The sequence below is a fragment of the Pecten maximus genome, chromosome 14, assembly GCF_902652985.1.
Source record: "Pecten maximus chromosome 14, xPecMax1.1, whole genome shotgun sequence".
NCBI classification, from domain to species: domain Eukaryota; kingdom Metazoa; phylum Mollusca; class Bivalvia; order Pectinida; family Pectinidae; genus Pecten; species Pecten maximus.
In genome coordinates, this window is record NC_047028.1 from 14011949 (window position 1) to 14148594 (window position 136646).

At 35.0% G+C, this 136646-nt stretch overlaps 6 protein-coding genes and 3 long non-coding RNA genes across 12 annotated transcripts in view; 6 read left to right on the forward strand and 3 right to left on the reverse strand.

Annotated features, from left to right (window-relative positions):
* Window positions 1-13078: 13078 nt before the first annotated feature.
* LOC117341761 lies at window positions 13079-44592 on the forward strand. Its single transcript, XM_033903624.1, has 33 exons — window positions 13079-13213; window positions 13838-14042; window positions 14606-14623; window positions 14872-14975; window positions 15242-15315; window positions 15822-16078; window positions 17472-17801; window positions 18191-18529; window positions 18818-19147; window positions 19548-19886; window positions 20177-20506; window positions 20859-21197; window positions 21495-21824; window positions 22212-22550; window positions 22838-23167; window positions 25370-25708; window positions 25997-26326; window positions 26715-27053; window positions 27341-27670; window positions 28059-28397; window positions 28701-29030; window positions 29422-29760; window positions 30047-30376; window positions 33161-33499; window positions 33865-34194; window positions 34303-34629; window positions 35003-35329; window positions 35874-36206; window positions 37489-37592; window positions 37823-37890; window positions 38060-38271; window positions 38936-38953; window positions 40013-44592. Exons 1-33 carry the CDS (start codon window positions 13079-13081, stop codon window positions 40594-40596), a joined length of 9117 nt encoding a protein of 3038 aa, XP_033759515.1. The 3' UTR covers window positions 40597-44592.
* A 627-nt stretch (window positions 44593-45219) lies between these two features.
* On the forward strand, window positions 45220-48226 carry LOC117341692. Its single transcript, XR_004535705.1, has 2 exons — window positions 45220-45892; window positions 45980-48226. It is a non-coding gene; the product is annotated as an uncharacterized LOC117341692 (long non-coding RNA).
* Window positions 48227-48854: 628 nt separating this feature from the next.
* On the forward strand, window positions 48855-51859 carry LOC117341693. The gene is made up of 2 exons (XR_004535706.1): window positions 48855-49527; window positions 49615-51859. It is a non-coding gene; the product is annotated as an uncharacterized LOC117341693 (long non-coding RNA).
* A 245-nt stretch (window positions 51860-52104) lies between these two features.
* LOC117342598 lies at window positions 52105-71646 on the forward strand. Its single transcript, XM_033904796.1, has 11 exons — window positions 52105-52287; window positions 59804-59988; window positions 60933-61122; window positions 62442-62459; window positions 65658-65984; window positions 66706-67038; window positions 67410-67513; window positions 67995-68062; window positions 68838-69046; window positions 69646-69666; window positions 69909-71646. The coding sequence occupies exons 1-11, from the start codon at window positions 52236-52238 to the stop codon at window positions 70481-70483; spliced, it is 2082 nt and encodes a 693-aa protein (XP_033760687.1). The 5' UTR covers window positions 52105-52235; the 3' UTR covers window positions 70484-71646.
* LOC117342599 lies at window positions 52488-55152 on the forward strand. The gene is made up of 2 exons (XR_004535877.1): window positions 52488-53160; window positions 53248-55152. It is a non-coding gene; the product is annotated as an uncharacterized LOC117342599 (long non-coding RNA).
* A 2488-nt stretch (window positions 71647-74134) lies between the features above and the next one.
* LOC117342637 (carboxypeptidase N subunit 2-like) lies at window positions 74135-80887 on the reverse strand. The gene is made up of 4 exons (XM_033904833.1): window positions 79893-80887; window positions 78536-78633; window positions 77941-77965; window positions 74135-76705 (listed from the first exon to the last, which is right to left on the reverse strand). Exons 1-4 carry the CDS (start codon window positions 80665-80667, stop codon window positions 76494-76496), a joined length of 1110 nt encoding a protein of 369 aa, XP_033760724.1. The 5' UTR covers window positions 80668-80887; the 3' UTR covers window positions 74135-76493.
* Window positions 80888-88520: 7633 nt separating this feature from the next.
* On the reverse strand, window positions 88521-105125 carry LOC117341977 (phospholipid scramblase 1-like). Of its 2 annotated transcripts, none has more exons than XM_033903885.1 (9): window positions 104992-105125; window positions 98880-98973; window positions 97349-97507; window positions 96848-96925; window positions 94745-94884; window positions 94222-94386; window positions 93349-93510; window positions 92881-92919; window positions 88521-92394 (listed from the first exon to the last, which is right to left on the reverse strand). In XM_033903885.1, exons 2-9 carry the CDS (start codon window positions 98947-98949, stop codon window positions 92362-92364), a joined length of 846 nt encoding a protein of 281 aa, XP_033759776.1. In that variant the 5' UTR covers window positions 98950-98973; window positions 104992-105125; the 3' UTR covers window positions 88521-92361. The 2 variants fall into 2 exon arrangements, with proteins under 2 accessions (XP_033759776.1, XP_033759777.1); XM_033903886.1 differs by lacking the exon at window positions 104992-105125 and adding an exon at window positions 104838-104924.
* Window positions 105126-114554: 9429 nt separating this feature from the next.
* LOC117342481 (elongation factor 1-alpha-like) lies at window positions 114555-124284 on the reverse strand. 3 transcript variants are annotated; one of them, XM_033904649.1, is made up of 9 exons: window positions 124153-124284; window positions 122372-122608; window positions 120472-120746; window positions 119987-120166; window positions 119270-119437; window positions 118622-118901; window positions 117916-118007; window positions 117547-117711; window positions 114555-116987 (listed from the first exon to the last, which is right to left on the reverse strand). In XM_033904649.1, the coding sequence occupies exons 2-9, from the start codon at window positions 122586-122588 to the stop codon at window positions 116361-116363; spliced, it is 2004 nt and encodes a 667-aa protein (XP_033760540.1). In that variant the 5' UTR covers window positions 122589-122608; window positions 124153-124284; the 3' UTR covers window positions 114555-116360. The 3 variants fall into 3 exon arrangements, with proteins under 3 accessions (XP_033760540.1, XP_033760541.1, XP_033760542.1); XM_033904650.1 differs by lacking the exon at window positions 124153-124284 and adding an exon at window positions 124068-124116; XM_033904651.1 differs by lacking the exon at window positions 124153-124284 and adding an exon at window positions 124072-124105.
* A 2510-nt stretch (window positions 124285-126794) lies between these two features.
* LOC117342062 overlaps window positions 126795-136646 on the forward strand; it is an 11652-nt gene continuing 1800 nt past the window's right edge. The window contains exons 1-4 of the mRNA XM_033904036.1: window positions 126795-127154; window positions 128142-128212; window positions 130610-130783; window positions 134114-136646. The exon at window positions 134114-136646 is cut by the window's right edge and continues 1800 nt beyond it. Coding sequence (XP_033759927.1) covers window positions 126863-127154; window positions 128142-128212; window positions 130610-130783; window positions 134114-136408 — 2832 coding nt within the window. The 5' untranslated portion in view covers window positions 126795-126862 and the 3' untranslated portion in view covers window positions 136409-136646. The remainder of the gene's footprint in view (window positions 127155-128141; window positions 128213-130609; window positions 130784-134113) is intronic.

Genomic DNA, 136646 nt, shown 5'->3' on the forward strand with positions numbered 1-136646 from the left:
ATGGAACCGGGGTCATTTAAAAAAAATGATATGCAAATGGGTCAATATGTTGTGGGGTCCATTTTCAACGTTGAATATGGAACCGGGGTTATTTCCAGCAAATGATATGAAAATGGGTCAATATGTCGTGGGGTCCATTTTCAACGTTGAATATAGAACCGGGGTCATTTTCAGCAAATGATATGGAAATGGGTCAGTATATAGTGGGGTCCATTTTCAACGTTGAATATGGAACCGGGGTCATAAAAAAAAGATATGGAAATGGGTCATTATGTTTTGGGGTCTTTTTTCAACGTTGAATATGGAACCGGGGTCATTTCCAGCAAATGATATGCAAATGGGTCAGTATGTTGTGGGGTCCATTTTCAACGTCATTTATGAAACAGGGGTCATTATATGGTGACCCCAATGACCCCAGTTCCATTTTCAACGTTGAATATGGAACCGGGGTCATTTTCAGCAAATGATAAGCAAATGTGTCAGTATGTCGTGGGGTCCATTTTCAACGTTGAATATGGAACTGGGGTCATTTTCAGCAAATGATATGGAAATGGGTCAGTATGTTGTGGGGTCCGTTTTCAACGTTGAATATGGAACCGGGGTCATTTTAAAAATAAAGTATGCAAATGGGTCAGTATGTCGTGGGGTCCATTTACAACGTTGAATATGGAACTGGGGTCATTTTCAGCAAATGATATGGAAATGGGTCAGTATGTTGTGGGGTCCATTTTCAACGTTGAATATGGAACCGGGGTCATTTTAAAAAATAAAGTATGCAAATGGGTCAGTATGTCGTGGGGTCCATTTTAAACGTTGAATATAGAACCGGAGTCATTTTGTTTTCATTTTAAATATGCAAATGGGTCTGTATGTTGTGGGGTCCATTTAGAACGTTAAATATGGAACCGGTGTCATTTTTAGCAAATGATATGGAAATGGGTCAGTATGTCGTGGGGTCCATTTTCAACGTTGAATATGGAACCGGGGTCATTTAAAAAATTATATGGAAATGGATCAGTATGTTGTGGGGTCCATTTTCAACGTCAAATAAGGAACCGGGGTCATTATACGGTGACCCCAATGACCCCGGTTCCATATTCAACGTTGAAAATGGACCCCAAGACATACTGACCCATTTCCATATATTTGTTTTTAAATGACCCCGGTTCCATATTCAACGGTGGAAATGGACCCCATGACATACTGACCCATATCCATATAATTTGCTGAAAATGACACCGGTTCCATATTCAACGTTGAAAATAGACCCCACGACATGCTGACCCATATCCATATCATTTGCTGAAAATGACCCCGGTTCCATATTCAACGTTGTAAATGGACCCCACGACATACTGACCCATTTGCATAGTATATGTTTAAAATGGCACCGGTTCCATATTCAAATGTTACAGTGGATCTCGGTTTATGAAAAAAAAACAAAAACAAAAACAAAAAAACGAACGCTTAATAGGACAAATTGTTGATCTATGTCGATGAATATCATATATGATTATCTTATTATTGTTTAAATTTATACGAAAGGTCATTATATGGGTCAAACAATGGCAAAGGTAAATATCGATCAATATCATATACATTTTAAATGCATATTTTATTACAGGTTGAAGATAAACCAAAGGTTATTATATGGGTTACCAAAGATCACAGGTCACATCGTCAATCAATGTCGATCAATATCTTGTACAATGTACATGTTACATATATGCATAACTTATATAAGTCATAATTCATACCAAGGGTCATTATACGGGTCACCAAAGGTCACATGTCAAATTGTTGATCAATGTCGATCAATATCGTGTAGTTGTTACATGAATATCTTGTCATAGTGATAAATTTTACCAATCGTCATTATATATATCACCAAGGGTCTAAGGTCAAATATTTTATCAATATTGATCAATATCGTATGTGTTTTATATGCATGTCATACTAGTGGGGTGACACCTAAAGGAGTGTCACAGAAAGAATGAAGTGTAGTTAGGGAAGATAACTCTGGATGAGCACGAAAGACAGAAAAAAATAAATGCTGAGGGTGATACAGAAATGTCCGTCTTGAGTTCAGAGGTTCCATGCACGAGTCCTGGTTTACATCAAAATCGTTCAATGTCAATATTTCGACCAATAAGAAGCATCAGCGTGGTTATATGGCAAGAAAATCCGTGAGGTTGAATTTGCATCTAAAATTTGACCGATTGAATTCCTCAATGTGGTTGCTATGGCAATGAATCCCATGTGGTTGAATTCGAATTCCCCTATTTACAAAAATGTACCATTTTGCATCCAAATTCATTGTCTAAACTTCGACAAATCAGAAGCCTTGATATGGCAATGATACCCATGCAGTGGAATTCGCAGTCCCCTAATACCAATATATACCATATACCAATGGTAATCGAAATCAAACAATATCTAAATTTTCACCAGTCAGAGGCAAATAAGTCTGTGGCGGCCCTCTTGGCTGACCGATCGGAAAATAAAAGATCAGTTGCAAACCCCATGACATTGAAGAACATTTGTGTCAATTATTTTTTTAAGTTGGGCACTAAATAGATTATTGGTTATCTTATAACACTGGTAACCCCAAAAACCTTTATTTTCTTTCCTTTAGCATTAATACATTCACTTGCTCTTAATTTTCTCACTTTCACTTAATTTTCTCACTTGCACTTAATTTACTCCGCGACATTTAAAACTCTCAAATACGTTTGAATATTAATACTGGCGCGAGGAAATTGAAGGTTTGAGGGTTACCACTGTAATAATTTTCATAATTCTTCAGTTTTCTGGAATATGACACATTAATTGATTATGAGACATCAATTGGCATCTATGCAAGCATACGTTAGGGTCTCTCGTGTGTTGTTGTTCAGTGAGGTAGTCACCCACTACTAAAAGGAGACCCAGCCTCAAAACGATCCTGATTGCAATATATACACGTGGTGATAAAACAGCCAAACAATCAACCCTAAGTTCATCTTAGTAACAGATATACTCGCGGTATTCTAATCGATAAATAATTACATATACGATCAAAGATAAAAACAAATGTCATGTATATCATTATGATGTCAAAATCAGGGCTTCTAGGGACCACAGAACCAAATCAAAAATAGATTGTGGGTTTTTTCCCGTTTGGGCAGAAGATTTAATAGGAAGGTGAATGCATCCGGGCCTACTGATTGGATATTTAGGTGACTGGTGACGTAACATCCGCCACCTCTCGATAAAATACTACCCTTTTTCAAAACCCTATTGTGGCCGTTCTATGAAAGATATAGAAAAACTAAAGATACTCTTTTCTTCAGAACTATCTCTTCTTGTTATGTTTGGAGTTTCAGATTTTTGGATTGAAACGCTGATTTTTAAGGACCGGTTAAACAGAAGCTACCGGTCAAAATGACGATTTTGGCATGTTTGACCCAAAATATCTCATAAATAACAATTTCCACAGGGATACCACACACATCCAGACCTAGATCGAGTCGAATTTTACAATGGTTCAAAAAACCATAGAGATTGTATGTGCCATTTTTTCCACCCTCAAGTCGCTACAATAGCCGGCAAAATGGGTGAATTAGCCCATACTTTCATTTCGCTCCGCAAGGAACGATAACTGAGTTATCGCCCCTTACTACACTCCATTCTTTATTTCAGTTTGAAGATATACCAAAGGTCATTATATGGGTCACCAAAGGTCACAGGTCAAATTATCAATCAATGTCGATCAATATCGTTCACATGACATATGTATATCTGATAACAGTGACAAGTTATTCCAAAGGTGATTATATGGGTCACCAAAGGTCAAAGGTCAAATTGTCAATCACTGTCGATCAATATCGTATACATTTTACATGTATATCATATTACAGTTTGAAGATATACCAAAGGCATTATATGGGTCACCAGTGGTCACATGTCAAATTGTCAATCAATGTCGATCAATATCGTATACATTTTACATGTTTATCATATTACAGTTTGAAGATATAACAAAGGTCATTATATGGGTCACCAAAGGTCACAGGTCAAATTGTCAATCAATGTCGATCAATATCGCATAAATTTTACATTATATCATATAACAGTTTGAAGATATACCAAAGGTCATTATATTGGTCACCAAAGGTCACAGGTCAAATTGTCAATCAATGTCGATCAATATCGCATAAATTTTACATTATATCATATAATAGTTTAAAGATATACCAAAGGTCATCATATGGGTCACCAAAGGTCACAGGTCAAATTAACAACCAATATCGTGTACATGTCATATGCATATCTGATAACGATGATGAGTTATACCAAAGGTCATTATATGGGTCACCAAAGGTCACAGGTCAAACTGTTAATCAGTGTCGATCAATATCGTGTACGTGTCATATCAATATCTTATCATAGTGATAAGTTGTACCAAAGGTCATAATATGGGTCACCAAAGGTCAAAGGTCAAGTTGTTTATCAATGTTGATCAATATCGTTTACATTATATATGTATATCACATTACAATTTGAAGATATACAAAAGGTCATTATATGGGTCACCAAATATCGAATTGTTAATCAATATCAATCAATATTTTATGCTTGTTAAATTGTATACAGACTTGTATCTTATAACAGTGCTGTTATTCAGAGCAACACATATGTGGCTCACTTCTCAACGGGTTCCGTTTTTAACAGGCTACACGTGGAAAAGAGAGACCAGATGGGGTCCATTTTCAACAGGAGAGTCAGTTTTCCACGGCGTCCCGGTTCCATTTTCAGCGTTGAAAATGGAACCGGGTTCCATTTTCCACGGGTATCCATTTTCAACGTTACACTGGACCAAGTTTTTCTGAAAATTAGTCCCACAATGCAACGGCGGGTTTTACAGTCCATACAAGATGGCGGAACGACGCAAGCGTGGAACTGCGAAAACGCTGACAGATTCTGCCAAAAAAAGACACAAAAGTGTGTGGAATCGGCAAAACCCGAGTATTTCTTTAGGAAAGAAATGATTCGTTGGAACTTAACGAGAGAAGAAAAGGGAATAGACTCGAATTCCGATTTTTGTACATCTATTGGTTTGCTGGTTAGCTTTTGAACATTGTCAACTTCACCGATCGAAGATGTTATAGATGTTTTGTTGTATGCATATTGCTACATTGTGTCCTCGACAGTATGCTTCAGTGAGGTAGCACTATCACAAGGAGACTTAACACGAACATACTGCAGCCTCCCAAAACACACATACGCACTCACTAGACGCATGCTTGTCGCACACACGGGCGGCCGTCCTTAAATTATCTTAGAAACCTGAACACATAAAGAAATTAATTAAACATTGATGTAAATGTAAAGAAAAGGTAAGGTGTTATGGAGGTCCATATGGTGGTGGTGAGGTGGGGTTTGGGCCCAGGTGGCCATGACAACAGGCATGTCCTGAGAGTACCCATTATACATACAGGTACATGTACATGTACATAACTTCTGGAGTAGATATTATATATCTCTTACAGAACATAAATGAGAATATACGAAACTTCTGATTCTTGATTATGTACTATGAAATGATTTCATAGTTGAATTAACAAATATTAGTGAAGTAACAATGCATTAAATTTTAAAATATTTTTGTCTGATGAAATAATAAATATTAAGATATATGTACATATACAGTGTACTTCAGAAAAAAATCTACAAACAGTCATCAAGGCCTAAGGTAGAATTATTCATTAATATAAAATGTATGTTAATTACATCTAAAAAAATAAATGAAAAGCACCAAATTTTGAAATCTGGAAGATAAACCTTAATTCTAGACTATAATGAAATATTTTTAAATAAAAAACATTTATGATAAAAAACCCACTACAAATCCAATTGATAGAGTTTAATTCCTCTTGTGCAATAAATCATATACGAACCGCCGCCAATTTTATTTTGAGTTAATATTAGATACAATTCTATCAACATTTAAATATACCTGGTAAAGTCAAGATGACAGATATAAGGCAGTCTATTTACACAGGTCTGTATATACATTTGTATAACAACTACAGATATCTATCACAGGTGTCCAGTGGCACTGTCCATTACCTGTATATTGGGATTTGTGGTCACACCTGAATGGACTTGGTGCACTACTAATCAGAGATGAAAATGTTCAGCCGATTGGCTGATTTCAGCCTTTTTGAGAATATCAGTGTAATGTTAACTTGTAATTTTTCCCATTGAAAAGATTGAGTAATCTAATTTTCAGCCTTTTTGCCCTTAGTCCATTTTCAGCTCTGACTAATTTACCTGTAGCTTAAATGTAGTGCACTACTAGTTTAAACGTAGTGCACTAGGGTGTAAAGGTTAGCTTACCCTCAACTGTAACGATATTTATTGTTGTTTATACTCACTATATTTGTGTAAGTGTTCCATGTTCTATGTCTATATGTGATCGTTTGTAATGTACCTGCGTCTTGATAAAGGGGCAGATTGCCTCGAAAATTCGACAACTTACTTGACTGTACTGTCGTTATTACTACTTGACAATTATATGTATATATTATATATAGTGTTATATTTTAGTTTTGACAGTTTTATGCCCATTTGTGTATTTTGATTATTCCTATAATGCAGTCCGTGTAATTTGAAACTTAATTACCTATAGTTTGTATAAATTATCAAGGTCGTTTTTGTACCATGTCTCTGGTGTTGTTCCTAGTTCTTCTCCAACGGAGAGACTTTATATACTGACACAAACGGTTTTCCGATCCAACAGAGGAGACATCATCCAGATTCGTGTAATATAAGACTTTACTATTTATATAGCAACACAGCTATTGTTCATGATAAAATGAAAACATGAGAACATGTCAAAATAATGGTCGTTTTACATCCCTTTGATATGTTAAAAAACCAACCAGGAAGAACTGTATAATGTTTATCGTTTAAATTCTGTCACGATGATATTCGAACCGTCAACATGATTAAACGTAACAAAACCAGATAAAAAAAAGCCATTTTATAAACCTGCCAAAGTAACGCATGTACACAAACATGTTAGCTTACTTTTCAGTGATGGTTCATAATATATCCTAACATAGCAATGACATCTATCACAATTCATTAAAAAAAGGATAAAAACAGCACATGCAACTATCATATAAAAGGCCAATACTTAAATATGTTGATCATCATATGTAACTCAGATCTCCAACTAGTAATAATGTTCATAATATGAAAGTTGGTGTTTGAAGTTGTGTTCAGATGTGTAAAATGTATTTGTAAATTGTACTATTAAATTACCAATTGATATCACTTGATATATATAATATCTGAAGATTGTTGGACAAAGTGTGGTAACTGCGGAGATAAGCAAAACATTTGCTACATAGCATGCGTTGTAATCACATCGTTTTAACTTGCTCTGTTACGTTTTCAACTTTTTACTAGGCTATTTAGTTACATCATCTGTACACCACCTAAAATGTATTATAATTCATAACAATAGGCCTTCAGCGAATGAATTATCGACCATTAACACAAAGATCAGGACATTGCTCGCTGTTTAACCACTAATCTTCTGTTTCTGTTTCAAATTATATATCTGTATGTGATTGTAATTTACTTGTTTCTTGATAAGGGGGCAGATTACATCGAGCGTTCGGCAATATATTTGCCTTTACTGGCGTTATTACTACATGAGTAATCATAATCCTCTATTCTATTGTTCGATGGGGTTGAGTTTTAGCTGCATTAGTGATAGTCTATTGGGCAGTGAAAATGACTTGTTATGGCCTGTATATAAAATATAATATTTACAAATGTTGTAATAAGCTTGATTCATTTCCCGTTTGTAGATATTTATAAGAATATATATATTTGGTAGATAAGTGTTAAAGCAACTTTTACCTCAGATCCCGCCCTCAGGATACTGAGAGTTCGGTCTATACATAATTAGACATCCATAATAAAGGGATACACGAGTCTATACCGTCAAATTTGCTGGTCTTATGCATATTGTCGGGGTTAAACTATTGTTCACTTCGATTGCTGCTTGTAAACATGGCCATGCTCGAAGTCCTTTTATATTTGATATTTTAGCATTATAGTCGCTTTAGGTAAAAAAAAAATATGCAGTTTGTATATGAGTTGCCTCCCTTGTACTGCATCGCTAGAAAAGATATATATAATAATGCATGGTACAGGAAGGGTGATCAATTAGTCTACAACTTTATAATGATAAATCTGTATAACCATTGATGGTGAGAATGGATCCCTCCGAGATCTCTGGTTTTCAGATACTGAGGTTGACTATCAAGGACCAACATTAAGTCATACCTGTCTTGCAAGCCCGTACCATGGACGAGGATACCTGGAATAGAAATGCAATTGACAACTATGCACTTAATGACGATTATTCTGTCGGAACACTCAACTGGAATGTAATGGCAAACAGCTCTAAACTACATTGGAGTAAAGGCAAATGGCCGGAGGTAAATTTTATACAAATATCATGTGTTATTGTATCTAGTTTTACCTTCAGCTCAGACCTGGACAAATAACACCAGACAAATTGTCACGAATAAAATAAATAATAAGCTTCACGGTGCTTTCTTACCAACAAGGCTGACCTTGCTTTTGGAAGTCAAAGGTAACAGGTAAAGTTAAATGTTACTGTTTGCAAAATTGCTTCCGTTCGATTAATTGAGTTGCCGTGTATCAATATGCCAGTTAGTTGTATTTGCTTCCGGGCGAAAACGCAAGTTTCAGTTAGCTGATCAGTTTCAAACTATACACACTTCTCATTCTGGTAGAAAGTTTGATCGGAATTGTTTTCCACATCAAAAGGTCGAAGGTTAGTAGCCGATATTGCAATTACTGACATTAAAAAGATAAGGACAATGAGATGATCTGGAGATTGTTAACATTAAGTAATATTCTGTTGTTCTTATTCTAATTTCCATTACTTACTACCAGCTCTATTACCAATTGTTCACACATGCATGGAATATGTTCCAGTTTCGTGATAAAAGTACTGAAAGTACTGAAAGTTTTCTACAAATATTCAGTGAACATACTCAAGAAATTAGTAATGATTTAAGATTGATTTATTTCAGAGGTATGCGAGGCCGAACAGTTTATCAGACGATACAAGTTATGATATGGGTCACCAAAGGTCAAAGGTCAAATTGTTTATCAATGTTGATCAATATCGTTTACATTATATATGTATATCACATTACAATTTGAAGATATACAAAAGGTCATTATATGGGTCACCAAATATCGAATTGTTAATCAATATCAATCAATATTTTATGCTTGTTAAATTGTATAGAGACTTGTATCTTATAACAGTGCTGTTATTCAGAGCAACACATATGTGGCTCACTTCTCAACGGGTTCCGTTTTTAACAGGCTACACGTAGAAAAGAGAGACCTGATGGGGTCCATTTTCAACAGGAGAGTCAGTTTTCCACGGCGTCCCGGTTCCATTTTCAGCGTTGAAAATGGAACCGGGTTCCATTTTCCACGGGTATCCATTTTCAACGTTACACTGGACCAAGTTTCTCTGAAAATTAGTCCCACAATGCAGCGGCGGGTTTTACAGTCCATACAAAATGGCGGAACGACGCAAGCGTGGAACTGCGAAAACGCAGACAGATTCTGCCAAAAAAAGACACAAAAGTGTGTGGAATCGGCAAAACCCGAGTATTTCTTTAGGAAAGAAATGATTCGTTGGAACTTAACGAGAGAAGAAAAGGGAATAGACTCGAATTCCGATTTTTGTACATCTATTGGTTTGCTGGTTAGCTTTTGAACATTGTCAACTTCACCGATCGAAGATGTTATAGATGTTTTGTTGTATGCATATTGCTACATTGTGTCCTCGGCAGTATGCTTCAGTGAGGTAGCACTATCACAAGGAGACTTAACACGAACATACTGCAGCCTCCCAAAACACACATACGCACTCACTAGACGCATGCATGTCGCACACACGGGCGGCCGTCCTTAAATTAACCTTAGAAACCTGAACACATAGAAATTAATTAAACATTGATGTAAATGTAAAGAAAAGGTAAGGTGTTATGGAGGTCCATATGGTGGTGGTGAGGTGGGGTTTGGGCCCAGGTGGCCATGACAACAGGCATGTCCTGAGAGTACCCATTATACATACAGGTACATGTACATGTACATAACTTCTGGAGTAGATATTATATATCTCTTACAGAACATAAATGAGAATATACGAAACTTCTGATTCTTGATTATGTACTATGAAATGATTTCATAGTTGAATTAACAAATATTAGTGAAGTAACAATGCATTAAATTTTAAAATATTTTTGTCTGATGAAATAATAAATATTAAGATATATGTACATATACAGTGTACTTCAGAAAAAAAATCTACAAACAGTCATCAAGGCCTAAGGTAGAATTATTCATTAATATAAAATGTATGTTAATTACATCTAAAAAAATAAATGAAAAGCACCAAATTTTGAAATCAGGAAGATAAACCTTAATTCTAGACTATAATGAAATATTTTTAAATAAAAAACATTTATGATAAAAAACCCACTACAAATCCAATTGATAGAGTTTAATTCCTCTTGTGCTATAAATCATATACGAACCGCCGCCAATTTTATTTTGAGTTAATATTAGATACAATTCTATCAACATTTAAATATACCTTGTAAAGTCAAGATGACAGATATAAGGCAGTCTATTTACACAGGTCTGTATATGCATTTGTATAACAACTACAGATATCTATCACAGGTGTCCAGTGGCACTGTCCATTACCTGTATATTGGGATTTGTGGACACACCTGAATGGACTTGGTGCACTACTAATCAGAGATGAAAATGTTCAGCCGATTGGCTGATTTCAGCCTTTTTGAGAATATCAGTGTAATGTTAACTTGTAATTTTTCCCATTGAAAAGATTGAGTAATCTAATTTTCAGCCTTTTTGCCCTTAGTCCATTTTCAGCTCTGACTAATTTACCTGTAGCTTAAATGTAGTGCACTACTAGTTTAAACGTAGTGCACTAGGGTGTAAAGGTTAGCTTACCCTCAACTGTAACGATATTTATTGTTGTTTATACTCACTATATTTGTGTAAGTGTTCCATGTTCTATGTCTATATGTGATCGTTTGTAATGTACCTGCGTCTTGATAAAGGGGCAGATTGCCTCGAAAATTCGACAACTTGCTTGTCTGTACTGTCGTTATTACTACTTGACAATTATATATATATATTATATATAGTGTTATATTTTAGTTTTGACAGTTTTATGCCCATTTGTGTATTTTGATTATTCCTATAATGCAGTCCGTGTAATTTGAAACTTAATTACCTAGTTTGTATAAATAAATCAAGGTCGTTTTTGTACCATGTCTCTGGTGTTGTTCCTAGTTCTTCTCCAACGAAGAGACTTTATATACTGACACAAACGGTTTTCCGATCCAACGGAGGAGACATCATCCAGATTCGTGTAATATAAGACTTTACTATTTATATAGCAACATAGCTATTGTTCATGATAAAATGAAAACATGAGAACATGTCAAAATAATGGTCGTTTTACATCCCTTTGATATGTTAAAAAACCAACCAGGAAGAACTGTATAATGTTTATCGTTTAAATTCTGTCACGATGATATTCGAACCGTCAACATGATTAAACGTAACAAAACCAGATAAAAAAAGGCCATTTTATAAACCTGCCAAAGTAACGCATGTACACAAACATGTTAGCTTACTTTTCAGTGATGGTTCCTAATATATCCTAACATAGCAATGACATCTATCAGAATTCATTAAGAAAAAATAATTAAAAAAACAGCACATGCAACTATCATATAAAAGGCCAATACTTAAATATGTTGATCATCATATGTAACTCAGATCTCCAACTAGTAATAATGTTGATAATATGTAAGTTGGTGTTTGAAGTTGTGTTCAGATGTGTAAAATGTATTTGTAAATTGTACTATTAAATTACCAATTTATATCACTTGATATATATAATATCTGAAGATTGTTGGACAAAGTGTGGTAACTGCGGAGATAAGCAAAACATTTGCTACATAGCATGCGTTGTAATCACATCGTTTTAACTTGCTCTGTTACGTTTTCAACTTTTTACTAGGCTATTTAGTTACATCATCTGTACACCACCTAAAAGGTATTATAATTCATAACAATAGGCCTTCAGCGAATGAATTATCGACCATTAACACAAAGATCAGGACATTGCTCGCTGTTTAACCACTAATCTTATGTTTCTGTTTCAAATTATCTGTATGTGATTGTAATTTACTTGTTTCTTGATAAGGGGACAGATTACATCGAGCGTTCGGCAATATATTTGCCTTTACTGGCGTTATTACTACATGACTAATCATAATCCTCTATTCTATTGTTCGATGGGGTTGAGTTTTAGCTTCATCAGTGATAGTCTATTGGGCAGTGAAAATGACTTGTTATGGCCTGTATATAAAATATAATATTTACAAATGTTGTAATAAGCTTGATTCATTTCCCGTTTGTAGATATTTTATAAGAATATATATATTTGGTAGATAAGTGTTAAAGCAACTTTTACCTCAGATCCCGCCCTCAGGATACTGAGAGTTCGGTCTATACATAATTAGACATCCATAATAAAGGGATACACGAGTCTATACCGTCAAATTTGCTGGTCTTATGCATATTGTCGGGGTTAAACTATTGTTCACTTCGATTGCTGCTTGTAAACATGGCCATGCTCGAAGTCCTTTTATATTTTATATTTTAGCATTATAGTCGCTTTAGGTAAAACAAATATGCAGTTTGTATATGAGTTGCCTCCCTTGTACTGCATCGCTAGAAAAGATATATATAATAATGCATGGTACAGGAAGGGTGATCAATTAGTCTACAACTTTATAATGATAAATCTGTATAACCATTGATGGTGAGAATGGATCCCTCCGAGATCTCTGGTTTTCAGATACTGAGGTTGACTATCAAGGACCAACATTAAGTCATACCTGTCTTGCAAGCCCGTACCATGGACGAGGATACCTGGAATAGAAATGCAATTGACAACTATGCACTTAATGACGATTATTCTGTCGGAACACTCAACTGGAATGTAATGGCAAACAGCTCTAAACTACATTGGAGTAAAGACAAATGGCCGGAGGTAAATTTTATACAAATATCATGTGTTATTGTATCTAGTTTTACCTTCAGCTCAGACCTGGACAAATAACACCAGACAAATTGTCACGAATAAAATAAATAATAAGCTTCACGGTGCTTTCTTACCAACAAGGCTGGCCTTGCTTTTGGAAGTCAAAGGTAAAAGGTAAAGTTAAATGTTACTGTTTGCAAAATTGCTTCCGTTCGATTAATTGAGTTGCCGTGTATCAATATGCCAGTTAGTTGTATTTGTTTCCGGGCGAAAACGCAAGTTTCAGTTAGCTGATCAGTTTCAAACTATACACACTTCTCATTCTGGTAGAAAGTTTGATCGGAATTGTTTTCCACATCAACAGGTCGAAGGTTAGTAGCCGATATTGCAATTACTGACATTAAAAAGATAAGGACAATGAGATGATCTGGAGATTGTTAACATTAAGTAATATTCTGTTGTTCTTATTCTAATTTCCATTACTTACTACCAGCTCTATTACCAATTGTTCACACATGCATGGAATATGTTCCAGTTTCGTGATAAAAGTACTGAAAGTACTGAAAGTTTTCTACAAATATTCAGTGAACATACTCAAGAAATTAGTAATGATTTAAGATTTAATTATTTCAGAGGTATGCGAGGCCGAACAGTTTATCAGACGATACAAGTTATGACGGAGATAGCCCGACCCGTCGCTATGTTCGACCCAATCGTGACCGATGTTCCCCACCAGAGAGACGATACAATCCAAATATTCCACTGTTTGTTCTGACTGCATGCATAGTAGCAGTGATTGTAGCTACTCCTCTGTTGATTGTTTTCGTGTTCAGACAAGGTAGTGTAATGCATATATATGTATAAAGTATTAGTTATACAAATAGCAATATGATGCATATTCTGTTAAATGAATATATCCAAAACACCTTTGATTTAACCTGTTACATGTAAAGCAACCCTGGAGTAGATGACAATGTTGATGCCGAATTGATGCTTTTACGAAGGTGATGCTATATGCATCCTTTACCAGACAACAGCAGAAAATGATATAATTGCTTTGGAAAGAACATTTAATAGTCTTATCATAATAAATAACGTCATAAGAAAATTACTTTCGTCATATATTATACTTTTGATTACCGCACTAGAATTGAATTCGATTCTGTTGTATTTAACGGGAACATTAACAGATCGTATATAAAGGAATAATATGACAGATTGTATTCCTTTATTTCCCCTTATGATTGCATTCATCAAATGTTTATTTTGTTCAACATGACTTGACACACTACTATGAATTAGTTGTTGTTATTCAAGTAAATACAGTTATATAATCATATATGAGAAATAATATGTCATGAAGTATACAAACTATCCTAAAAATAAGCTGTACTTTTTCAGGAACCCCAATCACTGAAGGTAAGTTTCTCTGATATGATATTTATTATCTTAACATAAATCTTATTGTAAAATACTAAAAACTATCTATGTCCTTCTTGACATCATATACATTAATTTCATCTACGGTATACTTATCCTTCCCGTTAAGTTCAAATTTGATTCCTTCCTACAAACAACTTATTGATGAATTTATAAAACATTATTTAATACCGGTAATTGTGTGTCATACTTTTTTATGATTGAAATTATTGTCTTGACAAACACAGGAAAAGTAAGCTTGAAATTGAAGTTGGCAGACCAGTTTCAGAGTGGCATGGAGGATTCTACATCCGCTGCATTCAAATCGACAGCAGATGAACTTTGTTCAGGGGTAACCGTTTAACTTTTAATTAAACCCAAAATCAAATGGAATGTATTCAACCGATACAAAAAAACATCATCTACATAATTTCCTTCTTTTGTATTTGTTTTTTTATTTCCTTCCTCCAGCCTGTTGTTAGTACGTTTATAAAACAAGCTGGATTAATATTAAGATAGTTAAATTTGTGATTCTGTTTCCACAGTTAAATTTGTGATTCTGTTTCCACAATTGTGACATTTTACAACAACAACTGAATCTTGTATATCTATCAATAGGCAAAGCAGGCAATGACTTCAGATTATAGCTTCCCACGGGATACCAGCTTTGGGTGCAAAGTAGAATCGCTAAGGTAAATATATCGGCTATTCCCAAGCAAACTCTCATTTTCTTCTTCGACTATGTTGATCAAGCGCCGAAGCAACGAAAAAAATAAAAATCGTTCTATTTTCCAGAACACATGATCTTATTCGCCGCGTGTTCCTTCAAGGGTCAATGCCTGTCAATAGCTGATTCTTGTAGATATAGTTTGTATTAAATATTTTATTATCATGTGCTATGTATACATGTATATATAGTCAAAATGTATGAATGATGTGTGAATGTTTGAGTTACCTCCCTTAAATGTTAGAAATACATGTATATTTTTTTCATTTCATAGTGAATCTATATATCTTATTTCATATTTATACGATCCACTTGCCACCTTAGAAGAGAATTTATATAGGTTTGGCCTGCTATTTGATCCTTTTGACTAATACCATCAAATGTCAATAACATGTGCTTGAAAATAACAAAATTATGAATGATTTATGTTTCACGGCATCATGGTAATAGTGTTAGTTTATATCTTTCCAGACAAGGAAGCATCATTGTTGTACTTCTGGTCACCTTCAATGTATATGGCAGTTACACAATACCCGACAACGACGAATATGTCCAGACAATAGTTTCATACATAGGAGCCGATATGAAACTGGGGTCATTCACAGTTATAAATGGGTCCATAGTTGTTATTGCAGCTTCCTATAAGACACAAGGGATAGAAACCCGTGTTACAAAACCAACCACACCCGAACCTACAACAACAGAACCAAAGACGCCTACACCACCCGGTATATCTATTTTTGTTGCTCTACTTACATGTACAATTGTGAATCGTTACGTCAGAATCTAGGTTTGGTATTGTTATTCTTTTTTTGAAATCAATTGGAATCGGTGAAGACAACCTAATTATTTATTACAAAATGTTTTATATAAATGTCGATGAAACTATGCGTTGATTTTTGACGTAATTTGTAATTGATTAATGAAGCAATTTTTTACAGTGAAATATCGAATATAATTCATTCTATAAAAGTGATTTTGTTTCTCTAGTGAAAAAATATCCCTTTATCTGAGTTGACCAATCAAACCACTGCTTACAAACGACTGACCTGCATGTAGGGCGTAAGAATTGCACCTGCTGCCCCCGTTGAATGATCGTAAGAGGCCACTAAACTTGGGATCTTATTTTTCTCTTCTTTCTTAACAACTTTCTACTTCCTTATGTCTCCCTTGACAATGCCCCACTTTGTGCCTTTAGTTGAGCGTTGGCCGCTGTGAGGAATGCTTTGGGTTCTGTCCCCTAGCCGAGACTTACCAGAGTCTTTACAAAATGGTAGTTGCTACTCCTGCTTAGCGCTCAGCATATTTGGAGTGGGACGACTGTTTCGCCCGTTGTCAGTATAATGCGACCAGGTGAGGTGTGCTGCTGGGCGGCAGTATGCTCCAGTGAGATAGCACTATAAATCGGCAAAGTTCCGGCCTATCACAAGGAGACTTAACACGAACATACCGCAGCCTCCCAAAACACACATACGCACTCACCACACGCATCCATGTCGCACGCACGGGAGGCCGTCCTTAAATGGCCTTAGCTGTTAATAGGACGTAAAACAGAATTAACCAAACCAAACCAAACCATACAAACGAAAGAAACATACATACACGTGTACTCATGCGGCTGATATATTAATATTGTATCAAAATATTAGCCCCGATCGTGAACTTACTTTTGTATTGCTGAAGACACTGTCAGATATCCTCTATATATTCATTGAAGTTTAATTATTTTGACGTCATGGCATTTGTTTATTTTTGAATGTAATTGATTTACTTACATGTCATCAGATACAATGTACTATATCATGTTAAATGTCTGCTGTGTTTTATTACATTCTACTACCTTTTTAATTGTATTTGTTTCATATTCAATGCACTAAAAAACTCATCCTTAACTTATTAAGAAACACCCTCAAATGTTTTTGTTGAGATTTATACGTTTTCAGAAATATAACTTCTCAGTTCGTTCTAACCTCCCATTGGTAACCTCATTATCCAAGGCATGATTTTTACGCGCCAAAAGCCTACGTTAAAGTGACACTGATGGCCCAAGACGTTGAATAAATACATATTTGTAAGATAATCCCATGTGACTCGCGTGACTGTACCTTGATATATTTTCAGAAATGCAACTCGTTAGCTCACTCTCAACTCCTAATGGCGACCTCATTATTGAATGCAATGTCCACTACGCACCAAAAGCCTGGAAAACAGTCAAATTGGTGTCCTCAGATGCCAACACTGGAATCTTAGCTTTCGGACATGTAAATGGAACGACACAAAGCGACAACAACGCGTACCAACTAAACTTTCAAGCTGATGATAGTAACGTTTCAATTAGCCTACTCTTCCCCAACACAACGAAACACTGTTTTGCCAGGAGTAACTACACGTGTTCACTCTATAGAAATGAGGATGTCTTTGTAGAGACAACGGAATATATTTCCACCCCAGGTATGTTCTGTCATCGTTTGGTAATTTGTACATTATCAAAATGTATAGGCCTTACATTTTTGTTTTTTAATAATATTTCCAATACTTTTGACTTATTAATCGAACATCTATGACAATTGCAAATGTTCAACTGTAATACGAAATACAAACCATATTGTATTCATATATGTAATTTCACATCGATTAGGGGATGAATTATTTAAACTTCATTTCAATTTTTATAAAAAAATTATGTCATATCACATTTGAATATCTGAGCGCAAAATGAATACGTGTTGATAATGTACAGGAGGGTAAAAAGAGAATTTAAGATTTTGAATATGGTCGAACTAGTAACATGTTGATTTAAATCATGAGGAAATTTCTCATCGCCATTCATTCTCTTCTAGTTGAAGAAGCAGCACAGAATCCTGGAATAGGAGGAATCACAACAGTGAACGAGGGTGACACATATACAGTTAACTGTTCCGGAGACCTGGCTCCGCCATCTACTACACTCGACCTCTACACAAGAACGGCAAACGCCACATCCTTTACAAAGTCCTCAGTCGATGCCCTAGTTACTATTGGTAATATCACCGAATCCTGCTACCTCCAAACAACAAAGAGTTACAATCTGATTGCTGACAGAACAGATAATGGTACAGAGATGAGGTGTGAGGCAGTTAACACATCTCCAGGCTCACAGACGATTTCGGATTCACGAATGATTGTGGTGAACATTGCCGGTAAATACTCTAATCGCTTCAATATATATCAGTAGACTTAGTTTTCGTCTGTCTCGAACCTAAGAGTTCTAAGAGTTATTCAGGACTAATGCACATGTTCAATGTTTTAATTTTTGCTATTTTGCCAAATAACGCCTATTTTCTTTTCATATATTTGGCCATGATGGCAATGCTACAATATTCATCGATACAAATAATAAATTGTTTGGGAATGTTACACAAAAGTAAAGGCATATATCTTTAATAATATCACGTAACTCACGTGACTTTAAATTGATATAATTTCAGAAATGCAACTCGTTAGCTCACTCTCATCTCCTAATGGTGACCTCATTATTGAATGCAATGTCCACTACGCACCAAAAGCCTGGAATACAGTCAAATTGGTGTCCTCAGATGCCAACACTGGGATTTTAGCTGTCAGACATGTAAATGGAACGACACAAAGCGACAACAACGCGTACCAACTAAACTTTCAAGCTGATGATAGTAACGTTTCAATAAGCCTACTCTTCCCCAACACAACGAAACACTGTTTTGCCAGGAGTAACTACACGTGTTCACTGTATAGAAATGAGGATGTCTTTGTAGAGACAACGGAATATATTTCCACCCCAGGTATGTTCTGTCATCGTTTGGTAATTTGTGCATTATCAAAATGTATAGGCCTTACATTTATGTTTTTTAATTATATTTCCAATAACTTTGACTTATGAATCGAACATCTATAACAATTGCAAATGTTCAACTGTAATACGAAATACAAAACATATTGTATTGAGATATGCAATATCACATCGATAACGGGATGAATTATTTAAACTCCATGTCAATTTGTAAAAAAAAAAAAGAAAAACATGTCACATCACGACATTTGAATATCTGAGCGCAAAATGAATACGTGTTGATAATGTACAGGAGGGTAAAAAGAGAATTTAAGATTTTGAATATGGTCGAACTAGTAACATGTTGATTTAAATCATGAGAAAATTTCTCATCGCCATTCATTCCCTTCTAGTTGAAGAAGCAGCACAGAATCCTGAAATAGAAGGAATCACAACAGTGAACGCGGGTGACACATATACAGTTAACTGTTCCGGAGACCTGGCTCCGCCATCTACTACACTCGACCTCTACACAAGAACGGCAAACGCCACATCCTTTACAAAGACATCAGTCAATGCTCTAGTTACCATTGGTAATCTCACCGAATCCTGCTACCTCCAAACAACAAAGAGTTATAATCTGATTGCTGACAGATCAGATAATGGTACAGAGATGAGATGTGAGGCAGTTAACACATCTCCAGGCTCACGGACGATTTCGGATTCACGAATGATTGTGGTGAACGTTGCCGGTAAATACTTTTATGTATTAAACATGTTACAAAGGGCATAGTTTCCATCTGTCCCCAGTCTATGTTTTGTATATTATTATTATTATTATTATGGATGACCGATGCACGTGTTACAGATCGAAATGCTAATTTGCGAAATAACGCCTTTGTTCGTATATTTTGTGTTAGTAAAACTAAAATATACGTGGATGCCAACGCTTAATTGTGGTAGAATGTTACCTAAATGAACATACATATGTTTCAAAGAATTTCAAATAACTTATGTGACTTAAATTTGATATATTTTTTAGAGATGCAGCTCGCTAGCTCACTCTCATCTCCTCATGGTGATCTCATTATTGAATGCAACGTTCCCTCCGCACCGAAAGCTTGGAATACGATCAAATTGGTGTCTTCAGAGGCTAAAACTGGAGTTCTAGCTGTCGGACATGTAAATGGAACGATACAAACCGACAACGACGTGTACCAGATAACCGTTGAAGCTGACGAAAATAAAGTTTCTATAGGTCTACTGTTCCCCAACACAACGAAACACTGTTTTGCCAGAAGTAACTACACGTGTTCACTCTATATGAATGAGGATGTCTTTGTGGAGACAACAAAATATATTTCCATCCCAGGTATGTTCTATCATAGTTTTGAATTTGCATTGTCGAATACATTGGCCTTTCATTTTTCACGTGTAATACCATTTTTTAATACATTTGACTTATAAATCGAACATCTACAACAACTGCAAATGTTCGGGTGTAATACAAAATGCAACCACATATTGTATTGAGATAACATCAACTTCCATGAGGAGTTGTAAAAATATTACATATCACCACGTTTGAAGTTTTGAGGGCAAATTTAATGCATACTAATAACCATCCGCAGGGCAAAAAACAAAACACTTAACCGCTTGTCGCACTAATTACATCTTGATTCAAATCATGAGGAAATTTCTCATCGTCATTCATTCACTTCTAGTTGAAGAAGCAGCACATAATCCTGGAATAGATGTAATCACAAAAGTGAACGAGGGTGACACATATACAGTGAACTGTTCCGGAGACCTGGCTCCGCCATCTACTACACTCGACCTCTACACAAGAACAGCAAACGCCACATCCTATACAAAGTCCTCAGTCGATGCTCTAGTTACTATTGGTAATCTCACCGAATCGTGCTACCTCCAAACAACAAAGAGTTACAATCTGATTGCTGACAGAACAGATAACGGTACGGAGATGAGGTGTGAGGCAGTTAACACATCTCCAGGCTCACAGACGATTTCGGATTCACGAATGATTGTGGTGAACGTTGCCGGTACTACTCTAATCATTTAGATATATCTCAGAAGGCTTACTTTTTGTCGGTCTCGAAAGTTTTTTTGTTTTTTTTTTTTACTTTTTTATCAGGACTAATGCCCATGTTCTATATTTTAATTTTTGGTATTTTGCGAAATAACGCCTATTTTCTTTTCATATAATTGGCCATGATGGGAATGCTACTATATTAATCGATTGAAGTAATTAATTGTTGGGGAATGTTTCAAAAAATTAAAGGCATATATCTTTAATAATATCATGAAACTCACGTGATTTTAAAAACATATATTTTCAGAAATACAACTCGCTAGCTCACTCTCATCTCCTAATGGCGACCTCATTATTGAATGCAATGTCCACTACGCACCAAAAGCCTGGAATACAGTCAAATTGGTGTCCTCAGATGCCAACACTGGAATTTTAGCTGTCGGACATGTAAATGGAACGACACAAAGCGCCAACAATGCGTACCAACTAAACTTTCAAGCTGATCATAGTAACGTTTCAATTAGCCTACTCTTCCCCAACAGAACGAAACACTGTTTTGTCAGGAGTAACTACACGTGTTCACTCTATAGAAATGCGGATGTCTTTGTAGAGACAACGGAATTTATTTCCACCCAAGGTATGTTCTGTCATTGTTTGGTAATTTGTGCATTATTAAAATGTATAGGCTATACATTTTTGTTTTCTAATACTTTTCCAATAATTTGTATTGATGAATCGAACATCTATAACAATTGCAAATGTTCAACTATAATACCAATACAAAAGATATTGTACTGAGATGTGCAATATCACATCGATAACAGGATGAATTATTAAAACTCAATGTCAATTTGTAAAAGCAAATATGTCATCACGACATTTGAATATCTGAGCGCAAAATGAATACGTGATGATAATGTACATGAGGGTTAAAAGAGATTTTAAGATTTTAAATATGGTCGAACTAGTAACATTTTGATTTAAATCATGAGGAAATTTCTCATCGTCATTCATTCACTTCTAGTTGAAGAAGCAGCACATAATCCTGGAATAGATGGAATCACAACAGTGAACGAGGGTGACACATATACAGTGAACTGTTCCGGAGACCTGGCTCCGCCATCTACTACACTCGACCTCTACACAAGAACAGCAAACGCCACATCCTTTACAAAGTCTTCAGTCGATGCTCTAGTTACTATTGGTAATCTCACCGAATCGTGCTACTTCCAAACAACAAAGAGTTACAATCTGATTTCTGACAGAACAGATAACGGTACGGAGATGAGGTGTGAGGCAGTTAACACATCTCCAGGCTCACAGACGATTTCGGATTCACGAATGATTGTGGTGAACGTTGCCGGTACTACTCTAATCATTTAGATATATCTCAGAAGGCTTACTTTTTGTCGGTCTCGAAAGGTTTTTTTTTACTTTTTTATCAGGACTAATGCCCATGTTCTATATTTAAATTTTTGGTATTTTGCGAAATAATGCCTATTTTCTTTTCATATAATTGGCCATGATGGGAATGCTACTATATTAATCGATTGAAGTAATTAATTGTTGGGGAATGTTTCAAAAAATTAAAGGCATATATCTTTAATAATATCATGAAACTCACGTGATTTTAAAAACATATATTTTCAGAAATACAACTCGCTAGCTCACTCTCATCTCCTAATGGCGACCTCATTATTGAATGCAATGTCCACTACGCACCAAAAGCCTGGAATACAGTCAAATTGGTGTCCTCAGATGCCAACACTGGAATTTTAGCTGTCGGACATGTAAATGGAACGACACAAAGCGCCAACAATGCGTACCAACTAAACTTTCAAGCTGATGATAGTAACATTTCAATTAGCCTACTCTTCCCCAACACAACGAAACACTGTTTTGCCAGGAGTAACTACACGTGTTCACTCTATAGAAATGAGGATGTCTTTGCAGAGACAACGGAATTTATTTCCACCCAAGGTATGTTCTGTCATCGTATGGTAATTTCTGCATTATCAAAATGTATAGGCTTTACATTTTTGTTTTTTAATAATTTTCCAATAACTTTTACTTATGAATCGAACATCTATAACAATTGCAAATGTTCAACTATAATAGAGACCAACCAACCAAATGTTTTCCCATAGACTTTAGTGTTAACGTTTTGGAGTATTTCATTCAAATTCTTCAATTCAATATGACAATTATGGTTTATAACAAAAGTTTAGGGTCTGATATAATACCTAATCAAAAAAAAGGTTGGGTCCTTCAGCTCAAATTTTCTCCAGGGTAGCCATTTTGAAAATGGGTGAATTTCGCAGTAAAAATTCTCAAAAATCTGAAATGTTTACCTGTTAATTGTTATTACCTGAACTTTTGGGAAAAACATTAATCGGACTTACGAAATTAATATCAACATTTCTTATTGATAGTTACCTATCAGGCTACATATCTATTTTCTCGCTTCATAACATACTGGCCAATCAGTGGCTGCCAGACATTTTATCCTTGGCTCAACTTTCTATACACAGGGGCTGTTTCAAAAATCTATTTTTTCAATTTGTTGGTTGTTCCCTATAGCATCTTTCACATTTTTCAAATATAACTTTTCTGGAACAGGATAGAACCATAGGATATGCTATCAAAATATGCAGTGCCTGACTGCAAGTCTAAGGCTGGTCGGCAATTTTTTTTATCGGTACCGGAAATGAAATTCTTAAGAGAAAACGACATTAAAATTGAATTAATTATGAAATGGTAATTTTAATATCTTGATAAGCTTTGAATTTAAAGTGATGGCTTTTGGTTAATAGCCGAGTATAGATATCGTGCTACTCAGAAATATAAACAAATAAGATATATAATAAATATCAGGGGGAGATAACTCAATGTTTTCTCCTCCACCCCCTAATTTCTGGACTTTTTGTAAAAAATGAAGGAAAAAAGGTCCGGGCGAGAAAAAAATCAGGATTAGAGCCATATCTTAGATAAAAGAGTCGAAACACAGACACAGGACACGGAAGCGGGCTAGTGACAACAAAACAACCATATATATCACCAAACACTGAACTTGGGTACTGACAACAGAACAACCAAACACATCACCGAATACCGAATCGGGGTAGTGACAACAGAACAACCAGACACACACCCATACATTGAACCGGGGTAGTGCCAGCAGTACAACCAGACATACCACCGGACCCCGAGTCATGATATATACCGCTACCATTGAAATACAAAATGTATGTCCGTATCTTCCCTGGTCTATGGTCCTCCATGTGGCTCTACATGGGTCATATTTTCATTATAAATCCCCCCTGAGTCTAACTTCCTCTCTAAATTCTGCTACAACTCCTCCAAGATGAGAATCCCATCCGAAAATGTGCTAGTCGTTCCCATCATCTGGTTTCCAGGGACGCTGGATGGCACAAAATGTCATATGCGGTAGCTTGCTATAGAGGCCAACCAACCAATTGTTTTCCCATAGACTTTAGTGTTAACGTTTTGGAGTATTTCATTCAAATTCTTCAATTCAATATGACAATTATGGTCTATAACAAAAGTTTAGGGTCTGATATAATACCTAATCAAAAAAAAGTTGGGTCCTTCAGCTCAAATTTTCTCCAGGGTAGCCATTTTGAAAATGGGTGAATTTCTCAGTAAAAATTCTCAAAAATCTGAAATGTTTACCTGTTAATTGTTATTACCTGAACTTTTGGGAAAAAAATAAATCGGACTTAAAAACTCGAAATTAATATCAACATTTCTTATTGATAGTTACCTATCAGGCTACATATCTATTTTCTCGCTTCATAACATACTGGCCAATCAGTGGCTGCCAGACATTTTATCCTTGGCTCAACTTTCTATACACAGGGGCTGTTTCAAAAATCTATTTTTTCAACTGGTTGGTTGTTCCCTAATACGAAATACAAAACATATTGTACTGAGATGTGCAATATCACATCGATAACAGGATGAATAATTAAAACTCAATGTCAATTTGTAGAAAAAAAATATGTCATATCACGACATTTGAATATCTGAGGGCAAAATGAATATGTGTTGATAATGTACAGGAGGGCAAAAAGAGAATTTAAGATTTTGAATATGGTCGAACTAGTAACATGTTGATTTAAATCATGAGGAAATTTCTCATCGCCATTCCTTCTCTTCTAGTTGAAGAAGCAGCCCAAAATCCTGAAATAGAAGGAATCACAACAGTGAACGAGGGTGACGCATATACAGTTAACTGTTCCGGAGACCTGGCTCCGCCATCTACTACACTCGACCTCTACACAAGAACGGCAAACGCCACATCCTTTACAAAGACATCAGTCGATGCCCTAGTTACTATTGGTAATCTCACCGAATCCTGCTACCTCCAAACTACAAAGAGTTACAATCTGATTGCTGACAGAACAGATAATGGTACAGAGATGAGGTGTGAGGCAGTTAACACAACACCAGGCTCACAGACGATTTCCGATTCACGAATGATTGTGGTGAACGTTGCCGGTAAATACTCTTATCACTTCAATATATATCAGTAGACTTAGTTTTCGTCTGTCTTCGCTCTAAGGCTTTTTTTTATCCAGCACTAATGCACATGTTATATCTATTAATTTTTTTTTATTTTGCAAAATAACGCCTGTTTTCTATTCATATCTTTGGCCATGATTGGAATGCTACTACAGTATTTTCATCGATACAAATAATTAATTGTTGAGGAATGTTACAAAAAGTAAAGGCATATATTTTTAATAATATCACTAACTCACGTAGCTTAAATTTATATATTTTCAGAAATGCAACTCGTTAGCTCACTCTCAACTCAAAATAGCGACCTCATTATTGAATGCAACATCCACTACGCACCAAAAGCCTGGAATACAGTCAAATTGGTGTCCTCAGATGCCAACACTGGAATGTTAGCTGTCGGACATGTAAATGGAACGACACAAAGCGACAACAACGCGCACCAGCTAAACTTTCAAGCTGATGATAGTAACGTTTCACTTAGCCTACTCTTCCCCAACACAACGAAACACTGTTTTGCCAGAAGTAACTACACGTGTTCACTCTATAGCAATGAGGATGTCATTGTAGAGACAACGGAATATATTTCCACCCCAGGTATGTTCTGTCATCGTTTGGTAATTTGTACATTATCAAAATGTATAGGCCTTACATTTTTGTTTTTTAATAATATTTCCAATAACTTTGATTTATGAATCGAACATCTATGACAATTGCAAATGTTCAACTGTAATACGAAATACAAAACATATTGTATTCATATATGCAATTTCACATCGATTAGGCGATGAATTATTTAAACTTCATTTCAATTTGTATAAAAAATTATGTCAGATCAAATTTGAATATCTGAGCACAAAATGAATACGTGTTAATAATGTACAGGAGGGTAAAAAGAGAATTTAAGATTTTAAATATGGTCGAACTAGTAACATCTTAATTTCAATCAGGAGGAAATTTCTCATCGCCATTCCTTCTCTTCTAGTTGAAGAAGCAGCCCAAAATCCTGAAATAGAAGGAATCACAACAGTGAACGAGGGTGACGCATATACAGTTAACTGTTCCGGAGACCTGGCTCCGCCATCTACTACACTCGACCTCTACACAAGAACGGCAAACGCCACATCCTTTACAAAGTCCTCAGTCGATGCCCTAGTTACTATTGGTAATCTCACCGAATCCTGCTACCTCCAAACTACAAAGAGTTACAATCTGATTGCTGACAGAACAGATAATGGTACAGAGATGAGGTGTGAGGCAGTTAACACATCACCAGGCTCACAGACGATTTCCGATTCACGAATGATTGTGGTGAACGTTGCCGGTAAATACTCTTATCACTTCAATATATATCAGTAGACTTAGTTTTCGTCTGTCTTCGCTCTAAGGCTTTTTTTTATCCAGCACTAATGCACATGTTATATCTATTATTTTTTTTTATTTTGCAAAATAACGCCTGTTTTCTATTCATATCTTTGGCCATGATTGGAATGCTACTACAGTATTTTCATCGATACAAATAATTAATTGTTGAGGAATGTTACAAAAAGTAAAGGCATATATTTTTAATAATATCACTAACTCACGTAGCTTAAATTTATATATTTTCAGAAATGCAACTCGTTAGCTCACTCTCAACTCAAAATAGCGACCTCATTATTGAATGCAACATCCACTACGCACCAAAAGCCTGGAATACAGTCAAATTGGTGTCCTCAGATGCCAACACTGGAATGTTAGCTGTCGGACATGTAAATGGAACGACACAAAGCGACAACAACGCGCACCAGCTAAACTTTCAAGCTGATGATAGTAACGTTTCACTTAGCCTACTCTTCCCCAACACAACGAAACACTGTTTTGCCAGAAGTAACTACACGTGTTCACTCTATAGCAATGAGGATGTCATTGTAGAGACAACGGAATATATTTCCACCCCAGGTATGTTCTGTCATCGTTTGGTAATTTGTACATTATCAAAATGTATAGGCCTTACATTTTTGTTTTTTAATAATATTTCCAATAACTTTGATTTATGAATCGAACATCTATGACAATTGCAAATGTTCAACTGTAATACGAAATACAAACCATATTGTATTCATATATGCAATTTCACATCGATTAGGGGATGAATTATTTAAACTTCATTTCAATTTGTATAAAAAATTATGTCAGATCAAATTTGAATATCTGAGCACAAAATGAATACGTGCTAATAATGTACAGGAGGGTAAAAAGCAGAATTTAATATTTGAATATGGTCGAACTAGTAACATCTTAATTTCAATCAGGAGGAAATTTCTCATCGCCATTCATTCTCTTCTAGTTGAAGAAGCAGCACAAAATCCTGAAATAGAAGGAATCACAACAGTGAACGAGGGTGACACATATACAGTTAACTGTTCCGGAGACCTGGCTCCGCCATCTACTACACTCGACCTCTACACGAGAACGGCAAACGCCACCTCCTATACCAAGTCATCAGTCGATGCTCTAGTTACTATTGGTAATCTCACCGAATCCTGCTACCTCCAAACAACAAAGAGTTACAATCTGATTGCTGGCAGAACAGATAATGGTACAGAGATGAGGTGTGAGGCAGTTAATACATCTCCAGGCTCACAGACGATTTCGGATTCACGAATGATTGTGGTGAACGTTGCAGGTAAATACTCTAATCACTTCAATATATATCAGTATACTTAGTTTTCGTCTTTCTCGAATCTAAGTGTTTTAAGAGTTATTCAGGACTATTGCACATGTTCTATGTTGGGTTTTTTTTTTGGTTTTTTTTTTTTTGCTATTTTGCGAAATAACGCCTATTTTCTTTATATATATTTGGCTATGATGGCAATGCTACTATATTCATCGATACAAATAATAAATTGTTTGGGAATGTTACAAAAGTAAAGGCATACATTGTATATCTTTACTAATATCACGTAACTTTAAATTGATATATTTTCAGAAATGCAACTTGTTAGCTCACTCTCATCTCCTAATGGCGACCTCATTATTGAATGCAATGTCCACTACGCACCAAAAGCCTGGAATACAGTCAAATTGATGTCCTCAGATGCCAACACTGGAATTTTAGCTGTCGGACATGTGAATGGAACGACCCAAAGCGACAACAACGCGTTCCAATTAAACTTTCAAGCTAATGATAGTAACGTTTCAATAAGCTTAGTCTTCCCCAACACAACGAAACACTGTTTTGCCAGGAGTAACTACACGTGTTCACTCTATAGAAATGAGGATGTCTTTGTAGAGACAACGGAATATATTTCCACCCCAGGTATGTTCTGTCATCGTTTGGTAATTTGTACATTATCAAAATGTATAGGCCTTACATTTTTGTTTTTTAATAATATTTCCAATAACTTTGACTTATGAATCGAACATCTATAACAATTGCAAATGTTCAACTGTAATACGAAATGCAAAACATATTGTATTGAGATATGCAATATCACATCGATAACGGGATGAATTATTTAAACTCCATGTCAATTTGTAAAACAAATTATGTCATATTACGACATTTGGATATCTCAGCGCAAAATAAATATGTGTTGATAATGTACAGTTGGGTAAAAAGAGAGTTTAAGATTTTGAATATGGTCGAACTAGTAACATCTTGATTCAAATCAGGAGGAAATTTCTCATCGCCATTCATTCTCTTCTAGTTGAAGAAGCAGCACAAAATCCTGAAATAGAAGGATTCACAATAGTGAACGAGGGTGACACATATACAGTTAACTGTTCCGGAGACCTGGCTCCGCCATCTACTACACTCGACCTCTACACAAGAACGGCAAACGCCACATCCTTTACAAAGTCCTCAGTCGATGCCTTAGTTACTATTGGTAATCTCACCGAATCCTGCTACCTCCAAACAATAAAGAGTTACAATCTGATTGCGGACAGAACAGATAATGGTACAGAGATGAGGTGTGAGGCAGTTAACACATCACCAGGCTCACAGACGATTTCAGATTCACGAATGATCGTGGTGAACGTTGCCGGTAAATACTCTAATCACCTCAATATATATCAGTAGACTTAGTTTTCGTCTGTTTCGAATCTAAGAGTTTTAAGAGTTATTCAGGACTAATGCACATGTTATATGTTTCAATGTGTGGTATTTTGCCAAATAACGCCTATTTTCTTTAAATATTTGGCCATGATGGCAATGCTACTATATTCATCGATACAAATAATAAATTGATAGGGAATGTTACACAAAAGTAAAGGCATATATCTTTAATAATATCACGTAACTCAGGTGACTTTAAATTGATATATTTTCAGAAATGCAACTCGTTAGCTCACTCTCATCTCCTAATGGCGACCTCATTATTGAATGCAATGTCCACTACGCACCAAAAGCCTGGAATACAGTCAAATTGGTGTCCTCAGATGCCAACACTGGAATTTTAGCTGTCGGACATGTAAATGGAACGACACAAAGCGACAACAACGCGTACCAACTAAACTTTCAAGCTGATGATAGTAACGTTTCAATAAGCCTACTCTTCCCCAACACAACGAAACACTGTTTTGCCAGGAGTAACTACACGTGTTCACTCTATAGAAATGAGGATGTCTTTGTAGAGACAACGGAATATATTTCCACCCCAGGTATGTCCTGCCATCCTTTGGTAATTTGTACATTATCAAAATGTATAGGCCTTACATTTTTGTTTTTAGTCCCCTACCGGTGGAACCGGGGGGACTATAAGTTTTGCCTGCGTTAGTCTGTCAGTCCGTCAGTTCGTCCGTCCGGTTAAAGTTTTGGTTAAAGTTTTATAATGACACAACATTCACTAAATAATGGTATAAAGATGCTGATTCTTTACATAGAGATTGTTGGGTGTGTGGCATGACGTGTGTGTGGTTAAAACTGAAAAAAATTATTTTCATTTTTTGAAATTTTTGGCATATTATGAACTTTAGTTTTTTTTCTCTGTATTCTTCAGGTTAAAGTTTTGGTTAAAATTTTATGATGGCACACCATACACTTAATAATGGTATTAGGATGCTGATGCTTTGCATAGAGGTTTTTTGGGGTGTGTGGCATTACTTTTGTACAGTTAAAAATGAAAAAAATATTTTAATTTTTTTTTTTAATTTTTTTTTTCATAATGTGTACTTAACTGTTTTCTCTGTATTATATGCTTCACTGATCTGAGATTATTTTAGACTAAAATCAGTGTTGCTGTGCTATGCAGAATCATGTTCATATTTCAATCTCAGGCTGTTATTACACATTTCAATTTGAATTCACTTTAAATTATTTTACTCTGTACAGTAGACATACCAAAAGAATACCTGAATATCTTTTAGGGGCAGGAAACATTGTTTATTCAACCCAATAGAGTTGAATTTACACATTGTTTGGAATGAGCTTATTTTCATAAAATGGTCATGTTTCAGTTTTGCTTAACTTTTTTACTCGAATTTGGCTGAAGTTTTAACTTGAGGGCACCGGTCAATGAATCGAACATCTATAACAATTGCAAATGTTCAACAGTAATACGAAATACAAAACATATTGTATTGAAATATGCAATATCACATCGATTACGGGATGAATGATTGAAACTTCCATTTCAATTTGTAAAAGATATGTCATATCACGACATTTGAATATCTGAGCGCAAAATGAATACGTAATAATAATGTACAGGACGGTAAAAAGAGAATTCAACGCATTGAATATGGTCGAACTAGTTACAGACCCGTGGACGTTCGCAGTTCCGATTTAAGCGTAGCGTTTCCGTAGCATTACCGTACCATTTCCGTAGCATTACCGTAGCATAACCGTACCATTTCCGTAGCATTTCCGTAGCATTACCGTACAATTTCCGTACCATTTCCGTACCGTTTGCGTCCACTCACCGTAGCATTACCGTAGCATTTGCGTTTACCTATTTTCACTCACAGACCGTCTCATAACCGTTCGGTAGAAAATTTTGCGGAATGTATTTTTTATCGAAAAGAAATTTAGTTAAATATACTTACCGAACGTCAAAAAAGAAATGTAGCGACAGCAAATAATTTTATAAGGAGGTGAGAATTACATACATGTAGATACGGCTATAACTCTGTCTGTAATCACACAGAGTTTTGCTTCCATCAGAGTGGTTAGCATCGTATCTGATGCAAAATGAGGTAATCACAACAAGTCAATTAATAAAGATTTTCAGAGTGTTATCCATTATCACGTAAACACACAGAGTCCGCTCCATTGCAGACGTGTGATATACACGTATCTGATTGCACATGTACATTGTATATTCTTAAGTATATAATTATTGATGTCTTGTTTTTAGTTTTTATCCCTCCCCTGCCAGAGTTTCCTCTGATCCGACATCAGACTTTTAAACAAATCGTCAGTGCATACACACCAGTAATATGTACCAGTGATTGTTATATATAGACTTGCCAGACATGTACATGTACTTGACTTAATTGTCCCCCTAACTTGTTGCCATGGGTACTAATCCCCCCTCCCAACCACAATCAACTTCACCTGATGGCCATGGATATACACTTGATTAAGAGTCATCGGGCTCAGGTGTATAAGTCATCACCACACCTGGTCAGTTTCTCCTTTTTACAATTAGCCCTATAGGGGGTCTATTCATAGCCTGGTCAATCTGTGTTCAGAAATCTTGATCTGTTTACCTGTACCTAAATTAACACTTTGATACAAGTTTTTCAATTCAATTAGTTGATTTCTTAAACCTTACGGTTTATCAGTACAAATGCAGTGAATAAATGCAGTGAAAATATAGATAAATACATAAAAACAAAACAATAAAGTTCGGACACACAGAGACAACACATACGCGACCGCAGCGCTAGTGTAGAGAGTGATTTTATTTTAGAATTAAATGCTATCGTCTTTTGCTGTCGAGAATAATAAATTTTCCTAAATTTGAAAGATCCTTATATGACCTTAATATTTCCGGTTTCTAAAAGTTGTACAATTTTTTGCATACGGAGGTTTTCTATAGTAGTATAATTTGATAAAACGTTCTTCCACTTCCCGATACAACATTCTCTCCACCAAACACCATTGCACTGTCGTTTCTACGTGTTCGCTTCGTCTAGGATCCGCTTTTTATAAGAACCAGATAATTTATTCAGAAACGGTCGATTATTTGTGAGCGTCAACCGTAGCATTTCCGTAGCATTACCGTAGCATTTCCGTAGCACTTCCGTAGCATTACCGTACCATTTCCGTACCATTTCCGTAGCATTACCGTAGCGTTACCGTAGCACTTCCGTAGCATTACCGTACCATTTCCGTAGCACTTCCGTAGCGTTTGCGTTTAAGACGGAACAGCGAATGTACACGGGTCTGTAGATCGTGATTTGTCATGAGGAACTTTCTCATCGTCATTCATTCTCTTCTAGTTGAAGAAGCAGCACAGAATCCTGAAATAGAAGGAATCACAACAGTGAACGAGGGTGACACATATACAGTTAACTGTTCCGGAGACCTGGCTCCGCCATCTACTACACTCGACCTCTACACAAGAACGGCAAACGCCACATCCTTTACAAAGTCCTCAGTCGATGCTCTTGTTACTATTGGTAATCTCACCGAATCCTGCTACCTCCAAACAACAAAGAGTTACAATCTGATTGCTGACAGAACAGATAATGGTACAGAGATGAGGTGTGAGGCAGTTAACACATCACCAGGCTCACAGACGGTTTCAGATTCACGAATGATTGTGGTGAACGTTGCCGGTAAATACTCGTATAACTTAAATATGCTACAGAAGACATATTTTCTTTCTATGCTGAATTCAATAATTTTTATTCAGCAATAAAGCACAAATCAATCCACATTGTAATGATAATTTGCGAAATAACGCCTTTTTTATTTTGAGATATTTTATGGGGAGACTGTTAGGTATGCTCAAATTTTGTATCCAGTGTTTAATTAGTACATACAGTTCGTAACTTCTACTTATTCGATAATGAAGCAATGTTTAAAAATGTATGATTTGTTTGACAATCAGGGGACAATTCTGTTCTTTAAGACATTGTGTACTTATTTATTTGTTAATATAAACTAAATGTCATGTCACTATAGATTGAGATATTTTCAGAAATGCAACTTGCCAGCTCGCTCTCATCTCCTAATGGTGACCTCATTATTGAATGCAATGCCAAATTCGCGCCAAAAGACTGGAGTGAGTTGAAATTGATGTCAAATAGCACCAATATCGGGGTTGTAGCTGTTGGCTATGTAAATGGATCGGCACAAAAGGACAACAGTTCGTACCAAATGACCTTTCAATCTGCCGAGAGTAACGCATCAATAAGCCTACTCTTCCCCAACACAACTAAACACTGTTTTGTTGGAAGTGACTACACGTGTTCACTCTATAGAAATGGGGATATCGTTGTAGAAACTACTGAATATATTTCCATCCCAGGTACGTTGTGTCTGCATTTGCTGAATGGAAAATTCGTTATAACATTATGCTTATTTTAATTAAGATATAAAGAAATATGAAAATTATTTATTTTCTTATTTTCTGTAGCTATAGATGCCGCTGAAAACGTTGTAATTTTTGGAAATACTACGTTGAATGAAGGAGACAAATACGAAGTAAATTGTACCGGGGACCTGGCACCACCGTCTAGTACACTGGACCTGTACATCAAAGCAGTGAACGCCACGTCTTTTAAAAAGTCTTCGGCATCGCCTCAAATTACAATTGACAAACTGACTGATGTTTGTTACCTTCAAACAACAAAGAGTTACACGTTAGTTGCCGACAGAGATGTCAACGGAACACAACTAAAGTGTGAGGGAATAAATGCAACTGCAGTTTCTGGAATAAAGTCACTCATAGTACGAATCGCCGGTAAATATAACTTTCACTACGATGACCTTCATTCTCTCCTACATTTTCTTTCTTTTTCGTTTTTTGGTGCAGTATTAAATCTCACTGAGCTGTATTAAAACGTATTTTCGCAATGTACAACGGATATTCTCTCTGTAAATGAGCATTTTATGCTTGGACAAAATGAAACCAATTTTCTCATGCTGTGTTCTTCATTGTCCACAAATCTCCATTAATATACTCGTGCAATATGTTAAGAGTGTTTTTTATTCTGATGACATATAGTTCTGCCGTATCCAAAAATAAATGATAACAACTGCTAATTGTGTGTTTGTCCATTTCAACTATGATCTATCAAAAATGCTGACGATATTGATCGTTGTATTCATTCCAGAGATGGAAATGAATGATTCTATAACAACTCCCGGAGAGGAGATGACCATCAGCTGTAACATCCGGTATGCTCCATCTGGCTGGGAAGAGTTTAGTATTGTGTCAGAAGATAATACTGACATACATGGTAGAGCCTTTCCAAACGGAACTATTGTCCAGGGCAATAGTACATATATAGTTGGATTACAACAGAACAGCGAGGACATGACACTCAGCATTATGTTTCCTAACACCACTACCCACTGTACCGCGAGAGGACGCTACGTGTGTAGATTAACATTTATGGGAAGTGAGGTCATCAATGATACAGCAACAGCTATCATTTCAGGTAAAATAGTATTAGATGAATGTATTTGTAGAAGTATGGTTTTTGTGTATGTTTGATACAGTGCGATTTTTCAAATGTAAACCTCATACAACATATTGGCTCTTTGTACATGTATGGAATTAAGATCTAAACTCGATCATGGACATGTAAAAGTTAGTCAAGTTATGGCAATTGATATCGGCGAATTATACATTCGTTCATCACTGAACCATACAAGGAATGGAATCTTTGTGTAAGCTTACAATTTGCCAAAATGATATTTTTGTGTAACAAAGCTAAAAATAAAGAAGTTTTAAAAATGCTATAAAATGTATGGTTAAGAGATATTTTTATCAGAAATTTTGTTGTGATATGGGAGAAAAACACTTTTTAATACGTGTGTTTGTAGGCTATGGATATTCCACCCTCGCGATAACAAATTGTGTAAAACCACATCTTCTGACCCTCGGGTGGAAAATCTCCCTCCTACATACACACGTGTTATAAAGTGCTATGATCTTTGAAAAAAATAGTCAGCAGAAACCTGCGCTGTCTTTTATTACAGATCTCGCCAGTGGGCTTGTACTTGAAGGGAACAATACAGTTCAGGAAGGTGAACGGTATACTTTGAACTGCTCTGGAAAAGTAGCTACAGAAGGAGGAGATCTCGAACTTTATGTACGCTTCAGGAACACTTCAGACTTCGTCAGGTTTACTGAAGTTCCCACAATAGCTATTGGTGAAAATGATGACTCCTGCTATCAAACTATAACCAAGACTTACGAGCTCATTGCTGAGACGGTCCAGAATGGTTCGGAATTCCAATGCGTGGCCACTAATAATAAACTTACCTCCTACCAAATCAGCAGCACCATTGATATGGTAGTTGATTTTGCAGGTATGGTACTTTGTGGCATTCTAGCTTTCTGAGACAGAAAAAAAAAATCAAAATCCTCTCCGCTATCTCTTAACAAAAACAGACAGATAATTCCTTAAAATAACAAATAGACCGCGACAGAATCGTCAATTCACACTATTCGCGGTCATTTCCTATGAAAATACATCGAAATTGGTAACGTATTGTCTGCAAATGTTAAAACTATGCTTTTTTGTGCGATTTATATCCTGAATGTTACAATTTCCGGAAATCGTAAAAAAGCGGAACTCTTAAATCCATAACATTTTGCTTTGCCATTTAAGAAATTCTGCAAGTCTTATAAACTTTGACCTCCAAAGCGATCATCTAAATTATTATCCTTCTTGTGCTTGGTGCATTATCTTAAACTGAACAACATTTTGTCATTGTTCCAGCCAAGTATATTTAGAATCTTTGATAAATTCTTTTCATCACTGTTATGGTCAATGATTTTCTCTTACCTCTGAAATAAACAAATCAATTTTTGATTCAGTCATTAATTACATACATTAAAATACAAAAAAAAATGTAATTAATTGAACACATATATATGTAAATACCCTATATCTTATCTTGGGCTTACAGGACCTGAAGTAAAGTCCTTGAATGCAGGTGAAATATATGCTATCAAAACAATACTGTATATACGTGTAGCTGTTTTGCATATGTATATCTGAACACCTCACTTATGTGTGTGTCGTCTTTCAGTAAAAACAAGTCAATCTTTGTCGTATATTCGAAATACTCATTTTCCGTTTTTGGTCTCTGTTTGTGATTTGATGTTTGTATGTAATTTTGCCAAAATTTCTTCAGATTTGTACTCATATCAAATGAGTGTTGTTAATTACATGCCATATTTCCTGTTTAAAAGATCTTGATTGCTTAATTAATCATTTTACATTTCAAAGTAATAATCTATTAAATGATCTAAATCCATTAGTTAATATGATTTAACCTTATTATAAATAGATTTATGATTTCTGATTTACTAGAGGGATAGAATTTAGCCTTATAATGCGCTCCTGTATGAAGCTTATTCAGGACAAATACAATATACAATTTCATTGATAAATGAAGGCGTTGTAAGGTAAGTAGGTAGCGGCGGTAATTGAATCAGCCACGTGTTATGTTTACTACTGAATCTATTTCACCTGAAAACAAATATTTTCTGTACGTCGTAGTCACATTTCTGTTGATAAACCTTTTTCATTAATATTGATACTTTGAAATCAAAACCTAATAAATACATACCTATTCCAATCAGATTTCAGCACTAGTTTTCATTTGCAAAACACTACATGGGTCCCTGCCTATGGCGACAAAAACAGTCCGGAATTCAAAGCTTTCGCTGAAAGCATAGAAAACGATGTAAGTACATGTACTTATGTGTATTCAATTTCATAACTTATTCAGTTACCAGCTGATTCTATTAGGTGGACTCTAGAAATATCATAGTAATTCACAACTTGAGCTTTCTTGAAATACTTGATCTGTTGGTATTGTTGTTGCGTTCTGCCATCTTTTACCTTTTTAGTAACTTCCTTCTTGTTGATATTTTCACTAGGTTTCTTCATAGTATCTATTATATATTTTTGCAGACAGACTACGTGTACAGCCAAAGCCCCTTGAAGGATAACTTCCAGAGAAGTAAAGTCATCGAACTCAAGTAGGTACAATATATACAGATTTGTCTTTTTGTTTCTGTGTTATTTCATTACATTGCTAGATTAATGCCACTGAATAATGAAAAAGCAATGCTTAAATATCAATTTTATATTTTCGTGGTCGTGATAGACGATTGAAACAGAAAATACATCTATTTTATGTTTTATTAGACCTGGAAGTGTATTCGCCGTGATCGTGATGTTTATACACTTGGAGTTGATAATCGATGATGGTTCAAGCAATATAATCACAACAAAACTGACGCCCTCTGACATTATATCAGCATTCACGGACACCCTACCCTTGGTTTCTAACAATCTGTCTAACAGTACTATTTTACAAGTAGATACCAACAGCATTATCGGTGAAATTGTTATAACAGGTAAGTAAAGCATGCATTTTATTATTTTCGTACAAAATAAATGAAACAACTTCGTGAACGTTATTACGATAATTAGCTTATGTATTAAATCAACTCAATTCGATAATTGACTGTCAACTTAATGACCACATAGAGACATGGAATCAACTGTATTCACGTTGTAAAACTATGGTCATCCTTAGGGAAACTGCGGCTTTTTTTAAACCAAAATGTTCCTTAAAGGTACCTTATATGTTTTGTTTTATTGGCAAATCAATTTTAACGTAATAGGGATAATCACATTAATATTTTCAACAACAAAAAATCGTATCGCATCTCTTGCGTAAATTTCCTTTTCGTAATACACATTATATAGTTAATGTAAACAGAATGTTTAGTGAATACATTTCGTAGATCCTGTGCCTTTTAAGACAGTTCGTTTATTAGATCAAAGTAAAATGAATGTATAATTAGATTTGAAATACACATTAACATTGTGTAAGCTAAGGCTACTAATATTTCGTTTGTATTTGTTTTACATTGATAGTACGAATATAAATACACCCATTATTGTGGCTTTTTAAGTCTGATGTAACTCAATCTAGCAGCATCCTCAACGAACCGTCTTAATTGAGAATAGGCTGTGGATATTGATAATAAAACGTTAATATTGAGTTTGTTTTAGATGCTGAGGATGACTTCGGTAAGTAATAAAATGACAAAGAGGTTTTAATTTGAATTTTCGCAGGAAATGTTACATTTTGTATGACAAAGTGAATATATAATGTAACCCGAGAGTAGTGTACAGTATAAACGATTGATTGTGTTCATCATATTCCCCAGATATATTACTAAATATATATCAGCATTTAGTGATAAAGCTTTTATGAAAGCTTTTTAATGCACTTGTACTTATGTTTAAAATAAAGAAAGAGAACATCTCGTTGACTAGCTTTTGTTGTATTCTTCTTTTAAAGTATGGAGGAATCAATACGAATTACGGATTCAATAATTGAAATCCAGCAAAATCAAACATGGCTGAAACTTAAATAAAACGCTAATGTAACGAAAACGAACATAATAGCAGTGTAAGAAGGTCAAGCATGACAAAGAAACGTGTTCCCCGTTTATTCATATAAAGACATTATATAGCTTGCAGGTACTTACTAGTGTGAGAATGTTTTCGAAAATTATTTCGGATATGTTTCAAAAATGATCGAACGGAAATAAAATGAGAGAAAGCGTAATGGAATGTATAACCCGTAGGTCAGAGAACCGAATACAAGTAGTGGACTAGTGGAAATCAATAGATTTCCATGTATTCCTTTCCTATTTAACTATAGAAGGTAACGAAGTATTGGCGTCACTAATATAATAGACTCTAATAGAAAAAAAGCAGTAAAACATTATGCGATGGACCGACATCGACAAGATTTGAAAAATATAAGTCGTTTAAATATATTAATACTTCATATTGATTGCAGTACTTCCGATGTTATTCTTCATATTTCATATTTTTATATAATAAACAAAATAGCCACACGAGTGAAATACATCTGGCATTACTGAACATACTGTTAGATATTATGCTATTAATCTTTATAGCAAAATACTGGGTTAGCTTTTAATTTTCCCCATTGTTGTTTGTAAACAGTGTTCTAATTGGTCAAATCAGAAAAGTGATTTTTATAGAATGATCCTTTTCGATATTTCACCAGTAAACATGTAATAAATGTCTATTTTCCATTCACATTGTTTGCAGACTGTGTTACGCGGACCGATGTTGTATTTCTCCTGGATGCATCCGGAAGTATTGGAAGTAGTAACTTCATACTAATGAAATATTTCATTAAAAACTACACTGCGAATATTTTGTTGGGTAGTAACGCTATTCAGATTGGTATTGCCAAGTTTTCCACCAGCGCGAGCAATGAATTCTGGCTAAATGAACATCATGGAGCATTGACTATTAATCCGGCGATAGATGATATAGTGTACACCGGCGGAAATACATATATAGCCGGGGGACTAGAGTTTGTTAGATCTTATTCGCTTGCCACTGCGAATGGAGCAAGACAGGACGCTTCGAAGGTAATCATTCTTATGACTGATGGAATAGCGCATGATCACCCGGCAACAATCGCCAGTACACTAAGAGATGAGGGCGTCCTCATAGCTTGCGTGGGAATAGGGAATGGAATTAATATGCAGGAGTTAAACAACATCGCATACAACTCCTCCTTCATCTTTTTGGCGTCCGATTTCAACGTGTTAGCACAGATTGCGGAAACGGTGAAAGGATCATCATGTAAATTTGATAACGGCTCCGGAAATCAATTTAATTGAGCAATATAGACACGATGAACAGAGAAGAGAATGTAGATGTGAGGAAAATCATAAAACTTTGAGAAACGATAAATGCAAAAAGGTAACACAGAGCTTATAAATATTAGGGTAAGAACCCCCATTAATCATATTAAGGTTTTTTAACCAATTAAAAAGCATCCAACATTGTAGGAAGGATACAGCGGTTTATCACTTTTAAGATAAAAGAGATATATCTGTTATATCCGATACATAACTTGTAATCCTCTGTTATCCTGGTTATGTAGTTGATGAAAAAAACATGAACGTATTATTTTCTCACACCTTTGCCTATGTAAAATACATTTGTTCCATGTGGAACACCAATATCTGTATCCAACATGAGTTCACTAAGTGACCTCGTCAACTTAAGTGCAACTTGGCAGTGGACAGAAGTTACGTTAGAAAACACTCATATTCGATTCAGGCTCAGATTGAGCCGTGCCCTAAACCTACTCAGTGGGATAGACTTACTAAATGCCGCACACCAAAACTGTGTGACGTCACTTGGAAAACCCTTCTGTTTGTTTATATGTGTATTAACTTTCACAAATGCACTGTATCATTTTTTCTTTATTTCATTTCAACAAATACTTAATTGTAATCATTGACCTATTTATACAGAATGCATTCCATCATATTGTTGTTATTTGTCGAGATATTGTTTTTTGCATCGGAAGACTAGATAGCTTTCGTTGTGCAAGCAAGCACAGGCACATGCGGTGGAATATGACTTGATGTCGACAGTTTCCGGAAAGCCGAACTCCTTTTTTCTTATCTTTTCAAATTTGTAATTGGTTTTATTGTCAGTCACCGAGAGAAAAAAACTTCTCTGTGCTTTCGCCATTTTGGATATATTTCTTCATGCATATCACTAAACAGGTGTGAGAAAAATAGTCCATCATAAGTTAGGTATGGGGATAGGGAGTGTCTATCATCGGTTGTAGAATGTGAGGCAAGCCTCGGTTCTGACCGCAAATTCCAAACAATGGGTAGACGTTCCCACATACATATGTACCTGCATATGATGGACTCTGGTTCATTATATATTTCGTTGTAATTCCTTTTGTGAAACATTTTGTTACTATGTTACATTACGCAATATATTTTGTCATCGTAAATCATTAGTGTTATAATTTACTATATTGGTTGATTATGTTATATATATTGTCATTGCTTTTCATAACGTTATATTTACATTCTATGTTGCAATTGTCTATATGTCGTTATAAAACCAAATTGTAGCTTTGAGACTGTATACTTTATTTTACAGTGATTTGATGAGTATGTTCATGGTAAAACAAATTTCAAATAGCTGCCAATTACTTTCGGTACACTATCAACAGAACAAGGGAGCCTTAAAATGTGTTAGCATTTAGTAACATCAACCACAAAAAAACGAAGACAAAAACCATCACAGTTATTACGCTGAATATTCATTACAAGAAATGTAGTTTTCACAAAAATATTATAAGCGTTATTCTAGATACAAAAATTACAAAATTTATTGACGTCGTCATAGGGGCTCGTTTCCGAATTTCAAGAAATGTAAGACATGGGGACAGCAAAAGTCAAGCATTTATAAAAACCTTTTGAAAATCTGGGACATCGTTATGGTTTTCAGATGGGTATACATGTATATATGTACTGAATTTTATTGCTGTGGTTATTCAGTGATGTCAACTCCAAAATCCGAAACCGAACCCAATGAAAACCGTCTTCTACCTAGAGACACTGATTTGACCGATTTGAAATCCAATCTCTTTCAATATCCTTCGAATGTTTTTCACCTACTGTCAGGATGACTTTCATTTGGAGTTTAAGAGCCGAAAATAACGCAAATTATGTCGAAAGAAACATAACCGTTTCTGAGGAAACAAAAGAATCCACCCGGTGCAATACACGTTCAACGCCAGAACACTTCTAAATGATAATTATATATCAGTGCGCCAAAATCCTCTCTAATTATCACACAAAAAATGCCTACTTAGCAGCCAAACATAGATCAGTAGAGGAATAAGGTTTTATTCACATTTGTTACACAACATGTGTCATAAAACAACACAGAATACCTTGCCGTTTTGGTATAGAATGTACAATAAAAACCCCTCAGAACAAATATTTAGATGCCGTCTCCTCTTCTGCACAATACCACCTGATCGGCAAATCATAGCGAATTCTCGCGCGACCACATTAAATTACAATGTCACGTTTTCAAAATGAAATCTGGGGTTCCGTGATTAATTAAATCAGACTTTGTGGAGCTTTAAACAGATCTGGCTTCATTTAAAATGTAATAATGCTTTAAATTTAACACTGAAATAAAATATATATTAAGTTTAGCGTTTCTTTGACGCTATATAGCCAATATAATCATACATGCGATGTCAACTTGAAACTGAAATGTTTTAAATGTGTATTCCGCAAACGATATTATCGATATGCTTGCATCATACCACTAATAATTAATAGATATGATTAATCATTATGGTCTTTTAGAGTTAATCGGTATACTGGAGTATTGGGATATATAAATGTTTTCTTTTGTATAAATTGTGTAAGTCATCATTTCAATTTTCTACGTGTACTATAAGTATATCCCACCCACTCAATTTTGTCTTCATGGTATAATATTAAATCCACTATATTTACTAGAACGTATGCTACGTAAATATGTTAATACGGTATATTTATACCAAATGTATGTACTGATATCGACTGTTATTGTACATTCCTTTTTTATATTTTTTTTTTTATATTTTTTTTTTTTTTTATTTTTCATTTTTGTGCATATGTACTTGTTAGTCATATTAATAGACAAGATGTGGATCACAAAAGATAACGTCCCTATATCTAATTGTACAGGGAAAAGCAGTAATAATCTTTTGACATGAATATACATCAATTACATCATTGTTATACATTTGGGTCAAGGGCTTCACCAACCGGGGAGAAACGATTTCAATGAAAATAACGACAATAATCTTTTGTGTAGAAAATAATGTAACAAACTGAAGGTGTGTTTATTTAGGCAGAATGCACTCTCACAAATCGAAGTTATCTAGCTTAGTCTATAACTAAGGATAAACATGTCTTACAATACGACACATTATGATTTGAAGTGTGACAAAACCCCTTTTAAGGACACTTATTTAACAGGCCTATATTTAATGAAATAAAGCCAATGTTTGGCCCCTGCTTTTGGGATACTAATTTAACAAACCTATGTTTAATGCAATAAAGTCAATATTTGACCCCTGCATTAGAGATAATAATTGAACACGCCTATGTTTAATGCAATAAATTTAATGTTTTACCTCTGATTTAGGGACACTAACTTAACAAACATATATTCAATGCAATAAAGTCAATATTTGACCCCGGTTAGTGAAAGCAGAATTACGTTTTTGGTTATGATATACGACAAATATACGAATTTTGATAATTGAAATGTTAGGGCGAGTGTCGAGATGACCACCATTTCCAAGTAAACATATCAGGAATCATACGCGCCAATACCTGCATTCATTGGGCAGTTATCTTATTGTCCACGGTGGTTTAGACAATATAAAAAAGGCACGTTTACCTTGACAATTTGCCATTCTGCTTGTCGCCTTTCCTGTATAGGATAAAACTTTTATTGTTTTAAAGATATCGCTTATATTTAATATTGTACGGCTAAGCTTCCACGTAATCACATTATAGTAGTTATTCTTACAAAACGTAGCTCTCTATAAAACCTTCTTGTTATTTACTGAAAAAAAAATTATAGTTATATTGAATATGAATTGTTGTAATTAATTCAAGATATGTATTGAGAAACGGATAAGCGTAATGATAAACGAAACTGTTAATGTCCATGGTAATTGTTGTATACGTCTTATTTGGTTTTAATTCAAGTATTGTTTGAAGTATTGTTATTTGGTATTATTGTATATTGATTCATTCTTTATCACAAATAAAATATAGAAGCTGCCATTCTACATATCTCCTTTCCTTTATAGCAACAGACACACACGGGAAACCACTGAGGTGCCACGGTACTTCTATATTAAAAGTAACTGAGATACAGGTCCGACAAGTACCTAGTAAACCTAATAAAAGACGGAACAATTATCTTGTTTTTGCACGACTTCAATTCATATTGTTGACTTCTATTGCGGTCAATCCATAATACAATTAAAATTTTAAATCATCACATTTATTCACAGAACGTTACCGGGAAGTATGAGAGGGAAATACTGAGGTCAAATGAATGTAAAACCATCACCATCTCCCTGTTGGTGAGAAATGAAGAAGCTAGACAGACATACCCTGGTTCCATCTGAAAGACAAAATCCATTTTGTATCACACATGCTGACTGTAGACAATGAGATGACTTTAGACAGCGTGGTCACTGTAGACGGTGGGTGAATATCTGAGTTTGAAATACCTATCTAATTAGAAAATCTTATCAATGTACTATATATGCACGCTTGCATATTTGTCCTTACACATACACACACACACCTATATATATAGTATGCTTTATTGTCGGTGCATTATTTTTGCAATTAAGGTCATGTGTACCCCCGCTTACGTCACCATAGCTTTGTGCGGTTCTGACCGCAAATTCCAAACAATGGGTAGACGTTCCCACATACATATGTACCTGCATATGATGGACTCTGGTTCATTATATATTTCGTTGTAATTCCTTTTGTGAAACATTTTGTTACTATGTTACATTACGCAATATATTTTGTCATCGTAAATCATTAGTGTTATAATTTACTATATTGGTTGATTATGTTATATATATTGTCATTGCTTTTCATAACGTTATATTTACATTCTATGTTGCAATTGTCTATATGTCGTTATAAAACCAAATTGTAGCTTTGAGACTGTATACTTTATTTTACAGTGATTTGATGAGTATGTTCATGGTAAAACAAATTTCAAATAGCTGCCAATTACTTTCGGTACACTATCAACAGAACAAGGGAGCCTTAAAATGTGTTAGCATTTAGTAACATCAACCACAAAAAAACGAAGACAAAAACCATCACAGTTATTACGCTGAATATTCATTACAAGAAATGTAGTTTTCACAAAAATATTATAAGCGTTATTCTAGATACAAAAATTACAAAATTTATTGACGTCGTCATAGGGGCTCGTTTCCGAATTTCAAGAAATGTAAGACATGGGGACAGCAAAAGTCAAGCATTTATAAAAACCTTTTGAAAATCTGGGACATCGTTATGGTTTTCAGATGGGTATACATGTATATATGTACTGAATTTTATTGCTGTGGTTATTCAGTGATGTCAACTCCAAAATCCGAAACCGAACCCAATGAAAACCGTCTTCTACCTAGAGACACTGATTTGACCGATTTGAAATCCAATCTCTTTCAATATCCTTCGAATGTTTTTCACCTACTGTCAGGATGACTTTCATTTGGAGTTTAAGAGCCGAAAATAACGCAAATTATGTCGAAAGAAACATAACCGTTTCTGAGGAAACAAAAGAATCCACCCGGTGCAATACACGTTCAACGCCAGAACACTTCTAAATGATAATTATATATCAGTGCGCCAAAATCCTCTCTAATTATCACACAAAAAATGCCTACTTAGCAGCCAAACATAGATCAGTAGAGGAATAAGGTTTTATTCACATTTGTTACACAACATGTGTCATAAAACAACACAGAATACCTTGCCGTTTTGGTATAGAATGTACAATAAAAAACCCTCAGAACAAATATTTAGATGCCGTCTCCTCTTCTGCACAATACCACCTGATCGGCAAATCATAGCGAATTCTCGCGCGACCACATTAAATTACAATGTCACGTTTTCAAAATGAAATCTGGGGTTCCGTGATTAATTAAATCAGACTTTGTGGAGCTTTAAACAGATCTGGCTTCATTTAAAATGTAATAATGCTTTAAATTTAACACTGAAATAAAATATATATTAAGTTTAGCGTTTCTTTGACGCTATATAGCCAATATAATCATACATGCGATGTCAACTTGAAACTGAAATGTTTTAAATGTGTATTCCGCAAACGATATTATCGATATGCTTGCATCATACCACTAATAATTAATAGATATGATTAATCATTATGGTCTTTTAGAGTTAATCGGTATACTGGAGTATTGGGATATATAAATGTTTTCTTTTGTATAAATTGTGTAAGTCATCATTTCAATTTTCTACGTGTACTATAAGTATATCCCACCCACTCAATTTTGTCTTCATGGTATAATATTAAATCCACTATATTTACTAGAACGTATGCTACGTAAATATGTTAATACGGTATATTTATACCAAATGTATGTACTGATATCGACTGTTATTGTACATTCCTTTTTTATATTTTTTTTTTATATTTTTTTTTTTTTTTTATTTTTCATTTTTGTGCATATGTACTTGTTAGTCATATTAATAGACAAGATGTGGATCACAAAAGATAACGTCCCTATATCTAATTGTACAGGGAAAAGCAGTAATAATCTTTTGACATGAATATACATCAATTACATCATTGTTATACATTTGGGTCAAGGGCTTCACCAACCGGGGAGAAACGATTTCAATGAAAATAACGACAATAATCTTTTGTGTAGAAAAAAATGTAACAAACTGAAGGTGTGTTTATTTAGGCAGAATGCACTCTCACAAATCGAAGTTATCTAGCTTAGTCGATAACTAAGGATAAACATGTCTTACAATACGACACATTATGATTTGAAGTGTGACAAAACCCCTTTTTAAGGACACTTATTTAACAGGCCTATATTTAATGAAATAAAGCCAATGTTTGGCCCCTGCTTTTGGGATACTAATTTAACAAACCTATGTTTAATGCAATAAAGTCAATATTTGACCCCTGCATTAGAGATAATAATTGAACACGCCTATGTTTAATGCAATAAATTTAATGTTTTACCTCTGATTTAGGGACACTAACTTAACAAACATATATTCAATGCAATAAAGTCAATATTTGACCCCGGTTAGTGAAAGCAGAATTACGTTTTTGGTTATGATATACGACAAATATACGAATTTTGATAATTGAAATGTTAGGGCGAGTGTCGAGATGACCACCATTTCCAAGTAAACATATCAGGAATCATACGCGCCAATACCTGCATTCATTGGGCAGTTATCTTATTGTCCACGGTGGTTTAGACAATATAAAAAAGGCACGTTTACCTTGACAATTTGCCATTCTGCTTGTCGCCTTTCCTGTATAGATAAAACTTTTATTGTTTTAAAGATATCGCTTATATTTAATATTGTACGGCTAAGCTTCCACGTAATCACATTATAGTAGTTATTCTTACAAAACGTAGCTCTCTATAAAACCTTCTTGTTATTTACTGAAAAAAATATTATAGTTATATTGAATATGAATTGTTGTAATTAATTCAAGATATGTATTGAGAAACGGATAAGCGTAATGATAAACGAAACTGTTAATGTCCATGGTAATTGTTGTATACGTCTTATTTGGTTTTAATTCAAGTATTGTTTGAAGTATTGTTATTTGTTATTATTGTATATTGATTCATTCTTTATCACAAATAAAATATAGAAGCTGCCATTCTACATATCTCCTTTCCTTTATAGCAACAGACACACACGGGAAACCACTGAGGTGCCACGGTACTTCTATATTAAAAGTAACTGAGATACAGGTCCGACAAGTACCTAGTAAACCTAATAAAAGACGGAACAATTATCTTGTTTTTGCACGACTTCAATTCATATTGTTGACTTCTATTGCGGTCAATCCATAATACAATTAAAATTTTAAATCATCACATTCATTCACAGAACGTTACCGGGAAGTATGAGAGGGAAATACTGAGGTCAAATGAATGTAAAACCATCACCATCTCCCTGTTGGTGAGAAATGAAGAAGCTAGACAGACATACCCTGGTTCCATCTGAAAGACAAAATCCATTTTGTATCACACATGCTGACTGTAGACAATGAGATGACTTTAGACAGCGTGGTCACTGTAGACGGTGGGGTGAATATCTGAGTTTGAAATACCTATCTAATTAGAAAATCTTATCAATGTACTATATATGCACGCTTGCATATTTGTCCTTACACATACACACACACACCTATATATATAGTATGCTTTATTGTCGGTGCATTATTTTTGCAATTAAGGTCATGTGTACCCCCGCTTACGTCACCATAGCTTTGTGCGGTTCTGACCGCAAATTCCAAACAATGGGTAGACGTTCCCACATACATATGTACCTGCATATGATGGACTCTGGTTCATTATATATTTCGTTGTAATTCCTTTTGTGAAACATTTTGTTACTATGTTACATTACGCAATATATTTTGTCATCGTAAATCATTAGTGTTATAATTTACTATATTGGTTGATTATGTTATATATATTGTCATTGCTTTTCATAACGTTATATTTACATTCTATGTTGCAATTGTCTATATGTCGTTATAAAACCAAATTGTAGCTTTGAGACTGTATACTTTATTTTACAGTGATTTGATGAGTATGTTCATGGTAAAACAAATTTCAAATAGCTGCCAATTACTTTCGGTACACTATCAACAGAACAAGGGAGCCTTAAAATGTGTTAGCATTTAGTAACATCAACCACAAAAAAACGAAGACAAAAACCATCACAGTTATTACGCTGAATATTCATTACAAGAAATGTAGTTTTCACAAAAATATTATAAGCGTTATTCTAGATACAAAAATTACAAAATTTATTGACGTCGTCATAGGGGCTCGTTTCCGAATTTCAAGAAATGTAAGACATGGGGACAGCAAAAGTCAAGCATTTATAAAAACCTTTTGAAAATCTGGGACATCGTTATGGTTTTCAGATGGGTATACATGTATATATGTACTGAATTTTATTGCTGTGGTTATTCAGTGATGTCAACTCCAAAATCCGAAACCGAACCCAATGAAAACCGTCTTCTACCTAGAGACACTGATTTGACCGATTTGAAATCCAATCTCTTTCAATATCCTTCGAATGTTTTTCACCTACTGTCAGGATGACTTTCATTTGGAGTTTAAGAGCCGAAAATAACGCAAATTATGTCGAAAGAAACATAACCGTTTCTGAGGAAACAAAAGAATCCACCCGGTGCAATACACGTTCAACGCCAGAACACTTCTAAATGATAATTATATATCAGTGCGCCAAAATCCTCTCTAATTATCACACAAAAAATGCCTACTTAGCAGCCAAACATAGATCAGTAGAGGAATAAGGTTTTATTCACATTTGTTACACAACATGTGTCATAAAACAACACAGAATACCTTGCCGTTTTGGTATAGAATGTACAATAAAAACCCTCAGAACAAATATTTAGATGCCGTCTCCTCTTCTGCACAATACCACCTGATCGGCAAATCATAGCGAATTCTCGCGCGACCACATTAAATTACAATGTCACGTTTTCAAAATGAAATCTGGGGTTCCGTGATTAATTAAATCAGACTTTGTGGAGCTTTAAACAGATCTGGCTTCATTTAAAATGTAATAATGCTTTAAATTTAACACTGAAATAAAATATATATTAAGTTTAGCGTTTCTTTGACGCTATATAGCCAATATAATCATACATGCGATGTCAACTTGAAACTGAAATGTTTTAAATGTGTATTCCGCAAACGATATTATCGATATGCTTGCATCATACCACTAATAATTAATAGATATGATTAATCATTATGGTCTTTTAGAGTTAATCGGTATACTGGAGTATTGGGATATATAAATGTTTTCTTTTGTATAAATTGTGTAAGTCATCATTTCAATTTTCTACGTGTACTATAAGTATATCCCACCCACTCAATTTTGTCTTCATGGTATAATATTAAATCCACTATATTTACTAGAACGTATGCTACGTAAATATGTTAATACGGTATATTTATACCAAATGTATGTACTGATATCGACTGTTATTGTACATTCCTTTTTTATATTTTTTTTTTATATTTTTTTTTTTTTTTATTTTTCATTTTTGTGCATATGTACTTGTTAGTCATATTAATAGACAAGATGTGGATCACAAAAGATAACGTCCCTATATCTAATTGTACAGGGAAAAGCAGTAATAATCTTTTGACATGAATATACATCAATTACATCATTGTTATACATTTGGGTCAAGGGCTTCACCAACCGGGGAGAAACGATTTCAATGAAAATAACGACAATAATCTTTTGTGTAGAAAAAAATGTAACAAACTGAAGGTGTGTTTATTTAGGCAGAATGCACTCTCACAAATCGAAGTTATCTAGCTTAGTCGATAACTAAGGATAAACATGTCTTACAATACGACACATTATGATTTGAAGTGTGACAAAACCCCTTTTTAAGGACACTTATTTAACAGGCCTATATTTAATGAAATAAAGCCAATGTTTGGCCCCTGCTTTTGGGATACTAATTTAACAAACCTATGTTTAATGCAATAAAGTCAATATTTGACCCCTGCATTAGAGATAATAATTGAACACGCCTATGTTTAATGCAATAAATTTAATGTTTTACCTCTGATTTAGGGACACTAACTTAACAAACATATATTCAATGCAATAAAGTCAATATTTGACCCCGGTTAGTGAAAGCAGAATTACGTTTTTGGTTATGATATACGACAAATATACGAATTTTGATAATTGAAATGTTAGGGCGAGTGTCGAGATGACCACCATTTCCAAGTAAACATATCAGGAATCATACGCGCCAATACCTGCATTCATTGGGCAGTTATCTTATTGTCCACGGTGGTTTAGACAATATAAAAAAGGCACGTTTACCTTGACAATTTGCCATTCTGCTTGTCGCCTTTCCTGTATAGATAAAACTTTTATTGTTTTAAAGATATCGCTTATATTTAATATTGTACGGCTAAGCTTCCACGTAATCACATTATAGTAGTTATTCTTACAAAACGTAGCTCTCTATAAAACCTTCTTGTTATTTACTGAAAAAAATATTATAGTTATATTGAATATGAATTGTTGTAATTAATTCAAGATATGTATTGAGAAACGGATAAGCGTAATGATAAACGAAACTGTTAATGTCCATGGTAATTGTTGTATACGTCTTATTTGGTTTTAATTCAAGTATTGTTTGAAGTATTGTTATTTGTTATTATTGTATATTGATTCATTCTTTATCACAAATAAAATATAGAAGCTGCCATTCTACATATCTCCTTTCCTTTATAGCAACAGACACACACGGGAAACCACTGAGGTGCCACGGTACTTCTATATTAAAAGTAACTGAGATACAGGTCCGACAAGTACCTAGTAAACCTAATAAAAGACGGAACAATTATCTTGTTTTTGCACGACTTCAATTCATATTGTTGACTTCTATTGCGGTCAATCCATAATACAATTAAAATTTTAAATCATCACATTCATTCACAGAACGTTACCGGGAAGTATGAGAGGGAAATACTGAGGTCAAATGAATGTAAAACCATCACCATCTCCCTGTTGGTGAGAAATGAAGAAGCTAGACAGACATACCCTGGTTCCATCTGAAAGACAAAATCCATTTTGTATCACACATGCTGACTGTAGACAATGAGATGACTTTAGACAGCGTGGTCACTGTAGACGGTGGGGTGAATATCTGAGTTTGAAATACCTATCTAATTAGAAAATCTTATCAATGTACTATATATGCACGCTTGCATATTTGTCCTTACACATACACACACACACCTATATATATAGTATGCTTTATTGTCGGTGCATTATTTTTGCAATTAAGGTCATGTGTACCCCCGCTTACGTCACCATAGCTTTGTGCGGTTCTGACCGCAAATTCCAAACAATGGGTAGACGTTCCCACATACATATGTACCTGCATATGATGGACTCTGGTTCATTATATATTTCGTTGTAATTCCTTTTGTGAAACATTTTGTTACTATGTTACATTACGCAATATATTTTGTCATCGTAAATCATTAGTGTTATAATTTACTATATTGGTTGATTATGTTATATATATTGTCATTGCTTTTCATAACGTTATATTTACATTCTATGTTGCAATTGTCTATATGTCGTTATAAAACCAAATTGTAGCTTTGAGACTGTATACTTTATTTTACAGTGATTTGATGAGTATGTTCATGGTAAAACAAATTTCAAATAGCTGCCAATTACTTTCGGTACACTATCAACAGAACAAGGGAGCCTTAAAATGTGTTAGCATTTAGTAACATCAACCACAAAAAAACGAAGACAAAAACCATCACAGTTATTACGCTGAATATTCATTACAAGAAATGTAGTTTTCACAAAAATATTATAAGCGTTATTCTAGATACAAAAATTACAAAATTTATTGACGTCGTCATAGGGGCTCGTTTCCGAATTTCAAGAAATGTAAGACATGGGGACAGCAAAAGTCAAGCATTTATAAAAACCTTTTGAAAATCTGGGACATCGTTATGGTTTTCAGATGGGTATACATGTATATATGTACTGAATTTTATTGCTGTGGTTATTCAGTGATGTCAACTCCAAAATCCGAAACCGAACCCAATGAAAACCGTCTTCTACCTAGAGACACTGATTTGACCGATTTGAAATCCAATCTCTTTCAATATCCTTCGAATGTTTTTCACCTACTGTCAGGATGACTTTCATTTGGAGTTTAAGAGCCGAAAATAACGCAAATTATGTCGAAAGAAACATAACCGTTTCTGAGGAAACAAAAGAATCCACCCGGTGCAATACACGTTCAACGCCAGAACACTTCTAAATGATAATTATATATCAGTGCGCCAAAATCCTCTCTAATTATCACACAAAAAATGCCTACTTAGCAGCCAAACATAGATCAGTAGAGGAATAAGGTTTTATTCACATTTGTTACACAACATGTGTCATAAAACAACACAGAATACCTTGCCGTTTTGGTATAGAATGTACAATAAAAACCCCTCAGAACAAATATTTAGATGCCGTCTCCTCTTCTGCACAATACCACCTGATCGGCAAATCATAGCGAATTCTCGCGACCACATTAAATTACAATGTCACGTTTTCAAAATGAAATCTGGGGTTCCGTGATTAATTAAATCAGACTTTGTGGAGCTTTAAACAGATCTGGCTTCATTTAAAATGTAATAATGCTTTAAATTTAACACTGAAATAAAATATATATTAAGTTTAGCGTTTCTTTGACGCTATATAGCCAATATAATCATACATGCGATGTCAACTTGAAACTGAAATGTTTTAAATGTGTATTCCGCAAACGATATTATCGATATGCTTGCATCATACCACTAATAATTAATAGATATGATTAATCATTATGGTCTTTTAGAGTTAATCGGTATACTGGAGTATTGGGATATATAAATGTTTTCTTTTGTATAAATTGTGTAAATCATCATTTCAATTTTCTACGTGTACTATAAGTATATCCCACCCACTCAATTTTGTCTTTATGGTATAATATTAAATCCACTATATTTACTAGAACGTATGCCACGTAAATATGTTAATACGGTATATTTATACCAAATGTATGTACTTTTATCGACTGTTATTGTACATTCCTTTTTTATATTTTTTTATATTTTTTTTTTTATTTTCATTTTTGTGCATATGTACTTGTTAGTCATATTAATAGACAAGATGTGGATCACAAAAGATAACGTCCCTATATCTAATTGTACAGGGAAAAGCAGTAATAATCTTTTGACATGAATATACATCAATTACATCATTGTTATACATTTGGGTCAAGGGCTTCACCAACCGGGGAGAAACGATTTCAATGAAAATAATGACAATAATCTTTTGTGTAGAAAATAATGTAACAAACTGAAGGTGTGTTTATTTAGGCAGAATGCACTCTCACAAATCGAAGTTATCTAGCTTAGTCGATAACTAAGGATAAACATGTCTTACAATACGACACATTATGATTTGAAGTGTGACAAAACCCCTTTTTAAGGACACTTATTTAACAGGCCTATATTTAATGAAATAAAGCCAATGTTTGGCCCCTGCTTTTGGGATACTAATTTAACAAACCTATGTTTAATGCAATAAAGTCAATATTTGACCCCTGCATTAGAGATAATAATTGAACACGCCTATGTTTAATGCAATAAATTTAATGTTTTACCTCTGATTTAGGGACACTAACTTAACAAACATATATTCAATGCAATAAAGTCAATATTTGACCCCGGTTAGTGAAAGCCGAATCACGTTTTTGGTTATGATATACGACAAATATACGAATTTTGATCATTGAAATGTTAGGGCAAGTGTCGAGATGACCACCATTTCCAAGTAAACATATCAGGAATCATACGCGCCAATACCTGCATTCATTGGGCAGTTATCTTATTGTCCACGGTGGTTTAGACAATATAAAAAAGGCACGTTTACCTTGACAATTTGCCATTCTGCTTGTCGCCTTTCCTGTATAGGTAAAACTTTTATTGTTTTAAAGATATCGCTTATATTTAATATTGTACGGCTAAGGTTCCACGTAATCACATTATAGTAGTTATTCTAACAAAACGTAGCTCTCTATAAAACCTTCTTGTTATTTACTGAAAAAAATATTATAGTTATATTGAATCTGAATTGTTGTAATTAATTCAACATATGTATTGAGAAACGGATAAGCGTAATGATAAACGAAACTGTTAATGTCCATGGTAATTGTTGTATACGTCTTATTTGGTTTTAATTCAAGTATTGTTTGAAGTATTGTTATTTGTTATTATTGTATATTGATTCATTCTTTATCACAAATTAAATATAGAAGCTGCCATTCTACATGTCTCCTTTCCTTTATAGCAACAGACACACACGGGAAACCACTGAGGTGCCACCGTACTTCTATATTAAAAGTAACTGAGATACAGGTCCGACAAGTACCTAGTAAACCTAATAAAAGACGGAACAATTATCTTGTTTTTACACGACTTCAATTCATATTGTTGACTTCTATTGCGGTCAATCCATAATACAATTAAAATTTTAAATCATCACATTCATTCACAGAACGTTACCGGGAAGTATGAGAGGGAAATACTGAGGGCAAATTAATGTAAAACCATCACCATCTCCCTGTTGGTGAGAAATGAAGAAGCTAGACAGACATACCCTGGTTCCATCTGAAAGACAAAATCCATTTTGTATCACACATGGTGACTGTAGACAATGAGATGACTTTAGACAGTGCGGTCACTGTAGACAGTGTGGTGAATATCTCATTTTGAAATACCTATGTAATTAGAAATTCTGATCAATGTACTATATATGCACGCTTGCATATTTGTCCTTACACATACACACACACACCTATATATATAGTATGCTTTATTGTCGGTGCATTATTTTTGCAATTAAGGTAATGTGTACCCCCGCTTACGTCACCATAGCTTTGTGCGTGAGCAGGACGTATACTGTACACCGCGTCCTATGTACACCGTTGTAAACCACGTATCATATTTTTCACAACAGGCAGATAACAGTTTAGACCTGACTTCGTAAATGGACAGTTGCTCGGCCTTTCAGAACAGGAAGCCTACTTGTGAGCAGAAAGTCTGGTTATAACTTAGCGTTACCATTATACATATATGTATACTGTATACATAAGTGTCCATGAATTGACTTTGACAAACACGGAAGTAGTATCAGTCGTCACAATACAGGTAAGGCTATATTGGTCTTCTATTGTGTACTACTCTTGAAACCTGTCTTGATTTCAATAATATTTAGCAAACAACAATTACTGTAATCAAGAGTAAGACTCATGAAAAACAATATATGGTACCTTAGATGTGCAGTTTGGAAAATGGTCTGAATTGTCTAAGGTTCGTGAAATTTCTACAGACTTGATATCAAAATTATATCTAGTTGTACATATTGAACTGTTTTAAATAGTGATATCAAATATATAAGAAGGTCTTATTGTATAATATTATCTAAACACGCGGGGAAAGACAACTATTACACCGTTTTCAGGTACGTAGTTACATGAAGCCTGCAATTCAATTAGACTACATAGCTTCCCTTACCGTAACGGTAAAATAAGGAATACCTTATCAAAGTGTCTACCGAACAGATAATTACCACAGCAATTCAAGTGACCGTCCGTTTTAAGGTAGGTGTTAGGCATTATAAGGTTAACTATAGTTAACTATAATTCTTTAAATTATAATATTAATGTACAATTCAACACACATAAAAGTATTAAATGTTGAATGCATTATTTCGTAATGCTATGTCTGAGTATATAGAAGAATGTACGCATGTTATCACATGTTATGCTGTGACATAATAGTCAATATTACAATTAAGTTCTTCAATCGAGACATTTTTCCACGTTGTACATAACGTGCCAAATTTAATCTGTGTCGGGTAAAAATACAGCAGCTACGTAGACACAATGTGTACGTAATAAGAAGTTTATCTGACCTCATTGACCTCATTGTATGTATCTATTGATAATATAAAAATGTCTGACAAAGTGAAATAAATACTAAGACGAGAGTATCCGATATATGACAAGGAAAAATAAACAATGAAACGACAGTATCTGATATCTTACAAAATAAAATGACACCATCATAAGTGTTAGGACAAACTTTTTATTGCAAAACTCCTTTGGTTTCTGTAACCTCATGTCAGTCTACATGCCTGTTAATTTGAATAATTCGTTTTTATTCGTAACCTATCATGCTAAGTAATGTGATGTTCCATTATCTTGAGCACATCAGTCGTTTTAAGACATTTAAGGTAAGTTTGTACAAAAGCAAAAACACAGTAGTAGTAAGGTAAGCGGTCTCACGACTGCAAACTTACAATGTACTTTTATTTCTTATACGAAGATTTACAAAGAACCTAGGCTTAAACTGTGTATAAGATGTGAACATGAGCAATGTTCGTACAGGTGCGCGAGGTTTTACTGTAAATAATACGACAAATGCGTATGAATAGCTCTTTATAAACACAGGCCTGATATAGTGGTTTGCTGGTTTGTATTTTAAATGTTCATTGTAAATTCAATTAAATTAAAAACAAGGTATCTTTTGTGTAGGATGATTCAATATATGGGCTTCTTTTAATTAGGCTGTACAAATTCATTTAAACAAGACCTCGATGTACAGTTACTATATAACAACAGAAACATTGCGTGATGGAAAAAGACTAAGTACAACCATTGCATTAATGACACAAAGATTGATTTTGAAAAACGAAGAATGCAGTTTTTTAATCTGTGGCGCGGTGTGGAAGAACTTACAACATGCAATTTTAAAATCGTAATCAAGCTCAGATTAGATACATTCATTATATGTTATAGGTTCTATGTTTTCAGAATAATTAGCTAAAATATTAGCAATGACTTTCAAATGTTTGGGAAAAGGATAACTTTTCAGTTTCCTGAATTTTCCGTTTAGAAAAAAAAAATATTTTTGGTTGCTATTCCTAAAAATGTTTTAAATGTCATCTTCTTTCGGAAGATAATTACGTTTCATTCTTGCTTCATGCACGACAATATCTCTATTGTCTGGACATCTAAATCAGTTGTAAGGAAAACAAAGTCTTTCTAAACACTTCATGTAAAAGTTTATCAGGTTCCGTAACCTTACGTTAAGACCGCTTGCATGATCAACTACACGATATTACAATTTTATCATTGGAACAAAACAAAAGCCATGTTATTCAGCAACATTTTTAGACAGGAATTAATGTCATCTTTGATATTCTCAAACCCGTTTAATTAGCTAACAATTAATTCCTATTTTGTATTAAAACTTGTTCCAGAATTCGCCTTGGCAGCATCTGTCCGTGTTACAGAGCTGATTGTACAGCAGTTTATACAACACGTACAGCTACTAATATCTGTATTTAAGCTAAAACAAAAGCCGAATAAAATGTTTATATTAACTGGTCATTTAAAAATCATATCTAAAGACATAAGTTTTAAAAATACAAAAGGTTGAATAGAATTGTTTGTTATATCACACCATAATGATTGTTTGCGTCATATTCTTGCATCAATAAAATGTATTTACAAAGTAACTGACCCATTAAAATAGACTCGGGAATATTATCCGACATTGTTCAAGGTAAGGTGTACACGTTGATACAGTAAATATCATTAGTCCAAGTCAAATCGTTTGGAAGATATAGTGAATAAGTAATCTAAATAGGGAACGAGAGGAGATAATGGACAAAACTTGGTAAAAAACAATCCCCCGATTTTTTTTCTTTTTAACATAATGATCAGGAGCAGCTACACAGAGGAACATACTGGGTATTGTGGGCTCAGGACAGAAGTAGTTACACGGAGGGACATACTGGCTATTGTTGGCTCAGGACAGGAGTAGTTACACGGAGGGACATACGGGTAGTTATGGGTGATACGGAACCAAACAGTACAGCTTAAATCACAACGGTGGACTGGTACTCCGGTCAATATTTTACAGGAGTTGATATAACTTTAATACCAATAGAGGTCTCATAAGAATAATATAGAAATTTAAAGTAACGTAAGTATGGTGTTTTGCGATATCTTTCAATATTCATGTTTCGTGCGAATAGCACTCTGTTTTTGTGGTTACTTTGTGCTCATAAACCGTTTTCAACTTCGCGGGTTCATCAATGTGGCGTTGTGTGACGAAATATGTGTATTTCCGGTCTGAATCTTCTCAGTCATTATAAAACAAGCTATCAACACCTTGACGTAACTGTTTAAGCATTTGTTTTAAATTATTATCTTATGTTACATCAAAACGAATAAACTATCAGAAAGTATAGTGTGCAGTAAATATGATAAAAATTAAGATCTTATACCTAACATTAAAACTCGATTAATATGAATACTCGGAAACCTCGAGGATTTCACTGCATGAAACTTCGAGCTTATAAGGTTTGACTGTGTGTATATGCATGGATGTGTGTGTGTTCATATCCATTGTCTGTATTGTGATAGTTTGTGATTTTCTTGTGTCTTGATTAATGGGTAGATTGCCTCGAAAACTGGACAATTTATAATTACTTGTCGACAGAGTCGCTGTTCTGATCATATATCCATTTCATACATATATTGGTTTAATTGAAATACTTCATTTATTTCCAGCACCGTGTGTAAGCGTTTTTGACAAACCGAAAAGAAGAATGTACTACAATGACAAAGGAAAGCCGGGATGGCGGAAAACAAATGCTCCAATTTATGAAAACTATGATGTGAACCCCTTCTCCCAAGAAGTATCTCCAGGCTGGTACAAGATGGCTCTAGCCATGTCAAGTAATCACTGGTCACAAGTAGGTCTCCGCCAAAAATGATTATATTCATTATACGTAATTGTTGTTGAAATATGTCTTGATTGCGTTTAATGACGATAACAGCACGTAGCATTATATATATTCAACAGGGTTGAGATACCAAACCACCGGATGGGGATGTAGTAACCGAATGATAAATTATATTTCTAATTTCTGAAATAGCTCTTATGATTCTTTTATAATGCGTTTTAGCCTGTCCAAAGTTTTTTAATCCAGCTGATAACCCCTTTTGTCTCATCCCGTTTAAAGCATTATGATTCGATGATTTTCTCATTAGTTTTGTCCTGTTTTTGTTTTTTTGTTTCACCTTGATTAGGGCTTTCCTCTCGAAATTTTCAATCAATCTCATTGACACGTGTTGGACACCTGCAAGTGTATCTGTACTGTCTTCAAGTAGCATTTTGATTAATTGATTTGATATTTTTTCATATTTTACATTTGCATTACATATTTTTCGACAGTTTTAGACAACAATGTATTTTGCTTGTAAGGTAGGCGATTAGTTCATAAATTTTAATGTAGTTAATGTTGTTCCAATGTGTAGGTTTTAATTGTTTACCCCAGTTTAATAGATAAAAGTTGTGTGTCTTCGAAAGCACGTTATGTCATTGAGCTGGCATTCCGCCTTTTCATTGTTTTGATATTGCCCCTCTCAGATTCCGACTACGAATATGAACTTGATTTCGGAACGACAACTTTTAAGACGTAAGGTATTTTTTTATTCTAAAGAGGTGAGGGGCGGGTATCTGTCAGCTTTTTGCACATCGTGGACCTTAGCACCATTAAAACTAATGTTCTGTAGCTATTCTCATTTTAATATTCGTCTCGTGTCATTGAAGACCAGGTGACAACTTTCCTTGTATACGCTTTGATTGTCTTTTTATTTATTTATCTATTTATTTATTTATTTTATTTTTTATCAGCCAAGCAACCACGAATATCATGAAGGTCATCATAGATCCATCTTCCGCCAATCTCGGCCCAGCCTTGTGACCCGACCTCCATCCAACAGGAAAGAATGTAACATGAACATAATTATCTCGCTCCTGGCTATACTCACCATAGCGATTGTTGTAGCTACCCCGCTGTGTTTCATTTACATCTTTACAGAAGGTAATTGACAAGGGTATAAAGATGAAATTAAAAAGTATATGGCCAACTCTACAACTCTATTTCTCTGCTCCTGCACAAATCCATCCACACTTGTGTGTGAGATGGATAAACACTTACATGGCCTGTTTTGTAGACAGGAATATATCAACCCGAGTGTAAGAATTTGACCAGCAGGCACGGTCGAGGCTTTATGCATGCTACATGTTTGCCAGTCAAACCATTACACGAATGTTGATATACCCCTGCCATGGTACAGACCAATGTTTGATCATTCCTTTCACATACTTAACCTAACAAAGTAACGAATTGCAAGATGTTTTAAATGTGTTTCATCGTGCCATCATGAAAATTTGCGTAGAAATTGATGACGTTATCAATTTGCTACTTGGTAACACTACATAAAATTATGGCACTACCCTATTGTGAGCGGCGTCAAAGTGCGCGGTAGTTGTCGTTCCTTACCTGTGAGATCAATTTATTCCATCCCTAGCAACCATGTGATCACTCTGTGAAGTATGTGAGAATTTCTTATCTCACGAGCTCCCGTGAATGTGCAACATCAATTTTTGTATGACCTCTCGCTTACCATTCAATAATGCCACGTCCACAATTCAATCTCGTCGTGTCAACATTTTCTTGCATTGATGTAATGTCAATATAAGATGCTACAAGCGTAAACAGAGTTTAAAGAATAAGACTTTTGAGTGAGACAGGGGATCTCAACTCAAGGAAACCAAATTCCTAAGATGTCAGGCAAACCTGGTCTTTGGCAACTTTAAAATCTTTTCCTTCATGTTGAACCTCCGTTTCACCCCCGACGGGGGTTGTGAAAATATCCGTTATGCTTTATTACCCTTAGTGTTGAGACAGTGGTGTTTAGAGGAGACAATCACGTGGCTTGCGAATTGATAGATTATTTGCTTAATAATCATACCTCGAGGTATATCACTCCCATAAGGTGAATTCTGTTTTTCTCTCACCTTGTTTTCCTTGTAAATTATTAAATTCCCGATTCCCAGACATCATAATCCACATATATAATTATCAAGGTAGTGACATTTGTTTAGGGTATTAAGACACAGACGTTAAGAGGAAAATACACCAGTCGATAGAAATATCAGTTACCTGCCAACAAGAATTATACGAAACGTGATCGCATTATCTCTTACTTTTGAGAGACTGCGACCTATGCTTATGTTTGTCTGCTTGTGATATGACGATGAATGTGTTTAGTCAGACTTTGCTACATTTGTATAAGTGATGCATATCATAGAAAAAGAGACATATTTACATAATTGTGTGCTGCTTTTGTGTTACAGGAGATTCAACTACCACAGGTGAGTCAATATATAGATGGTATTCTTTGGTTCTGTATCATCATTGAGTGTCTTTGTGTCAAACGGTAGTGACGTAAAATGTAGTCGTCCTCCAATAGGTATCAACGTATTGTAAATTAAGAATACATCAACTGCTAATACTACAAGTGTATTGTGTGCCTGTTCAACTGTGAAGACAATTTACAAATTAATGTTAAAACGAGATCCGATTTGTTTTGTCTATTGATGACATCTCTGGAAAAGGAACGGGTCGTTGGGTCTTGTACATAGTGTTAAATACGGTCTCTGTCACTCAGCTGACAGAACATGCATCTTAGGTTCATGAGGTAGACCCGTTGATTATCACGCAAGATACCAGGATTCAATTCACATATGTCACTTCGTGACATAACTCCTGGTCCCATAACTACCCGTATGTTCCTTCGTGTATCTACTCCTGAGCCCAAAACAGTCCTATGCTCCTTCGAGTAACTACTCCTAAGCGATCAGCGACCCCGTATGCTCTTTTTATGTAACAACCTCGTAGCCAAGAACAGCACACATGTTCCTTCACCTCAGCAAACAATAACCCATTTTTGCCTTCTCTTCAACCAATGACAACCTGCTTGTTCTCGATGTATCTTCTCCTCAGCCATCATATAGCCTCTGCTCAGCTAACAACAACCGGTTTGTTCCTCTGGGTAATTACTCCTCATCTAACAACAACTCGTTTGTTCCTCTGGGTAATTACTCCTCAGCTAACAACAACCCGTTTGTTACTCCGGATAATTACTCCTCAGCTAACAACAACCCGTTTGTTACTCCGGGTAATTACTCCTCAGCTAACAACAACCCGTGTGTTACTCCGGATAATTACTCCTCAGCTAACAACAACCCGTTTGTTACTCCGGGTAATTACTCCTCAGCTAACAACAACCCGTGTGTTACTCCGGGTAATTACTCCTCAGCTAACAGCACACATGTTTGTTCCTCCGGGTAATTAATCCTCAGCTAACAACAACCCGTTTGTTCTTCCGGGTAATTACTTCTCAGCTAACAACAACTCGTTTGTTACTCTGGGTAATTAATCCTCAGCTAACAACAACCCGTGTGTTACTCCGGGTAATTACTCCTCAGCTAACAGCACACATGTTTGTTCCTCCGGGTAATTAATCCTCAGCTAACAACAACCCGTTTGTTCTTCCGGGTAATTACTTCTCAGCTAACAACAACTCGTTTGTTACTCAGGGTAATTAATCCTCAGCTAACAACAACCCGTGTGTTACTCCGGGTAATTACTCCTCAGCTAACAACAACCCGTGTGTTACTCCGGGTAATTAATCCTCAGCTAACAACAACCCATTTGTTACTCCGGGTAATTACTCCTCAGCTAACAACAACTCGTTTGTTACTCTGGGTAATTACTCCTCAGCTAACAACAACTCGTTTGTTCCTCTGGGTAATTAATCCTCAGCTAACAACAACCCGTTTGTTACTCCGGGTAATTACTCCTCAGCTAACAACAACTCGTTTGTTACTCTGGGTAATTAATCCTCAGCTAACAGCAACCGGTTTGTTCCTCCGGGTAATTACTCCTCAGCTAACGGCAACCGGTTTGTTCCTCCGGGTAATTACTCCTCAGCTAACAGCAACCTGTTTGTTCTTCCGTGTTATTACTCATCGGCTAACAACAACCCATTTGTACCTCCGGGTAATTACTCCTCAGCTAACAACAACCCGTGTGTTACTCCGGGTAATTAATCCTCAGCTAACAACAACCCATTTGTTCTTCCGGGTAATTACTCCTCAGCTAACAACAACTCGGTTGTTACTCCGGGTAATTACTCCTCAGCTAACAACAACTCGTTTGTTACTCCGGGTAATTACTCCTCAGCTAACAACAACCCATTTGTACCTCCGGGTAATTACTCCTCAGCTAACAACAACTCGGTTGTTACTCCGGGTAATTACTCCCCAGCTAACAACAACTCGTTTGTTACTCCGGGTAATTACTCCTCAGCTAACAACTCGTTTGTTACTCTGGGTAATTAATCCTCAGCTAACAGCAACCGGTTTGTTCCTCCGGGTAATTACTCCTCAGCTAACAGCAACCGGTTTGTTCCTCCGGGTAATTACTCCTCAGCTAACGGCGACCGGTTTGTTCCTCCGGGTAATTACTCCTCAGCTAACAACAACCCATTTGTACCTCCGGGTAATTACTCCTCAGCTAACAACAACTCGGTTGTTACTCCAGGTAATTACTCCCCAGCTAACAACAACTCGTTTGTTACTCCGGGTAATTACTCCTCAGCTAACAACAACCCGTTTGTACCTCCGGATAATTACTCCTCAGCTAACAACAACCGGTTTGTTACTCTGGGTAATTACTCCTCAGCTAACAACAACCCGTTTGTTTATCCGGATAATTACTCCTCAGCTAACAACAACTCGTTTGTTTATCCCGATAATTACTCCTCAGCTTACAACAACTCGTTTGCTACTCTGGGTAATTATTCCACAGCTAACAGCAACCGGTTTGTTCCACTGGGTAATTATTCCACAGCTAACAGCAACTCGTCTGTTACTCCGGTACTCCGAGTAATTACTCCTCAGCTAACAGCAACCCGTTTGTTCTTCCGTGTTATTACTCATCAGCCTAGAACAAATCGTTTTCCTCTAAATAGCCAATCAATGCTGATCTATCAAACTCGTTGAGTTTTAGATATAACGGTTTAATTGTAAATATGGGGCTTATGTATTGCTTAGCTATACATCGGTACACATGAGCCGATATTTTGCATTTTTTTTTTGGGGGGGGGGGGGGGGGAGGGGGGTTTCAAACGTAAAAAATAAAGGAATGTAAAATAGATATCGATAAAATAGTAATAAGTTAGGAAACAAAAGGAGATTTAAATGAAAGTAAACTAGGAGAATAAGGTGAGCGTCCTAATTCAATGACGACATACGTCCTGTACGTCTTAGTCAACTATTACAACGTAAGCTAGAAGTTTTCTTAGTGAACTACGTACCCTGTGATGTTACAATCAAATAACATTGTTATTTTGACGTGTTAATGCAATGATCATTTTCATTTCATATTTCAGTAAGCAAATATTAGTACGCAGGAAAACAATAAACATAACATTACGGCTTCTATAACATTCTTTTTAATCTGAAAGTATTAACCCTAGGGATCAATGTACACTATCATTACTCCAGAGATGAAGATGGACGATTCAATCTCAACTCCAGGAGAGGTGATCTACATTAGCTGTAACGTCCGGTACGCTCCGTCTGGCTGGGACGAATTCAGTATTGTGTCAGAAGATAATACTGACATACATGGTAGAGCCTATCCTAACGGAGCTATTGTCCAGGGTAAAAGTTCATATATAGTTGAATTACAACGGAACAGCGAGAACATGACGCTCAGAATTATGTTTCCTAACGCCACTACACACTGTGCCGCGAGAGGACGCTACGTGTGTAGATTAAAATCTATGGGGAATGACGTCATCAAGGATACATCAACGGTTATCATTACAGGTATGCTCAAGACGTTTGACACAGATTAAAAGAATCGAAGCATTAATAAAAACGTTCATCAACTACACCAGTAAAAGTTACATTAGTTGGGAAATGTTCGCGTGTTTAAGGGTTTTAGTTTGATTTCGATATTATCGCTGAAAAGAAGAACAGATCACCTATAAAGCGTTCCCATCACTACGATACAAGGTGCATTCTTCACAGTTAATCGATTTGATCTAAGTTGGCTTGCATGCAGCTTCTTTATGTAAGAAGTTTTTGTTTAAAAACGGCTTCTTTTCACATTTTTTAAATAATGTTGCTTTCATTTGTATCAGCATTTGCGAAAATAGGTAGTAAGCACATCTGTGTTAAGAAATGACAAAATTGGCGTCAAACCCGGATATTATCATACCTTCTATTGCATATATAGCGATGACCTATATATAGATCATTGCGGTCGGTCGGACATGTGATGCCCAATCGATATCAAGGATTTCAAAGCGATAACAAATATTAGCACCATTCAAATCAAATTCAATGTTAGATACAGGAGAGCCAAAATAAACAAAACTGTACCATACTGCTGGCTCGTCCTTCTAAGAAACGTCAGAGTGATTTGTCACATTTATTAGTGTTACCGAATAGTTTCAAATTACTTTGTGTAAACTTTTGTAAATTAGAAATATCTTACACGTTTCCAGCCTTTTAATATACCATACCCACTTTTCATATTCTGTAGGTGGCGCTAGTAGCATAAACATAACTGGCCAAACAATCATCAAAGAAGGGGACAGGTACGAGATGAATTGTTCATGTAGACTGGCTTCAGACGGCGGAGAAATGCAGCTCTACATTCGACGTTACAATACTAGTGATTTCGTCATGGCAACAGAAACCCCAATAGTTACCGTTGATGAACCTGACGATACCTGCTACCAATCAGTAACCAAGACCTACAACTTCTTCGCCGAGAAGAACCAGAACGGTACTGAACTCCGCTGCATGGCGTCTAACGATATACTCTCTACATATCAAACTAGCAGTACATTTGGCATTACCATTGACTTTGCAGGTAATCATCTTGACAAAAGCATACATATTAGTTAGGTAATGTGTGTCTCTACAATTCATAAATATATATACGCATACTACAATTCAACATTTGAATTATACAAAAGAAAAAGAGTATTCAGGTGATCAGTAATAACAAAACAGAAAATAAATTTCAATTAAAATAAATATTCAATAATAAGTAACGGATTATATCATATTATGCTATATACGACTAGTATAGGCTTTAATCATTCTGTCGGATCGATTTTGATATATTTTATATCATTGAAATTGGTAAACAAGCAATTTGAAAACAATCCTGAATCCTGAAATTTCTGCCGCTGATTTACTTACAGGATCTATATTACTCTTACTATTATGTGTTTTCAGATTTCATGACTACGTTTCATTTGCAAAGGCTAGCATGGGTACCTGAATACGAAGACAAAAACAGCAAAGAATACATATACCTCGCTTCAGAATTAGAAAACGATGTGAGGAACATATTTTTAGATTAATTTTATACTTCAACTGAATCAGAGAAAGACTGTAAAAAGTGTAACATAAATATATTGAGCAGCAAGAAAACTGTTTTAAAATACCATAACGTCTATTGTTGAAATGATTAATTATAAAACTGTTGTAGTTTTTCCGCTGACACCCAGAATTTTGATAGAACCATTGTACCATTCTAATCTGACGACGTAGTAGAAACATTTTTTACAATATCTTACTACAATGTTTATCTAGGTAACGAGACATAATTTATCCAAGTACGTTTATTGAGTATTTAGCTGTGTTAATGACGTTGTGGAACCCCCGAGTACCGTAATTACTCTTATTGATAATGAGAATATTATGAGAACATCCGAGTATTCTATTGATCTGTGTAAGACACTGTCCTTCTGCTGAATTAACCTGTGTTAATAAGGAGAATGTTACGCGAACATCCTAGTACCAATGTTATCTTTACAGATTGATCATGTTTACAAAAAGAGTGAATTGAAAGAGAACTACAAGAGAAGCAGAGTTGTCGGACTTGAGTAAGATCACCATTTAATTTACACTCATTTAAAACATAATCTATATTCATTATTTGCTAATTGCAAAACCAAAACACAAAATTAAGATAAACTGTCTGTTAATGAAGTACTTAACATATATGCTGCTCAAAGTTTGTTAAGGGTCACCTATATATTTTGAGGAATTTAAGATGTTAGATAGAGTATCTTCTTTCCCTCCCGTCCTTGTTTGGCGAATATGTTAGACTTCGGAATCCTCATTTTACTCAAACATAAAATTTAAATTGGAAGCTATAAAGCCAGTATAATAAAATTCAAAAACAAGTCAAATTGCTATGTACCTAATCCTAAGGATAATCCTTTCCTTATGAATCATTTTTTACTGTTATTACAATTTCTTGTTCATTTTCTTCATTTGTATTTATTTATCATGTTCTGATAAATAAAAATCACAAACACAAAAAAAAACACAAAAATCGCAGTACAAACATATAGATATTGGTGTTCACATTTACCAAAAACTAACAGTGATCCTTAGCAAAATGCGAATAGTACATATGATGAAGATCGTACATTCTTAAGTGTAATACACCGTGTGATAGTCAAACATCTTAAGGTGTCAATATTGTGATAGTGTCGGTTTCGCTGGAAATATGAAGATAAATGATGTCGTTTAGGATTCGCCATATCGATAACAAAATTAATCTATATGTATAAGTAATTCCTGCCAGCGTCTAATGTCCACTGGCGAACTAAAAACTGGTAATAACTTTATTGTTGTGTAATTATCATCTAGACAAGGAAGTGTTAAAGCTCAGATCGCGATTGAGATAGACTTACTGTATGTCATCACCGATCCTAACGGCCGTGTTATCACCACTAAGATCAACGAGGTTGATATTGTGTCAGCATTAGTGGACACCCTCCCATCGGTGGCGGACGAGCTACAGGATAGTGAACTTTACCATATGGATACACAGAATATCGCTGGCATCATTATTGCAAGTATGTTGTGTACTAAATACAGCTGTATTTGTCAATGGTGCTGATTAAATGGAAACTCTGTATTAACAGGAATACGATTAAAATCAAAGGAAAACATAGAGGACATCTAACTGTGTCTTCAGTTTGTCTAATATTGCGCACTCTTGCACGAGTGAAAAATTTTAAAATATTAGCCTCACGGATGAAATATATTTGGTATTACTGAATATACTGTTAGATATTCTGTTTATTACATTCTATATCAAAGCATACCGAGTCAGCTTTTATTTTCCCCAATGCCGTTTGCAAGCAGTGTTTTGATTGGTCGAATAAGAAGAAAATTGGTGATTTTTTTCCCTAGTGAAAATATCACGTTTATAGAACATTTTTCGATATTTCACTGGTAAAAATGTAATGAAACATTGTAATATATGTGTATGCTGCTTTTGAAAATGTGATGTGGTGCTGTGTTCGTATGATAATTTCTAATATCATATATCAAACGTTCGATTTTTGTTATAAGCAATTAATTCATGAGAAAATGCCGTTTTCTTTCATGAGTGCAGTATATATCGCCATGGATATATAATTATATTTCGGTTTTATTTCTGTTTCATCAGACTCCCTGCTGCCTGCAGATGGTAAGTACTGTGTCATGTGAAAAATTTTGCTCTTAATGAATTGTATTAATAATTATGCAAATTTAAAGTGCAAAGTTGGATTTATTCCGTATTAGGCAACTTATTGCTACTGCATTCATCTTGCAAACGTCGATTTTCAAGTGAGCATCTATCCAGTAATGAGATATAACGATATGGGTTAAGTCAAGTTGTTGAATAATTTTATTATTTCGTTATTGTAATTATGGTTTGTTTTTTCTTAGAATGTACGTCACTCACTGATATGGTGTTTCTCCTGGATAGTTCTGGAAGTATTGGGTCCCCAAACTTTGAAATCATGAAGTATTTCATCAAAAATTTTACCGCGTCTGTCGCAATAGGAAAGAATGCACTTCAGTTTGGAGTTGTGTCGTTTTCAACCAATGTAAGGAATGAATTTTGGCTTAAAGCCTTCCAGAGCCCAAGGGATATTGTGAACGCAGTAGAAGGAATTACATACATCGGATCAGGTACTTATATGGAACGAGGGTTAATATTTATACGTTCGAATGCATTCACAGCATCACAAGGAGCCCGCAAAAACGCTGAGAAGGTTATAATTCTAATGACTGACGGACAATCGTCAGATGATCCTAATGTAGTCGCTTCTACTCTGAAATCCGAAGGTGTCGCGATAATCTGTGTGGGGATAGGAAGCAATATAGATCAGGCACAGCTTAACGCCATTGCCTACAACACTAGCTTTGTGTTCGAGGTCACAGATTTCGACGTTCTGATCAATATAAAGAAAATCGTGCAGCAATCTTCGTGTGATACAGGTACGAACTATAATCAGTGACGATCAGACATGGATATCAATATTCACCGTGAAGTTATCTAAACTTTTTTTTTCTTAGTTACATTGTGAATGCGAATTATTTTGCCGAAGTTCGGTGCAAATATACCTGTGTTAGTGTTATTAACATACATTAAACACTCACTCTCGTTGGCCTGGTCATTGGTAAAGAAGGAAAGCCAGCATACAAGGAGAAAGTAACGACTGCCCACATCCGTTCGGAGATTTCGAATTCGGATCGTTTTTGTGAGAGTTCCATCTCTCCCAGTTAACTTAGATTATCTGTGATAGATTACTGTATGTTATATCATCAATGCTACCATTGTGAAATAGAAGTGAATGGCTCCAAAATACCACACAGAAATAAAGGTATCAGCTTGTGTATCACAGGGATATTCTGGCAGACGACTGTTAAGTTTTGGTAAAACTCACCCCTAAATGATCTTTGACACGCTAGCAAGGTATATGGAGTATTATATCTACCCGTTGCGACAATTGTTCTCAAATTTGTATTTGATTACAATCATTTCATTTCCCAATACATGTTTTTGTTTTAACTTTGATTTCCTAATCTAATAAAAAAAATAATGCTTTGTTTGAATTATATTATGAAAACGTAATGATCGCTTTGTGATGTTTTTCGTGACAATGGTTATATGATATAAATATCTAGAAACAGAAATTATCTTTTTAGAAATAACTTATTGATCCAAGCGATCAAGGGAACGGTTATCAAGTATATTAAGGATGCTATCACAACAGTTAGACGATTGAATAGTTTACTTCAATTCAGTTCTTGTTTTCTTGGTTTTAAGAGCTCCTCACTTTGCAACTGTATCCGTTGCGTGAGAAGCTTAGAAACATACAATGTTGCTAAGGTTGTCCTTGGCATGCATTCACATAAGCTTTTCGGTGATCATGTCTTTTGTGTTTTATTAGATTAATCATTATATAACTAATATTCAAAACGAGAATGTCTGTCATTGTCATCAGTGACTTCAACAGCAAAGTTCAAAGTGATTAAAAACCAAGACTACAAAGCGATGATCGAGGTATGATCAATTATAATTATGGTTTAAAAGGCTGATGCGATATTTGATTATTGATTCTGTCTGCGTATTGAACTAGATTAGTGTTGTTCATGACTAATAAACATACTTATACTATATTCGACTTATTATTTATAATACCGGAACTTTTTGTTCCTAGTCGTATCAAAATCATCATCTATGTTACTATAAAGGTGTACAAACATCATTAATGTTCATCGTAGTTACACAATTATTGTACTGTAGCGGTTATTAGCGAAATTCCCTTGTGTTGTTGATACTGGCATCAAAATGATCATTGACGTCACTGCTAGTATCAAATTGGTCATTGTCATTGCTGCTAGTATCAAAATAGTCATTGACGTTGCTCCTAGCATCACAATGCCTTTGATGTTGCTACTACTATCAAAATTGTCAATGATTTCCCTGCTTATATCAAATCAGTCATTAATGTCGCTGCTAGCATCATAATCACCATTGCTGTTCATTCTATACGTTCCACTTAGTAGCAAGTCATCATTGATATCCCTGCTAGTATCAAACACATAACGTTTGCAATGTTTCTGTACCCGAGATCGTAAATATGTTAAGTGTTATCTAAAAAGCAAATTCAGTGATATCAGTGATATTTTACAAGGCTATTAATCACTATTCAGGTCAATTAAACAGAAGTAGCTTAATCAGTTGTTAATTTGCATCATGACTAAGTATGGGACTTGCTTGTTTCAGTGGGACATAATTAGCTCATTTGTATCATATATATTGCGCAAATAACCATGCCGTAATGCCTCCATATGCCCATAGCACACAATAGGATATTTAGTTTGACCATGATATATGTATAAAAGCTGATTATATTTTGAACTTGAAATGCAAATGGCGGTTGTGGATAATATCTCACAAAATTGGCATATGGGAAGGTATTTCAAACATCAAAAACTTTTAAAAGACACCATAAGACTGTAAGTCGTAGATGATGTTGTGATTTTACCCAATCCTTTTCTTTGCCTTCGCGACAGTAACCGGTACGTCCGATGATTGGCTTTGATCGCCAGTTCACTGTTCATCAAATCAAACAATGCGTGCATGGCATATTTTCCGCGGCACATATAGAGAGTGGATCATCGCATTAGAGATTCCTCGTAATCAGTGAGTCGTTTCCAAGTTTTAATTGCAATAATGAAGTATACTACGTATTGATTCTTACGTTAATTTATCATAAGGGTATACTGTTATGTGATCGCACAACGTTCCACGATGTGCGATGTGCGCACGATGTCTGCACGATGTGCGCACGAATTCTGCACGATGTGCGATATGTGCGATACGAATCGTGCAGGAAAATGTGCGCACGATGGGCGATTGGAACGGTGCATGTGCGATAGGTGTCGTGGTAGATATAAAATGTGGAATGTATCATCTAATTATTTAAACGTGTGGAACGATTGTAACAGATATATAACGATTAACATTTTACGAGGCAGCTATTTACCATATTTTTGTTGAAATATATGCAATAATTATTAGGAAGGAAATTAAATACGATGTATAATTAAATAAGTTATCTAAATTATTTTTAAAGAACCTTATATAATTTTCTCGGACGTCGTCGAGAATTTGTATTCGGCGTGATTATTATACAGGCTATTAATACATGTAGAACTAAACAACAGATAAAACGACTTATTTTGAAAAGAGACATTTCTTTTCTGTTTAAAAATACATATTATATGTAATTCATGTATTAAGTAAGATAAATAATCGTAGTGGAGTCCGTCTACCATTCTGGTACATGTAGATGTATCACCAGGCCGTCGAAAACATCACGAATACTTGCGAGACAAAATGACGGCACTTAAATGGCAAAAATGAACAGGTTAAACATTTTCCATGAATGAAAACAATTGGTTTGCAGTACGTATATATAATAGCGACCATCTTATATCATAATTAAAAAAAAAATTCTATATGTTTTCGTATAACTAGTTATTACGTAATATTTATAAACCTATCGTTAGCTGTGCGGTTTACATCGCACAGTTGTGCGGTTTGTATCGCACATCGCACATTTGTGCGCACGATGTCTGCACGATGTGCGCACGATGATTTTGGAACGTTGTGCGATCACACAACTGTACATTCTTTCAACATATTTTGTAATTTTGTCAATTTACATGTTACAAAAATGTAGAGAGGCTTTAATTGAATACAGTATAAGTTTAAATACATGAATTGTATTGTATTTAATAAGCATCTTTTTGTGTAACATGGAATAAAATTTGTAAAATCCATTATCCATCTATGGAAAAGGTTCCAAAACCTCACTAAAGAGGTAATATAAAGAAATGAAAGATATCCAGCATTTATTTAGTATTTATTTGGTATATGCCCTCCAACTAGCCATTTGGTCGGTATGAACGTGCCCAAAAAGGGTAAATGATGTATTGCCGTGGTTTTCAACAAAAAAAATATATGATCTCACAATAAAAATGGTCTTGACAACCATGACACTGATAGCTAATATGAACGTTATTTGACTTAAATAGACTTAACGGCACAGTAGTAAGTAATCGAATTTGATAAAAAAAAAAAACAGTTTAGAACATATTCTTGGAATGATTTATTGATTTTATATGTAATATGAAAAGTAAATATATACCCAACTACAAACATCCATACCTATCTAACAAGGGTTTTTTTTCTTTCCGAGTATAGGTGCACTTTCCTTGTATCACATCCTAGTTGCGAAAGCTACACGTGTTCTTTGCAAGAGATACTGCAAAGCCATTATTCGCATAGTATGAATATGAAAATTGTCATTGAGAAAGTCAGTAAAACAATAGTTTGTGTAATGTTGACGTCCCAATACGTGGAACGTCTAAGAAAGACACGTTTCATTGCTCTCAAACCATCATCTTGTTATTATTTACAAATGCAGTTCTTGTACTGTATCTTGAACGTGGACAGGATAAACAACATCGAGGAAAAATCATGGAGTATAAATGATCTCAACCTTCGGACGCTTATGACTAACAAATCAATCGGCAAGCCGCGTTTGACAGCTTTATGATCCCCTAATATCAATAATTGCGCCAAATACATTATTCCTGTAACATGAAAAGGGAGACAACTATGGTATTATCATTCTTTTGGTCTATATGGTACATAAACTGGCGGACTAAATGTTTTAAAATCAGATTCTGATTGAATTTCTTACCCTTTGCCTTGCACGCTATGACAGCATGGACAATAATTTATCTAACTATTGTCTATAAATTCATACATGGAAGGTATATGTATATGGTATTTAAAAGATAAGAATATAATTTATACAGTATTCATTAAAGTAATCTCTTCTACTAGAGCATATACAATAAATTGGTATCCAAACCTCCTTATTGACTGAAATAGAACCACTTGATTTCCAATAAAACAAAATGTTTTAAATCGGGTTGACTGAATCTGAACTAATTCCTCTTGGTATTTTCGAATAATGTTCTTATTCATTTTTGCTACATTGTACATAGGCAATTGATACCTCTTAAGCATTAGTATTTATAAATTAAGATATTAAATTATGTTTCTTGGTTATATTATTCAATACATATGTACTTACAAGTCGTTGAAAGTGTAATGACTTATTATTAATATCGAATATTTGAAGGAAGCATTTTAACGGTAGTTCTTCTTTCCTCACAACAGACAATCGGTCATAATTCAAGTTCAAGTTCAAGTTCATTTATTACTTTAAGTCTTACGACTCATCAGTGTAAACATATGTATACAGGATATTTACATATATACAAAATGTTAAATTGGCCACAGGAGAATGAACAAAGCTATAATATAATATAATAGTAACATCAATCAATATTATTATTACAATATATATATACATGTATATATATCTCATGCTTGTGATCGGCACTTATTTGCCGCTAACAGATATTTCCCAAGATTACACAAGTCTTTAACATTATTTGTATTAAGTAATTGAGTAAGCTTATATACACTTGGATTATTTCTATAATAATATTTTAAATACTTCTGTCTTAAATCAGAATACCTAGTACAAACTAAAACAAAATGGAATTCGTCTTCTGTATCATTAAGATTACATAGAGTACAAACTCTGTTACTTCTATCAATGCCAACATATCGCCCAGATTCAATATTCAACGTATTTTGTTAGATACGATTGTAATAGAATTTTATCATTTAATTCCCTGTAAAGCAAACCTTTCGACATATCTATAATAGCGCTATATCCATTTTGATTAAAAATGTCAAATAATCTTTCCTTAATTATTGCAAAAGTAAAATCGTTTCCATTCTGGGCGTCCCAAATATAACCTAAGCCTAAGCGATTCAAATCATCTTTGATTTCACAGACCCATTGGTCCTTAAATAGGAGCATATTTTCATAACACGATTTCAATATACAATTTTCAGTATTGAGCAATTTAAACCAATATTTAAAAATTCTAAGTTTCCTTGTTATGTACAATGGATAACGGCCTAATTCGAAATATACCATCAATTCGGACAGAATTCCTTGGGTAGAAGTTGAACTGATAGAAGAATGCGACATTTATTACAAGTGTCATATTATATGATGTTGCAAACACTCCTCTTGAAACACGTCTAGTCATTTAGTCTGAGTTAGTCTTCATATGTTACCGTTTGGCGTCTCAAATCCTTGCGTTAAATGATAGTTTTTGCTACTGGGAATTGTTGTTATGTTGGTGTCCTCACTACAATGGAAGTGTGCATCATCAGGGCGGTATTCATGTCGTTGTATTCCTAACACAGTAACATAACTCGTACACGAAAATGTGTAAATATGTAAAAAAAAAAAAAAAAAAAAATAGTTCAAACTACTAGAAACTCAAAACGGCCTTGTTTTGTATGCATCAAGGTCATATGCAGAGCTAGATTCCACTTTACAGGATGTCTGCGACGTTTTAGAAGAATGAGTTGCGAGTTGGTTCGTTGATCGGGAGAGGAGTAACAGTTCGTTTGTAGGATTTTGTTTTCGGACTCGGGGTATTCGAGGAATTGCCGCTAAGTGCCATTTTCTGCATCAGGCAGCAATGGCTTACCAATGCAGCGATAGCCACGCCCAGACCAAGGGTAGCAATTACAGCGGTTCCGTACTTCAACGCTTTGTCCCATGCTGTGAAAAATAATAGTCTTATTGAAAGTAAGATATATATCAACACGAATGTATTACTGAAGGCAAATAACTAATAACACGGGATACATATGTAAATTCAGTTCTGCAAACTATCCTACACATAGGAAATAATGTTTATCCGCATACATAAAACACAATATTGTTCTAAGACAAGAAAGAAATCAAACATCTTATAGTCGATGTATGATACTCATGACAAAAGTGTATGATACCTTATCTATTTGTTTATTGTGGTGTATGATACATGAGTTATCTTTCGATTTATGGCGGACCTTACTTGCACTGAAAAAGGTCTAGATATTCATTTCGATTAATTCGTAATATAAGGACCAGCTCAACAGCAGTTCTTTTCGAAAAGTGGTCATGATAAATATGTTTTCATACGGCTTTAGACCAATCTACCTGATGTGTAGGAGTTAATCGTATATCCGTGAATATATATGTATATCACGTATGTTTACGTAGCGGATCAATTTGAAAAGATTTATCAAAACCAGTCTAAAAGGATTTTGTTGGAAATGTTCCATATTCAACATTATACTATGTAGGCCATTAACTACCCAATGAGGAATAACGAAGAGTGAAACTATAGCATTGAAAGCTTTTTATTTCTTGAGTGTTTACTGGAAAGATTTTTCTCATGCTTCATACTAGGTCGATTTTCCGTGGTCCCTAGTAGTGTCCATTTAATTTTGCAGTGCCAATGTAGTTTTGATCAAGAAAACAAAAGTGCCAAAAGGGGGGTCATCTTGGATTTTGACAATTGAAGCTGTTACTCGAGAAGTACTATACCGATATTCGTCAAACTTGATGCAAGTTTGAGTCGGATATGACCATCATAATGTCCGATAGGTAGTCATTGTCGATTTTAACAAATTGATTTTGTTTTTGATATTTCTCATAAAGTTCCGGTAAGATTTTTTTTTAGACTTTACATATAGGCTTCCCTGTTATCAACGGAATATAAGGAACAGAAAAAATAAAGGACAAGCATAGTAGGCTAGAGAAAATGTTTTTCATAGAATAAATAAAGATAATTATATTGTTTGCGCCAAGAGCCCCATGGGATTTCTGAAATGGAGTCGTTGAAGTAATGGTTATGATATAAACACGATATTTCATTCAATTCGACGTTTTGATTTTGTTTCACAAAGCTTTGAGCAAGAAACATGAAAAATGCGTTGTATTTGTTAAAAGAAGAAATTTTCACTTACTGGATTCGTCCGTCGATGCAGATGTCTGAAATAAATAAAAAAAAACATTCATTGTACATAAATGCCGCTTACTGATAAAATGAGTCGCCGTTTTTATGATATTTACAGGTGCCAGACGACTGGTTATATGAGTCGTCCTAATTACAGATGACAGACGACTAGTAATAAAAATATGAGTCGTCCTAATTACAGCTGTCAGATGACTGATAATATGAGTCGCCGTATTTATCATAATAGCAGGTTTCACGTGACTGATATGAGTCACCGTATTAATGATAATCACAGGTGTCACGTGACTGATAATATGAGTCGCCGTATTTATCATAATAGCAGGTGCCACGTGACTGATGATATGAGTCACTATATTTATGATAATTACAGGTGACTGATAATATGGGTCGCCGTATTTATGATAATTACAGGTGTGAGACTGTAACATGCTTGGAATGACGCCCAGATAGCATGTTTGCTATAAAAATATGAAAATAAACGTTATATATAGTTGTTACAGACTACAATATAATTGTGTGACTTAATAAGTTTACAGCGAGTTCTATTTGCTTGTTACTCTTGCGAAATATAAATATATTCTCACCGTTGTCTCACATCCCAGGTCGAACGTGACCTTGTTAAGGAGCTTGCCGTTATATGCCGCAGGAGTCGTGCACGTGATGTCACCATCCAACGTCACACCTGGAAAACGTCATCAGTTAGGTAGACATGTTACTTGTATTTCTCAAATTAAGATACTGTACACCCGACCCGCACCCAAGCCCCAATTATTTTTTGACGATTTTTAAATTATGTTTAATGCTGAAAACGTGCATATTCTGACAAACTGAATTTCATCGAGTTATAAAATTGGTGGACCACAATACATGTAATAAGCAAGAGGCCCATCGGCCTTAATGGTCACCTGAGTTATGTTATATTTCAGTCAATTTTACACATATTTGCCCCGCCCGTCATCCTAGGGTCAGTTAGGGCATGTATGTGCATACCATCAAGCTGCCATTCCATACAGATATTTTCAAGCGACAATTCAACAAAATTTAATGATGCTCAAAAATGTGATTTTCTACATAAACTATAGTAAATTTTACCCCTTCCAAAGGGGAAAACATACGTGAGACCCCAAGGTCATAAAATTATTCGTATATCTCTGAAGAGTTATTAGTTCTAGCTTATTTGGGTCTTATGGAATTTCAGTCAGTTTGATCCCATTTTGCCCCAGCTCTTAAGTCCCTTGGGGTTGGGGATCATGCAATACACAGTTTTGGTTGATCTTCAACCATGAGAAAGTTTCTGCAAAATTCCATTGAAACTGGTTCGAGGTTTTCTGAGAAGTCGAAAATGTAAATTGCTTACGGCTGCACGGTGCATGACGACTGACAAAAGGCGATTAGAATAGGTCATTTGAGACTTAAGTTCTGAAATAAGATCACCGCGAAAATATGAACGTTTACAGTACTCAGGATCTCGTTTTGATGACAAAACGTTAGAAATGGCTTGACTTGTAATAAAGACATTGATACGTTTGTTTTTGTTTCGATAAGGAAAATGTCCCTTAATACTTTCCGATAAAGGAATTGAAAGCCCCTGCATTATTTAAAATTGAAACCGAAGCCAAACATATTTAATTATCAATGTAATAAAACGAAGCCTATTACAAAATGTCCAAAAGGAAAATACTATTATTAAAATATATATATGCATTCAGTATATATATACTGCAGGCACACGATTATGTACACTTATTGTTATAAGTCTTTCCAGTTCTGTTTTTATTTTAATATCAGATTACCCAAGACACTAAATATATATTTTCCACTTCCAGAGAAGAAAACCATTGCCATATCCATTTGATAACGAACTGGTAAAAATGTCGACACTGTCTTTGTTGAAAATTTCTAAGAATTTATGAATACCGACTTTGTTTAATTAATGCTTACCAGTATATCTAACCCATTGCACAAGGAATGAAATATCGCACGTGCACTCCCACTGGTTGCCAGTGATTGACAGGGTACCGAGAGATATCAGGGAGTCCAGGGCGTTGGTGGCGAGAGTCGTCAGTTGATTATTGGCGATATTCAAAGCGGTGACTGCTGTCTTCCCATCGAAAGCGCCACTTGGAATAGACGTTAACCCCAAATTATCAAGTGTGATTTTCGTCATAGCGGATCCAGCATTCTCGAGGAATCCACTCGGAATTGTTTGGGCTGTAATACTTGTACCAGACATGGCGATGGAATTCATTGATAAACCACTGAACGTTGTGGATGCAAAAGAGGCTATTGACCCACCGGAAGTTAGAAAGTCGACAAGTCCCGATAAACCGGATAAGTCTGAGGACGATAGTCCGGCGGAAATGATACAGTCCGTGATGCTGAGCTCGGCAATCCATGTCATTGTACCGGCAAATGCGTTCGTTGCAATCACCAAAGACTTACTTCCGGTACATGTCATAGCGATACTTCTCTGACCGGAAGGATCAGCGCAGTCGGAGAGTCCAGAGAACGCGTTTGCCGGAAGTGTTCCATCAACATTGTTGAGTGTAATGTAACATGGTGAGGTGCTGAAATCCCCGGATAGGAGAGGCGGCGCCCAGGCGGAGAAATCACATGTTGCATACGACGCGGTTTCTGTACACCCGGTTGGTGTCGCACTAACAATCGGAAACACCAGCAGCAGTAGGCAAATCCCTCTTAAATCCAGTCTGAACATTGCTGGATCTCGCGTTGTTTTCTGGTTAAAAACTTTGTGTTCGGTAGACTATCAGTATTAATTATGATTTTCCTTTCGTAAGCAGGTCACGATTGAATCTTTTTCAAATCTATCACATTCTGTTGATATAGTAATATAAATTATCCTGTTCCGTAACCGACGTCCGATATATATCAACATGCGAGCGGATATACTCATACTAAACACTCCAAGGAATGGTCAGAAAATATGTACATACAGTACAATGAACAGGTTATTGAGTGTCAGATGTACATGTCGATATTTAAATGGAACAGAACTGTTAATGACAATACAAATATATACCAATGTATTATGACTTTTTAAAAGTCGCACTTACCAACGAGTATAGACACACGCGTGGTGTTGTGTTTTCGGATCAGAGACCATTGTGATTTTCACTTTCACATGTCAACGTCACTGCTTTACAATTGACAGACGTGGAAATTGACCAGTGTCTCAAACACTCCAGCGATCATGTTTATTTAGAAACCTAATGTATGATTGATCACATGAAATGGTGAAATATTTCGAAACAGTGTAAATTTGAGCAACATAATTATCTACGTCAGATGTAAAATATTTAAAGCCACTTAAACCTCTGTTAACAAGGTTTTTTGGTCTGGATAAACAGAAAATGAAGTGAGATTGAACTAAATGACCTACTCGATATAAGATAATGAAATCGGAAACTAATGGCCTAGATCTGGGATATAACATCACTATTTGATAATATACAACGTCCTATAACCATCTGTCCTCCTCAGTATCCCTAAGAACTTACAACACAGGACAATCAGATTTACATCAAACAATACTAACACGAACAAATGTACCGTGAATCTTTCTTACCCTCCTCTTTTCGACTCTGGAATGAATTACCTTTAAATAAGAGAACATTCCTCTAGCATGGTACTCAAAACATCATGATGATGATCACTCATCTAAATATAACGAAAATGATTTTTTTTTTTCTGTGCAGAATTTCATCTGTAACAGTGCAAGATTTTAATGAATGTTTAATATCTTAATTAGTTTTCTTGACACCACTGGGGTTACATCATGTTTTTGTGCTCAATTATTTATCTTATTCCGTCAATGTTTTATTCTCAAGTTTACAAATTGTAGATAATTGAAAACGTCAATGTCCTATACATTAACTTCTATTCATCTATAGCATTTCGTTAATCAGGTAAAAAATACATTCTGTCTACTAGTTTCCCATTATTGATTGGGTGTAAATGTCCATGAAATAATGCCGTATTCGTATTTTAGGAAAGGAATTTATATATGTATGTTTATAGCTTGCATGTTTACATATCCTTCTTTAGATACAATTGTATCGTGATGTAGTATGTAGTCTTTTTTAATAAAATATAGTTTAAATTTAACCATAACTAGAGCTCAGTACTTGTGTTAACATCTACATCAACATAATGTACCATGTATGTATGTATTCTTCCCCTGATAAGTGTCTTGTTCGTCCTATACGATACTGTTATACAAAATATACCCATATACATGTTATATAAATAAACTATTTTAGGCCAACAATTTCTTTACCACCATATCACATGAATTTGACCTATTCCTTAAAAACTTGGAATATGACCGATATATTCTTATTGCAATATCGGCCACCAGTGTTGCGTGTCAATTTATTTCAACGTCACCAGTGTTGCGTGTCAATTTATTGCAACGTCCTAATTTGTTACAACCTGTTATAATTATTTTCGCGACAAATTGCGACGTATTTGCCGGGATGTAGAATGCCAGTTTGTTACAAATATAGTTGTAAATCAGCGTAGACCATTACAATGTAAACTGTTTACTTCTCTGAGTTGAGTGATCCCTGTACTTGAACACGTTGGCCCATGCCGCCCAGTAAACAATTGGTCAAGCAGTTTGATGAATTATATGTTTCATTTTACCATTGTGAAATTTGTAAAAGCTTTAACAATTGCTGTCTCAGATAGCGACAAATCCCAACCGATCGGCACGTTTGATTGATATTTGTTGTCGAGTGAACGACCTCCTGAGGAGTAATTAACGATCACCTTATATGTACATTTATTTTGTATATTCTTATTAATGTAGGGTCCTGTATGGAGTAAGGCTCGATAGTAATCCTTTCCACGATCGTAGGTCTTGTTTGAAATCCTTTCTTCATTTTATACTACAAGCTCAATCCTGTTTATTAGTTGTTTAAAAATGTTGTTGTAGAACAGGAGTGAATAGGTATGTGTAAGTCTATTTCTTGTTTTTTCCTGTGTTTCTGCCTACATATAAAATTAAAGATACAATCAAAACCTATCCCAGAAATGACACAGTTCAATTTACACAAGAGGAAAACACTAGAATTTGAGAAAGATCCATAAAGAACCCTTTTGAAAAATTGCGAAAACAAAAATCAACGGTCAAAATTTTAAACGGCTGCCTGTCGGCCACCTTTTTTCTGATTTGTTTCAAAGTTGACCATGTACAAAAAGGTACAAAAATAATTGTACATACAAAATTTGAGAAAGTTCCAATTTTTTTTTAAAAGAAACATGTATAACTGGAGACTAAGATTGATCAACATATGATATCGGAGAAAGATCCATGAAGAACGTTCTGAAAAATAGTGATAACGTTCTTCAACTGTATAAATTCAAAATGGAAGACTGTCGGCCATCTTGTTTTCCAATCATTCTCAAAATAAAACACGCAAAACTAGAGATCAATGGAAACCTATATATAGAATTTGAAAAAGATCCATGGATCACTTTCTGAGAAGAAGCAATAATAAACTTCAAATTTCAAAATTAAAAATGGCTGTCCGTCTGCAATCAAGTTTTCTGATAAGTCTCAAAACTCATCATGTACATTGTATAACTACATATTGATGGATACCTACCCATGAAATTTGAGATAGACTCATGGAGAACTTTCTAGCGATGACAAGGATTGTTCAGGGACGCACCTCGGACTATGGAGGATTTTAAGGGCTATTTGAACAGCGCAACGTCAGATGGTGGGAAACAAACAAAAATAAAACAAAGTAAAGTATGGGACATGCAATGATTGGTCTGTTATACATGTTTATAAATTGCACCTATTGATATTCCAAAGCATTGTCGAGCAACGAAATGAATGCATTGACATTAGAGATTTAATACCGTGCGTTAAAGGGACACGGGCGTGGTAAGCCATACATTTTCATATCTGCTTTCGTCATGTTGATTGGCAGCTTAGATAATTATTTGACTTGGACATGTATAGTGTACTATATTGGTGTATTGTGTGACTGTCTACGTAACATACGCAAACATGGCAGCCAGGTGAGAGTATGTAGCCTGTTATTTGTGTAAATATCCTATGGTGGGTATACACAATGTCAATAGGTAGTAGTTCGGTCTCGACAACTACGTCTTTGTAAACTTTGTAGTTCTCTAGAAATGAAGTTCATTTTACTTATGGTGGCTGATTTCGCATTGGCGCCCCGCCATGTGAAGAGCAACAGTGTGCCGTGCAACAAGCTTAGACAACAATGCGACATAAAAAAGAAGCGATCCCAGAGGGATCTTGGCGCCCACCATTGAATGATCTTTATAGGTTCCATGTCATATTGATCTTTTCTCTACTTTTCCCTTCCTCTAAGTCATACTAATCTTTGTAAATTCAGAAACAGCCCTCTAGTACATTTCAAACAAGAGGAACCTATATATAAAATTTAAGATTTAGCGATAATGGCTGTCTGTTCTTTTCGGATTGGTCCCAAAATGCAACACCAGGGACCAAGGGGAACCTACATATGAAATTTGAGAAAGATCCCTTCAGTACCTTCTGTAAAATAGCGATAACAAACTTCAATTGTCAAAATACAAGATGGCTGCCTGTCGGGCAGGTTGTTTTCTGACTGGTCTCAAAATCCAATATGCATAACTAGGCACAGAGGGCAACCTACAAATGAAATTTCAGAAAGATCCCTTTAGCAATTTCTGATAAATAGCGATAACAAACTTCAATTGTCAAAATCCAAGATGGCTGCCTGTCGGCCATGTTGTTTTCATATTGGTCCCAAGAATTAGATGCAATATGCAGAACTACAGACCAAGGGGAACTTGCAAAAATGTTTGAGAAAGATCCCTTCAGTACTTTCTGAAAAATAGCGATAACAAGTTTCAATTGTCAAAATCTAAGATGGCTGCCTGTCAGCCATGTTGTTTTCCGATAGGTCTCAAAATGCAATATGCATAACTAGGCACCAAGGGGAACCTATATATGAAATTTGAGAAAGATCCCTTCAGTACTTTCTCAGAAATAGCGATAACAAACTTCAATGATCAAAATCCAAGATGGCTGCCTGTCGGCCATGTTGTTTTCCGATTGGTCTCAAAATGCAATATGCATAACTAGGCACCAAGGGAACCTACATATGAAATTTGAGAAAGATCCCTTCAGTACTTTCTCAGAAATAGCGATAACAAACTTCAATGATCAAAATCCAAGATGACTGCCTGTCGGCCATGTTGTTTTCCGATTGGTCTCAAAATGCAATATGCATAACTAGGCACCAAGGGGAACCTTCACATAAAATTTGAGAAAGATCCCTTCAGTACTTTCTCAGAAATAGCGATAACAAACTTCAATTGTCAAAATCCAAGATGGCTGCCTGTCAGCCATGTTGTTTTCCGATAGGTCTCAAAATGCAATATGCATAACTAGGCACCAAGGGGAACCTATATATGAAATTTGAGAAAGATCCCTTCAGTACTTTCCCAGAAATAGCGATAACAAACTTCAATGATCAAAATCCAAGATGGCTGCCTGTCGGCCATGTTGTTTTCCGATTGGTCTCAAAATGCAATATGCATAACTAGGCACCAAGGGGAACCTATATATGAAATTTGAGAAAGATCCCTTCAGTACTTTCTCAGAAATAGCGATAACAAACTTCAATGATCAAAATCTAAGTTGGCTGCCTGTCGGCCATGTTGTTTTCCGATTGGTCTCAAAATGCAATATGCATAACTAGGCACCAAGGGGAACCTATCATATGAAATTTGAGAAAGATCCCTTCAGTACTTTCTCAGAAATAGCGATAACAACTTCAATGATCAAAATCCAAGATGACTGCCTGTCGGCCATGTTGTTTTCCGATTGGTCTCAAAATGCAATATGCATAACTAGGCACCAAGGGGAACCTACATATGAAATTTGAGAAAGATCCCTTCAGTACTTTCTCAGAAATAGCGATAACAAACTTCAATGATCAAAATCCAAGATGGCTGCCTGTCGGCCATGTTGTTTTCCGATTGGTCTCAAAATGAAATATGCATAACTAGGCACCAAGGGGAACCTACATATGAAATTTGAGAAAGATCCCTTTAGTACTTTCTCAGAAATAGCGATAACAAACTTCAATGATCAAAATCTAAGTTGGCTGCCTGTCGGCCATGTTGTTTTCCGATTGGTCTCAAAATGCAATATGCATAACTAGGCACCAAGGGGAACCTTCACATGAAATTTGAGAAAGATCCCTTCAGTACTTTCTCAGAAATAGCGATAACAAACTTCAATTGTCAAAATCCAAGATGGCTGCCTGTCAGCCATGTTGTTTTCCGATAGGTCTCAAAATGCAATATGCATAACTAGGCACCAAGGGGAACCTATATATGAAATTTGAGAAAGATCCCTTCAGTACTTTCCCAGAAATAGCGATAACAAACTTCAATGATCAAAATCCAAGATGGCTGCCTGTCGGCCATGTTGTTTTCCGATTGGTCTCAAAATGCAATATGCATAACTAGGCACCAAGGGGAACCTACATATGAAATTTGAGAAAGATCCCTTCAGTACTTTCTCAGAAATAGCGATAACAAACTTCAATTGTCAAAATCCAAGATGGCTGCCTGTCGGCCATGTTGTTTTCCGATTGGTCTCAAAATGCAATATGCATAACTAGGCACCAAGTGGAACCCATATATGAAATTTGAAAAAGATCCCTTTAGTACTTTCTGAGGATTAGCGATAACAAGAATTGTTTACGGGCAGACGGAGGGACGGACGGAGGGACGGTTGGACCAGGGACCAACGACGCAGGGCGATTTGAATAGCCCACCATCTGATGATGGTGGGCTAAAAATGCATACCTGTCGTATTTGCAAGGTATTTTTGTCACGTTGGTGGGGTACTTTTGTCGTATGGCGCAGTCGTTCTTCGCGTGCGAAGACATTGCCTAATGCGAAGAGCGACAGTGCATCATAAAAAGAGCGACATGAAGCGAAGAGCAACTGTGCCAAGGGTTAGACAAACCAGAATATCACCCCGTGGGTTGGAGATTTCTTTCACATCCTCAGGGCTGGGGATAACTATTTCAAAGGCTGTGGACATTATTTTTGAACAAAAAAAATTAAAACAAGAGGCCCATGGCCCTTAACGGTCACCTGATTTTTGAAATATTTCAGTAAATTTGATCGACACTTTTTGGCCTGACCCATCAGTCTAAGGGATCAGTCAGGGCCAACATTTGCATACCATTAAACAGTCATCCCATGCTGATAATGTTAACAAAGTTAGAATGAATTCCAATAAAAATTAAACAAATAATAGCTATAGTCAAAAATTTACCTTTATAAACTATAGTAAAGTTTACCCACTCCCCAGGGTCAAACGTGAGACCCCAGGGGCATGAAATTCACAAATTTTGTAAAAAGCACATTAAGAACCTTCCATCTATAAAGAGTATTTGATTCTACCATATCTGAGAGTAGAAAAAAAGATTTTTGAAATTTCAGTCAATTTGACCCTTTTTGGCCCCGCCCACCAGCCCTGGGGGTCAACCAGGGCCAACATGTACATACCATCAAACTGTCATCCCAAGCTGATAATTTGAAACAAGTTAGAATGAATTCCAATTGAAATCCAACAAATGATAGACAAAAATGTGATTTCCCTATATAAACTATAGTAAAGTTTACCTCCTCCCCAGGGGCAAACGTGACACCCCAGGGTCATGAAATTCACAATTTTGGTGAATCACCTCAAGACCCTTCCATCTATGAAGAGTATTTGATTCTACCATATCTGAGAGTAGAGAAGAAGATTTTTGAAATTTCAGACAATTTGACCCTTTTTGGCCCCGCCCACCAGCCCCTGGGGGTCAACCAGGGCCAACATGTACATACCATCAAACTGTCATCCCAAGCTGATAATTTGAACCAAGTTAGAATGAATTCCAATTGAAATCCAACAAATAATAGTCAAAAATGTGATTTCCCTATATAAACTATAGTAAAGTTTACCCACTCCCCAGGGGCAAAGATGAGACCCCAGGGTCATGAAATTCACAATTTTGGTAAAGCACCTTAAGACCCTTTCATCTATGAAGAGTGTCTGATTCTACCTTACCTGAGAGTAGAGAAGAAGATTTTTGAAGTTTAAGTCAATTTTACCCTTTTTGGCCCCGCCCCTCAGGCCCCTGAGGGATGGGGACCATATAATTCACAATTTTGCTTGACCTTTAGCCATAGAAGCTCCCTGCCAAATTTCATTGAATTTGGTTCAGTGGTTTTGGAGAAGAAGTTGAAAACGTAAATTGTTTACGGACGGACGACGGACGACGGACGACTCACACCGCACGACGGACGACGGACGACGACGGACAAAAGGCGATAAGAATAGGTCACTTGAGACTTTGTCTTAGGCGACCTAAAAAGTTATCCCCAGCCCTGATGACGCGACAGTTTGTGATTTGTGTTTGTGTTGATTGTTTGGGTTTTTTATGAGAAAAAAAAGATTAGAAAAGAACAAAGATTATCAGTGGCCGTCTAAGTAAGAATGAAGACAAAATGCAGGGCTTGATGAACGTTTTAATGACAGAAAGGTACATGTATATACTGTACATGTTTTACATAGTGTATATGTATGAAGACAAAATATAAAAGACTGACATGTATACAATAATATTTTCATCTATAAACATGAACCTACTCTACAAAAACTGTTTTTCATTGGTACCTATATTTAGACAATGGGAAAGATGTATATATGTATAACATGTACTTAATATCAGGACTGCAACTTTAAAAACAGTAAATATCAAATACATAGGGGAAAGAAAGTTCTTAGAACAGCATTAATTGTAGTACAGAATGCTGCCAGTGACTTTCAAAAAAAAATGTTCTTCATTTATTAAAAAAAGACCCATCACAGCAGAAAACACAAATACATTGTAACAGAAACTTTATACAGCAGGAGTTATTATTGTAACTGATTCATTAACAAGGAATTCTCAATTATAATTTTTAACATAATAAATATAAATTTAAAAGATTTGTGCTATTAAAATTTTCTGATAAAAGAAAAATATTACCAAGTTATCTCACACTGTAATTTAAAATTCTTGTAATTCTGATTCATCTCCTAGTAAGAAAATACAAAATTCTCAACATTACAATGTAGAATTAATCATACAACTGCTCTTTACCAAACAAACCAATGCATAAGAATGTACATTATCAATTCAAATACAAAAGTTATAAAGTTTAAATAATAAATATGCAATATAATTCATAATGTAAATTATACAAATTACAACCATTAGTTATACATAAATTTTAGCAGAAGTTATTAAAACTTGACCCAGAAGAGAAGGATGTAAGGACTCCCACACCAAGGAACTACAGATAACTACAGAAGCAGAGATAAGAGAATGTTTACACACAGATGTGTACAGGTGCTATTGTCACTGGACACAAGTAGACTTCCTTTGACATAGACTGAACATTTCAAGAAGTCTGTGAAGGAAATTTTTAATTTGTATCTTTTCTGCAATTTATTCTTTTAAAGTCACATCATCAATTAAAAGCTTAAGTCTATATCTTTTGTAGAAATTTTAAAATTTACGTTATATTGTAAATCATTACAAAGTGATTTATGATACAAATTAAAATTCATAGAAAGAAATTTGTCACACAATGCATTGTTCCAGGGTGGTGGGGTGGGTGACTAGTGGTACATTGTAATACACTTGCCTTCCATCTTGGCTGACATGAATGATTCAACGATGGTGATATAACTTTTTTCATATTTGTTCTAAAATAGATGAAATTTATACAATTTGATACCATAAATTCGGCTAAAAGCATAGAAAAGCTGTCGAATATCTTAAGTATATTTTGCCAATAAATAGTCAAATTTCCAACGTTCAGATCATTTTGATGAGTTCATAGCTGATATATATAACATGTAAGACAGATGATGAAATAATTTTGTATAATATCTGAAAATAAAGGCTGGCAATGCAAAGTTTACAAAACATAGTTATAAGGCACAAATATCTCTGAATACTATTTATGTTTTCAATAAGGAAAGAAATTGAACAATTCCTGACATAAATAAGGAAAATGTTTACTAACTATTAGAGTTACTTCCCTTCTAACATGATGATTTCCATACCATTGCAAGGACCAAATAGTGCAGCTTCATTTTTTTTAAAGATTTCAGTACAAAATTTTCAAGCTGATATAATTTGGTAATATGGATAGTATTTGAGAAGTTGTGTCCTCTAAAGACGGTAGTAATTTATAAAACTCTGTGGTGGAGGTAGAAAAACTGAGGCAACTTTTCACTTACAACAATGACTCTGTCTACTTACTAGATATTAAGCAGCTTTCTCATTACAACATTGGATTGGCAGCCAAAACAGCCTACATATATATGAAGGAATTCTGATGATTACAATAAATCAATAACTTCCCTACACCCTTGGACTTATGAAAGAAATCATATATCACTTCTTACCAAAACATTTAAGAAAAAATATAAATATTGAAGCATCTACATGAAGAATACAAATGCTCAATGGTGGTGAAACTGATACATAAATTGTAGTCTTCAAATTAAAGATTATAATGCTTCACTTTATAAAATATCAGTGCTACAACTTCATATCTACCTTCTCTACACTACAAACTTTCTATATCTAATACCCTGTGTTAATTTTACAGTGATCTCCCTTTATTTTAACCGTACATGTATAGTGAAGATCTTTCCTCCAAAAATGTTGGTCAGCTACTCTTACACTTACAGTACAAATATGTATACATGTATAGCAGTACTTTGTAAGAATAAGTCACAAAACAATGCTACTACAGTATATCTAATGATTGCTTCAATTGTCCTATTGACTTAATACTGGCTCAGTACTTAAACAAAAAACAACACTTTTAATCATTAGTTTACAAAGATCAATAAAAATACATTCAGAAACACAGAAAGTAACTAAGACTTGTCAGATGAATGTTTAAACTCACACATCAGTAAGTTTAGTAAAATGAAATAAGTATATGATTCAACGGATGAGGTGGGTTTTTTTAATATCACAATTAAAAACCTCAGAGGAATCATTAACAAAAACAAAATCTATATAAAAATTTTAAGTAAAAATGAAAGTAGAACTATATTTAAAAATTCTAAAAAGCATGCTGCTTTAAAGAATGCTTGTTTTATCAGCTTCAAAGAAGCATGGCGTTTCTTGTTTGTTGGGTTAATGCCCTGTGAACAGCCACTGTCATTTTGAGTCAGGGTCTCCTTGTAGTAGTTCAATGAACATACAGGAGTCCTTTCATATGCCATCCAGACCAATAAGGGTTATGTGTCTTGCCAAAGGCCACAACCACGGCGCCATCCCGAGAACCATAAATTATTATTCCAATAGCAAAAAGTAACTGTATATCTCCACCACAGGTACATTGTACAATCTTAAGTTACTTTTCATTAAATTGAATACTTATTATTATTTCTACACACATTTCATGAAATTAAGTAATTTTTTAGTAATTTTTCTGAAAATTTCCAACAAGGAAAGACATTTTACAAGATCAAATTAATATCAAATAAACTTTTTGGTAAAATTTAATATAAAAAGTAAATGTTGAATACACATACCAACAGAACATAAAATGTAGAAGACACATATAAGTTGTAAAAGGATCAACTAAAATATTCATTTGGGATAAAAATATATAAAATGGTTCAACAACAAAAACCTTATAACAATGAACCATCTCATACCTCTATAACCAGCAGAGTTTTGTAGCAGAGAAGTAATTGGTCTAAACATAGTTTAAGTAAACAAAAGCAGCAAGCAATGATGAAAGATGTATATATATACTATGTAGGACAGCCTACTGATATCACATGATATATACTAATGTACTAGCTTTTACTCTGGGGGAGTTTTAACTAGAGATATACATTATATAGATGTAGACAAGATACAATACATACCAAGGTACTATCCCATACAATAGAACTAATTGATACGCTGGTGAATCGTTACACATCTGTGTATAATGTAACATAATCAATGTAGTTGTTATGTAAAGAAGTAAATAAATTATAAAACCACCTGTCTGTGTATATACTATTCATTGTCCATGTACACTGTCTTTTGTCACTGAGTGTGGACAGATTCATCTCATAAAGTCACTTTGGAACAACCTCGTGATATAATGATCAGGAAATCATTTCAAGAACAGCGGAAATGAAATAAAGAAATAAATCAGTAAGAAATTTTAAATCACCAGTGTGAGGTGCTACAATTTGTTTCTATCTTCACTAGATCATGTGATGCAGTAAGGTGACCTTTGACCTCGAATGATGTGAGCAATGACATTGACTTTTATAGGATTAGGCACTTCCAGATAATGTCTTCTTTCCCTTCTGAAAAAAATAATCAAAATCATTGAGGTTGTTATCAGAAACAGACAAAAGATTGTAGAGTGTATGTATATGGCCCTATCGACAGAGTAATGCTTTGTCACACCCTTAATTATATGCTTATAATTCAGCTCCATTGGCAAATAATCATCACAACTCAACCTTAACTATAATGAGTCATTGTCATAACAAAACTATGATATTACACTATTGTGTAAACTCTAGTTAAAAGTTAATGTCTCAATTCTTGTCATAAGTTTTGGTCTCAACTCAAAGCACAATTTATGGGCTTAATTCTAAGCGATTTTGATTGTAATTAATGTTATCGCCTCAAATCTAATAACAAATTCAGTTGTTGTCACAACTCAACAACAAGTTACCATCTAACCTCAACTCTAAACACATCTCATCGTATCAAACCTAATCAAAAGCTATTGTCTGAATACCTTTTATAAATCACTAATCAGAATTTGATTACTATGTACTTACATCATCTTTCTTTGTGTTATTTTCAAAGAACATGAAATCCTGAAAAGAGAGAGAATAAACATTTCAGAATATACAATCTTGTTAAAGATCAAACAGATTTTTGACACATAGGAGAATACACAGCCATGTGTCGTTCCTAAACGTGAATTTAACATTGATACAGAATAATTACTTATATCATCCAAATACTAAAACACATACAATTTATGATACATTTATGAAACTGAGCTTAATAAATTGAAGGGTTTTGTTGAGCAAGGTATCTTGTACGCAAATTATTCCACATGTGGTCAAGTGTGACCTTTGGTTCTTTAATGTTGAATGATTGGCAACCAAATTTAATAAAAGAAGCCTTTAACCTACAACAGTTGTAATCCCTTGAACATGTGGACAAAAACTTTTAAGATATACATATGCTACAAAATCACCAATAAAAAGTGATTTTCCCTCAGTGTAATAGAGACTTACGATAAGAAACACTGCTCCCATAAGGACAGCTTTTACATTAACGTCCAGGTCGAGTGGGAAAGAGATTCCAAAGTTGTCGGCATCTGTAAACACTTCCTTTGCGAGTCCTGACCACTGTTTTGTCACACGACCAACAAAGGTCTCCTCATCTGCTGCGTAAACCTGTTACACAAAAAAATGTAGGATTTTTTAGGAACTGTTTGATTTCATACTTTGTTAATTAACAATTTTATTTATATATCATAGGCAGTTAAAGATTTATAGATCATACAGTTTGTCTCTTACTAGTACTTGCCATTTGAAATCTTTCTTGAAAGAAACAATGACTTAATCGCCTCGAAGTCCCTCACCCATAGCAAGAGTACCATGCATGAAAAACATTAATTTCTCTGCACGCTTACTACACTATGGTAAATTCTTCACATTCCAACTCTTTACTTTTTCACACATTTTACACAACAGTAAATGCCATTTTATTAACTTCAAATACAGTCCACCTGACTAGTTTATCTAGAACTTGGTTCTGGTTTTTACCAGTAAGCAAATGTAGTTTTAGAGATTTGTTAAGAAGAATGACAATAAAACAAATATTATGTATGCTTTATTAAATAATGACATACAACATTTAATATAATATTTGATTGATGAATATCTCTGCAACTACATACATTAAACCCTACTTAAAGAAGAAACTAACAACATTTTAGTCAGTTTGTTTTTAACGGGAACGACTGGATATTTCAATCTGCTTGCGGTGACAATTCTATGAGGTAAGCCTTTATCTAGATCTGTGATACTGCTTGCCTTTTTTTAATTTTACTTTGGTTCAACTGGTTTGACCCGGTAGATCAGAGCTAGTGGAACAGAACTTACATCAAACTCAATATCTCCACACATGTTCCATGTACAACATGGACCCACAATCCTCAACACTGTTTCTTCTGCAGCATTCTCGATGCGAAATCGTGGCTTGCAGCAGCTCCATGACTGGGCCACATACCCAATCACTTTTCCCGGTGGGGCTTCAACAGTAACTTTCTGTAACACAACATCACAATGTATTTTTCTGTTACCTGTCATGAGACTCCTAAAATCTAATAATTCAAAACAAATTAACAGTTAAAGGCATATAAGTACCACAGGCATGGCCTAGTGTATGACAATAAAGATTACATTTGGACTTTTTATATCACAAAAGAATTTCATGAAATAAACATTGGACTTTTTATATCACAAAAGAATTTCATGAAATAAACAGACTCATGAGCTAGCTTTCCAAATCAGAGAATGGACTTTCTGGACACAGTAATATATATCTTCTGGACGCTGGGACATTTCTGTCGACATTACTGAATTGCCGAAAATATTTTCCTGAAGGAAAAAGTTGATTTTTTACCTGCAGACAGCAGGGAAACCAACAGGAAGAACACCGGAGTCCTCGGGACAGGTGCATGACTTCTTTGTGAGTATTGTCTGTGATCTTTATGTCAAATGGTCGTTTCGCCCCACAACAGTTGCGAGTACAGCAGCAAGTATCTATGGAAAAGATATACACGACATCGTACATACATGTACCTAAACTTTAAGTAAAACTTAAACATTTGCCATTTTCATAACCCATCAGATGAAGATTAATTTCACTGACCCATACTTTCAGTTATACAAAATTTTGTGAAAATCATACATATATGATCATAATTCAGACATTTCTGATTGATGGATATAGAGGACAAAAATGAATATAATTAATTGAACATTCAATTTCAGAAGTAGTGTGTAAAATCTTAACATTGAAAAAAAATTTGATGTATATTTCATAAAGATTATGTACTAGAGCGTACCTTTCTATTAAGCCCTCAAAACAAGCCTGTTTAGGAGAATCTATCCTTATCATAAAACAAAAAGTATTATCTTTGTGAGCCCTAAATAAACCTGTCCATGGGATTACCTTTGTAAGCCTATAATAAACAACCTATCTTAGGTTTTAACATTATCATACAACGACAGTATTACCTTTGTAAGCCTATAATAAACAACCTATCTTAGGTTTTCACATTATCATACAACGACAGTATTACCTTTGTAAGCCTAATTAACAACTTATCTTAGGTTTTCACATTATCATACAACGACAGTATTACCTTTGTAAGCCTAATTAACAACTTATCTTAGGTTTTCACATTATCATACAACTACAGTATTACCGTTGTAAGCCACATAAGACCTGTCCTTGAGAATTCAATATTATTATACTGTACAACTAGACTAATACCTTCGTGAACTCTATAAACGACCTGTCAAAGAGAATTTATCATTACATGTACAGGTAACATACAACTAGTATATATTACCTTAGTGAGCCTATCTGTCCATAGTGTTGGGAATCGGTTGAATTTTTGTGATCGATCATCACTTGTGTGTAACCAATCGATGATCGATTAAAATCGATTAATTTCCAAATATATTTTTTGTATTCATGTCTCAATATTTTGTGAAATGCTTTCGACAACAATTTCAGTAACTAATAAACTGTTATACCTACATGTATACTATCTTTATACCTACATGTATACTATCTTCCTGTGTGTTTATTTGTTTATTACACAGATAAAAATGAACCAAAATAGTTTTTTTTAATAATTTTATTCAACACATAAAAACAACAACAAAAGGATTGTTTATTGGAGTATTTAGCTAATTTAATCCATCCGTTATTGAAAGTCTAATATACTTTGAAAACGAAAGTAGAACTGTGACTTACCATTGAAGGAATACGACTTTCTGCACATTTTACAAATAGTTTTCGTCATATTTAAAGTATCAGTACTTAACAGACCTTCTGCTTCTTGTTTTCATTAAAAACCAAAGTGTTTCCATAAAACAGACCCTGTGCGTTTACCGGGAAGAAAGATCGTATACGTTAATGTTGCTTCCATAGCTAGTCGCTTATGTTCTCACAAACGAAATCTTAGTCATCGGTACATTTGCATTCCCCCTAGTATTACTACACTGTACCAGTTAATGTGACGCTTGATTTTGTATGATACAAGCATAACCATTTCCCGCAAGCGACTGTGTTGTAGACATTGTCAAGCTGAATTTGCGTATGTTTATCTGAAATCCGGCTAATATATTTTCATAAAACCTGATGTAGGGCACTTCCGACGAAACTCGATTACAGTTTTCTTACTCGATTAATTGATCAAACGTCTCAAACAAGTGATACTCGACGAACTCGATTAATCGGAACACCACTACCTGTCCATGATAATTCAATATTATCATACAACTAGTACATTACCTTTATGAGCCCCATAAAGACCTGTCCATGATAATTTAATATTATCATACAACTAGTACATTACCTTTATGAGCCCCATAAAGACCTGTCCATGATAATTTAATATTATCATACAACTAGTACATTACCTTTATGAGCCCCATAAAGACATGTCCATGATAATTTAATATTATCATACAAATACATCTAGAGTATTACCTTCATGAGCCCTATAAACAATCTGTCCAAGTGAGTTCAACACCTCATACTTGTTGTTGGTCTCAATTCCCGTCACAGCTGTCAAGTAAAATTAAATAAATTCACAAGTTATCTGTCAGCTACATTATGAATTAAAACTAAAGCAAGTTACACAATTGTTACCAATTATAATTGTTATGATTTACAGTGCACAGTCCAAAATACTTAGAATTTTCTATTTTGTTTATTCAAACAAACATTTGACCAGAACTTCAGTACTAATACTTATTTATATCATCTCCCCCCGGTTTGAGACCAAAAGTAAGAAGTAAGCTAGCTTCCAAAATCATAAGTCTAATCTAATTTTGATAAATATATAATTTCAATATTCTGACATGTTAGTCTATCAAACTCAAAATCTATTTGCATGTATTTAAATAATTTTTTTTTTTTTTTTAATTTTTGTTGGCCTATTTTATAAAGCGATTTTGTACTGATTAATTAGATGTAGATTTAGCTTACCTTCGAAACCCTCCACCTTTTGTTTGACGAGCAGTTGATCTACTTGCGACAAATACTGCAGTCCAGGGGGGCAGTTGGCTGGTGGCTGCTGGGGGCCAGCTGCCCATCCCCCGGGGCCTACAGGAGCTGCCCCTGGGGCCATAGGTGTTGGGGCTGGAGCTATAAATTGGAATACAACAATGAATTTAAGAATATGCATATGAAATACATAATCATACAATATTAGGTCAATGATAAATATTTTGTTAGATTCATTTCTTCTGACATAAAAAAGTTATCTTATTGAAGTGTCCAAGCAATCATGATTATAATTAACTTAATGTGTTTACTGTAATGGTAATATGACATCCTCCTCCAATGTTTAATTTTATTCAATTTTAAATGAACACAAGTGAATGATTCTATTTATCACATTCATTGAGGAAACAGCAAAACTTTTCAAATTATTTTCCATATAGACATTTCAAATTAAAAAAAGTACATGTACGTATATAATGTGCACACATGAACAAGACAATCATAGCATATATATCATGGCATCCCGTTGACCCATTATTTTTAGCAATATGAGAAACTCAAAATCTGATAGGTCAAAGCTTTAGCATGTCAAATAGACATTTCCATCAATCCCAACAGTTAAATATCAATTTGAAGAGTCAGAAAAATACTTTCCAGTGTCTACGTGTACAGAGGAGCCCACTTATTTGCATATCGGTTATTTGAATATCCCGCTTATTTGCATAAAATTCTCAGGTCCCGATTTTTTTCTTCTTTATCTTTGTATTTCAATCCCGTGTATTTGCATCGACTAAAACACTGACTCCCGCTTATATGCATATAAAAATTCCAAAAAATCGAAAATTTTTAATTGATTTTAGGGTATTTTTGTGATTTTCCCGTAATAAAAGTTTTATGAAATGTGTTTTAACTTACATTATTCTTATCATTGGTTCACACTTCGTCATTACAGGTTACGTACAATGCATCGATATTGACATTGTTATTATTTAGACCATATCAGTAGCAATGTGCAGAAGAATTACTGAATAAAATATCTATATGCCTCATCTTTTGATGAGATTTGTTTATTTATTATAGCATCGATCCAAACCTGTGTTCTGTGTACTTAAACACTCGCTGAGGCAAGTTGCGATCGCCATGATTGTTTTCTAGGCGCGTTGCATTGTGGGGGCATATGTGTAATGAACGACAACCATTTTCCCCTCAGACTTCTGTTAAATTCACTGAAATATTGTATTTTCCCTCATTTTTATGGCAATAATATTCCCAAATACTCCAGATTTGCCTTCCTAATTTACCATTTGCTGTTTCTACTTGAAAATTGTGTTTTTAATGCAAACAAACTGAAACTTTCGTCCAAAAAGGGTAGTTTCCCATAAATTCTAGATAAATCCCTGCAGTTATTTAACATATATACAGCACATATATTGTTGGACAAACAACTTGTCATTGACAACCAACTCTGATTCGGGGTATAAAAACTCTTTTTGCTGACAACAGATTTACATACCCCCTGGAATAGGCTGTTTCTCTATAGGTGGGGCATCACCGCCAGGAGATGAAGTTGGATAGGCAGACATAGTTGCTCCTTTACAAGTCTAGATCTGCAATATACATTTAAATTAAAATTGAGACATATATAATAGCACTCCTCAATAAATCTCTAGTTTTCTCCTCACACATGTTTTAATGTTTTAATTACTCCTAATTATATTATAACCTACCAGCTAGATGGACATTCATCATACAGGTATTTGTAAAAAAAAAATTAATGTGTGTTTCCAGAAAAAATCTTACTGTGGAATGTTGTAATTAGTAAAGTTCCCACATCAATGTATAATCTATACAAATGACACTTCTTAAATTATCTATCATCTTAACCTAGCTACTCAAGCTCTTATAAATTGTAAAAACAACTTTAATCTTATAATTATAGATCACAATTTACTCATTTACATTTTACATGTACTGCAATACTGAAAATGCATGTCTACATAGCCAAATTATTTCACAATATTACATGTCCATATAATTATATATATAGCTAAATTAAATTAAATCTAACATAAGTTAAAAGCATATCAAATTAAAGGATAAATTAAAATACTGTGTGCATGTACCAGTGTGTACCAGCTTCATTTTTACTTTCATAAAATGTAAATATTGATTTTTAAGCTTTAATATCCCTGGTTGTCCCACACACTGACTTAAAGAATTATATATGTCCATACACTGCAATCTAGACATCTTTAATCCAACAGCTGAGTCAAGAATTTCTTTTTCCATTGTGTAATATTGTCGTTTTGACAATTAAACTTGTTTGGTGAAAAATGCAAATTGTTATAATAAATAAACCACAGGTATATTCTATTGTTTAGTTTAGTTTAGTTTATTCAACTTGAAGCCTTACGGCTCATAAGTATAACATAGAAGCATCAACATACACATATATACAATACGTAACTAATTGTTATAGAGGATGAACAAAACAGTAGGCGTAACTGGTGAAAAGCATCCGAAAACATTGATTTTAACAACAAAAACACAATCAGAGTATTCAGGGGGGTGGACAAAACAATCAACATAACTGGAGACAAGTACCTTAAGTCATTAATAAAAAGTAAATAATACAGTTTGTAAGAGTAGATAGATAGTAGTTACCAAACAATAGGTATAACTAATATAAGTATATAGGATTTTTCAAATGCAAATATATACTTCGTGAGAATAATTACATGATGAACAAACAATATATATAAAATAGATATAAATAGAGATAGTAAATTATTGAACCCAAGTGTGGCCTGTTTAAAAATAGATACTGTACTTGTAGGTCACAGTCCAGTAACAGTCAGTTTATTGATACTTTTTTCCAACAATAGACATTGTGCATCGATCTACAATACAAGGAGTATACTATCAAAAACAGTCTTTAGCTACAGTATACTGTTTACGTACTTGATCAATTTTTTTATATTATAAACTTCTAATTTACAGTGTAGTTTGTACATGGGTGTACTTGATTAATTATATAATGACAAGCCATCTGGTTTTTTTTAGATATATCTCTAAATTTAAATACCAAATAGATATATTCTGTCAATCAAAAGAGATCTCTACTTCAAATAGATATCTGAATAATATAGGTAAAAATCCAAAAGCTTGCCATACGCGACTGTATATGGAGACATTGTAGTACACATTTGTCAATGCCGGTGATTTTTTATGTGAAATTTCCTCAATTGAATTAAGTAGTTTCCGATAAAACATTTTAACACCCAGTTAGGTTTCACTCAAGAGGATGCTTACACTTATAAGTTATAACTAGCAAGACAATATCACAACTTCCCGACACTGGTAATATTTATACACACAACCCACCATCACCTACATTATGTGCAACACATCACATATTGTACCGTTCCTAAGAGTGAGGAATTGTTTTCTAGTTACTAGCAGTGATATCAATATAAGCGTATTTATATATAATCTAACTGTCCGCTCAGACAAACACATCAAGTAGACAAACAAAAATCTATACTGTACCTTAAGCTTACAGTGTATATGTGTAAATAGGTTTCATCTACAGTATATATAGCATATATAATGGTCTGCTTATAAATTTAGGTACATGTGTACAAGCTTTAGAAGGTCTTTACTTTTAAAATCCTACAACAAGTATATAACAAGCCTTATTGGGTTAAATATAGGATTATAGTCATTATACAGTATATATACCACAGCAATATGTGTACCAGTATCATATACTGAGCCAGAGCATTTTTTGTCCTATATGTAAACTAGAACTAGTACTGATTACCAATAATTTAAAAATAAGTTAATACATTTTCATACTTTACCTATACATTAATTAGGGAGGGACTGGTTAAAAATGGCATTCTTTATAATGAAGCAGTATATATTCTATAGATCTTATCAATGTGATCATTTCCTGCTTTTACAAATTAAATACTTGTAGGTGCATCCATATGCATGACCATGACAATTCAATGCTTCACTGGTCATGGTTATAATCATTACATATATATACTCGCTATTAACCAGATCTAGATATCAATGTTTAACCAAGACATATTCCCCTACTAAACATTGGTGTACATAAAAACACAAAATGTATGCCCAAGGCCAGTATTTCATGTTAATTTTTTATAGTGAATTTGTAACAGGTATGGTATATAATGTAAAACAAAAAAAAAAGAGAAAAAGCATTGTGAAATCCATTTTCTTTATCATATACAGTGTAAAATATACATTTTGCATGCAAGTTTATTAATATACTGGAATAAATCACTAACCACACCCATGTCACTAGCAACAGAAAATAATGTAGGGGACCCAAATTAGTCACGTCACATAACTACATCAATACACCGCTGGTAACTGTGACACCACTCAATCCACCCACTAAACATGATGATTCATGATAACACATAAATTTATCAATAGACTGCAGAGAAAATGACAATCCACATGAAAAGGTCTCATTTTTGTTAAAAAGGTTTGGTTAATGTATATATGTGTTATAATTAGTTATACATGTTGACAAGCACTTTGTACCTGTATGATGTACATACAGTGTACAATGTGTAAGGAGTCTTCATGCTATATATACAGTACTGTATCATTATATCGAATACATTAGTCTCAAAACATGTAGCTTTCTAGTATAAGTACATGTAATACTGATGAAAAAAATAGAAGAATTCCAACAACTCCTGAAGCCAGGTTTCAAAATAGACATTCTACTTTTCTTCTACTGATGGTTGCTGATATGTTTCAGGTTTAGGCCCAAGAGGGCTCTGTAATTACCACCACAGGTATAAATATACACCTGTGCATATACATGAACCATAACGTTCTAGATCTTGAACTAGCAACTTCATCAAATCAAATAAATTACAAAATAAGAAATACCTAAGTTTCAAGTAAAGCAAAACATCTGGTGTCTCTAGCTGCCAAATTCCCATATTGTACATCGATCTAATTTATTATTTCCTTTGGGCACAAAATGCTTTTACTTCAACCCTAAGACACTTGTACATGTGTGTATAACAGACATTGGGAGACATCTATGAAGAGAATTTGTAAACACACAAAGTGATCGAGAGATCAATTATGAGCCTCGGATCACAAGGTTCTACCTACTTAGCTTTTATTTGCATATAGAATTAAATGTCTAAATTCAATGGTACATGGCATGTACAACAGAGGAAAAGATTAATCAGCCTTAGAATTTCTAGCATGTTAATCACGCTTTAATAACTCCCTTCCACTACGTATACATACACGACGTCGTGATGTCACAGACAAAAGCTACAGGCTGCCTGGCACTTCTGGTATGGTCAATGAGCACAACAAAACATGTACATATTTAGAGATTCTTCAGAGTCAGATTCTCACAGATTTGTTATATTTTTGAGTCCTGGACTCATGCAGGTTTTCTTTCAAGTTGATTGGGTCAACTAAAATTTATTTTGAGAGAACACATGCACTATATGAAATGTGGTAAGTAAACTATTACCGTAGGCCTAATGCGCCCAGCTCATGAAAATTTGAAAACGATGCTCATGATTAAACCGAAAAATCCTACGAAAAATAATTTCATGAAAAGTATGTACTACCTCAATAATATTTTGGGGGGTTATGTATGTACGCCTGTGTGTTATATGTTGTGCATGTTTTGTTCACAAAATTGTTGACTGTTGATTTCATTGATCCATGTCTGAATAAATTTAATGATAAAATACCTTTAATACCTAGCTAGTATAAAAAAAAAAAAGGCCTTTAATTAAAGACATCTATAAAGACATATTTTAGGTAAAAGTACACGTGTATTTCATTATAATTAATCAATTGAAAAAGTTTATAAATGTCTGTGATATAGGATGCAACATTTTACCTACCACTACCATATACTTACCAAGCTAGGCTACTTCAAGTTCACAAAAAATGAACCTTTTTCAATTAAATTTGTGTATTGATATATGCGGGCTATAGATAGTATCACCAGGTTAACACATATACATTATATAATTACTGGACTAAAAATTAAATGTCTGTATAATTGACTTTCATTGTTATATTTCTATAGGCCCTATGTGTTCCCCAGTAATTGATATAAAGTTCAGGTAATATCTGTGAAAATAAATTCAGTAGGCGTATTGTAATACAATTTTAACACTGACATTTAACCACAGGCGTCTGAAGTTCTGACAGTAAACCTAGATATAATACCATATAAAAAATTAGAGTAGGCCTATCTACTATAAAAAAAAGAACAGGTATGCAACGCCTCCGATGTAAACAATCACTTAAATCTCTGCAAACGGGGGAAATATAAGATTTACAATATAATTATTGGTATACACAGATGCCGCTAACATTATTTAACACTCGACAAGCATAAACCATTACTCACTGCGTTTAATAAGTTCTATTTCAGCTAAAAACTTGCTGAGATGGTCTGTCACGTCAACCATGTCGTGAAAATGGCGGACATTGTTATGCAGGTCCGCAGTGAATATCGAGGTAAAACTTTTTAATTCATGATATTGACAATAAAAAAAGAACTCTAGAAGCACATGGATTCTTTCAATTTATATTTATATTCTGTGTCGTTGAAACATTTTTAATACTTCTGGTGTAACATGTTTCTCTGTTTTTAAAACGATTGAAAATAAAGGGCAGATAACTCTTATTTTTTCATGAATTAAAAAGTATTACATCGATATTCACTGCGGACCTGCATAACAATGTCCGCCATTTTCACGACATGGTTGACGTGACAGACCATCTCAGCAAGTTTTTAGCTGAAATAGAACTTATTAAACGCAGTGAGTAATGGTTTATGCTTGTCGAGTGTTAAATAATGTTAGCGGCATCTGTGTATACCAATAATTATATTGTAAATCGTATATTTTTCCCGTTTGCAGAGATTTAAGTGATTGTTTACATCGGAGGCGTTGCATACCTGTTCTTTTTTTATAGTAGATACTCTAATTTTTTATATGGTATTATATCTAGGTTTACTGTCAGAACTTCAGACGCCTGTGATTTAACCCACTCCTCCCCAATCATATGCTTCTGTCAGACATAACCCATGTACACCAATGCTTTACCAATTAGATTACAGTCATACAAAAAGAACATTCCTAGTTTGCTATTTTAAAAAAACAGCATTTAAGATTATTTTGACAGGTGATGAAATATATTGATTATTGGACTACAGTAGCCTACAGGAGCTGAATATTGTTTGTTATTTTCCGTACAATACTTGACACTGACAGTTCAGCATGATTTTGCACAGACCTACCACCTACCAGCTAGCGATCGTCCCACCATGAATGATAGTTCACGATACCTAAACACACCTGACCAATGACCGAAGATGTCAGAAATGACCGATGATTTTTTTTCCGAAATGTGGGTCATGGCACATGTACAGTACCGTGATCGATAGCCTGGCACTGCACACTCGAGGAATGTGCACGATTTCACTGACCAGTCCGCGCCTTGATGTGTGATTTTAAACTAATCACAGTGGCATGTTTTAAAGTTCACTACTACATACAGTACACACTATAACTAATTCCATTACTAACCTTTACAACTTGAACAGTGTAGTCTTACGAGTGGCAACGCCCGAAACCGTTCCAACCAGTTGCTGATGTTTTGTAGTGGTAAACGTTAACAGTTTAGGGTGCCTCAAACGGAGGAGAGTTGTTATCCAAGACGATAACGTTGACATTGCTCAGGTTAGAATGGCTGTTCCATGAACCTCCCTCACACTCTCGATCGGGCGTATAAGCACTGCTCATGGTTAGGCTAGTTATCTACCATAGAAAAATATTAGCCCCTACTTCAGGCCTATAGTATATTTTTTTATTATTATTTTTCTATAAATACTTACCAGATGCTGACGTTTGTGGTACTAGAGATTACTGAGAGATGAATATTGACTTTGAACATTTTTTAACTAAATTATCAATTTATCTGCTTTTGACATGTATTAATAGTACTTTTAATTTAACCCACAACACCTGAAGCATATAGCCTATATCTCAATAAATCGTGACATTCGGATTTTACTTCATGCACAGTCAACTTTATCATAATTCAGGCCTTAACAACTATTTTTTTAATTAGCTATGTTATGAAACGGATAATTTAAGCTTCTTAAAAAAATAGGGTTTAACTGCCCCCAGATAATATGCACAATATAAGTATACTATCTTAACAAATATAATATATATAATACAAGACAGTGCCCTTGTGTAGCCGAAAGGTACGACATTTCTATGATGTATATAGATAAATAATTATTTATCAAATGGCCTATTTTGCAATCATATATTGCAAATTTATTATTATCGTTATTACAAATGAGTAATGTATATGCCAACGTAAATGCGACCATGCATGCAGAATTATTTACTTACTGTAGAATGTACATGCTGTCTGTAATCTATGTCACGTTTAAATCAATTTTCTAATTTGTCATCTATGTACAGGTTGTCTTATTTATCTAGAATCACAGAAGGTTATGTTTCTGACCACAGTTACCCCTCGGTCAGTTATATATACATCCTATAGCATGATGCACCATGCAGATACATGTATACTTTTGTATATTTGGTGTTTGTATCTTCATATTTTGTTCCTTTTCTTCCGCTGGATTCATGTACACTTAGTTAATGCAATATCTTCCGTAGGTCACCCTGATACATGTATACCCATACCAAATCATTTGATCTTTGATAATGGGTAATGATTTTATGGGTCACAGGGTGGCAATCGGAAATTTTTATGCCAAAGCATACAGATATATGATTTTTCGATTACGTTCTGTTTTCTTCCATTTTAAAATATTTGTCTTTTTTGTAAATTTGTTGAATAATTACCGTGAAACATATATGAGCAATAACTATTTTTTGCTTATTTTGATATTACTATTATTACAGCATATGGATATTGAGTCAAATCCAGGGCCTGTAGAAGGTGAACTTTCTGGTTTTCATTTAAAGATTAGAAGTGTGAGAAACAAACTTGAATATATTGAAAATAAAGCAGGTGAATATGACGTAATATGTCTTACTGAAACTCATCTTGATGTTGAAGTCCCAAGCAGCGAGTTATTACTGGATGGCTTCCACCACCCTTTTAGACTTGATAGAAATTTTGCGGGAGGGGGGATTTTAGTATATGTAAACGAGGTTTTGAAAGTTAGCAGGATAGTTGATCTAGAACGTCCCGACACTGAAATATTATGGCTCCAAATTTATCTTCCCGAAAAAAGCATACTCATTGGGACTGTGTACCGTTCTTCCTTTCATACAAATCAATTCTGGGAAAATCTTCAGGCTTCAATAAGTGATGCGGTGGAAATATCCAGTAATGTCATACTGCTTGGAGACCTCAATGTTGACATGCTTACTATGTCACAGAATCATGTTTTATCTGATATAATAAATTCGTTTAATTTTATAAATGTCATAAATGAACCTACTCGTATAAGTCCCACGAGGTCAAGTTTACTCGATCCAATTTTGGTATCAGAATCAATTTCATACACTTATTCCTCTGTAGTATCTACTGAAAACGTAGTTACTGACCACCAAGGTTGTGTTGTATATATTTCTGTTCCGTCATTTCAGAAACTAACATATAAACGTAAAATTTGGTTATATAAAAGAGGCCACTATGTACTTTGTAATCGTCTTGTTGAAGAATATGATTGGGATACGCTTTTCGCTACATGCAACTCTGTCAATTCGGCCAGTGAACGTTTTACTGAAATTTTTCTTGATTTTGCTCGTAGATCGATACCACATAAGGAAATTACTGTAAGACCAAACGATAAGCCCTGGATGTCTTCAGACCTTAGAAAAAATATGAGAGCTCGTGATAGATTTCGGAAAATAGCCAAACGTACCAATCATCCACGGGACATAGCTAAATTCAAAAATCAGCGAAATAAAGTGAATACTATGAAAAAGTATGCACGACAGTCTTTTTATGAAAATGTTGGAAATCTTATTGAGTTTTATCATTCGTCTGATCCTAAAAACTATTGGCGACTTGTCAAAAAATTGATGGGGAATTCTGAGACATCACGTCCTATCCCTACTTTAGTTGATCCTATTTTGGAACGTTTATTAGTCGATGATAAGGCCAAATGTAATGCATTGAACGACTATTTTTGCAGTATCACTAGCATAGATGACAACAATAACGATGTTCCTTTGTTAGAACCTAAAACAGAGAGTTCTTTTGAGTTACCTGTAATAAGTCAAAATGACATATCTGATGTTTTGATGAATTTAAAACTTGGTAAAGCTTCTGGCTCTGATGAAATTAGCCACCATATGTTGAAGTATACTGCTAAAACTGTATGTAGACCACTTGAATTGCTTTTTAATTTGTCGTTATCAACTGGTATTTATCCCGATACTTGGAAATTTGCTAAAGTGTTACCTCTTTTTAAGAAGGGTGATAGGCATTCTCCTTCTAATTATAGACCTATATGATTTTTGTCCTCTGTTGGTAAAACATTTGAAAGAGTTATCTTCAAGTATTTACATAATTATTTTCTTGAAAATTCACTTTTCTATCAGTATCAATCAGGATTTATGCCGGGTCACTCGACCGTATATCAATTAATTGATTTATATCATAACATTTGCCTTGATCAAGAAGAAAAAAAACCATTCTTGTTTAGTTTTCTGTGATATTTCTAAAGCGTTTGACAGGGTTTGGCATAAAGGTTTATTAGTAAAACTAAAGTCATACGGGATATGCGGAAATTTTCTATCATGGACTGAAAACTACTTAACCAACAGACGACAAAAAGTTTTTATTAATAATTGTTATTCGGATTTTGGTTTGATACATGCTGGCGTCCCTCAAGGTTCCATTCTTGGGCCTCTATTTTTCTTAATATTTATCAATGATATCTCAGAAATTCTTCAATCTACTGCACGTCTTTTAGCTGACGACACCTCTTTGAAAGTCTCTTCATCTTCATGTCTAGAAATACAAACAGTTTTAAATAGAGACCTGGATGCTTTAAACAGATGGGCAAGTACTTGGCTAGTTACTTTTAATCCAAATAAGACGGAAGTTATTTTTATTTCTAATTCGGATAACGTGGATGAAGATCTGGAACTGATTTTTGATGGCCATTTTTTAAATTTTAGTAGTAAGCATAGACATCTTGGAGTTACATTAAATTCAGATGCTAAATGGGTAGATCATATAAATGAAATTTATAAGTCGGCTATGGGAAAAGTAAATATATTGCGAAAACTTAAATATACATTAAAGCGTGATGCTCTTTTACGAATTTATAAAACTTATATTTTACCAGTTTTAGAATATGCGTGTGAAGTTTGGGATGGGTGCACTTCAAGTGATTCAGAAAAGTTAGAGAAGGTTCAGCGGGAGGCAGCTAGGATAATAACAGGGTTACCATTATTTGCTAGAAACGAGTCATTGTATTCAGAAACAGGTCTAGAATTACTTTCAGTTAGAAGGAAAAGATGGAAATTACAATTAGTTTACAAAATGGATAGACATCAAACTCCAAACAAATTTACTTCCCTCTACAGTCGGTGAAAACAGACAGGGTCTAAGAAATAATGAAAAATATAGAATCCCAAATTTCAGACTGTCTATTACAAACCAATCTTTTCTACCTTCCTCTTTGACGATGTGGAACTCTATACATTCTGATATTAGATCCATGCCTTTTTCTGCTTTCAAGTCAGCTTTAGCCCCTAACTTACCATGCTCAGTACCCCCTTATTACTTAATTGGTGATAGAAAACTTAATATTATTCACACTAAATTAAGACATGAATGCAGTTCCCTTAATCATGATCTTTTACCGTTCAAATCTGGTCCAAAACTCAAATTGTGTAAATTGTGGCTATTATTGTGAGAATGCCTATCACTTCTTCTTTGAATGTCAATCTTACACAAATGCTCGAGTTGTGCTTTTAAATCATTTAAATGATTTAGATATAAATATATCTTTAAGATTATTACTTTTTGGAAATGAAAATATGTCTTTGGATTTAAATTGTGTTGTATTTAACAAAGTACAAAATTTTATAATATCCAGCGGAAGATTTTAACAAGATTTTAACAATATTTAACATGTTTGAAAATGTTATTGACTTTGTTATATTATTTTGTGTGAGTGCCTAATGTTATGTAGGCCTATATCTCTTTCGTACTGCAGTTGATCAGTCTGTAATATCATCTGTTGTCTATGTAATTATTGTAAGGAAATGGCTTCATAAGTTGTAATAACTTGTGCCAAATCCTATTTGCAAATATGTGTAAATAAAATATGTTTAAAGTAAGTAAGTACGACGCGTCAAATGATTAAAGAGCCAGTCTATATTTCGGAGATGTCGGTTCGCGAGAGTCCCTGTCCGGTCAGTACATTCTCTGCTTCTGTTGCAGCTGTATTGTATTGTTTATTCACTTTAAGCCTTGCGGCCCATCGGTATTACAGCAAAAACAGAATAATGCCATGTGCATGTACAATAAGGATATCAAAAACATATACAAAATGTTAAGTATAATATGAAAAAATAACCTACATTGTACAAGACAAGAATGAATTTGATAGAATGGCGGACAGCTGTGATAATTGTATGAGATAATTGTATGAAGTCATATTCATAATTTGATAGATTGGAAGACGACAGGCATAACATATGAAGTAAAAAAAAATGTGCCAGATAATGTCATTTGCAGGAGGTAACCGGAAGAAAATACATGGTAATTAAGCAATACATATTACAAATTAAGCTTGAAACGTTGAACGTAATAATAAACTTGATCGTAAATATTTACCTAAATGACAAAGTTCCTTACTATTGCGTACTGCTAGTAACTGTACAAGTTTATACGACGACGGACGGTTCCAATAGTATTTTTTGATAATTTTTTACGTAAGATTACATACAGAGGACAAATGAGAATAAAATGAAATTCATCTTCTACCTAATTTTAGTTACAATAAATACAAATTCTATGTGCCCTTGGGATATTACGATATCTGCCTTCTTCTATTCTTAACTGATGAGATGATAAACGAAACTTTGATATAAGCCGAGAATAGATATCTGGAATTGATTTTGTTAAATAATACTGTAGAGTAAAAGAGTCTAACAAGAATTTATACAGATAACATTTTGATGAATTTTCAGTAAATTCATTCCCTAATTGAATAAAATTGTCGGTTAGGCGTTGTTTGAAAAGATGCAAATAAAATATAGCCTACAATATTTATCCACAAAACACATTCTCAATCGCTATTATATACTAAATAGTGTTTTCTCAATCACTATTATACTAAATAGGGTTTTTTTCAACCACTATTATACTATATAGTGTTTTCTCAATCACTATTATACTAAAGTGTTTTCTCTATATCACTATTATACTAAATTGTGTTTAAGTTGGCATAACTTTAATATAAACAAGAACGATAAGAAATGTAGATAACTTGATATCTTATTTAAAATACATGTATGATCAAACTCAATATATCATTCAGACTGTGGTCATAATTGACCCGTTAGCATTTATATTTTACGGAAGCCCATTGGTGCCAATACGATTTAATATACAGTGTATTTAACAATTAAACGCTTGTTAAATTGTACATGATTGTATATCTATAGGCAGGGCGTTATCCTATTTATCTATCGTCCAGGGCGCAGCGTTTGATTGCTATATTTACATATGCTAAACTATATGTCTTTCAAAAACAAACACGCCATAGTTTACTCATTTTAAAGAATATCACCTTTTAAAATCAAATTCCTTTCTATGATAAATTCGCACCCAATTTGACACACAGTACAAAGCCTTGCCCTGATGATGGCCAACAGGGTATTCCCTGTATAAAAGCTTCTCTGTCCTCTCACAGTTCGCAGCTAAGCATGGATAGGAGGGATAAGGAGTAGGCTTTCCATGCAAACCTACCAAGAAGTTTCCGTGATTAGGTTAACAGGGTTGCAAACAACATAGCAATAAGGTGAAAGTTTATGAGATTGCATCTCAAAAGAGGTATGGCGCATATTGGCCTGTTTCGACCTAATGGTGACCGTTTTCAAAATAAAACAAAATTATTGTTAAAAACTTAGTTTTTGAATACAAAATTTAAATCTATAACATATAAAATTTCTTATTTGCGAAAAAAATGTTTGTTCATTGCAATGGATATTTCATTAAATGACCGTAAAGTTACATCATCGGGCTATTTGCAACTTTCGAGGGGGGTTTCCCCGCATTCATATAATTTTTTGACATAGCCTGCATCGGAAGACCAACTTTTACAATGTCTTATTTTATTCTTTGTACCAAAAGACAACTAAAATCCTATTCTTAAAAAATGGTCCTCAGATGCGCTGGTATCGAAAAAATAAAAAAAAAAACGTAGTTGATAAAATATTTTAATTTTCGCATTTACCAGACTGACTATAATTCATAACATGATCATCACATTTCTTTAAGTCAGCATAGCTCATATGGTAGAGCCATCGCTTAGCAACCCAAAGGTTCTGAGTTCGAATCACCAAGATGTATCTTATTCATATTTTGTTATGTTTAAGAATAATACCATTTAATTTTCTTGGTCATATTTCAAAGATTTTTTTAAACATTCAATGCATATTTGATATAAAACATCTAGTTTTAAGTTGGTTAATTTTCACTTGGATAAAAAAAAAAGAGTGAAATCATAACCGATTTACTCCTTACCATTAAAAGTAAAAATAAAATAAAGTAAATGACTGCAGCGTCGACCACAGGCATACATGAATCAGTTGTTTAAAATTCCTGTTTAATTTAACATGTCAATTTAACATGATTTCCTGTGGTATTGATTGACTATATACATGTAATCCGTTCACAACACAGCACGCCAATGGACCATTACAATCTATTTTGATACTGTGGGAATCTCTGGGGGCACATGATATTTTACCTGTATTTTTAGCCCAGACTATCGCTATCCGTGGCCTAGGTCAGGATAAGAAGAAAACGACCATACCTCTTTAGTAGTTTACATACATGTAGGTAACTCACCCATCGCTAAGCAGGGTCATCCTCACTCTCATGACCGCAGTCTCTCGGATCCGGTAATCAGCCATATTACTATCAACGATCCAAACAACACATCGGTATCTACTGATACCCTCACCGTAAATAAGGACCTTACACATGGTCTTTCAAAATGGCACTCCTGACATAGACCAATTGCAAGACTCACAATTTAACATCAGAGCTATGCTTTCCGCAAATTACTTCATATAACTACAAGAATTGCAACAACACAATAGGCATCGCTATCCGTTGAACAAGGAGATCGATCATCTTTTACAGTAGTTGAAGAGGGAAATCATCGCATTGCTTGTATAAGTTAAAGGAAGGAGGGCCCTTACTGATGACTAGTGCATACATGCCCGCTAGAAATCTTAACTCAACTGAGGATAAATATGCAGATTGTCTTGTTATCCTAGGGGAAATAACTAGGAAGTACTTTACCACTCACGACATGGTTGTTGCAGATGACAAGAACTGTGACCTCACCAGTCCCTCAAGTCGAAAGGAACTTCATAAATATATGGACGATTGTGGATCCTCTACTCACTGAACCAATACTTGAACATCAAACATGGGCGAGACAACTCCATTATTGACTATATTCTTATCCATCAAACATTATCATCGAACATGGCCTGCCTACCATGAACAGAATCAGTAACATTATGCACAACACTTCATATCACCACCTTATCAACGTGGGACTAGAATACATTTCCACCTTCATGTACAAGGGCAGCATTCTGGACCATCTCAAAACTCAAAGTGAAATGGGACAAAATTGACAAGTGGCGATATCAACAAAGAATGACTCAAAACAGATATAGAACACATCAAGCCAAAGACCAGGTCATGGATACTGGTAAATGTTTTACTCCAGAACCCAACGGATGTAGGCGAGGTAAACATTATGATTTGAACGCGGATATTGCAGTTGTAACCAAAGCGAACAAATTCGCGCTGGGCCTGTGGAAATACATCATAGCAAACCTGTTGATGGTCAAGTTGCAACATTACGCAGCAACACGAAGAGAGTCCTCGGCCGAGTAAGAAGAGTAGAGATAGCACTCCGGAGATTTACATATGGAGCAAATTATGAAAGCCTAGCCAAGCAGGATAACTCTCGTCCGATTAGAAAAACAAAAAAATCGCACACAAAATCTTTGACAACATTAGGGGTAGAATACGACATACAGAATGTATTTCTAAATCCCAGTGACATCCTGCGGGGGCGGAAGGAGCACTAAAAGGAGCACTTCAAGCACCTAGATATTCAGCAATCTCTTTCTCATAATGGGACGAAGACTAGACCCCGAACATATACAGTTTATAGGATGTTGTAAAATCTTTGTGTCGACATGTGATTGAGGATATCTTCAACTTAAACAACAACCAGGCACCAGATGTATTTCATATGAACGCGGAAAATCACATACTAAGTATACGGTGGCCCTAGGATACCAGAGGTCATAGCAACACATCATAATCAATTTCTATATGGCGGGAAAGTTCCAGACAATCTAAAATTATGTCATCTTATCCCAACATACAAGAAGAAAAACCAGAAGAAAGACGCTTAAAACTACAGGAGCTTATAACAGTAATCCCAATGCTTCTTAATACCCTGGAGCTAATAATGAGAGCGGTGTTAGACCAACAATTTAACCTCATTAAGAGAGGCTTTACCAAAGGATTTTCACCTCGACGCCGTTGATCGCTATCAACAATATATCTTTTTTACGCACCTATTGCCCTGTTGGATGCATAGGCTGCCTTTGACACTGTGAATCCTGACTTGATCCGTGAATCCAGGCTTATTGGATCGCAAACTGCTCCTGAATGAATTGGCAGGAACTCCCCGTTAGGGAATGGTCTTTTCAAGATGGTGGGCAAAAAATGATCACAGGAGATAGTAGTGCATTTAAGCTACACATCCCCTATAGTCTGAGACGAGAACAAAAATATAACTCAAAACTAGTTAAAATTTATGTTACAACATTTACCCTCTGTTATTTTCTAAAACAAAGAAAAAACAATTTGCTTTACGTCACGGTTTTGTCTCCCACATTTTTATTTAAGTTCAGCCGAAATTGATATGGATTGGTTCCAATATGAGATGCAGTTTGCTAATGTATTGGTTTCAAATAATGATTGCAACCGACATAGGAAATAACTTCTCCTTTCAGAATTTAGTAGACGATTAAATCCGCTTCGTACTTAATCTTTGTACAGCTCGGTTGATGGATTTTCAGACCCCAAGGTCAGTTGGTATGCTGTATTCCACGTTTAGATGGTAAAACCATGATAAATGCTTCCCTTTTCTTTCTTTTGAACGGTATTCCGTGATTTGTCTGGCGTAAACTTCATCCCTGCCCACTGTGCCATACTCCCGAGGTTTAAATGACCTTGGCTGTTGATAGGACGTTAAACAACACAAAAGCAACCTTGTTACCAAAACAACCGTCTTCAACTGTTAGAGTCATATCATGCATGAAGCCCCGCGTTTGTGACTATGCCTTATGCCTGATGTCATGTATACTCATCGACACATCTTCTCTATTTCAAAAGCAATAGGCCTAACAGTCACCATTGAGACAGACTTATTTATTTCGGCCGCTTCCATGTGGCCAAGGTACGACGCGTAGTTGGTTTAATCGGAATTATTCTTGTTTTTGTGACTACCTAGCGGCCACATCATGGTTATCGCAAATTATATATAGCAGCCATCAGCTATAGCAACTGCGTTGAATTAAACCAGATAATACTTAGTAAACATTTGCAAGACATTTAATTAATATTGTGATATATTTTTTCATTGGTTTGAACACAGAAATATTATAAAACAAGATAATCTGGTAGCTACTATTTTTGGGGGGTCGTTAAAACTTATTCTTGATATCTTACATCGACATCGAAGAATTGCACAAAAGTCACACAACATATTAGCTCGTTTCTAAACACATTGTTAATTAGATACAGATGTGTGGAAATGAATTAAACCACACCACACAAATGTACCCTAGTGAACTACTCAATAATAACATCGACATACATAATTAAAGTGTAATGCATTCATTAGTTATTAATGAATAAATATGTACATCCAGCAAAGTATATGAATTTAAGGAATTGAACATACAAATACATCTGTACATGTGAATTTGTCAAACTTTAAGCAAGTGTTGAAGAGACTTACAGACACCAAATAAATATTCAACAATACAGAATAGATTCAGTACTTTGAAAATAAGTATAAAATGTGTCAAACTTTAGGAAAGTGCCGAGAGGGCTCATACAACTTCCGTAAGCTTCTATACCACCTCTCTGAAATACCAATAGGTCGTTAAATACCATGTGTGACAAGAATACTGCATGAAAACAGGTTTGTAAAAAAAAAATTGCCAGCGCTATGTTTAATGCTTTATAGGTTTTTGATTGTAACTTACGTTACATTTTTGGTTTAAGATTAATATTTTGTGGTGTGTGGACACTTCTTGCCGCTAGAAATGAAAAAGAGTACAATTCAACCCTTAACGAAATCTATCAGGCCATGACGTAAAGTAGACCTTCCGCTGAGGCGTACAACTCAATGGTGGCTTTCATAAAAATGCTTTCATGGTAGTATAAACGTCAGGAATGCTCCATTGGTCGAATTGATGTATAAAAGGCTAACGAATAACTACAACTGATAATGCTCGTTAATTATAAATCATTGGATCTGTATTCATATATAAAATGATAATGTTATAACTTATTAGTGACTTGAATGTATGATTATATAGCATGTATACGGGGGAAAGGTACGTGTAAATGTTACGTTGTATCACTAAATAAAAGCAGTCGAACATCACAACTCGGACTCCAGTTTCCCAGACCCGGTCCTAAACGTTACTCTTTCGGTCTGGAGACCGCCAATCTTACTGTCGTCGGTAAGGCCTGTCTGGTCCTGGTCTGTTGCGACCATCTCTAGCTCCGATTCTGTCTGGTCAGTTTTAATTATGATAGGTGGTTTTGTCTCCATTTCTCCAGGTTTGGCTATTTGAGGATCCCCTGCCGTTACTGGCCGGGAATCTGGTCCGAGAGTTAGATTGTCTAATTGAGAGTCCGCTCCAAAATTATTGGACACAAAATGACCTTGACCTTTTAGTTTATCGTCATCCGTCCGCGTTGACCGACCGTCAACGTCTATAATCACTCCAACCGCAACTGTCTGTTTAAGGTCCCGGATGATAATACGTCCGAGGGACGGATAATCGAAGAAACTCTCCACACACAGTGGCTTCATTGGCACCATTTCGACCACACCAACTTCACCCGGAAGTAAACTGGCGGGCGATTGTTCCGCCATCTCTCCCGTGCGGCGGTCACATCGCTCCTTAATATCGACGAATTTACATGCTACATTAGCCGTGTGAACGTTGAGAAGGGGCGTGTATCCTTTCTTAATCTGACCGGGATGGTTCAGAACAAGGATCTGTAATGTAATAGTAAGTAGATGTTATTATGTACTTCTAAGTACATAGTTCACCCCTACAAACTACATATGTAAAGCTGCCCGAAACACGGCGAATTAATTTGTGTACTTTATTATACTATTATAGTAGATATAGTTCCGCATACGTGCAGACTAGCGTCATTCCATACTACAGCCGCGCCAACATTTTGAATGCTGCTATACTATTTTATAACGCAAGTTTATATATATTTATTCATTGCATTTTAGTCAGTGAAATAAAGAAATTTATCAAACTAATAAACTCATATTTTCACTGTAGCGATGAGCAGTAAAAATATAAGATTTTGCAGTGAAAATATTTCGATATTGTTCACTTGTGCTTCACACTCATGAAAATTCCAACTTTCCCAATGCTTGAAAATTCAGAACAGTTAATTGAGTATTACGGATAAACATCTTTGTTCTGATTATATCCGAGCCTATGACACATTATCTTGACTAATCGCAGAACTACCGATTGACTGACTGACAACGTGACCTACAATCAGCGGATTGACGTTTAAATCAATTGACGAACCTGGGCTGTAAACTTTCCGGCTTTCCTTGGTGGGTTCTCCTCCGGGTCTCCACAGACGTCCCCTTTTTTAATATCCTTTAGTCCTAGGTTCTCGATCTGAATACCCACGTTGTCTCCGGCGTGAACTTCCGTCATCACCTCACGGAACACTTGTACGGCCCTCACCTGATGTAAACAAGATCATTTTACAATGTAGGCGCAGTAATACGGCCCATATGTATAATAAAAAGTCGCTTACTAGTTTCCAAATTTCGCGAACTCTTGCGTTAGAAACTATATACATCAGCTGCATATATTGTACATAAACGTAGCAGCAATGAAATTACATGCTAATGTAATTAGTGCTAATTAATGCTACTCGTAACTCACCTTAGCTTTGACGTCATTTGGGGCAAAGGTCACTGCCATGTTTGGTTTCAAGCATCCAGAATGTATTCTTCCTGCTGTCACAATACCAATATCTGTAAAGACCCGTTGAATATGGTAACTATTTATAGATGTACATTTTTATCTAATCATTCTTCTGCCCTGCTATGATAATCATATATTTGAAATGACAGGGCGTGCAGACATATTGCTTGCTAGCTCTCGACTTCTCGGAAGACGTGATATTGTACTGGGGACCAATCGTTGAATACGAATAAGTTGTAACATGTGAACACTATAGGCAGGGGAGCAAAAAATGTAGGAAATGGAAATACAAACCATTTCTAGCCAAAGGGAGCACTGGCCATTCCGGTGTCAATGGACCAAGAGAGATAGCAGTATAACTGCGAGGTGATTATTAAATTGACAGGATCACAAATAAACTAATCTAAAAAAATACCTTGCATTGTTTTGTTTTCACTGCAATTATCGTAATCAAGGAAACACTGACGTTTGTTTTCCGCCAACTCATAAGTATTGTACCAATAATCATTACTTGTCGATTTTGAATATTCTGAAATCATATCAATTAAATTGGGCTAATTTGGACCAGATTCCAAGAGACATCGTCCCAAAATGAACTTTTGTGTTTTGGCAGGACGTTCAAAATTACAACCTATTCAATCTGAATTCGGGAATTCATACATACCCCCTAGTTTGTACACGGAATGTATTGGAACTCTGAGAGGTCGGTGCTGCATCCGGACCGGAGTGTCTACCTGATCTATGGCCTCAATTAGTGAGTGGCCCCCGGCCCCACCGGAACCTCTCTTCACTCGCCACATGTGGAACCATGACATGTTTTCAGATTTCTTAATCAAATTATCACCGTCGAAAGCTGATATGGGTATGAAAGCGACGGAGTTTGGGTCAAAGCCGATCCTCTTTATCATGGGTGTCAACACTTTGATTACGTTGTTATATCTCGTCTATTGGACACAGATTAAACATGTTTCAAAATATGTTTTCATTCTTTCAGTTATGACGATACAAATCTTTGACATCTTAGGAGAAACGGGAATGGACTGATATTGTCGTCATTTTCGAGTTCACATCAAATAGAATGTTGTTTTCACGAATGTTTGCAAAGAAGCTCGGTAAAACAAAATAAATTTCCTATGCTTCTTTATAATATTATATAAACTTGCGTCAAGCCAATACAGTTAGCTTAGTCGACTTTTCAAGCGATTTTAACCTATTTTCGGCAACAATCATTTTCCCATAAATTCCATATAACCATACAGTAAAAGGCTAATTATGACTCTTGACAATTACCTCCCTTGGTTTTTAATATTACCTCGCTGTAAGGTGGTGTAGTGGTTTCCATCTTGTTAACGACAACGATGAGTTGCTTGACCCCGAGGGAATAGGCGACTTGAAGGTGTTCCCTGGTCTGGCCCCGTCTCTTAACGCCCTGCTCAAACTCGCCCTTCTCTGCCGACACCACAAGTATGGCTACATCCGCCTACATCACAACCGGGAATACAATTGTGAAAAGTGTTATGATTTTTTTCTAAGTTTCAGTTTTGACTAAAAGAAGAAAGTTATTAAACTGTAAAATAGTTCAAGCAAACTGATGATATTGAATAAGGAAAAGTACACCTATCACCAAGTGCAATGAAAAGTGATATAGCAACGGGCATCCCCCGTACATGTATTATACCCTGGAAATATATGGGTTGCATATGTGTGTTTTAAGGTGGATGCGATATGTTCGTCTTCTGTGACAGCGTGAAACTGAAGATGACTTAAGAGTGATTCCTTACTGAAGTATACTGCCGAAGAATAATACCGGGAACCAGTTGTTATAATTTCCAAATGCTGAACGTTAAGTAGAGAATATGAACAACCATTCTTACATTGTCAGAAACACGAGACTCCTTCCTCAGGAGACGAGCTCTCAAACAAAAGGTCAAAAGTGAGGCAGTGTCAATGGAGACATTAGGAAGAAAACAGCAGGTACAGTTCCTACGCTCTACAGGTTCTCAGTCAAACATGGTGTTATGTCACAAACCTGTGATGCTCCTGTGATCATGTTATGTACGTAATCACGGTGTCCTGGTGAGTCAATGATGACGACATACTTATTCGAAGTCTCGAACCGCCTCAATTTGCTGTCGATTGAAATCCCTCTCTGTCTTTCTCCTTTAAGCTTGTCCATAACCCACGCATATTTGAATGACGCTTTACCTGCCTGTTGAACAGTCAAAACTTGATTAAACAGCACAATAAACATAAGTTTTTCATGTTATTTATTGCTCACATAAAACTTTGCAGCGTATTAGGGTGATTAAACAAAATTCTCCAACCTCCATTGCAAACTCAAATAGTGCAGTATTTTGGTATATGGTAGATAACAAAGAGGCGCATGACTGAATCATGCACTTAAACTTTAATTTTACATGCTCCATTTTCATTATCAAACTAGCAGATGCCATTATTGTTGAAAATCGTTTTTAAAATCTAAAATAAAACTCAAAAATCTTCCATAAAACATACCAAGTCAGCCTCGCGTGCTAATCTGTTCATTGTCTCTTTGTCGATGCCATTACACAGGTAAACAAGATGCCCAATCAGAGTAGATTTCCCGGAATCCGCATGACCAACCACAACAAAATTTACAAATGACTTATCTATTCTGCTCCTGACTGTCGGTCTAACCGGAAGCATTGGAGTTTCTTCCGTCAGGAGTGCGCGCGCCTTGTTTTCTGCTTCTCGTTTTGGTATCATGGTGTCTATGGTAGGCGTTGCTGGTTGGACATTGATAGACGTGGCTAGAAATCAAACAAACAATACGTCGGACATTTAACTATCATGCAACTATTTACAAACAAAGCATGAGTTAAAGCGGGTTTAAAAGAAAACTATCACATCCGTTTTGTCAATCATCCGATAAATCAATGTTGCACTGTAGGTCTATGTTATAACATTTTTTCTTTTCTTTTGGTTGCTCAAACGCAAAACGAATTGATGACAATGCGCAAAACTAAAGTAAACACATGCCAAATCTAAGACTAAAACTGATATCTCTTACAACGGTTTGACGTCTTTTAGTTTGTCGTTTGGTTTACTGGACTTAAGGTGACTGCTACACGCTTGTTTTAATTCCCCTTACATGTGTTATACGGTTTCATCTATAGATCCGGATGAAGAATATACACTTCACTCATGATCGATACCTAGCTATGTTTAACATATATAAAATACTACCTGTACCATTTACAAGCCTAATATTTACATTCTGTGTGACAGTCTCCCATTACTCCTGTGTTAAACCAGATGGTATTGATCACCGTATAAATGCAGCCCAGATCACATGACGTCACTTCCGTCAGCGTCAAAAAATGTTTGGCAATGCGTTGCGGGTGCATCAAACCTAGCAAAGATTTCGACTTAGAGCAATCGCGTAATTATGACGTCATGTTGGTGCTTTGTTGGTCATAGTCACGCCGAGGCTTTGTATTACACATCAATTTGAATGCAAACCAAGCACTACAATGAAATCGATTTCACATGTGCCGTTCTTTCAATTGAACAAACAGAGGAATAGCTTAACTTTAACCCCAGATTAAGAAAAAGATAAAGTGAAGTTTAACGTATCTTAATGTAAATATAACAATTAAACGCTTGTTAGATTGTATTTATTGTCAATATCAATGCAATCTGGGTGGCAGATAAAGATGAAGATGAAGATGTCTTTGATCCAAAAGCTGAATTAGACATTTTGTTTGAAGTGTTGTTTTGATGACTGTATCCGTATAGGGAACAACCAACCAATTGAAAAAATAAATTTTTGAAACAGCCCCTATACACAGGGAGCAACCAACCAATTTAAAAAATAAATGTGAGCCAAGGATAAAATGTCTGGCAGCCACTGATTGGCCAGTATGTTATGAAGTGAGAAAATAGATATGTAGCCTGATAGGTAACTACTAATAAGAAATATTGATTTAAATTTCGTAAGTCTGATTGATTTTTTTCCCAGACGTTCAGGTAATAATAATCAACAGGTAAACATTTTAGATTTTTGAGAATTTTTTTACAGGGAAATTCACCCATTTTCAAAATGACTACCCTGGAGAAAATTTGAGCTGAAGGACCCAACTTTTTTTTATTATGTGTTATATCAGACCCTAAACTTTTGTTATAAACCATAATTGTCATATTGAATTCAAGAATTTCAATGAAATACTCCAAATCGTTAACACTAAAGTCTATGGGAAAACAATTGGTTGGTTGGTCCCTATAAGCTGTAGCATATTAGTTGAAGACGGAAGTCAAATTCAACATCACAGAACGTTTATTCAGTCATCAAACATACCGAAAAACAAACTTCGTCATTCCACAAAGTCATGTCAGATTCCAGCATTACTCAAAGCAAAATCAGAAGACAACTCACCTGGAATTCCACCATCCATTGGAACGCTGGACTTCCGGAGTATACCGGAAGGAATCCTCGTAGGATCGTAATCGTCCTGTTCCGGAATAGGTGCTGTAAGATCCGGCGTGGCAAGTAGTTGAACGCCTCCAAAAGTTACACTAGGTGTTCGCTGAGTCTTTCCACTAGTTGCTCTGTCGTCGATTGTATTTCGGTCAGTCTCGTGGTCATTTTCCATCGTAAATCCCACTGGTCAGTCTACAAATGTTATCACCACACAATAACAACAAAGAATAACGACAGTGATTAAACCATAATTCCAACGGAAACTCGATAAAAGTATTGCATACTATGATAAATATAGATATGCGTGAGAATCCCTGAAAAGCGCAAGGATAATAAAACCATGTGTTCCAAAGCAGTAAGCGTCTTCTGCTTCATCGAGAACACTCGTCATACAAACCAAGGTCAAATCCGCGTTCAGTCACATTTTTAAAATGAGTACTAGGATGATGACAACGAAACCTCTACGCATGTCAGCACACATCGAACATGTCTGACGTCATATCGGATAAGGAAATACAATATTTCTAAATGTGATCATGATATTGACATTGAAACTTCTCCATTGTCTTCATCAACCTGCATTCTCGAACCCTTGAACATCACGCTTATCATACAGCTTAGTTGTACGCTGTCCATGCGTTATGGGTTTCATTGTGTCACGTAATTGTCTCTTTACTTCCGTGTATAGTGCTTTCCCGACCTGACATACCGAGTACTATCTGCGAGTAGGCGTAAATTGATTCGGGTAGAGAAATAAAATCTAGAAACAGTCTTTTCATTTTATTACTTGCATTGCGAGATACTTTGCAAATTTTTAATTAGCGCAAAGCTCATAACTTAGGCAATCCAGGAAATCATTAAATATTACAACAGGAACAAAACTTGAGCGTTCCTATAATTTTGAATCCGTGTGAGTGGTTCATGCCCAGATATACATACTCCATAAAGATTATATGTAGAGGTGGTTAAGGTCCTGTTGTACCAGAAGAGATGTTGAACGTACTTGTAAAAAGATAAAAACAAAAGTTCCTTTACCACACCAAGGTCCAAATTTATACATGTAGGAAGTTCCTTAACGTGATATTTCTTATTGAAAATACTTAGCAGTAGACGTAGATACTTCCTTTTCTTTCCTGGGAAAACCTTAATGCTTTTGAGAAACTCAGGGCATGGGGTGGGGGATAGACAGATAATCTTATATATACATTTAGACATGCACAAGCATCACATGCACAAGCATTGATATAGCATGGTTCACGCAAGTTAAGTAAAATCTGACATGGACATCTTTTTCGGATAACGTGTAACGATTACATACTATATAAATAACTACATAGTAACAAACCATGAAACATTCCTTACTGAAAATTCGCCTTGATTCGCCGTTATGTGTGACTGGGGCTTTACATCGTGACATCCGAATGTTGAGCTTAATATCTAACAGTTTGTTGATAGATAATAGATAAAACATGCGCGCCATTGTCCACAAGAGAAATCAAACTTCGTTTTGACTAGGTACTACATTACATCCGACTTACAAAAATAGCGATTTACAGAAACACAATGTACAATTTTAATCCTATAAAGACGTTTAAGGGATTAAAATTGGTATTAATAACACCCTTACCCTCCACTACAGAAAGGTACCTACCTACCAATATATATATCCCAAATGATGGTTACGTACAGGTTTGTGAAACTGCCTCCCGTTCGGTTACTAAGCTAAATGTCCTTACCTTGTAATGATCCTCATACCAGTGTAATGCATTCTGATAGTAGGTAATTCAAAACAAACAACTAAATAGGGAACCGTTGATTGACCTGTTCTCTACGTCAGAGGTGGTTAGTTTCAAAGGCAGGTACAGTAGTTTTATGAAAGTATACCTGTATACCAAAAGTCTGCGAGAGCTATGAATAAGGAATTATGTCAGATTAATGAATGGATTATTATGAACATGAATACAGTAAGTGTGTGCTACACTTGTGTCAACGTATTAGTCTAAACGGATTAATGCGTTAGGTCGGTAAGAAATATGTTATAAGTCATAGACAATACATGGGCTCTCTTAAAATGATATAATATTAAAGAAACACAAAGATACGTTTAACAAACTTCAAATATCTCTAGACAATTTCCTCGTTTATGATTTCTCTTTGATACCAGGAGGTGTTCAAGGTTGACTTCAGCTAAAAATGAAATCAACGTTTAATCAACCCCAGACTGATATAAAAGAATCAAGAAGATGTCGGAATGAATCGGACTAAGAATATACCAGGCTGATAATTCCCATAGTAATGTCTAATGGGTTTGTATACCTTTTCACCAAGCTGACAGCTGTGCGTGGTACATTAGATGAATGGAGCAAATGACAAAAATACAATGAAATTTTGTTAAAACAGTATAAGAATAATGGCGAAAAAATGTTGTGAAATTACCAAACGTATAAAGAACCACTAATGATCCATTAAAGATCTCATATGAATAAAAATAGTACGGACACCTTGATCACCCTGGGATCTCGTATGTATTAATATAACACGGGTACCTCGATCACCCTGGGATCTCATATGTATTAATATAACACGGGTACCTCGATCACCCTGGGATCTCGTATGTATTAATGTAACACGGGTACCTCGATCACCCTGGGATCTCATATGTATTAATATAACACGGGCACCTCGATCACCCTGGGATCTCATATGTATTAATATAACACGGACACCTCGATCACCCTCAGATCTCATACGTATTAATATAACACGGGTACCTCGATCACCCTCAGATCTCATACGTATTAATATAACACGGGTACCTCGATCACCCTCAGATCTCATACGTATTAATATAACACGGGTACCTCGATCACCCTCAGATCTCATACGTATTAATATAACACGGGTACCTCGATCACCCTCAGATCTCATACGTATTAATATAACACGGGTACCTCGATCACCCTCAGATCTCATATGTATTAATATAACACGGGTACCTCGATCACCCTCAGATCTCATATGTATTAATATAACACGGGTACCTCGATCACACTGGGATCTCGTATGTATTAATATAACACGGGTACCTCGATCACCCTGGGATCTCGTATGTATTAATATAACACGGGCACCTCGATCACCCTGGGATCTCGTATGTATTAATATAACACGGGTACCTCGATCACCCTGGGATCTCGTATGTATTAATATAACACGGGCACCTCGATCACCCTGGGATCTCGTATGTATTGATAGAACACGGGTACCTCGATCACCATGGGTTTCATATTTACAGTATGAATTACTTTAGCACGGAGAAAAATATATACCGAAATTTTAGAATGTCACATTAGGTAAAGAGAATGCTTTCATCATGCAGAAATTGGCTGACAACTACAGACTCATATTTTTTAGAAACTAAAATTCTGCTTACAAATACTGTAATTAGTTATTTTTTTCGAAAATAACAATTTACCAACATCAGTTAGATGTAAACATGTAAATTAGTTTATTTTAAACATATTATTATAAAATATTGGGCAATGTATGCTAATCGGTTTATTTTTAACAAATTATCAAGATAAACAATAACACCACTTCCCGCGAAGTTTCGATCTAAATTTAAAGGGGCATGGAGACCTGATATAAGTACTTTTTTTATTTTTTTTTATTTTTTTTTATATCAAAGGAGCAGTTGATGGTCGTCTAAAATACTTCCAGTAAAATATACAATACCATAATCTCTTGTATCTTCAATATCATCCAACTTTTTTTGCATTTCTTACATTTAGAAAAGCCTAATGTTTTCTGAATATCGCTTAACACTAAAAAGTACTCAAAGAGGATGAGAAGTAAACCCGGAGAGTGTGAGATAGACAAATATGTTGTGATACAGGGTATATAATGAAGTATATAAATTATGGTTAAATAGAACTTAATTTGCATACACTTTGATTTGTTAAATGAATTGGGCAAAAACGTTGTATCTATTCGATATGAGACAACATAAAGGTAAGTGATTATTAGCAATTAAGAACTAGGTGATTATTGGTATCATAACTTAAGTTACGGTGCGAAAACATAATTACTTATTGTATCAATTAGACAATGCATAACTTACGGTACTTGTATGAAATGAACATTAATACTGTTGCTGTTGTGTTTTTTTAAGAAATATTAGATAAATAAATCAATCAATAAATAAGCTTAAATAAATAAAGTTGAATAACAAATACGCACATAGAATATCATTTTACAGGAGGTGAAATATATCTGATGCATTATAGAGTTGGTGTTGGGAAAGTGTTCAGAAAAGTTATCGAACGTTGTGTAAATAATAGATGGCGCTACGAACTTAGCATCCGCTTGGGTGCGCGCCAATCAACAAAATGGCGTGAAAAATGTCACAGGATGTTTGTGTATTCCATGTAAATATTCTAAGTCATCATGACGGGGAAACTGGCAGTCGAAGACTGCATGTGCCCAATATGTATGAGTATTCTGATCGAGCCAGTGACTATGCCTTGTACTCATACTCTGTGTATGCCGTGTTTCAAACAAAATGTGGAGGAGGCCAGCTTGAGCTGTCCACTTTGCCGGACAAGGATTTCTGTCTGGGCCAGACGAGCGACCAAATCTGGAAACTTGGTTAACGAAAAGTTGTGGAATGACATAAAGATCAGTTTTAGAGAAAAGGTTGATAGGCGATTGGCAGGGGATGACGACGATGACAATGGAGGTACGAATGACATATCAACTGGCCTGGGTTGATTGTGAAGATAATGTGTTGACCTATTTTGGACAACACTGGTGGTTTTAGGTCATTTGATACCATAACACAACTTACACAATTGTGTAGGAAGTCAGTGCTATGATGTACAATTGAATGATTAATATAAAGATTAATGTAAATAAATGGTTCAGATACCGTACGAGTCAATGATGTCAAGGATATTCAATATTTCATAATCAGCAGTTTATTTTGTTGATGTCAACAAATGATGCTCCGTCTAAATATAACACGTGCACGTCACGGTATTATCCGGAACTTTTCTCGGAGGTCAAATATATTTGACATCCGAGAAAAGTTCCGTGATATTTGATTACCCACTGTGAATATCCTGTATTATGAAGCTTTGTCACAACCTTACTATCATTAAAATAATTAATTAAAAATAGAATATTGATATGTATTGATACAAAACCTGTTACTTTCACAATATTGGCTATATAATGGTAGTATCTTTCAATGGGCACTGATCATGAATTCAAACAATCTGCATCTATACTTAATGGAACAGAGATCATTATGAATGATATGATTTTTATTTCAATAGCTCTGCTTGAAATCAACCCCAAGGACCTTTGGCTTAGTTGTATTAAAATACTAAAGCAACCAAACTAATTATAAGTTCTCCCTTTACCTGAGTGATATATACATTGTGTGTCATGCAGACAACAAGAAGAAAAGCACTTTTCCGGAATTCCTTGCTCATACATATTTGCATTACAACTTCAAATTCCCTTTAAATATTTTGGTGATCAATGTAAAAATAAAGGAGCCTCTGACAGACAGATTTAGCATAATAATGTTTTAAGTATAAGATCATTTTTATATATAAACATTGGACTAAATTTGTAATAATTACTTTAACCTTTTGCCCTGAATTGGGAATATGGATTATTTAATTCTGATAAATGATTGTTTTATTACTTTGTTTTACAGTCTTTCTTCCAATCATCCAGCTTTCCAATCCTGGAGAAATAAGGAAAGAATATGAGGCTGAAATTCAGAGGGTAAATTAATTAAAATTTATTAATTTAGATTGATCTTGATGCTGATGATACATGTTTGGTTTTATATTGATTAATTATAACATCCTACATTTTAGCTGACATTGCCTATGCCATGGTGCAGCATCCGGGGGATCTGCTGTCTGCCAAAATCACTATTAGTGTACATGTTGAATGAATGAATGGATTTTAATGAAATTTGTTCTGGAGCATTATTGGCTAAAGGTTATTCACTGTTGTAAAACAAAGGGTGTGGCTCCCCATGGGGCCAGAGTTGCGGGCTTAGTACAGGAGATTAAGAGTATTTTGAAATAATGATTACTGGAATATCCAAGTGAATGATACAGGCCTCTGGTTGCAGACTCTGTTATGTCTCAGCCATATGCATGGGGCAGAACCCAAAGCCTTCCTGACACAGGTGAATGCTCAACTTAAAGGCCAAAAGTGAAGTACTGTGTCAAGGGAAGCATTGGGAAGAAGGGCTGTTTAGAATGAATATGAGGGGAAAAGATAAAATCCCAATTGATGGTTGGTTGTCACTAACTATCTAACTGATTATATCCTAATCATAGATGTTGAAAACTCAACCGAATCCCAACACAACAGAAATGTGTATGCATTAACCAAAATTAACCAGGCACAACAAAATCATGTCGGTCCTATTATGGTTTTGTAAAGTGTTATAATTATGTATTTTAAGACATTCGTCATATACATATTCCCTGTGGAAAAATCTGTTAAGAACATGAAACTTGTATAACTTATATAATATGACGCCTGATTATACGCTCATTAATTGAAACTTGTCAAAATTCGTACTTTTATAACTTGAGGTTAACTACAGATAAACTTATTTTGCCCAAACTGCAATCAGAAACCATGCGAAAATCATTTAGCTACTCTGGAGTATTGTCATGGAATAACCTACCACTACATCTTAAAATATAACATCTCTTACAACTTTCAAGCAAAAAATACGTAATCATTTTCTCTCAAGCTTAAAGTCATCAATTTCAGTTCTTCTGATTCAAGCAAAACTATATTATTAAGAAAGCATGTGTATGATGATCTATTGATTTTAAATGTTTCCCTTTAAATGTATATGTATAGAAATTCATGTTCTACCGAATGATACATATAACTGTATAATATGATTATTCTATATGAGTACCTGCATGTTCATTACTATAACTTTTTCCAACCATATTGTATATATTTCAAGATATCATGTTATCTGTTGATTAATGTATGTTATGTTTTGTATGTGGTTATAGAGGGCCATATCGAAGATTAGCACATGCTAAATATGTCACCCTCAGGAAATAAAGTATTATTATTATTATTATACCCCCCGCAACGAAGTTAGGGGGGGTATACTGGAATCAGGTTGTCCGTCCGTCTGTAGACACAACAATGTACCGACTACTCCTCCTAAACTACTGATCCGATTTCAACGAAACTTCATGACAATAACCCTTATACATTGTAGATGTGCGTAATCAATATAACATCATAATTTTTTGGTTACCATGGTAACCAGGGCACAAAACTTAGTTTTTTGGTCTACTCCTCTTATGGTTACCATGGTAACCAGGGCACAGAACTTAGTTTTTTTCATGACAATAATCCTTATACATTGTAGGTGTGCGTTATCTATATAACATCATAATTTTTTGGTTACCATGGTAACCAGGGCACAAAACTTAGTTTTTTGGTCTACTCCTCTTATGGTTACCATGGTAACCAGGGCACAGAACTTAGTTTTTTCATGACAATAATCCTTATACATTGGAGGTGTGCGTAATCTATATCATGTCGTAATTTTTTGGTTACCTTGGTAGCCAGGGCACAAAACTTAGTTTTTTGGGAGAGTTTGACACAACAATGTACCGGCTACTTCTCCTAAACTACTTGTCTGATTTCAACAAAACTTCATGACAATAATCCTTATAAATACATTGTAGATGTGCATAATCTATATCACGTCGTAATTTTTTGAATAAATCCCATTCACACTTTACCTTTCTCATAACCTTTTTAATTTTTTCTTTGTTATAAATTGATCAATTGAAAAGATTTTCTCATATGAAATCATTTCATAATGTCATGTACAACAATTTATTCATAATATAGCTCAAAAAAGAATTAGGGTAACCAAGAAAACTGAATACGACTAAGTGAGATTTAACTCACTGTATATCTTGTTTATTGTATAAATGCATAGTAACGATGGGGGTTGCAGGAGCGGGGGGTATGAGTTTGCCCTCTGGACGACAGTTCTAGTTATTATTATATATATTAGTAGCCCAAGATTGGTTGTCAAAAATAACATTTCATGACATTGTGCTACAAAAGTTTCAGTTATTTTTGTTTAAATGGTTGTAAAATCTTGTTTCTCAGCTTGCAAAACAGAGAGAGGTAGAGAGACAAAAAGAGATAGAAGCCAGTGAAGCACTCATCAAGAAACTTCAAGATGAAGAGAGAGATATGATGGAAAACAAGCGGAAAGAGCAGCAAAAAAGACAGGAAGAAGATGAAAAGCTGGCCATGGAATTGACAGATGTCATGGAGGAAGTATGACAATTTAATTAGTATTTAAATTCATAACATGTACAGTATCGAGTAAATTTGAACACAGGTATTTTACAAAGTTGTCTCCTGTTGACAAAAAAAGCATGTTAAAAATGAAGTTTGGCCCACAGTCTGTCAATGCAAGCTCAAGTTCCGATTCTATAATATAAACAAATATGTAAGTGATAATGGGTGGTATTCAAATTTTATCTTAGCAGCAAAGTAACAGAAGCCTGGATTGAAACAAAAAATAGTTTTAATTTGCTATTCTCATTTAATCTGATAAGAGTACATGAATATAAAATGTAATATAGGCGTCACCTTTATTTTATATTTCATCAGATCAAATAGAACTGTGTCCGTGGTCTTTTTGTTACCGCTATTTCTTGAAAAGTGCTGGAGATACATTTCTCAAACGTGATGAGTAGGTTCCCCTGGTCGCTAGTTATGCCAATTTAATTCAGATTTATAGTCAGAAAAACAAAGTGGCAGACAGGTAGCTTCATGTATATGTTCCCCTTGGTCCCTAGTTGTACCAGTTCAATTTACATTTTGATCAGAAAAACAAAATATATGGCCGACAAGCAGCCGTCTGGGATTTTGAGAATTGAAGTATAAGAGGAAATTGAGAAAGAACGGAGAAGATCAGTATGACATCAAGCCAATATCGATCATTGAATGGTGGACACCAGGATCCCTCTGGGATCCCTAGTTTTTCATGTCTTAAAATAATTTTAATAATCATTTATTTTAGCTGATTATTGGATCAGTTTGATTTTCTGATTCCAAGCGATGATTAATTGTAATATTTTGTCAATCATATAACACTAATTTGGAGGAATTAGTGTTTTGTTTAAAGATTCTGAAATAAAATGATGGAACAAAACAAATTCCCTTGTCCATGGGGAACAATGTCATACACCCAATGCAGCATTACATTACATCTCCTCTGCTATCACATCATGATAAGGTTGAAACATCATCAAAATTGTTTTGCTGTCTGTTGCAGCATTATTGATGTCATAAGTTTTCAAGTTGAAAGACAGGTGTTTTGACAATCAAAAGTGGTCGTGAAAATTGTAGTGATGGGAATCAGATGGGATTTTGCATTGTAATGAATCGGAAAATTGGATGACCTCTTACACTCAACTATCAATAACAGGGGTGTAGAAATCCACTTGCCTGTTGACCCTGGCAACCAAAATTTGAGTCGAGGCAAACAAAATAATTTTGTACACTTACACAGGACAAGTAAGATGGTTCTATGTCTAATATGATTTTTTTGTTCGATTTCCTGAATTCTGTGTGCCGGTGTTTGATTTCCTGAATTCTGTGTGCTGGTGTTTGATTTCCTGAATTCTGTGTGCCGGTGTTTGATTTCCTGAATTCTGTGTGCCGGTGTTTGATTTCCTGAATTCTGTGTGCCGGTGTTTGATTTCCTGAATTCTGTGTGCCGGTGTTTGATTTCCTGAATTCAGTGTGTCGTTGTTCGATTTCCTGAATTCTGTGTGTCGTTGTTCGATTTCCTGAATTCTGTGTGTCGTTTGATTTCCTGAATTCTCTGTGCTGGTGTTCGATTTCCTGAATTCTGTGTGTCGTTGTTTGATTTCCTGAATTCTGTGTGCCGTTCGATTTCCTGAATTCTGTGTGTCGTTGTTCGATTTCCTGAATTCTGTGTGCCAGTGTTTGATTTCCTGAATTCTGTGTGTCGTTCGATTTTCGTTCGATATCCTGAATTCTGTGTGTCGTTGTTCGATTTCCTGAATTCTGTGTGTCGTTTGATTTCCTGAATTCTCTGTGCTGGTGTTCGATTTCCTGAATTCTGTGTGTCGTTGTTTGATTTCCTGAATTCTGTGTGTCGTTGTTCGATTTCCTTAATTCTGTGTGTCGTTGTTTGATTTCCTGAATTCTGTGTGCCGGTGTTCGATTTCCTGAATTCTGTGTGTCGTTGTTTGATTTCCTGAATTCTGTGTGTCGTTGTTTGATTTCCTGAATTCTGTGTGTCGTTGTTTGATTTCCTGAATTCTGTGTGCCGGTGTTCGATTTCCTGAATTCTGTGTGCCAGAATGACAATAGTGTTGATGTATGTTAGAACATATCAAAATCAACGATTAGAAGTAGTTGGAATATCTTTATTATTTTCCGTGTTTGACTTTGTAAATGAAATTTTTGAGGTTGGAATAGTAGTTCTCTAGGCGCACTCTGATGAGGTCTTCATTTCGCAAACATTTTAAAGCTTTCAAGCTGATAAAATTAACAGAAACTCAATCTTAACTATGTAATAATTTAAGAAAGAGGTAACTTACTGTTACTAACTGATTTAATCCAATCATCAATGTTGAAATCTTATCTGATTCGCATCACTAATTATAATCGATGATCAGCCCACCACCTGAAAATTGCATGCTTTTCCTTTAATATCAGGGATCGACATTAACTTTTTTCTGCACTTGTCCCTCGGACAAGTGATAAGATAAATTCACTTGTCCGAATGAAATAATCACTTGTCCTACATGTGTTTCTACTTTCCATCTGTTACGTGTAAACAGCAAGATGATTTATTATAAAGTAGAGGTAAGCACTGCAAGCCATAATTTCGACTCATAATAATTACTAACAACAATAAAACAGCAAGAAAGTATTATTACAAGTTATTTAAGTTTTACTAAACCATCCTTTTTTTTACCTAAAAGCAGATGAATGAAGTACTCTAAAATAATTAACTTTCATGGAGAACTGTTCGACTAAACTATATAAACAAACTTACTACTGTGAAAACATTAAAACATGTCACTGTTTTCTAGGGCACGGCAGTCTGCTTCATCTGTAGCCTCCTTAATTATATCAAAACTGATTCATTTTTATTACGATTCCAGCAGACGGTATCTGTCGTAGTATCAATGCTAGCTCTCACATGTACAGCATTCGCATGCGTTTCAAACATACTAGTGATACCGATTACATGTTTTCGAGAGCCCTCGGAAGTCTACCATTATTTCTATGTAGTTCCAAATGAAGCTTTAATAAGCATGATCAACTCACTTCCGTACGATGGTTAACACAATTTAAAGGAGTTTTTACTCATTTTACAGTGAGTATTGAATCAGTTTTGACTTCAGAATATAACATAAATAAAATACAAAGACAGATTTGTTACTTGTCCCGTCGGACAAGTACTTTAATGATTTCACTTGTCCGACATCAATTTCGTCTGGTACCGGACAATCGGACAAGCGTTAATGTCGACCCCTGAATATACATATATATCTATATATCCATAGTCCCCTTATATTACCAATTCCGATCATACTTTGTATTTTTATTTTTTCACAGGCAGGCACTGATGCCCCAATCAATTTCCTATTGGCCGAGTCTCGATCAAGGTTAACAAGATCTACATCGGTAGTTACCTGCAGCAGTGGAAATAGTGGACGGTCAAGCAGTCTTAGGCCGACGTCCACAATTGAATCATTCATTAGTAAGATGAGAGAGGCAGAAAAGCTGAAGGAGGCAGACCGTATCTCCAGTGCTTCATCTGTACAATATCTACACAACACACCTGATGAAGATTTTTCAGAAAAATCTGGAAAATTTTTAAAGGTAGACAAACTGAAAGACACTGATAGCAAATCAAGTGATTGTTCCCTTCCATACATGTGCAATGATCGAGAAAAAAGTGACAGTAGTACAAACATGTCCGTTAAAAGTAAATCTCGAACAAGTTCCTGGAATTATGGATATGTTGACTTACATACAGAAAATGAGGGATTATTTTCAGATGAACTTTCACAAGATTTGTCGAAACGTTCATCTTCAAGTGCAACTGATGGGCTTGTTTGTCTTGGTACAGAGAGCAGTGGTGCCAGTAGATCAGTTATCATTTCACCGGACATTGAAATTATCACAGACAAGCTTCAACATGAGTTACTGGAAAATTCCTCTCCATCATTATCGAAAAATGGTCGTGCATCTTCAAAGGTGTCACGAGCATCAAGTATACAGAGTGTAGACAGTATTACACAGGAACTTAACCACTTCAAACCTATCAATGTTTGTCCTGTGACACCACCAAGGAAACTGGCTAGTGGCAAAGTCATTGAACCACCCTTGATTCGGACCACCCCCAGGAACCTGAATAAAACCAGCTTCAGTTCTCCAACAAATAATGAATTGTCATTGTCTGACCTAGATGCATGTAGTCCAATTATGCAAAGGCGATTGTCAGAGCTTGAAGAGGAAAGGAAAAGCAATGTCCGTAGATTGTCAAAATCCACTCTAACTGTCAAAAGGTTTGATGAAGGTGGAACAAACGAAAACGAATCTGATGTGACGGGTGATAGCGCGAATAAAAACAACTCAGCAAAAGTTGAACACACACAGAAAGGGTACAAGAGAAAGGCTGTTGATATAGATAATATGGACATAAAGATGTCCTCCAATGAAGCTGGTACAGTAAGGAAACTTATGATTCCCCTTGAATCAAACATTGATGACTCGATGGATTTCGACATTCCACCACCGTTGTGTGAAAACAACAATATCATCAATATGGACAGTGACAGTAGAAGCTCATCTGGATCAGCTTTGTTGAGGAAAAAACAAAAGAGAACTGGCAGATTGAAGCAGGAAGACAACATGTCACAAACACAAAATATATGCAAAAAGGGGACATTGGAAGAAAAACAAAGATGTGATTCATTTAGCCCACAGCGATCCATTACTGACTGGGTTGTCAAGGGAGATAAATACTGTAGGGATTCGGGACAGTCATCCAGTTTCTTTAAGGAAACTTTGCGAACTACGTGTCTAGGAAGGGATGAGGTTGATGGAGAGTTCAACAGTAGAGTTGAAACTAAGTCAAAAGTCAGAACAATTGATCATTTTATGACTAAAGTAGACAAGGAATGTAAGAAATCCAAAACTGGTTACTCAAAACGAAAGCGAAAGACAAATCAAAGTAATGATTATGTATGGCCAGATTACAGTCCGAAGAAACGAGATAAAGACAAAATTTCTACAAACATTGTACCTTGTTCATCATCAGATTTTGATACTAGTGATTTAATTAGCGATCAGAGTGATGATGAGATGAGTTCCAGCCCAGAGGCTCCAATTTTAAAACAAACAAGAAAGAAGAGGTGTATTTCAGAGATTGAAAGTGAGAGAACAAATTTCAAAAGAAGAAGAATTGACGAAATTTCCAAAAGAAATAACACAAAAAAACTGAAAACTCTTAAGAAAACTGGCTCAAATCTCACAAATAGCAGTTTAAAGGGCAAAGCTAGTTTGAAAAAGAGTAAGAAATCGCAAGATTCTGTCCTATCCAGTGGTATTTGTAATGTGACTGATACAAAATGTCTCAACCTCTCAGAGTGTAGTGTGTTGGAACCTGTAGGTGCAAACATTGTTTGCATGGATTCTTCAAAGGATTTGTTTGATGTCTTTGATTCAAGGGAAAAACAGGAAGAAATGGATAAATTGTTAGCATTAAAACTATCAAAAGAATATGAAATAGAAGCCAAGCTTGGATTGGCTGCTTTCCGTTTTAAAGGGAGTGACAATGAGTACAAGCTCAGACGCCCTCAACGTTCAAAACCAAAAACATTTATGAATGCTTATGAAACGTAGGATTTTAGAAACGTTAAATTAATTATGATATATGTAATATGATATGTTACATCTTTTAAATTTTACCAGGACATTGAACTTTTCAATGAGTTACATGTAAAATGTTAAATCTAATATGTATCTTTTATAACTATCACTTGTTATGTACAGTATGTAAGACTCATCATCTTGCTTATCTCCCTTGTTTTTACCTGCAAATAAAACTGAATACTATAACACTCAAAAATAATATTGGGTT

Coding starts and splice junctions, on each gene's coding strand:
- LOC117341761 (XM_033903624.1), top strand. CDS start 13,079: ATGGACGAGGATACCTGGAATAGAAATGCAATTGACAACTATGCACTT. Junction 14,976..15,241: donor CAGATGAACTTTGTTCAGGG/GTAACCGTTTAA, acceptor ATCTATCAATAG/GCAAAGCAGGCAATGACTTC. Junction 29,761..30,046: donor GATCGTGGTGAACGTTGCCG/GTAAATACTCTA, acceptor ATATATTTTCAG/AAATGCAACTCGTTAGCTCA.
- LOC117342598 (XM_033904796.1), top strand. CDS start 52,236: ATGCTGACTGTAGACAATGAGATGACTTTAGACAGCGTGGTCACTGTA. Junction 52,288..59,803: donor CAGCGTGGTCACTGTAGACG/GTGGGGTGAATA, acceptor ATTTATTTCCAG/CACCGTGTGTAAGCGTTTTT. Junction 69,667..69,908: donor CTCCCTGCTGCCTGCAGATG/GTAAGTACTGTG, acceptor GTTTTTTCTTAG/AATGTACGTCACTCACTGAT.
- LOC117342637 (XM_033904833.1), bottom strand. CDS start 80,667: ATGTTCAGACTGGATTTAAGAGGGATTTGCCTACTGCTGCTGGTGTTT. Junction 78,634..79,892: donor GCAATGGGTTAGATATACTG/GTAAGCATTAAT, acceptor GACGTTTTCCAG/GTGTGACGTTGGATGGTGAC. Junction 76,706..77,940: donor TGCATCGACGGACGAATCCA/GTAAGTGAAAAT, acceptor TATTTTTCACAG/CATGGGACAAAGCGTTGAAG.
- LOC117341977 (XM_033903885.1), bottom strand. CDS start 98,949: ATGTCTGCCTATCCAACTTCATCTCCTGGCGGTGATGCCCCACCTATA. Junction 94,885..96,847: donor TGTTTATAGGGCTCATGAAG/GTAATACTCTAG, acceptor TCTTTTCCATAG/ATACTTGCTGCTGTACTCGC. Junction 92,395..92,880: donor ATAACACAAAGAAAGATGAT/GTAAGTACATAG, acceptor TATTTTTTTCAG/AAGGGAAAGAAGACATTATC.
- LOC117342481 (XM_033904649.1), bottom strand. CDS start 122,588: ATGGAAAATGACCACGAGACTGACCGAAATACAATCGACGACAGAGCA. Junction 120,747..122,371: donor AATGGATGGTGGAATTCCAG/GTGAGTTGTCTT, acceptor TTTGATTTCTAG/CCACGTCTATCAATGTCCAA. Junction 120,167..120,471: donor TAGCACGCGAGGCTGACTTG/GTATGTTTTATG, acceptor ACTGTTCAACAG/GCAGGTAAAGCGTCATTCAA.